At 46.8% G+C, this 111445-nt stretch overlaps 1 protein-coding gene and 2 long non-coding RNA genes across 6 annotated transcripts; 2 read left to right on the forward strand and 1 right to left on the reverse strand.

The window, feature by feature from the left end:
• Nucleotides 1-832: 832 nt before the first annotated feature.
• LOC149334758 (uncharacterized) lies at nt 833-6940 on the forward strand. Its single transcript, XR_016284801.1, has 4 exons — nt 833-1033; nt 2776-3018; nt 5644-5724; nt 6372-6940. It is a non-coding gene; the product is annotated as an uncharacterized LOC149334758 (long non-coding RNA).
• Nucleotides 6941-18245: 11305 nt separating this feature from the next.
• Nucleotides 18246-30044, reverse strand: LOC149334759 (uncharacterized). The gene is made up of 4 exons (XR_016284802.1): nt 29790-30044; nt 28228-28321; nt 27609-27684; nt 18246-18551 (listed from the first exon to the last, which is right to left on the reverse strand). It is a non-coding gene; the product is annotated as an uncharacterized LOC149334759 (long non-coding RNA).
• A 1445-nt stretch (nt 30045-31489) lies between these two features.
• Nucleotides 31490-103774, forward strand: LOC149334760 (glutaminyl-peptide cyclotransferase-like). 4 transcript variants are annotated; one of them, XM_089555379.1, is made up of 7 exons: nt 31490-31794; nt 57668-57698; nt 77167-77576; nt 82495-82605; nt 84215-84400; nt 97446-97545; nt 100159-100302. In XM_089555379.1, the coding sequence occupies exons 1-7, from the start codon at nt 31706-31708 to the stop codon at nt 100168-100170; spliced, it is 939 nt and encodes a 312-aa protein (XP_089411505.1). In that variant the 5' UTR covers nt 31490-31705; the 3' UTR covers nt 100171-100302. The 4 variants fall into 4 exon arrangements, with proteins under 4 accessions (XP_089411505.1, XP_089411503.1, XP_089411502.1 ...); XM_089555377.1 differs by having other exon boundaries at nt 31494-31795; nt 57684-57698; nt 77167-77475; nt 100159-103774; XM_089555376.1 differs by having other exon boundaries at nt 31494-31794; nt 77167-77475; nt 100159-103774.
• Nucleotides 103775-111445: the final 7671 nt, after the last annotated feature.

Consider the following 111445-nt stretch of genomic DNA (forward strand, 5'->3'; position numbering starts at 1 on the left):
GGCAACTCTCTGCTGATTGCTGGTGCATCTCCTTGACGTGGTCTCAAGTTCTACGTGTTAGAATCAAGTCTAGAAAACATCTGACTACAGATGTTTCAAAGTTTCACAGCAAACGTCTGACTGCAGATGTTTAAGAGACGTCGCAGAGGAAACTTCTTCTTGTCGACATCTATGAGACGTTTGAACACAGCGCAAGACGTTTGTAGTCATTTGAAGCTGTTCCGAGACGTTCGTAAGACGTTTTGTGTTTCGTGGGCAGTCAACCACGGATATCCGCAGTACGTACGATTAAGATCCGAATCTCCAGTGCCAGGTGGGGATGTCCGTAGGGCATGCCTACGGACGTCCATATCCGGACATACGCATCGGAGATTCAGAGTATGTCCGAAGGACGTTCGTTATCGGATGGCTGGCGGATATCCGCGGACGGATGTCCGACGGATATCCGTGAATATGCCTGTAGGGATCTGAACTTACGACATCACATACATATTTTGTTTTTCCTCGAAAAAAAAATTAAAAGAATTTCTATTTTGCAAACGACAAATTCAGCCGATCAAATTTTTATACCGGCAATTAGTTGCATATTTGGATTAATCAGTTACATCATTCGAATATGGCGCTGATATGAAAGAGCCTGAATTAAACTAATTGCGTGACTTTCTGCGATCAATGCCCTTTTCTCTTCCAGCATTCCGCCGAGGTAACCGAGGCATGCTGCCTTCCATGAAAACGAAACTCCTACCAGGAGCCGCGGCAGAACCATAGAGTTTCTTACTATTACCTAGAGGGAAAGCTGGCGGCGCTGCAGTTCAGCCGCCATGGGCGCCCAAAGCATCATGGGGCGGTGAGCTACTTGTTGCGGGACAGTTGTATTTTTTGGGGAACACGGAGTGGCATTACTGAGATGCTTCATTCCAAAAACGCTGGTTGTGTGCCCGCGCGTACGTGCTGCTTCGGAGAAGAGTGGATATATGAGCTGCTCTTCAGGATGGTGTTGCAAATATGTTAATTGTGGTGGGAAAGGCGAACGGTAAGCGCAAGTCCATGGTTGATTTCTGAACTGTTATTCGCATGCTTAATTTCAGCGTGGGTAAGAAAAGGTTGTACGCGTCAGTTGCATGGTGCATAGAGAAACGTATATTTTTGATCCTAGGTCTCTGTTCTGTATCTCTTGACCAGGTGGGCTTATTACTGCTAGAATTCTAGAGGCGCTTGAGAGTGCTGTCCCGGAGTAGCCGATGGGTTTTCAGTCTTCGTATGGAGGGGTCGTGTAGCAGGTTTACTTTAGACAATACTTTTTGCTGAAGTTCGTAGGAACAGTAGACTTGTGGTTCGCGGGCATTTTTCAGCCTTTAATCTCTTCTCTCTTCTTTTTTGTGATACGTTGCATGTTTCGCGCACTGTTTCGTTTAATCCTGTGTAGCTGTTTTACGTTCAGTTGATTGCTTCATCCTTGAAATCAGGCAGCTTGTGGGCTGTACGACCTCAGTCAGCATGCTTGATCAAGCACTGATTTCCGCTCTCTTTAGCCTACTGAGGCAAAGGCTGATGCCAGTAAGGCTTTTGCCAACGCCCCAGCGTTTCCCGGGGGGAACCACGAGGAGGCGAGAGCGGCGGGGTACAACTGGACCCCAGGGCTCGACTTCTCCTGCCCTTCCCCCCAAAAATTTTTCGCTGTGACCACAGTGGCCACGTTGTCAGTCTAGGTAAGTGGCAAGGCAAAAGCGTTAAAACACGGTCACGTAGTAGGAACACTTCACGCACTCACTTCACTTTGAAGGAACACCACACGCACTCACTCTTGTAATTTTGCAGTGTCGCCAGTGCACAACCTGTAAACAATGTCACAAGCAGAGACCACTTCACAGCATCCACTCTGAGTCCACACAAACGGCCTGGCATAAATGTCAGTTGTCAGTTTTTACATTCGCTCAATCCACACAGGTGCCTTGGCAAAAGTGCCAGTTGTCATTTTTTTTTTTTTTTACGTCCACTCAGTCCACAGAAGTGCCTTGGCAGAAATGCCAGTTGTCATTTTTTTTAACTCTAAACAAACAAGTAAAATGTGCCCAAGTGAGATGCCTTAACTTAAGGGCCTTTGAGGAAGAATGAACTATGGATGCTGCACACTGTGCAGTAGTTATTTGTCAAGCCTAAATCATTGTAACAAAAAAAAAAAATGCCACTGATTCAGAAAGCACATGTGCTGGCCATATTCACTGGTGTGCAAAAAGCACGCGCTTTGTGAAGAGATGCCTGAGGTAGGTGCCACGGTTTTTCTCGGTGACATGGCGGGCAATCTCTTTGAGCCGTAATGCAATGTACTTTTTTTGAACCACTCTTGTCAGGGTGATCACATGGTGCGGATCCTCAGCATAGTGTGCACATTCTTGCAACATGTGCTTGTGATGCTGCACAAATTCTCTGAAAGCTTTTAGTGTGAGCTCATTCACGCTGTGCTTCTCAACATGTGGTGTTTGCTGCAGCATCCTTTCTGCAGCATGCATTGCAGCATGCACAAAGCGAGATGGCTCAATGAGGCCGCCCTGATTCTTAATTAAAGTTAGCAGACTGCTTATGCTGTCAGATACTAGCAGTCCAGCGCAGTCAGTGCAATGGAGTGTGCTGCTGATTGCCCTGACAACGTAGCCGCCTATGTACTCGACGACTTTGCTTTTGAATTCACTCAAAGCAAAGTAGTCATGCTCAAGCAGTGTCTCTGGCAGTGCAGCTATTGGCAATTGAAATTCATAGCTGCTGTCTTCCGTGCAGGGCCTGATCGGTTGTCCCTGGCTCCTGGACAAGCAAATGCCTTCCAGCTCTGTGGAGACGTTGCAGTTCTGCGAGGCAACTACAGCTGCATGCACAATTGTGCTTCGGTAGGCATGCCGGAACTGAGCAGGTGATGGGTTGTTGCTCCAGCCGCCGCGTTGCCTGATGCAGCTGAAGTACATTTCCAGGGGGTCCTGCGTGAGCCTCCTCGTGCAAATGTACCTGCAAGCAACATAGTGGGCAGTATGTGAAGAATGCAGTATTTTTGTGAATGCCCCATACTCTTTGTTTGGTTTATCCTTTCTGTTCTTTTATTCTTAGCCTTCGTGTGTAGGGTAGCAGAATCTACCTGAGGTTGGTTGATGTCTGTGTCGTTCCTTTACCGGTCTCTCTGTGTTTCTGTACTTGTGGGAGACAAATCGTGATTGACGTTGGAAACACCTGGCTGAGGGCTGCTCCCCCAACCTGGGAGACGATTATATAAAAAAAACTGCAAACACTAACTGCGTTTCACATGTTTGCACATTGTCTTGTGCGGTACACACCTCAAGAAGTTGCTAGGCAATGAAAGCTGCCTCCTGCTATGATAAGTTTTGCAGCTGTGTGCCATTTAAAACAGCTTTCAGACCCCTGTATTCCAAGTTAATGGAAATGATCAACCATGGAGTGATGCTGCCTGGATGGCTCAGAAGTTCATAATTTAAGTCTGCTTGGGCATGCAGTATCAGGTTGTGGTGTGTGGTATCCCCACATTCTGTTAGTAGTTTTAATATTGCAAGTACTTTGACTGCTATGCATGGGGCCGCATATATGGTGTAAGGGAGAACCCAACAAAACAGCGATAAAAAGTGTGGCTTTTAGCCAGGTGTATCCGCTGTGTGCATAGTCATGATGGTAAGTGAACAGTGAAGGCAAGGCAGGGTATCTTTAAGCTGTTTAGTAAGATTGCTAATACTGACTCATTGTTTGCCTTTTGAATGGTAAAAGGATTTTCATTGAGTGCAGGCATTCGAAGGAGCATAAAAAAACATACGCTCATTGGCTGACTTAGTGATGGTGGTTAAGAAAGGGCTATCTTTGTGCTCAGATTTTTTTGTAGCAAAACTAGATTTGTAACGAAATTCAAGATATTTCCATTGTCAAAGGGAATGCAGTATTCTTTGCGTAAATCAACCATTCCCATTTTTTTTTTGCCTAACATCATCCAGTGCAGGGTGGGAGAGTTGATGTGGTGTGTAATATTACTGTCCAGTGAGTGTGTGCTGAGAAAAGGGTAAGTTAAGTTTCTTGCACAAAATGATGTCCAAAAATATTTGTGGACTATGCATGCACCAAATTGCCACCATTGCAAAGGCAAAGTGTTTAATGTGTTGTGCTGATATTCCTATTATTCAGTTTGCTTTGTGTGTACAGCACTAACAGTATCAGGAATCACATTGAGCACTGCTTATCTCTGCTTGATGCATGTGGTAATGGAAGAGGCAAGAGATTGCAGCATACGATTAGTGCCGTGAATTTAGGTAGTGACTAAAGTTACACAAAAGCTTGACAATGTTTTGCACAACCAATGGACAGCATCAAATTTTGTGTTCTTGTACTGGATAGAGGAAGCTTATTTGAAGCGACACTGTTTCCAGCTTGATGTTCAGTTTCGGCATGGAAAATTATTGCTTACCTCCTATAGCACAGCAGCAGTACACATAGCAATAAACTCTTTTCGACCAGCACAGCATTTTTATGTGTTTTAGGCAAACCTTGTTGCATATGTATGCACTGTTAGCTGTCAAAAAAACATTTCTGCATGAGTAAGACTTGTCTTCTTTATTTACGTATAATAATCTCTGTTTCTTCAATACAGCTTAAAGTGCCTTAAAGATAACAGCTTAAAGCTTACAGCTTAAAGATAAGCGAGCAAAAAATGTGTGCTGCTTGTTTACTGCCTCAATCGCACATACAGTGCTGAGTATCTTAGTATGGTCTGTTTCTTGGTCTTTTCTATTAATTGCTGTTAGAGTCACACCACTGTGTAATACATATGTATGTAATAAAGTTGTTGTCAAGTATTAAGTTACAGTGTGCAATAATTTCATTGTGGGTACCATATCATAGGACCAATGTTAAGTCTAATTGCTGACGTTTACATGAGGCTCACAAAAATGAGCTACCAAATGGTAAAAAAAATCAACATGTGTGCATGAATTGTTGCATCATGAACAGACTAAACATTGTCAGTTAGCTTTTGTGTGGATATAGAATGTGTGATTGTTGCATAGGTGTCTACTCACCTGCACAGTTTAGCATCAAAGAGCGTGCTTGCCAGTTGTGACACGCTCTTCAGTGTGAATGCTAGTGCAATCACGGACATGCGCCTGCCGTCTTGAGCTACTGGACTTCCATTTGGCAGCCGAAGGTCCATTAGCTGTTTCCCTGCAGCCTCCATCACCTCTCCTTGGTACTGCAACGTTGATGGCCGCAATGGCGCCTTGAACCCTTTGGCAGTTGGGTTGCAGGAATTTAAGTGATCAAATGCCCTGAAAGGCAATGGTAGTTACTTGGTTAGCTTGCTGCGCATCCTTGTGCATCAATACAGACCGAAAGAATTCTTCATCTGCCTGCAGCATAATAGGACGAATATGAAGTCATTTTCACATGCAATAGCAGGTGTCTCATTTCCCTAGGCATTTGTACATTAAGCACATTTACAGAGAGGTTAATGTGTACTACGAAGTGCAGGCAAAACGCAAGTTTTGCTTAAATATTTGCATTGCATTATTGGCAGTAACCTTAAACAGGCACAATCTCATTGTCCCACTGACACAAGGTTTGTGTAGTTTTGTCCCCTGAGGTGCTTCACTGATCCTTTTGTAGGTGGTGGCACCTGCGGCACCACGTCATGCTTTCAGCCACAGGAGGACCAAAAGAGGCTTTGCTGAAGTGAGCATAACTGAGGTATGACTGGCTTCAGGCACATAACCTGTCATGGTATCAGTGCACAATGTAAATCAAACTCTGTGCATGCATATTATACATTAACATATTATAAATACCCTTAAAGGCCTAATGTTTCTCCTACAAGTGACTGTAAATAAGTCATTGAGATGCAGTAAAGCTAGTCATAGGGGTTTCGAAAAAGTAAGAGCTATATACTGGGGTATTCCTACTGTATGTGTTTCAAAGGAAATAAAAATGAAAAGTGCTGCAAAAAAATCTCTGCAAAAATTAAATGCATATAGATAAATGTGACTCCAATATGAATCGAATAATTGTATGCCCTGACTGAGAATGAAAAGATTCAGTCAAGCAGCTTGTACTTTTGTTAGCTCCATACATGAATATTTCATGCGAAATGCACAATAATGTGACCCATCGAAGTGCACGACATAACACTCCAATCCGATGCTATCACCTACGGGGAAAAGTGGTAATACCTATAGCTACTGGTGCAGTCACTAATGCAATTCTGGCTGAGCACAGTTGCATTTACCTGAACATGCTCTGCCAGTTTCCCAACTGTGTAAACGTTTTGTTTTGAGCGTATTTTGCACATGCAGAGGGCTTGTGTTCATGAGAATATTGAATGCTCATTGATCTCGCAGGTGCTGGAAACTGTTGTCTTGCACTGCTGTCGCTGGTGCGACATCCTGTGATAACTACAGAATTTGTCGTCGAAGCAACAAGTGCTTACTCTAAACAGACCAGGTGGGCAGTGAACATGTTGAAGCACCAGAGCTGTAAGAGCGCACTGGCATGCCATTAGTGCCTTGCCTGCTTTGTGTGACGAAACCCGAATACAAATCAAGGACTCGTGCAAAGAGTAGGCTTCCTCTCTCACTGGAACTGGTATTAGTTGCTGTACACTGCTGTGTAAGGTTGCCAATTAGCATGAAACCATTATGCCAAAAGTTTTTTTTTGCTGTTGCACTTCTGTCACCATTTTGTCGGTGATTGCTGCCTTATTTTACTGTGTCCTGCTTTTCCACAAACTTCTATTTCCAGATCTCGAATGTTTTCATTTTGGATGCTTTCTTGACCCGCACAATCTGTGGATACGAGCAAAGAGACTTAAACATTTTCAGCATTTCAGTGCCTGTCCAAGTCATGACCCTTGTAACATTGAGAATTATGCCTCAAGGCAAATAAAAACAATGTTTTATTGATTTGTGTATTCTTGTTCCACGTGGCTCAAGTCATTTAGGGGTTTTGCGTACCTTACATCCAGAAAATGCGTCATGCATTAGCCTAATGTGTACTCCATTGTTCACAGTACTTTACAAAATACATGCAAAGCAGCCCACTGCAGGTCTTACCGATCAACCATGGCGATAAACTTGGCCGTGCCACTGCAGTCAGAAAATTCTGGGAGCTGCAGCCTCGAGGCGAATTCCAGTGCCTTGCTGACAGAGCTACTGAATGTCTGTGCAGCTAGTTTAACTTTCATCACCTGTTGAAGGAAACAAAAGCGGGTCTGTTGAACTAGTGCTGGAAACGTTAAAGGGGTTGCCTCACCTGTCGATAGTATTCGATGTGGGCTCTTGAAAGCTTGTTGGCTGCACGCAGCCCTTCCTTATCCTGCAGCTCGTGGAGGCGCACAATGTGCTCCCACTGGATAGTCTGTGGAGTAGAGGAACACAGGGTTTTGGGTTCTACTAACTTTCTTTGCATTTACCAGCTTTCTTGAACACTAAAACTCTTTTTTTGTAGGTTCTGTTTTCTTTTTTTTTTGCAGTTGCAGTGTATAAAAAGAGCTGCATGTTATTTTACTGGTGTAGCATCTTAACATAAAGCAGACTTGAAATCTTAAATAACCTTCTGTGACTGTATAAGTTTTCATTTCACTTTAGTTTTCCTTACTTGAGTGTAGCCATGCTGCATTGGCTCAGTAGTAGGGGTGGCCAATTACTGATTCGGGCAACTAGTGGCTGATCTCAACCATGGTGGCTTTGTTTCGATGGAGGTGAGATGCAAGACTCCTTTGTACTGTGCGATATCAATGCACGTTAAATAATCCCAGGTGGTCAAAATTACCTGGCATGCTCTACTACAGCGGCCTTCATCACGTCACTTTGGGGTGTTATACTCCATGAATTAAGAGTTAAGTGGTGGAGTGAAGGTGACCTTTGCACAGGGATAGCTGAGTAGAAAACACCGCTCAAGTGATGCTAAGGGGAGAAGTGGGGATCAGAGGGCGCAAATTGCAGAAAAAGTTTTTTTTAGAAAACTAAGCTTTTCGCCATCTAGACTAGTCATTCTATGTTGTAGTGAAATATGGCAATTAAAACCTAATTCTAAATGCTCCAAATAAATATATGGGCAATGTAATATACATGGGCATTGTATGCTAGATTAGAACTATCGAGTTTGTTTTCTCAAAGCTTTGTTTTGAACTTATCACCTTGCTCGTGGAAAGCATAGCACAGTAATGGGTGCACGATTTTAAATGCTGTTTGTTTTGCTGTAATTCCTTAAATGTACTTTTCATCGAGACAATCTAAGATTTGCCGTCTAGACTCGTGTTTTTTTTTTTTTAATAACCACTAATTATGCCATTATGTACCCTAAACATTAAGAGAAGGTGCATACTATGTCCTTAAAAAAAAAAAAAGACCAGAGAAATTAAAAATTAATTTAAGAAAGTCTTATTTTAGACCACACTTCTTAGTAAATATTGAAAGTATGTGCAGACCCATAGCTCATTTTGTAGTGCAACGCTTTTCACGAGCAAGCAATGTATGTACAACATAAAAACAATGATAAAACAAAAGAACTACTGAAGATATCACTGTGAAACTTTATATCTGATTGTTTGATGCTATTTCAAGCCATTATGCCAAATTTCAACACTCTAAATTGAAAAATAGAAAAGTTCACCCTCAATCTCCTCTTCCCCCCTTAAAGAAGCACTGAGGTACAATCGCAGTTGCCTTATGTCTATTTATATCCACATGGCTATGGTGAACAGGTTTCTTTCATTGAAAGAACAATTTATAAGCTAAGCGAGAACAGATTTTGAAATGCAAGCCACAGGTCATTTTTTTCTGAAGAAGAAGGCATGCTATCAACTACAACTTTTGGATCATTACATACTTTTATTACTGATGGATGCCTGTTGCCAGAACAGTTACACCTCTCTTCCTTTAAAGTATTCGACATTACATTATGTAGAGTGATTAAAATGAGCGCTACCACTTCCATGCGTTGTTTTAGAATATTTTTCGTGATGGCAATCATGATCCAAATTCAAATGAAAGAATATTTTTTCTTGGCGTAAAAGTAAAATGTTCATCTACTACACTTTTATTTTACGAGCAGCCACTGTCTTTAAGCTATATGCTTTAATAGCCTGGTCATGCCATATGAACAAAGCCATGGCACAGTTAAGGGCATTCACATGATGTTCCGTTTTTGTCTTTCAGACATCCAAGCCTGATGTGACTGTTGTTCCTTATGGCTCAATCATTTACAGAATTATATTTCTCCTCACTGTCCTTAATCTCCATCTTTCGTGAGTACAGCTTTGTGAGTAGCTTTAGTTTGTGTACCAAACTATGACCTGCAGGTCATTTAATATTTTGTATGCGCATTATATGGGCTGTTTTAACACGACAGCATTAAGGCTCCTTTTCTGCAAAAAAAATTCTAGCATCACTGTTGCCAGCATTGTGAGCGACAAAATCATGTGCATGCCTCTGATATGATGCTGGGCGAGTTGGTGAAGCATTCTTTTGAAACACAGCGCTGGCGGACAACGGACGAGAATTAAGACACATAATGCGCTGCCACAGCAAGACACACAATGCGCATGTCTCGCTGTGTGTCTTCATTCTCGTCCGTTGTCCGCCAGCGCTGTGTTTCAAAAGAATGCCTCTGTTAGTTGGCAGGTGACATGGGCGGGCACTCATCAGTTTGTGTGATGTCACAAGACATGGCCGAGTTGGCAGGAGATGGGAATCAAGCCCAGGCCCCTTGGATCCCCAGTCAGACACAGGCACATCTTTGTCAAAGTGGCGCATCATATCTATGTCGGGTGGATGCTAAGATAATATGGTAGCTTATGACTCTATGCTAATGAGTATGTGTGAGCTAACAGAGGCAGGAATTAAGGGATTAGTAATTGAGCAAGTAACAAAGTGTATGTACGCATACAGGGACCCGCAAGAGGAGCTGCAGACGAGAGCCATTAACCCTGTCGCGTCATACTCTTAAAGGCGGAGCATAAGTGCCCTCCATTTTTTTTTTCTTCACAACTGAATACACTTTTCAGTTTTCTCATGGCTAAAATGTAGTATTCCTTACCCCATAGTCGCTGCTGACCAGAACACCTTTGTCGCCAAGCAGATTTCTCAGCAGCTTTATGCCGTGGCAGGCATCAAAAAGCAAGAAGATTTTTTGGTGCTGATCTTCTGGGTGGGGAAAAAAGGTCTTCAGGTGATTGTACGACTGCTCGTGAACCTGGCAGCCAAGCAGCTTCGCCATTGACACATTTGCACTCAGACAATCGCACACAACAGCCACTACTGTCAGCCCACAGTCGGTTATGCACCGTATAGCATCGAGGAGCAAGTTCTTGAGCTCTTCACCGGAGAGGCCAGCATTGAGAAAGTAGCCAAATGGCATCTTCCACGGTCCTGCTACACCAACCGCCATGAACACAAGCGCTTCTGTTGCTAACGGCGCATCAGCTACATTTTCACGGTCTTGAAAGTGCCCCAGGTCCACATAGCCGATGAGACGGCCACTGGAAGCATCAAGCTCACAAGCCTTTCTTATACTCATGCCATCGAGTACAATGGAGCACAGGCGTTCCCGCGGTGAGTCTTGCTCATGTTTGGCCTTTAAGTTATTAAGCACCTCAGCAGTGAAGCCTGGCCAACCACTGACAACTTGTAGCCACTGCCTGATAGCCTGTACACTGGGCATAGGAAACAGTGTACCCAGGTAGTCGTATGCCCGTGGAGAATAGTAGTATAGTGTGGAAGAAAATTTCTTCATTTCTTCACTGTATCTTCTCCGACAGGAATGCTCTGTTGCTGCATTTTCACTCCACCCTTTCAAAATCTCTTGTGGCAGATTCTGAAACTCTTCAAGCTTTTTTTCAGCTTCTTGAGAAATCAAATTTTTCTTCTTCATCTCCTCAATGACATTCTGTAATGTTCCACTTTTTTTTTCGTATCTGATTGTTTTTTCATGCAGCACTTTGAATTTCTTTCGGGCAGATGCAAGATTTTTCTCAAGCAGCTTCACCCTGTCATCGGTTAGTTCTTGGCTGTATGTATGGTCATGCTTTCCTGGTGGCTGTTGTGCTGCTGGTGGGGAGATTGCAGCATGTGGCTGGTCTGTTGAGCGTGATGGTGTTTTGTCTCCCTGTGCGACAGCACATCCACTGGGTTGCGGTGCTTCCTGGCAGAGAAAAACATGTGTGTTAAACTTTCTTGTGTGGCATTGTCATACATCTTTAAAATCTCTGTTATAAAACCATTGTCGCTTGTATTTAAAAAGGCCAAGCAGTTGCCTCAAATTCAGTCTCAAGTCATCCCACACAACCCAATCCCTCTGTAAAATACCTGCCGAGTGTGCTCAGTGTTTTTAAATGCTAGTGGTAATATTTATTGTATCAGTCCCCCACACCCATGGCATCTATCTATAGTAAGTTACATCACACTTCCTGATTAGCACTGTGCCTGCACTGCATCATCTTGGCAGTGAAGATGCATTTCATCTTTTACTGTTTGCCGAGCCAAGAACTTGTGTACCTGAAATTACCTATCCTCTATGTTGTGTGCTTGCTAATTGATGAAATCGGTGAAAGGGATCGGTTCTGGGTCCAGTACTATTCAATATCTATATAAACGATCTCCCAGAAGCTCTCGATCCCTCTGTGTCCGTAAAGCTGTTTGCGGATGATTGTATTATATTTAAGTCTATCAAATCTGTGTCTGACCAGCTTACTTTGAATGCAAATCTACAATATTTAGCTAAATGGTGTAATGAATGGGAAATGGTTATTAACTTTGACAAAACAGTTTCTCTTTGCATCTGTAAAAAGACCACGCAACATAATTTTTTATACAACATTAATAACATTGCAATCAGAGCTGTAAAAGAATATAAGTATCTAGGTGTCACAATAACGTCACGGCTCAAATGGACGAAACACATCGAAAATATATGCTCCTCCACCCGCAAAAAGCTAGGATTTCTGAAGCTTCGGATGAGCGGTTGCCCTAGTGCCCTAAGACTGAAAGCATATAAATCTATTCTAAGGCCCAGTCTCGAATATGCCTGCATTGTATGGGACCCCTACACGGTAGATGACATCCAAAAACTAGAAAGAATGCAACGTCTTGCGGCACGATTCATTTACAACCGTTACAGGCGCCTAGACTCTCCTTCCGCCATGTTGAAACTCGCAGACTTAGAACCACTGGCAGATAGAAGGAAGAAAGCCCGTCTCAACTTCCTTCATTCATTATACTTTTCTCGACTTGGTATCCGACCTGAAAATTACATCGTTAATGATTCCACACGAGCCTCGCGCCATAAGCATGCCCTTAGCCTGAAACCTATTTTTGCACGCACAGATGCCTACAAGTTTTCTTTTTTTCCGAGAACAGTTTCTCAATGGAATGCTCTACCGGAGAACTCTCCGTTGTTTTGTAATCATTCTTGATTTTCACTGCGGGTTTAGTAGCTGTGCTGTAACCGCGTTCTCAATTGTACTTTTGCGTTGCTTGTTTTGTTGTATTTATATCGTTCGTTACTATCGCACCTGTTTTGATTTTCCCTCCTGTATGTATTTCCCTCTCCTGCTTGGACATACAGCATGTCCGCAGTATTCAATAAATAAATAAATAAATAAATATGTGTGTGTGTGTGAGTGCATACTTACCTGTGTGCCTCGAGTGCAGTGAGGAAACTGCGATGGCACTGCGCCTTCATGCAGCAAGCGTTGGTGCCCAGGTCTAAAATCGCTTGCCAAGAAGTGAGCCGAGCACAGTTTTTGGTATCTGCTGGGCCTGAAGTCCGGTTGCCCCATTGCTTGCAACCATTTAGAAAGTAAGGCGGGGTTGTCCAGTGGGAACCTGTGCATTGAAAACATTTGCTACAAGTGAGGATGTGGAAAAAAAAAAAAAGTTTCCGTGATTTTAAACTTAACGACTGGCTACTGTCACAACTGCAAATTTCTCGTTTCGACACCTGCTTTTTAGAAGCGCAGAGTACTTCGACAAGCGACAGTTATGTTACCTGCAGTTGAAATTTTCCCGCCGATTTCGAAGCCGGTCGGTGGCCGCCCATTGCATGCAGACACGACGTCATGATTTCACCGAAATACCAACACGCTGCGCAATTGTCAACATACTCGCCCGACACTCACTTGTGGTAGGACAGGTTTCCCCTTTGCACTTCATGATTCTCTTTGCAGAGTCCGTACGCGCAGCGCCAAGACATGGTAAGAGCCGTCAAACGGCCCGCGCGCAGACGACTTTGGCGCGAACGCAGTGTGCAAAAACCATAGTAAGGAAACCGCGACGACACACGACGCCAATAAAAGGTTTCACTTTTCTGAAATGCTATTAAAAAACCTCTTAAAGTATCTAAACAACAACATTTTTTTTGAAAACATATTTTCTTTTAAAAATGCGTTTGTTAATTACGAAATATTAGTTTTTATAGTGTTCTTTACTTGGCCAATAGGAGAGCGAGTCGTCTCTTATTTTTGGCAAACTTTGCACTTAAATTCTTTTCTGCTCGTTTGTTGCAATCGTTAGACAAGATTTTCAATGTTAGGACGTTTTTAGTTATCAAACAGCTTTATTTTTCTATTATTTTTTGGCCAAAAGTTGCAGTTCCGCAACAAGTAGCTCACCGCCCCATGATGCTTTGAGCGCCCATGGTGGCTGAGGTGGTCACGTGGGGTCTCCATGCAAACTCCCATAGACGGCTTGCCAGCTTTCCCTCTAGGTAATAGTAAGAAACTCTATGGGCAGAACGACAGGCCTTAAGGTCGATCCAATCCAATCCGTCAGCCACCAGTTCCGGCTATGGTTTCGGCGCGGGCTGCACGGTGCACAACAGCGCGATCTTTGCGTAGTTTTTCGTGGCATCGTGCTTCTTCCGACCTTTATTTTTGCTACAGTATGCGGTCTGTTTGTTCTGTGGTTGCTTGGCTGTGCTATAAATGTGATCAATCACCTATGCGCTCGACAAGACCTACCTCTGCACCTGAAGCTGTCGTGAAATAGCCCCGACGGGCTGATCCCGGGCTGGCGTTGCATATGTCTCCTCGCCCAACGCCGCCTCTCCTCCTCCTCTTCTCTTCTCCGTTCCTTCTTTCACGCGCGCGGCGGGGGGGGGGGGGGGGGGGGGGGGGAACAGGGCTTCCTTCTCTTACCACCACCCTCTCTCCTCCAGAGCCTCATCGCATCTCCAGCTCTGCGTGCTACCACGGCGCTCTCGCGGGCTTGCTGCCGCCGGCCTGGCGTTGCATAAGTCAATGCTCACGCGCGCTTCAACGAAACGTCTTGATACTGCTACTCGGGGTTCAACAGACCCCTGCGATGACAAAACGCCGGCTGTAAGCCGCCCTAGGCTAATATCGCATCTCCAGCGCTGCGTGCTACCACGGCGCCATCGCGGGCTTGCTGCCGCCGGCCTGGCGTTGCATAAGTCAATGCTCACGCGCGCTTCAACGAAACGTCTTGATACTGCTACTCGGGGTTCAACAGACCCCTGCGATGACAAAACGCCGGCTGTAAGCCGCCCTAGGGTTCAAAAGCGCGCGTGATCATTGACTTATGCAACGCTAGGCCGGCGGCAGCAAGCCCGCGAGAGCGCCGTGGTAGCACGCAGCGCTGGAGATGCGATATTAGCCTAGGGCGGCTTACAGCCGGCGTTTTGTCATCGCAGGGGTCTGTTGAACCCCGAGTAGCAGTATCAAGACGTTTCGTTGAAGCGCGCGTGAGCATTGACTTATGCAACGCCAGGCCGGCGGCCGGCGGCAGCAAGCCCGCGATGGCGCCGTGGTAGCACGCAGCGCTGGAGATGCGATATTAGCCTAGGGCGGCTTACAGCCGGCGTTTTGTCATCACAGGGGTCTGTTGAACCCCGAGTAGCAGTATCAAGACGTTTCGTTGAAGCGCGCGTGAGCATTGACTTATGCAACGCCAGGCCGGCGGCAGCAAGCCCGCGAGAGCGCCGTGGTAGCACGCAGCGCTGTAGATGCGATGAGGCTCTCGAGGAGAGAGGGTGGTGGTAAGGGAAGGATGCCCTGTTCCCCCTCCCCCCCCCCCCCCCCCCCCCGCCGCGCGCGTGAAAGAAGGAACGGAGAAGAGAAGAGGAGGAGGAGAGGCGGCGTTGGGCGAGGAGACATATGCAACGCCAGCCCGGGATCAGCCGGAGCCCTCAACTCGCGCGGCTAATTCCCACTCCTCTTCAAAGTTGCGGGACGGAGTATTTTATCATCTTGTTAATTTTTAGGGCATCGCTAGGTTCACTGTGCCTATATAAAGAGTGACAACGCGCGAAAGGCAGACCATAGGAAGCACGTGTAGTTCGCAGTGGTTCGCAACGGAAGCTTTGCGGCTTTCTGTGCACAGTCGCGTACAATGCTGCGCAGGTTAGTGCCCTAAGGCCCATGAAAATAAATAAAGAACAGATACATTGTCAAACATGGTGTGGAAAAGTGAGAGCTGTTATTGCCTTATACTTATTGAGGTGTTTGTTAAAGTGCATTGTCTTTTATACTTGCAGCATTAAACACTTCTATTAATTGGTTCCAATATGTTTTTACTTGGGCTGCTGCATTGTGCCATTTATTTCACATGACTGATGTTTGCCGCATTCTTTTTATTTCAGAAATCCTGTGGGTGGGAAGATTATGGATGTGTGTCCCAAGCTTGCCACATTTGAAGAGTCACATTTAAGAAATTTTCCGAATATAACCCATTGCTCTGCTGATGTATCATCAACCACAATAAAATATGCGTGCTATGCATCAAATTGTTTTTGGTTTTATTGCATCGCGCGGAGTGAAAAAAGCACGCATGCACCATATATGCGAATATTCGAGGAAGATCCGCCAATGGACGTACTCAACTGGATGTCCGTCGGCGGGCGAACCGTATACCTTTGGCCACCTTTCGGACGGCCGACGGACGTCTACCGGCTGTTTGCGGATATTCAGCGGACGTACAGAACATCCGAAACAGACCTCTGTCGGCCGTCCGAAGGATATCGGTGGTTGCTTGGGAATGAAACAAACTAGATAACAAACTAGATGCAGCATCAGTATTCTCTCTCTAGACTTTTTGAGAGCTGGATTCATTCCTTCTAAATAATTTAAACATCGCAACTTGCCTGAACTGCGCGGAACCGGTGAAAAATTGTAGTCGAGTGCACGCACAATTTTCGTCGAGGCGGTGTCTGTCTTCCTTCCCTTTTTCACTCCCTCCTTTATCACTGCCCTTACGCAGCAAACCACAAACCTCCCATAGATGTCCAGATTAAGTCTGAACGTCTATGTACCAAAGCAAAATCTCTCAGACGCCTTATCTACCAACCTTTTTTCGTGGAAAAGCTGGAGACGTACCCACGACATTATATCTGCCTTAACCTAGACTCCTCGTAGATATTGCAACGGATAATCTCCGTGAAGACGACGCAGAGGAAGTGCCCGGTGTGTGCGCGCTTGCCGCTCGAGGCTAGCTGTGATCTGGACCCTGTGCTCCGGTCGTTCTTGTGGTCGTCCTTGTGGTGTGTCCTTGTGGTGTGGTCGTCCGACATAGACTTCGGGCCACGTAACATCTTTGGTGGAGGTGCGGGGTAAACGATCTCCACGCCACGCAGCTCCGAAGCGGTCGTCAGGCCGGGGCTACTACCATCATGGCTCCACCCGGCGAGACACGAACCACTCCCTCTGCTCCCTTCGTGGTCATGGCTCCTCCCCGTGACCCTGGTACCTTTTCTGGGAACGACGGCACCGATGTCGACGACTGGCTCAGCCTATATGAGCGAGTGAGCGCCTATAACCGGTGGGATCCCACCGTGATGCTAGCGAATGCGATCTTCTATCTTAGTGGCACGGCCCGGGTCTGGTACGAAACCCACGAAGAAGAACTGACGAGCTGGGACACTTTTCAAGAAAAGCTCCGTACTTTGTTTGACAGACCCGATGACCGGAAGCTCTCCGCGAAGAAGCAGCTCGCGTCGCGCGCCCAGTCAGTCGTCAACCGAAAGCTATGTGGCATATATCCAAGATGTCTTGGCGCTTTGCCACAAGGTCGACGCCGCCATGACCGAGTCCGACAAAGTGAGCCATATTCTGAAAGGGATTGCGGATGATGCTTTTAACTTACTGGTTTGCAAAGACTGCACCACCGTGGACGCAATCATAAAAGAATGCCGTCATTTCGAACAGGTTAAAAGCCGCCGAATTCCACAGCAGTTCTCTCGGCTCCCTAATACTGCCGCTACTTCTTCCTGTGAGGAACACCGCGCCTCATCCCGCGCCTCATCCGATGAACCCCGTTACCGGCACTGTGACCCGCATCGTTCGCCGCGAACTGGAAGCCCTTGCGCCTGTTCTGCCCCGTCCGACCGCACCTGATAACTCTCTACCCACCGTGTCGCTGATTCAGGCCGTCGTGCGTCCGGAACTCGCTAACCTGAACCTTCCTCCGGCTGTGTGCACCATCAGAAGCCCGGACACCCCCCAGCCACCTCTATCTGTTTATCGTCGCACCTATTATTCTCCGCAGCGTTATCGCAATCCAAATGAGTGGCGTACGGCAGACGACCGCCCCATCTGCTTCCGGTGTTCTCGCATTGGCCACATCGCCCGACATTGCCGCAGTCCATGGTCTTCACCAGCCCGCAACGTCTGCCCCTCCTTCTACAGTTCTACCTCAACACTCTTAGAACTAAAGGAGTGCAGAGGAGTGCCCAGAACACACTTTGAAGGAGTATTCGCTTGTCCCATATTCCACTCCTTTTTCCAGAATAAAATTACTCCCTCTGGACAAAGAGTGATCCAACACCTACTCAAGGAGTACTGTACTACTCCTGCAATAGAGTACAAGCACTCCTCAGAGGGAGTAAAGCTACCACATTGAAACAGCATCCTACTACTCTTTCAGGTAGAGTTCCAGGACTCCGTTTGTTAGAGTGACTATACTCCTTCAAGGAGTATCAGCCCAGATCTTATATTACTCCTTCCAAAGGAGTTTCACGTGTTTTCAATGTATCGTACTAATTTTCTTATTTCACATATTCTTCAGAGCAAGTTGGTCATATGTTTTGCAGGATCCACCTGCGCTACATCTACAAAAGAGTAATGAGCAAAAGGGATTATAATCTTTGAGTAGAATAATTTTTGCTCATACAACTACTTTATGGCTACACTACAGTTTGCACATTAGTATGGTGCTCTGTCTGCGTTGGGAATAACAATGGTTCAAGAAATAATGACACAAATGTACAACACTGATAACTTTTATTTCTCAAGTCATTGCTGTGATTGCTGTGGCTGCCCAAAACACGCTCGGGAGGCGCTCGCTAGGATCAAGCCCCATTAGTGTCTCAAGCAGCAGACAAGCCCGCTTTGTTTTTGGGGTGTACTTGACATTAAATGCCAAGAACACTGCCAAAAGCAAAGTAAACCCATCTACCAAATCCACCGCAGTGAGCTGTAAGCGCTCAAAAGAAACTAAGATGCTGGATGATGCCGTAGCTTGCTCGGCTGAGTGAAGGAGCTTTGGCTATGCGTGCATTTCTCTGGGTGCCTGCAAACATGAATGAAAATAATGCAAGTAAGAGTCAATTCCAATGCCCTTTTCATACTATCCTGCATATAACCCCATGAAAAAAAAGAAAGAATACAACTAGAATGTACTGATCGTGTGTGTCATGTCGCCACTAGTGTGTACCTATATTGTGACCAAGTGCAGACACCTTTCATTGCAAACCTTCATTCAGAGCTACAATTTTATGAAGCCCAATACAATTATCACTATGCTAGTCCTTTCAAAAGCTGTGTGCATGTAAAACAAGCACATATTTACCAAATGAAAATTTTAACATGAGCAAGCTCTTCTGCAAGTATCATGATCAGCCTGACTACGCCCACTGCAAGGCAAAGGCCTCTCCCATGTTCTCCAATTAACCCTGTCCTTCGCCAGCTATGTCCACCGTGTTCCTGCAAACCTTCGCCCATGGAACATTTTGCTGCTTCCTGCTACGCCTGCCTTCTCTTGGAATCCACTCCGTTACCCTTAAGGACCAGCGATTATCTTGCCTTCGTCTTACATGCCCTGCCCAAGCACCCTTCTTTCTCCTGATTTCGACCAGGATGTCTTCAACCCGCGTTTGTTCCCTCACCCACTCCGCCCGCTTCCGATCTCTTAACGTTACGCCTATCATTTCTATTTCCATAGCTCGTTGCGTTGTCCTTAACTTAAGCTGAACCCTCTTCGTTAGCCTCCACGTTTCTGCCCCATAGGTGAATACCGGTAGGATACAGCTGTTGTATACTTTTCTCTTGAGGGGTATTGAAAAACTGCCATTCATGATCTGAGAGAACCTGCCATATGCACTCCACCCCATTCATATTCCTCTAGTTATTACTCTTCATGATCCGGATCAGCGGTCACTACCTGCTCTAAGTAAATGTATTCCCTTATCACTTCCAGTCATTTCTAAAACCACACCTATTGTGCTTGACGGTTCTTGTCACATAATACATTGTGCAGTTTAAAATATAGGGTAACCTTGAATCGGGAAAACACTTAAACCAATGACAGTTTTCTTGCTGAAGAGAAATGGCTGTTACAATTCCTGTTTCTCAGATACCATTAACTGAATTTCATGCTCTAAAATAGTGAAGGAAAAATTCAAAATTTTTCATCTCAAAGAGGCAGACAACAAATTTCAGTTTGGTTTGGGTTGGTTTATGGGGTTTAACGTCCCAAAGCGACCCAGGGTATGAGAGACGCCGTAGTGAAGGGCTCCGGAAATTTCTACCACCTGGGTTCTTTAATTAAACGTGCACTGACATCGCACAGTACACGGGCCTCTAGAATTTCTCCTCCAAAGAAATTCCAGCCGCCGCGGCCGGGATCGAACCCGCGTCTTTTGGGTCAGCAGCCGAGCAAATTTCAGTTGCACATTTTTTTTTGTTTTTAATGATGCATAAGGCATTACTATGCACGGATAACCACACAGTATTCGCCTATGACTGCTAAATAATTTGTAATTAAATATCTTCTCTCTCCTGCTTCACTTTTAAAAACTGAGCAATGGCAATGGCATCAAAGGTCAGTATAAGCCAGGGGAGGCATGAGGAAAACTGCAATATAATTGCGGCTTCGTCATTCATTGTGATTCCGACTCTTAAGGCAGGCTGGCTTTAGCATTGTAACTAATTAAAACGATGAAGTAGCGATATAGTAGCTTTTTTGTGCCTTCCATAACCTATACTGAACATTGATGTCATAGCAATTGCTATGCTATTGAAACAGGGAAGAAAAGAAATCTGGTTGTAATTCTTGATGGAACAGCGCAAAACATCGGGACAAGAGACAAGCGCTGACTTACAACTGGTTTTTATTTCGAAGAAACATTGCTTCTTATACCTTCTTCACCCTCTCAAAAAGCACATGCGTCGCAACCATATCGTTCAAGCGTCCACAAAAAAGCGTAAGACAAATAATCACAGATATTTATAATCACATTTTTAACATGTCAAATTCTTTCTTAGTCAAAGCAACAGACGGCGTGCTGACACAATCGTCGCGCAGACTCGCTATCGAAGCTGCCTCGATTATTTCCCGGACTAACTGGTCTTTGTGATTAGCCAAAGCTTTGCATTTTTGGAAAACCGGTGCACAACTAGTTGAAGGGCAATCTCTGCAATGGATTCCCAGGTTCCTGCAAGCTTGCTCGAAATTATTTTTGTGTTCTAGCAGCCTTTCATTCATGCAGCTGCCAGTCTGCCCAATGTACTGTTTACCGCAAGTCACTGGCAACGAATAAACAAGGCCTTCGGTGCACTCCACAAAGGGGGTTCGATGCTTTATCGTGCATCCCTGCTTCTTTTTGGTCGGATCGGAGTTGACTCGTCTGCACAGACTTTTGAGTTTATTAGGAGCAGTCATCACTACATTCACGCCAGCTTTTCGACCTATGCCTTTCAGGCGATGGGAAATATTGTGAAGATACGGAATTGCTACTACCGGCCTCCTTTCTTTCTGTTTCTGTGCATCATCTTGCTGCTCGGGCCTAGCCTGCATCAGGTGCGAGGGGTAACCCGAGTTGCCAAGCCGTTCCGCCTGGCGAAGAAAGCTCACATTCATTTTGTGAACACAGGATTTCCTCAAGGCATTCGTGAAGCACAAGTTCACAATAGCCCTCTTGGTCAGCTTAGAGTGAGCTGATTGGAAGGGCATTGACGCTTTCTCCGCTCTGGGCTCATAGGCCCAGCAGGCGTGCCCTCTAGTGAACTCAACTCTCAGGTCTAAAACCTGAGTGACCCTTGAGCAGGAAGCTCGTGCGTGATAATAAGTGGCTGCAAAGCCTGCGCAAAGCGACCCACCTCCTCCATTACTGCTTCTAGCGTATTCGCCCTTTGGCCATCACAAAGAACTAGGTAGTCATCAACGTACCTAAATACCTTTTTAACACTAGTACCTGCAAGGGTTACGTTCAGGAACCTGTCTTTTCGCGCCAAGTACAAATCACTGAGTAGAGGCGCGATACATGAACCAATGCAAACACCGCGTTTCTGGAGATACACTTTTTCCTCCCAACAGACGTAAGTTGACCTGAGGTACACTACTAATAGCTCCAGGAACCCTCTAATAGACATTCCGCAGGCGTTTTGAAATGCAACAGCACCATGCGTATCTATGCATTCTTCTACAGACACCATCAGCTCGTCATGCGGTATGGAATAATACAAATCTTTTACATCAACTGAGCATGCGGCAAAGGCACTGGTAGAATTGTCAGTTAAAAATCTAGCTATATCGTCCGAAGATTTCACCTGAAATGGGTCGTCAATTGTTAGTAGTTTTAATTTTGCTTGCAAGAAGACACCAAGAATCTTTTGCCACGTCCCTCCCTCAGAAATTATTACCCTCAAGGGCCAGTCTGGTTTGTGAGTTTTTACAGTGAAAAACGCGTCCAAGTTAGACTTCTTGCAAGTTTTTATGCCTCGAAGGAGGTAGTCAAGTTTAAGTTCTTTGCATAGCTTCATAGCAGTTACCTTTGCTTTCCTAACAGCTGATGTCTTGTGCTCGTCAAAAACAGAGCTGATGGTTTCTAACGCCTTAGTTTTGTACAAGTCCTTGGAAATCACAGCAAAGCCCCCCTCTTTGTCAGAGGTCAGCAACGCAAGGGAATTGTCTTTCAAGTACCTTACAGTACGTCCCACTGGGAGATTCCTCTCGCAGAGCTGGTAGCGGCCAACGACGTCGGCTCCGTCTGAAATACACCTTGCACTTTCCGACTCAGGGCTTGCCTTGGCAACGCGCCGCACCATGGCAAGAAGCTCCGGTGTTGTCTTCTTCGGTTGGATGGCAAACTTAGGCCCAAGGCTAAGCACCTCGTGGACCGGTTGTGGCAGAACATCCACACCAAGCGTGTGGATCTTGTTTTCTTGGCTTTGTTCGGTCATGCCTCTTCTCCTTTCATTGTAGTCAGCGCGCAGCAAGGTGCAAGGAAAGTGCAAGGTGTATTTCAGACGGAGCCGACGTCGTTGGCCGCTACCAGCTCTGCGAGAGGAATCTCCCAGTGGGACGTACTGTAAGGTACTTGAAAGACAATTCCCTTGCGTTGCTGACCTCTGACAAAGAGGGGGCCTTTGCTGTGATTTCCAAGGACTTGTACAAAACTAAGGCGTTAGAAACCATCAGCTCTGTTTTTGACGAGCACAAAACATCAGCTGTTAGGAAAGCAAAGGTAACTGCTATGAAGCTATGCAAAGAACTTAAACTTGACTACCTCCTTCGAGGCATAAAAACTTGCAAGAAGTCTAACTTGGACGCGTTTTTCACTGTAAAAACTCACAAACCAGACTGGCCCTTGAGGGTAATAATTTCTGAGGGAGGGACGTGGCAAAAGATTCTTGGTGTCTTCTTGCAAGCAAAATTAAAACTACTAACAATTGACGACCAATTTCAGGTGAAATCTTCGGACGATATAGCTAGATTTTTAACTGACAATTCTACCAGTGCCTTTGCCGCATGCTCAGTTGATGTAAAAGATTTGTATTATTCCATACCGCATGACGAGCTGATGGTGTCTGTAGAAGAATGCATAGATACGCATGGTGCTGTTGCATTTCAAAACGCCTGCGGAATGTCTATTAGAGGGTTCCTGGAGCTATTAGCAGTGTACCTCAGGTCAACTTACGTCTGTTGGGAGGAAAAAGTGTATCTCCAGAAACGCGGTGTTTGCATTGGTTCATGTATCGCGCCTCTACTCAGTGATTTGTACTTGGCGCGAAAAGACAGGTTCCTGAACGTAACCCTTGCAGGTACTAGTGTTAAAAAGGTATTTAGGTACGTTGATGACTACCTAGTTCTTTGTGATGGCCAAAGGGCGAATACGCTAGAAGCAGTAATGGAGGAGGTGGGTCGCTTTGCGCAGGCTTTGCAGCCACTTATTATCACGCACGAGCTTCCTGCTCAAGGGTCACTCAGGTTTTTAGACCTGAGACTTGAGTTCACTAGAGGGCACGCCTGCTGGGCCTATGAGCCCAGAGCGGAGAAAGCGCCAATGCCCTTCCAATCAGCTCACTCTAAGCTGACCAAGAGGGCTATTGTGAACTTGTGCTTCACGAATGCCTTGAGGAAATCCTGTGTTCACAAAATGAATGTGAGCTTTCTTCGCCAGGCGGAACGGCTTGGCAACTCGGGTTACCCCTCGCACCTGTTTGTATCTGTTGCCAAGCGGATGAAAAAGCACCTGATGCAGGCTAGGCCCGAGCAGCAAGATGATGCACAGAAACAGAAAGAAAGGAGGCCGGTAGTAGCAATTCCGTATCTTCACAATATTTCCCATCGCCTGAAAGGCATAGGTCGAAAAGCTGGCGTGAATGTAGTGATGACTGCTCCTAATAAACTGAAAAGTCTGTGCAGACGAGTCAACTCCGATCCGACCAAAAAGAAGCAGGGATGCACGATAAAGCATCAAACCCCCTTTGTGGAGTACACCGAAGGCCTTGTTTATTCGTTGCCAGTGACTTGCGGTAAACAGTACATTGGGCAGACTGGCAGGTGCATGAATGAAAGGCTGCTAGAACACAAAAATAATTTCGAGCAAGCTTGCAGGAACCTGGGAATCCATTGCAGAGATTGCCCTTCAACTAGTTGTGCACCGGTTTTCCAAAAATGCAAAGCTTTGGCTAATCACAAAGACCAGTTAGTCCGGGAAATAATCGAGGCAGCTTCGATAGCGAGTCTGCGCGACGATTGTGTCAGCACGCCGTCTGTTGCTTTGACTAAGAAAGAATTTGACATGTTAAAAATGTGATTATAAATATCTGTGATTATTTGTCTTACGCTTTTTTGTGGACGCTTGAACGATATGGTTGCGACGCATGTGCTTTTTGAGAGGGTGAAGAAGGTATAAGAAGCAATGTTTCTTCGAAATAAAAACCAGTTGTAAGTCAGCGCTTGTCGTCCCGATGTTTTGCGCTGTTCCATCAAGAATGAATAACCAACATGCCCAAGCTGCTGTCCTGGTTGTAATTATTTAGCGATTGGAGACGAATACTATGCAACAATTCTATGTATACGAATGCCCAGCACGTCACTACAAAGAACACACATAACCAAAAATTTGGTGTTTATACTCATTTAAGGTAATACTACTTCCCACGCAAGAACACGACAGCCATGTGTAAACTTTTTGCTTTCATAGTAATAAAATCTATCCAACGACAAGTTAGGCGCAGCATGCCTGCTCTTTATAAATATGCAATACTGACAATGTTTGACACTAGCATTCGGCATGAACGAGATAACTGTGATTACTTCGCACATTACGTGCCAGTCCATACTATTATGCACAATTTAGATTTGCAAATGTAATGTGTAATTCTCTCTGACTGCCACGTTAGTGCACTGCAAACCAATGAAGTTGCCTTGCATTTGCAATGTTCTCCCTACTTTTATGCAACACTGATCACTTCAGTATATCTGCATCGTTCTGTTAGACGGCCACGGGATAGCTAGAATTAAGGCTATTTTATGTGATGGAAACCATTGACTAGACAACAAAGAAGAAAAGCCTCAACTACTGTCCTGGTGCTGGGACGTCTAATAAGAGCTCAGAAAGACTCGGTTTCAATACGCCAAACCCTCCGCATAATATTACCCTGTGCGAAAATACCCCACCCCACCCTAGCTTAATTTCTGTCCACATGCACCAAGGCTCACTGCACCTGTTATAAATATTGCCCTAAATATTGCAATCAAGCTGCCCGTGTATGCATAGGCTCTCTGTGCATCGAGAAAGAAAGAAGTTGTTAGGAATGTTTCACACCAAAAACAGAAAAAAAGGCAGCCTGTTTCTCAGAAACAGCTAAGAGCATGAAATGGTGTGTCCAAAAAGATTAGGCTACTTTGTACTTATTTATGACAACGAGAACTGTCAGAGCTGCGCTTTCAAAAATTCAGGAGCTTTGTGCACAAACGTAGCTTCCGTATGCACGTCTTGCAGCACCAACGCTTCCGAATTGAAACGACCGATGAATATGCACAGGAAAAAGCAAATAGAGAGCGCTTGAATTTAAAAGAAAAGCTACCTTGCACAATCAGAAATTTCACGACAGAACCTTCCAAACAGTGACGTGTACTGGTTGCGGTATACCGAATATATACCTAGCAAATAAGTGTGCGCTTTGTTAACGAGCGGGATTCTGTGGCGGCAATGCTACAGCTCCAATTCCGAAAACCTAATGCTGCAGAAATTGAGTTTTCAAAATACGTGCGAATGCACGATACACTTTTGCACGCATTTAGAACTTTCAGTTGTGAAACACAGACAACGAATCTTGTGTATGCGTCTTCCTTGGCTGGTAAAAAAATTCTATAAGTCTCCAGTTTGCCTGTGTACTCCACAAATTCTAGGATCCCTGTCCGCTACATGTCAAATTTCACTGAAGCGAAAGTAATACAACCGACAGCTGATGATCTGCTAGGGCAACAGGATTTCAAAAGTTTGAGAAGGGCAGTGGGAGTCCAATCCAGGTGGAGTAATGAAATTTGACTAGTAACAGACAGGGATCCTCCAATCTGTGGAGGACACCGGCAAATTGGAGACTTACGGAGGAATTTTTTTACCCGCCAAGGAACACGCATACACAAGAGAGAACCACAGAGGACTACGGCTTTTACCAGCCCTTGTCCTGTGCGGTTCTGTCTTGTGTATGCGTCTTTTTTGGCTGGTAAAAAAATTCTTCCATAAGTCTCCAATTTGCCTGTGCCCTCAACAAACCGCAGGATCCCTGTCCACTACTAGTCAAATATTTCAACTCCACCTGGCTTGGACTCCCACCGCCCTTCTCTGTGGAGAAAGGGTGACAGCAGCTGGCAAAGGACAAGGTTAACTGCAGATCAACTGGGGAAGCATTATCCTGCACTGATTTTGACGGCAGGTTCACAAGACAAACAAAATCAACTCGAGGAGCGGGGTGCACATCATGCGACTGAATGTCAATGGCCAGTGAAAATGGCACCAGCACTGTGGAATGCAGATGCAGAAAACGAGACGCATTTTTTTGTCAACTTTGAGTAGCAGTCTACTGCAATTTTAACGAGCAAAGCTCTCAAGTATGGCAACACTGGCACTTTTTGTTTTACTGGGGTGAGGGTCGTCGTGAGGGTTGAAGTCCATATTTCTTTTCCATCCACTGTGTTAATTGCGAGCTATGTTTACCTAATAGGGGCTGGGCATCTAACATCACCGTTATTTCTTTGCAGCAGTTAAAACAATACAGCATACATTTTATAACATGCTTAACGAATTTTTGGGAGCAGCATGCTTTTACCCTTCTACTATTTGTTGCTACTGAATCAGTTTGGCGTTGACAAAAGATCTGTAATAAGGAGTAATTACTCATTGACATCCACTCGAGCACAGCCAAATGGCTACAAAGGAAAGCTATACAGCTTTCACAGAAACTTCGTAGTTAAAGAAAGATTCGTCCTGGTCCGGTGTTCGAACTCAGAACCACCACTTCACAGGAGCAGTCGCTCTATCAATTTGTCCAACCTGGACGGCAAGCTTATGGTAGGGCGAGAGCGAAGTGATCAATAACTCGAGTGGGAACTGTGTTGGTCCAATGTTTTAGGACCCCTAAAACATTGGACAAACTCAGTTCCCGCTTCATGTTACCTCTAAAACATTGGACAAACTGAGTTCCCGCTTCATGTTACAATACTGAGTGACATTTTGGTCTATACACCAGAAATACCGGTAAAGCATCATGATAGAACACAATGTTTTTTTAAAGGGATAAAGGAATATGTTCGTCCTTTCAGAGGGCACATATGCATAAGAGGCAACATGTGTGAAATAGTCTCTGCACCTGAAGCAGTGTAAATTCCATTATGTTAACAGCAGCAGTCAAAAGCTTCATGAGCGACTATTTCATACAGATCATGTAATTACATTCATGTAATTCAGGATCAGATTCATGTGATTATACAGGGAGGTACTGCTGCTAAGTGCACGTAGAGCTCTGCATGCATTTCTAAACCCGGCTGTGAGCCTATGTCTACGAAATTTTTCTAAATAGGCAGGTAAGGTATGCATCACTGGAAAACAATACCTACCACAAACAGCTGAGGAGAGATAGCACAGCCAAAAGCTGGAAGCACGAATGGCCCAGTAGATACTGGCAGCTGGCAACTGCAAATAAATATGTCAGAGCAACTGTTGTCAGTGGCCGTAACAATGTCATGAATGACAAGAGAAGAAATTGTCTACTGCTTCATAAATTAGAATAAGGTAGTAACATAGGAACACAAAAAGCAATGAGAGGGCCCATGACAAAAGAAATGAACAGATTGTATGTGATGCACCGATATACATTTTTTCAGTAGATTTACATGACTGTCACACCCGCATAGAAAGATGAGCAGGCTGGAATACCACTATTTTTATGCATGATGAAAAGAGCGTAACTATTCGAATATAGCATGCACAGGATTTTATTACTACTAGGGTGCTTTGCAGCAGCACCGAAGGTATTTTTAAATTGAACGTAGCGACCAGTAGACCCGTCTGCTTTGCACAAATGATGAGAGGATGGAAAAGGCATGCATTCATTAGCAAGAAGGACGATATCTCACATCACAGCATGAAACGAAAATTGGTATTGCATTTAACAAATCTGCACAGAAATAAAAACTGCCTAGTGGCAATGCAAGTAAGAGCAAGGGAAAAAAATACCGAAGAAAACTGGTGAGTGTGGTGCAGGGAGGTCTGTGGGTAGGGTCTCGTGCCTGGGAATAGTTCCGAGCGCGGAGAATCGCCGGCAGCACAGCTGGTGGCAGTCAACCAAGAATAAATAAGAGAAAGTGAAAATCAATAACAAACCATCACCGATATAGCGAACGACTTGAAAGCGGGCCGCACAAACGAGGGATATAGCAAAAAGCTTGAAATCCTAAATAAGTGCGCAGGGCTGATCCCGGGCTGGCGTTGCATATGTCTCCTCGCCCAACGCCGCCTCTCCTCCTCCTCTTCTCTTCTCCGTTCCTTCTTTCACGCGCGCGGCGGGGGGGGGGGGGGGGGGGGGGGGGGGGGGGGGGGGAACAGGGCTTCCTTCTCTTACCACCACCCTCTCTCCTCCAGAGCCTCATCGCATCTCCAGCTCTGCGTGCTACCACGGCGCTCTCGCGGGCTTGCTGCCGCCGGCCTGGCGTTGCATAAGTCAATGCTCACGCGCGCTTCAACGAAACGTCTTGATACTGCTACTCGGGGTTCAACAGACCCCTGCGATGACAAAACGCCGGCTGTAAGCCGCCCTAGGCTAATATCGCATCTCCAGCGCTGCGTGCTACCACGGCGCCATCGCGGGCTTGCTGCCGCCGGCCTGGCGTTGCATAAGTCAATGCTCACGCGCGCTTCAACGAAACGTCTTGATACTGCTACTCGGGGTTCAACAGACCCCTGCGATGACAAAACGCCGGCTGTAAGCCGCCCTAGGGTTCAAAAGCGCGCGTGATCATTGACTTATGCAACGCTAGGCCGGCGGCAGCAAGCCCGCGAGAGCGCCGTGGTAGCACGCAGCGCTGGAGATGCGATATTAGCCTAGGGCGGCTTACAGCCGGCGTTTTGTCATCGCAGGGGTCTGTTGAACCCCGAGTAGCAGTATCAAGACGTTTCGTTGAAGCGCGCGTGAGCATTGACTTATGCAACGCCAGGCCGGCGGCCGGCGGCAGCAAGCCCGCGATGGCGCCGTGGTAGCACGCAGCGCTGGAGATGCGATATTAGCCTAGGGCGGCTTACAGCCGGCGTTTTGTCATCACAGGGGTCTGTTGAACCCCGAGTAGCAGTATCAAGACGTTTCGTTGAAGCGCGCGTGAGCATTGACTTATGCAACGCCAGGCCGGCGGCAGCAAGCCCGCGAGAGCGCCGTGGTAGCACGCAGCGCTGTAGATGCGATGAGGCTCTCGAGGAGAGAGGGTGGTGGTAAGGGAAGGATGCCCTGTTCCCCCTCCCCCCCCCCCCCCCCCCCCCCCCCCCCCCCCGCCGCGCGCGTGAAAGAAGGAACGGAGAAGAGAAGAGGAGGAGGAGAGGCGGCGTTGGGCGAGGAGACATATGCAACGCCAGCCCGGGATCAGCCGGCTCCCGCAGCTGTGTGATGTAGGCTCCCGAAAGTGTGAGAACAGCACACACTTGTGGAAGCCATCTCCTCGCGCTTACTGCTCCCACTGTCCTGTGAACGAATGTTATATGAGCATGCATTGTCCTAGAAGCAAGTTCCAAGAAGTGTACTGGATACATACCTTCGTAGGCAATCACATGTGCACTAAGCCTTCTTTAAACCAAGGTCGACGCAGTACGGGATTCCGGTGCTGCACAAGAGCTTCAGGCGCTTCCCGTATCTTTCGAATTGCTTAAGTTACATGCTACTTTCGTCCACAGACCGAACAAAGCCACACATTATAAAAACAGCTACAAAACTCTGCGCGACAGCACTACGCAGCAAATCAACAACAGCGCAGCGCTACTACAGTGAACTAGAATACTGTAGCGCTACGGAGCCGTACTGATGGATTGGATTGGACTGACCGCGAACTGACATCTATGATGATGGTGATAGCAGAATGCACTGGAGTTTTGATACGAATGGTTTCAATGGCAAGTTTAGCTAGCAAAACGGTGGACATGTCGCACAACTCCACTAATTTGGAGAAGTTTTATATATATAAAACTAGTCATTAGTTCTTGCAAAATTCTGCAGCACCTGCTTCTCCTCTCAGATAAATTTAGCTCGTTGGCGGCTCTTGCACTGCAGGTAGGAGTGGAATCGCACTAATTTACAAACATCTTCGCGCCAAACCCTCCAACTGATGTAAATAAAACAGTATACATACACGAAAGACGCGAATTTTCTGTGAAATAAAAAACGTCGATACTCATGGCCTGGGAAAATACTCAGCCTTACATCCTTCGGACGTACACCTCGTCTCCCATGCGGATATACAAAAGTGGACACTGTCCGTACGTCCGGCTGATGTACGAATACGGATATCCGAAATCGGATTGCGTTCGTACGTCCGATGGACGTCCGATCTCGCCAAAGGACGTTCGGATCTAGCTCGTACGTCCGACGGATATCTGTGGTTGCTTGGGTTATTCCCGCTGCAGTTGCTGAAAGCATAAATTAATTTCTTGCCTTTTCCCTCGAATGCCAAATACAACTCTTATCCGGCAATCCGTTTGCGCGGTATCAGTGTTCAACGCGGGAAAACCCAAGTCGACGCTGCGAATAATCCAAACAAGGTGCACATATCAGTACAATAGAAACATCCAGTAAACAAACGAAAACGGGAAAATACGACGAACACACATTTAGAGCGGAGGAGGAGGGGCGACGTTGCGAGGAGGTGTATGCAACGCCAACGAGGAAAGAGCCCTATCATAAGCTACCCTCTGTTTGAGCCCACACATGCTAGTGTAGTGCGCAGGAGACTTTTTTTGCAATCTAGACAGATAAATACGGAACACCCTGTACACGTACAAAAACGTGGATGCCACGCGCGAGCGCCACCCGGCCGAATTGAATAGGTATAATCAATAATTAACTGGAGACCACATTAGTGACGATGCAAATTAATAGTCGCGCGCCCTCGACCGCAACCAGCAGGCACGGCATTTTTATGTAGCCAGCCCACTCGTTTCGTGGGAAGAGAACCAGCGTTTATGCATTTTGTTGGAATTCAGTGGCCGTTTTCCCATCGCGCGTTCAGCATCACTGTTTCTGTTCTGCAAGCTAAGAGAAGAAGCAGCCGAAGACGAAACACAGATAAACAGCTCTCGGACTGAATGTGTAGGCGTGCACCGTGGGCGCAACGAAAAAGCACGGTGTGGAGCTGCAAATAAAGCACTGGCTGAGCGTGGGCGTCGCTCAGCGGTTGCTAGGGAGTGACGACAGTCGCGTCTCTTTACGTCACCTCCCAAGGCAACAAGCTACCTTGGTTTAGTGGTTTAGCGAGAATCAATCGGAGCTGCTACTGCTGCGGAGCAGCTTTGCTTGAGTGGGCCGGTTTCCCGCCGATGTCTAGCCAAGCCGAGCCGAGCTGGTCAAAACTATAGTGCAGGTAGTACGTACAGTGCAGGCGGTGGTCGGCACATTTACTTCGGGGGACCGAGTGTGCGGCGGGAAGACCCCACTTCCAGCGTTAGCGCGGCTGCTGTTATGCTCATCGCCACGAGCCTGTTGGTCGAGGTTTTCTTGACGGCGTTTCTAATCGCGTACACCGAAGCTGTCACATGGCACGAACTGAAGGTGAGTACCCGATCCTGCTCATGTCCTTCGAAGGGAATTTAGTTTGATTCAGGTCAGAGCTGCTCCCATCTTGATCCAAGTATGCACTTGCTTGAAGAACGCAGTCACGTAAAGGGGACTGCGGGCGCCCGCTATGTACCACTGCGTGCACGGCAGCACTTTAGGTTTTGTTCTCCCATGTTCTGACTGTGCTCGTACGTTGCGGACATGTGCTGGCTATCGCATCCTATCTTGATGGAACAGCGCAAAACATCGGGACAAGAGACAAGCGCTGACTTACAACTGGTTTTTATTTCGAAGAAACATTGCTTCTTATACCTTCTTCACCCTCTCAAAAAGCACATGCGTCGCAACCATATCGTTCAAGCGTCCACAAAAAAGCATAAGACAAATAATCACAGATATTTATAATCACATTTTTAACATGTCAAATTCTTTCTTAGTCAAAGCAACAGACGGCGTGCTGACACAATCGTCGCGCAGACTCGCTATCGAAGCTGCCTCGATTATTTCCCGGACTGTGTCGAAATTATTTTTGAAATGAAAGGCTGCTAGAACACAAAAATAATTTCGAGCAAGCTTGCAGGAACCTGGGAATCCATTGCAGAGATTGCCCTTCAACTAGTTGTGCACCGGTTTTCCAAAAATGCAAAGCTTTGGCTAATCACAAAGACCAGTTAGTCCGGGAAATAATCGAGGCAGCTTCGATAGCGAGTCTGCGCGACGATTGTGTCAGCACGCCGTCTGTTGCTTTGACTAAGAAAGAATTTGACATGTTAAAAATGTGATTATAAATATCTGTGATTATTTGTCTTATGCTTTTTTGTGGACGCTTGAACGATATGGTTGCGACGCATGTGCTTTTTGAGAGGGTGAAGAAGGTATAAGAAGCAATGTTTCTTCGAAATAAAAACCAGTTGTAAGTCAGCGCTTGTCTCTTGTCCCGATGTTTTGCGCTGTTCCATCAAGAATGAATAACCAACATGCCGAAGCTGCTGTCCTGGCATCCTATCTGTTTGCCGCGCATCGTTTTAGCCGAAATTAAACTGCGTAGTCCATGTTTACGCTGTTCTTCTGAGATGTCACAGAGTGCGCGCTATCGGTGCCCTGTTATGAATGTTCCAAGCAGTGATGAACATTTGTTTTATTTTAACGCAGTGATCCGGCTCCGATTGTCAAACTGTGGTAAAAGCAGAAATAGAGGCCACGTGTCAGAAGTTTTTGGCGATGCAGTAATTTCGGATGCGCACATCCAAATGTGCTGCATTTCTGATCAGCTCCGCAGAACGAAGAGTGAGCTGCCGCTTTGAGGGCACTCGCAGGCGGCTTGCACAACCGCGTCTGTGGAAGCGTGCACGCATGGGCGCGTATCGCATATGCGGCAGTTGCGCGGTTTTGCAGCGCCTCTCGCAGAGAGCTTGCTCGGGCACACCTCTTGGAAGGCGGAGGTTGCCAAGCCACAGCGAAGATGAAGCGAAGCACATGGCAGGGTACACACTGACTGATCATCCTGAGTCAAGGCAACGTTGCCAGCGAATCGCAGATGGTATTCCCATTTCAAGCTCCGGGATACCTCCTGTAAAAAGGCATTTGTAAGCTGCTGCGGTGGCTCAGCAGCTACGGCGCTCGGCTGTTGACCCGAAAGACGTGGGTTCGATCCCGGCCGCAGTGGCTGAATTTCGATGGAGGCTAAATTGTAGAGGCTGTGTGATGTCAGTGCACGAACCCCAGGTGGTCGAAATTTCCGGAGCCCTTCACTGCGGCGTCCCTCATAGCCTGAGTCGCTTTGGGGCATTAAACTCCAATAAACCAAACCAAACCATTGCATATACAGTGTGGATAGTTTTTCTAGCACAATCTCTGCTCCATCCTTCAACAGATCTGCTGTTATCCTCACCAGCTGCTTTTCCCCTCTGCATTGCTCCCAAGGTTTTCTTTGCTTCCCCTTTTGTTAGTGGCGGGATGTTCCCTGCATGACACCTTCCTTTATGGAGGACCATGTTTAGACATCTTTCAGTATTGTTACGCAACAGTCCTCACTGTGTGCTACTGCCTCTTTCACTCAGTAGATGAACTGCAAAATGCGATCAATGAGTTAGACCGGCAGAGGATAATGGTAGGTCTGAAACTTGTTATGCAGAAAGCCAAAGTAATGTTTAACAGTCTTGCAAGGAAACAGTAGTTTACAATTGTTGGCAAGGTGCTGGAAGTAGTAAGGGAATACGTCTACTTAAGGCAGGTAGTGACCGAAGATCCGGATTACAAGAATGAAGTAACTGGAAGAATAAGAGTGGATTGGAGTGCATATGGCAGGTTCTCTCAGATCATGAATGGCAGTTTACCAATATCCCTCAAGAGAAAAGTATACAACAGCTGTATCTTACCGGTGCTCACCTATGGGGCAGAAATGTGGAGGCTAACAAAGAGGGTTCAGCTTAAGTTAAGGACAGCTCAGTGAGCTATGGAAAGGAAAAACGTTAAGAGACAGGAAGAGGGCAGAGACATCAATGACTTACTGAAATGCCTTCAGAAGAGCAAGTTGCTGGGCTAGTTGGTGTTGTTGCATCGTGGTGGAGCAGCGCAAAGGACGGGACACAGCGCCTGTGTCCCGTCCTCCCTTGCTTCTTGTGTCCCGTCCTTTGCGCTGCTCCACCACGATGAAATGCCTTGACTGGTTGCTTTGTTTATGCTGCTTTGTTTATGCTGGACATTGTTTATGCTGATGACAATATTACCATTTTTTCCTACGATAGTGATGTACCTGCACTAACAGCAAACTTAGATGCTGATCTCTTGAATATTGACCCTTTCACTGCCACTCCCGAGATAACTTGGGCTACCACATGTGCACACCCCCTGCCTCTCCCGAGTATACTCGTTTTGGCTTGTGAACTCGCTCCCTGCCGCTCCCGATTATACTCGTGTAGAAAAAAAAAAAAGATGCACACATGTCGTGCCGTCTATGGAGAGGCCCCAGAAATTCATAAAACTTGTAGGGTAAATTTTACTCAACAGATGGCGCGCATAGCTTCGTTTTGGTCTCAGCACAGCAGCCATGTGAGGCAGTGTGCGCTTTGACAGACGAAGAAATTCCAGAACTGCTTATGAATGCGGGGTCCAGTGATAAGGAGAACGAGGAAGCAGCCCACCTGAGTGCCTTGTCTGGTGACCGAAAAATCTGCACAAGGAGAGGAAATCCGATGGGCCAGATTGGTGCTGGAAGGTACAACTGATATATCTAAAATTACCCTGAATAAAAATGTCCAACAGAGCATTTCAGGGCGTTACTAGCAAAAAATTTCCAGGAAAATGACATGCGAAAAAAACCCTGGCAGGGTTTGTGCAGCTGTGAGTGAAAAAACCTGGCAGTCAAAAGGTTAATGTTCGGTACCAAAATAGCCATTTACAAAGCAACCAAATGAAAACAGCTTTATATTTTTCTACTCCCGAATCTAGTCCACCATTTAGTGCAGTGAGAACTGTACATGAAAGGAAGTAAGGAAATACAGGCCTTCATAGTTATTTAACTTGAAATATTTTTATGAAGGCAAGTACCGCTCGAGATTTCTTCCTTTTATGTCTCACGTTCAGAGCACTAAATAGGTGTTGTTGGTTGTTCGTTGGGGTGGGTTTTGTTGGTATATAGTTTTTGTTTTGTTTTTAGTTTCTCTGTTTCTGACTGCTTTTGCTTTGAATGTAGGACATTGAAAAGACAGAGCTGAGAAAGGGGGCGATGCAGGACCCAATACATATGCCATCCTTCTGTACATATTCTGTACCTTCATGCTTTATGACAGTCGATGACAGGTAAAATGAAACAAGATTTGAAAAGCTTTCAATTGACATTCCAATAGAATTGTGAAATGGCAGTGGGGTTGCACTCTCAATGCAGTCGTGCAACGCGACTTGTCTCGTGTGTTCACTAAGCGCTGGCAAATATGATTCCAAATGCTTTCCGACTAGCCTGAGTTTCTGCCTTAATTCTGCGATTGTGCTGTTTATTTTCATGCTGATTTCCGGCCACTGGCTGGATTCAGGGTGCTGTGTTGTCACATGCTTGAGCTGGGTATCATGCCTCCTTTCCGTCTAATAAATAGTTGGTAGCGTGTTGTTGTTTGCGTGTCGTCGTGCCGCCATTCATTTCACGATTCGAAAGCTGACATTACACCGTTATCATTAGCCAGTTAAAGTGCATTTGCGATTTTAGAGCGCAGCTCTTTGGCGCCCGTTTCTGTGTTTCGCGTTGCCGTTGTAACAGGCAGCTGTGAAAGCTGTGAAAGCAATGGAGCGGGAGCTTGGAAAGGAGAGAGCTAAAGTGCAAATTCCTGCCATCCTTAGCAGCTGGGGGGGGGGGGCAGCTGTGCATAGCAACCGTGGCGTCACACACAAGCGGTAGAACGAGCGCGCGCGCATCGGCGGTGGCAGCTGCACCACTGCTCCATCGCCACACGTCTCATTGCAGTCGAGTGAGATGCATGGCTCCGAAGCGGCGAAGTGATTCCACGCCAAGCGGTTCAGAGAAGCGGCAGTGGGTTGACCCCAAGGCTTTTTGCCTTGTACCTTTTCTGCTCATCCCACCCCTTATGTAATACCCCTCGAGGGGTTTTTAAGGTAATAAAATGAAATGAAAATGAAATGAAATGAAGCACACTTTAGAATTTACAAAGTGTCTTCGGTAATTTTTTGAAGAAAGGAAGTGCGCAGTGTCTGTCTCCCACAGCTGCGAAGCCAATAGAGCTGGGGCCTGGAAAGCAGAGGGTAAAATCTGTAAATTTGCTTTTGAGGAAAGGAAATGCGCAGTATCTGTCTCACACATCTCGGTGGACACCTGAACCAGAGGGAAGGCTATGACATGGCGGCTGCATGCTTTGGCATTGACAACGTTGTGGCAGAAACGCTGCCACCTGCCAGGGTGGGGGGGGGCGGGACTTTAATGTAGATATAAAGACGAGCGGGAATTTCTTACCACTTATACGGGAGAACATCCCGTTCCTCTCGCTCGTAATGGCTCCCATAGCTGCGACAACCTCGCGAAATACTTGTGCAGACCTCGTCTTTGAGAACCGGGCATTGGGGCAGCAAGTCGAGTATATGTCCATCTATTTCCCCGTCCACAAAACTTCCTTCCTGACAGTCAAGAACTAGCCCCGCTTTCCATTCTGTTGGAGTCAAGAACTGTCTGTGGAGTGTTTCTGGAAGAAGGAATATGTGTGAAAAATAATAAGTTGTCTGTAATTGATGCTTGCTCGAATTCCTTGCCTCAGTCTGTCGAAACAGCTGCACTCAAATTTCGCATCAGGAAGCAATTTTTTCTGCTCCGGGTCGGGCACCAAATGATTCCCGGTGCACAAGAAGACCGGTGTGTTTTCTGTCAGTCTTTCTTGTGTGCCGGAAATCATTGGATTTTTCTGCCATCGTGCGCATCAACATTAAATACATCACACTGACTGGAGGTGGGAGAAGTAAAGTGCCATAATTTCTCTGGAACTGTGGTAATGAAAATTTGTAGTGATTTACCGCAATATCGTTGTTTATCGGCACATATTTGACTTCTAAGCAAGATGAAGATGTCAATTTTTTTTTTGACCGACTTCACACCTTCGATTTTCAATTTTTTCTTTAGCTGTTTCAGTTGCCTTTGGAGCTGTGAAGCCCTCCGGGGTTTCTTGCCTGCTTTCTTTTTCGTTATCAGCGGGACAATACGGTCAGTGCACTCTGTCATTAATTTTTTCAACTTGCACCAAAGGGAATGCACATCATTTGTGCTTCTTGAAAAGGCATCCATGTTAATTGAAAGAGTGTACACATCATCAGCTGGAGAGTAGTTCTGATAAGATGAATATTTAGGTTTGTTATGCACTGATCAGCGATACGGCCTTGTGGTCCGATATTCCATGCACTGTGTGACATTTTGTTTGGGCAGTAAATGATCTGCTGACAAAAAAGAGGTCAAGCATTGACTGAAAATTACCCTGCATTCCGGTATTTGCTTCCACAATTTCCAATAAGTCGAAGGCAAAAGCAATGTCCAGCATAGCTTCACCTTGATGGTCATGCGTTTTAATGAAAAAGTTGAGCAGTCTACATCAGGCAAATTAAAATCTCCTGTCTATATAACGATTACCGGGTTTATTGTTTGTGCGCAAATATTGCCACACTTATTTCTGACACTCTACCGGCGCCCCCGTGTGGTCTGTCTTCATCCTTTGTCGTGCGCCGGACTTTGTTGTCTTCTGCTCCGTCCTAGGGTCGTTTGGCTGCGCTCTGCTCAGTCCTCTTGCCAAGTGCTGTGAGAACGCTCTACCGGCGTCCGGTGACATTTTGGCGGAGTCGCTGGGTGACGATCCATGTACGAAGAGGTCCCAGGAACCTCCAGCGCTCAGCCACATGTCCCCCTGGACACGACACCTGTCCACAAGTCAAGCCGCCGCTGAAGAGGCTTAGCCTCCGAATACAACCCCCTCACTGCACCACCCCGCACGATGACCTCTGCAGCCAGACCAGCCAGCAATCTGTGAGTTCACCACCACTACTTCTCCATGTGCCTCGTACGCCCGCGTCGTTTCATGGTGACAGGTGGATGTGGAGGACTGCTTGGACGGTTACGACAGGGTCACTGAATTCAATCTGTGGGACGAGGACCGCAAGCTTCGGAACGTCTACTTTGCCCGCCAAGACATGGTCGAAAACCACGAGTCCGCCATCCACACCTGGCAGGACATCCGGCGGCAGTTGCTGGATACGTTCAGCAGCAACGAACGGAGGGAGCGTGCTGAATTGGCTCTGCAATCCAGAGCGCAGCAGCCAAACGAGAGCGTGGCGATGTTCGTGGAGGACATGACCCGGCTTTTCAGCCTCGCTGATCCTTCGATGTCGGAAGCCAAGAAGGGGCGCCATTTGATGCGGGGAGGGAAGGAGCAGTTGTTCGTCGGGCTCGTGCGCGATCCCCCGGCTACAGTCGCCGATTTTGCAAGGGAAGCGGCAGGCATGGAGTGCGCCCTGCAACAGCGGTTTGCGCACTACGGCCGTTCCTCAAACATCACTGCTGTGGAGGGCCACATGCCGAAGCCCGGGGACGAGAACACCACCCTCCGAGAGCTCATCAGGAGTATCGTCCGTGAAGAGCTACAGAAGCTTCGCTCTGTGGAGCAGCCTCCTATAGTGTCACCGCCATTTCGGATGCTGTTCGTGGCGAGATACGCTGTACAGTACAGCCCATTCCACCTCCCCAACTGCCAGCACCCTATTTGATGACATATAGCGAGGCATTGCACAGCCCTGCACCGCCACCACTGGCGTTCTACTCTCCGGCCCCTACAGCGCCGTCCCACTGATTCCCGTATACGACAGCGCTGCCCGACGACCGCCCACCCATCACGAAGGCAAACGTGGCGCACACCGAACCACAGGCCCCTGTGCTTTCACTGAGGCGAAGCAGGCCACATCCGTTGTCACTGCCCGTACCGCCGGATTGGCCTGCGCGGCTTTTCGCCAGACGCACCTCGGCCACGCTATGGGGAATGACCCCGTGACATCGACCAGCACCTGGCGGCCAACGTCCCACCTGCGCCCACTGCCCAACGTCAGTCCAGGTCACCGTCGCCTCGACGGTTGTCTTCACCAGCCCGCCAGTCCTATGTCCGGCAGTCCTCCAGCCCGCGCTGGGAAAACTGAGGACGGCGACCCCCGGGGGTAGGGCCGCCATCACTGGACATAATGACGAACATCCTCCGCTCACCGACGTTAGTATGCGACCCGACCTCCGACCGAACGCCCCGGCGACCTTTAGACGCGCAGAGACGCCGTCAATATTGTTTCAGTTCGTCTAATACCACGCCGGTGGAATTGGGGGGCCTGCACATTGCTCCAATAATATATCTAACATTTCCATAGTATGCTGTACAAAAAATGCTCTCTGCTTTGAGTATATCACGCATTCGAAAAATTCGAAGGAATGGTTTGGACATAATGCCCCCACCTCTTAATTTTTCATACCAGTGGGAAAAAACTCAAGTGTCTGTAAAAACCGCCATTTCTAGGTCATGCAAAAGCAGAAGAGTCTCCAACTCAGTGTTTAGGACACTCCTTCTGTTAACATTTATTATTTTCGGTGTCCGAGCCGTGGCTCACAACCTTTGCGTGCAATGCATTATTAAGCAGGCAAATTTGCTCCTCCCTTTTCAGGGGATCAGGATTCTGGGTGAAGACAGAGCGGGTTCTGGAAGCTTCTGGAAGCTTACTACAGCCAGTTAAAAGTTGCGGAGTGTATTAGTGACACATCAGGCACATGTATTAGTGACACATCATTAGTGACACATTAGTGACACATCAAGGCAGAAAAAAACTTTCTGCATGCATTTTGTTGATTTGTGCCCAGGCTTGAATTGCCCTCTCTCTCGCTTCCAGCTCCCTCTTTTTTAGGCCCATGTGTACACTGCGTACATATGGAGCATTGATCCATATAAAATCAGTTGATAGTTTGTACTCTTTCCGTCTACATTGATCTTTCCAGACCTCCCGTCTAGAAAAAGCAGGTTACCCCATTGATGTCATCAGAAGTGTCACCGTGAATCTTCTACAGAAGATAAAAGAAGGCAACAAGAATAATCCAAACTTTAATGAAAGTCATTCCGTATCTTCATAGAATCTCACATAACTTGAAGAAGATAGGCCAAAGATATGATGTGAAGGTCCTTTTTTCTGCCCTCAGCAAGCTGTCTGGCTAGAAAGCATGAATCATGTAATAAGAAACATGTAAAACAATACGTTGAATGCACTACCAATGTTGTATACAGCATTCCTTTGTCTTGCGGTAGCGTATACATAGGACAAACAGGAAAGTGCTTCAACGAGAGACTGCGTGAACACAAGAGGGCTGTAAAAAACAACGAAAAACGATGCCTTCCCGAGCACGTCACCAGTCACAAATGCAAGCCATTGCTTAGAGGCACCACACTATTGGCACATGCAAAGACCAAACTCCAGAGGGAAATTATTGAGGCATGTCATATCACTAACTCCGGAGATGAATGCATTGGCACTGCATCTCTCTTACTTCTTAACAAAGAGGTGACTTTTCTACACGGACACGTGTAAATTTTACTGTGCCCAGGTTTCCATTTTATTTCTGGTCGTACTGTTGTTGGGTGGCCTAGCCTTCGATTCTTGTTTGAATTATTCATTGCAATGTGTTTTTTTTTTTTACCCTGTTGACCGGCTGTTTTTAGTGTTGTGTTTTGCCTTTTTTTGACACTGCTTTTGCTAAGATGATTTGTTTTTACGCTTTGACATGCCTTTGGTTTTGACACTGCTTTGCTACGATATGTTTAATGTCACCTTTCCTCATTTATCACCTCATGATTCTTCTGTCCTTCTTGATAGCAGTGCCGGGGGTTGTTGGAACTTTTGATGTAATCAGGCAGCCCCTGTGGTGGCAGTAGGCTGAGGTGAAATGCGCATGCGATGGTTTTTATCACTGTGTTTGACATCTAGAGTATAAATGTGTTGCTCTCTATGAGTTGGAAGTTGTGCCTTGTATGTACATGTCGTTTGTGTTTCCTTATTTTCGTCCCGTCTTTCGCGCAAGTACGTTCAAGAGAAAGCATGAAAGGAAGGGGGACGGAATGCCCAAGGTTCCTGAGAAATGGCCTCTCCACCTTTTCCTCTCATTAAAATTCCTTTCTCTCTCTCTCGCAAGGGATGAATTGAACAAAGAGAGAGAGAGAAAAGGACGGGTCCAAGCAGGGAGGTTGGGTGAAAGAAATGATAAAGCTTTGTAATCAAGTACTGGGAAGTGCTGTGGCCATGTGAAAGACCTGTTTAAATGAACTACACCAGTGCTAAAATGTACCTGACAGATTCTAAGTTTCCTCGGATATGTTGATCCCTGCAGGTTGTAAGGTTTTAAATTTGTGGACTAGGAATGCCCCTCTGTATTTCCTGTTCCTTGCAGATTTGAAGCCTGACTGAAGAATAAACAGTTTAAGTTCATTGAAGTTGTGACCGCATTGATTAAAAAGTTCCATCACTGCCTTCTGTACGTGCCCTGCTCTTTCAGTTCGATGCAGTAGAACCCCATTCATAAGTTTTTCACCAGACTTTGAAAAAAAAAACAAAAAACGTAACAGCCGTGAAACCGCAGCAGTGAGGAAAGCTCCGAAAATGAATGAAAACGGTGTAGCTTTTACTTGAAGCAATTTATTTCTGCAAAGTGAGCTTAGGACTTTAAAAAACTGAGGATGGTGGATTGCAGTTTCTTTCGCTCGCTGGAAAGCACCACGCGTTTCTCAATAGCCTGGAAGGCCGCATTGCTGTCAGCATCGCTTTGAGGTGCGACGTACTATGTACATACCTGCGGAGGAGGTCTAGAGCCGCGACAACTTCTCCAAAAATCGAATCTGCCAACTCCCAGGAATCATGCTCCTCATCGTCATCACAGTAAGGGCCGTTGTATGATCGTTTTTTTGGGTGGATCCGCCCGGCAGGCGGATGGCGGACCACCCGACCAGACAATAGGCATCCGCTCTGTCCGGCGGGCGGAAGAAAAGTTGGTCAACTTCAACTTTCGGGCGGATGAGTGGATCCACCAGGCAACCGGATTGCAGCGATTGGCTGCTTTTTACGTGACGTCTCAGGCCCGCTGTGCCTCCGCTTCTGCCGGGGCGAGGTGGCTGTCCGTCGGCTGAACTGGGGAGCGAGGCATAGGCAGCTATGCCGCGAAGCATATTATATTGGCCACATGTTGGTATTACGAGAGTTCAGAGCGACTGCGAACTTCTCCGCGTCCAGCAGTGGTGAGCGACAGTTTCCCGAGTTGAATTCTGTAATCATCGATGCTGATGGAGTTGACAGAGCGCCTCTTCAAACCGACGCAAGGCCTACGCGTTGGCGGTGTCACGAAGTGTTTATATGGACTGTGCTTGAGAACTGCCGTGTGTGCGACGTGACGCGAGCTTGGCTGCACGGCCGTCGGACTGTTTTCTGCGGCGACAACAGCGATGTCGCCATCCATCTGCGCCTTGGTACTCCATTCAACACATTTTGTGATAATGGGAGCTCGGGTTACGACTTGCCGGAGGAACTGTGTAACCTGTGTGAAAACATCGGTACAGTGCAAATGTATCTTCGGGAGCATCATTTATTTCCTGCCGGCTGTGCCCACATTTGCCTGCGTGATGAATGGGTGACTGAACACTTCCTCTAGCCATTGTGGTTTAGGTTGTGACATGGTATTACGTGATTACAAACAAGAATCATTGCCGCATTTAAGTCACGGCTGGCTGACAGTGTACAAATCTCTAATATGTGCCAACTCATAAGTCTGTTTTTCATGAGCATTTCAAGTGATGTAGCGCAGGAAAAAAAAGTGTGTCAGCAGCTTATGCGATCAAAACTGTCCACAGAGCAAGTTGGGCGTAACGAGTCTTGATGAAAAACAACAAAAGAAAATATTGAGAAAACCTTTGCCATTGCTTTTTTCTCTTTTTGCTTAGCAGTGTTAAGTCAATATTGACCAATGCTTGGCGATATTAAGTTGATGTTGGTTTCCGCTGCAGTCAGAAAAATGCAGTGGTCTTGAAACGCCTCATGGGCAATGACAGTGTTTGTTGTTGATTTTGCTGACCGTCCCTTTCGATCGGGAGATCAGCGGTATGAATTGAAGGAGTGTACGATGGGGGGTTAGTTGGTAATCCATGAACTAAGAACGAAAACCACGCAAAGGACGGTACACAGGGAAGAAGTAGACAGGACGAGAGCGGTCGTCCTGTCTACTTCTTCCCTGTGTATCGTCCTTTGCGTGGTTTTCGTTCTTAGTTCAGCAGTATGAAACTGGATGCGTTCACAATGCTATTGTGGCAGGGTTGCTTGCAAAATGGGCTTTATTGGTGTTAAGCGGTTGTTCAGCAGCGCTTCCTGGGTCAGCCACAGCAGTTTGTTTAGCAAGACATTCTTGAAGCCTTGAGATGATGTCTGCTACCTTCGTTTGCCTGTGACTGCTTGCTACAGACATGATTACTTGCAGACTGCAAAATAAGCCCTGTGGAGCTGGTAAAGCTATGCTAGGAACAAAGACGATGGGAACAACACCACTGCACAGGGTAGCAATTGTTGCTCTGTCGTCGCCCCTTAGCACACTTTCGACATGCCAACTTACCACCACTTCACCCCACAGAATGCTATGATCAAGTTCTGTGAAATTTACAGAAAGCAACAACGGGAGAGGAAGCAGGTTGTGGAGGCGTACCTAGTGCATGCTGTGCAGATAGCTTCCTGCGTCCTCATAGCCTGGCCCCTCTGTGTTTCTTACCCTTCATCACCCAGCACCTATGGCCCTATTTGTGGCATTGGCATCTGCTGCAAATCACCAAACACATTTCATACTCTTGCCCCTGATCGATTGTTTTGGCCAATTAAGTTGTTTCATCCAAATCGGCAAGCTTTTAGAAAGCATTTCGGCAAGCTTTTAGAAAGCATTTCGGCAATGGCCAACTTTCTCTTGTTCTTCACGACATGCACCTTGACTGCAACACCCCCCTATGTTGCTTTTTTTGTTTGCTTTCAAAAAAGCATGCGATTCCCTTATTTATGTCAGGCTGGTTTTCTCGTTTTTTAACTTGCATCCAATAGCTCTAAACTGGATCCAAGCTTAAACAGCCAGCCGTCGGCAGATTTCCCTTGCCAATTCTTGAGCATCCTGCCTTTTCCTGCAATCTCGGATGTCACCCAAGGCACTCCTTTGGGCCTCAGCTTTTTATTACTTGTGTAAAGAGGAAGACGCTTAGCAGACGGAGCAACAGAACCGATGCGCGGGGCGAGGCGAAAAGGACAATCGGCAGCTGAGGTGCGGCCCAAACAGTGGTGAGAGAAGTCAAACGATGACCGAAACTTATCGAGCAGGGCCGCAAGCTGGGTCTTCTCCGGTGGCGAAAGATTCGAGTCGATTGAGCGCGCAAAGACGGCTTCGGGAGCGGAATCAGGAGACGGTGGGGAAGAAGTAAGTGAAGACACTTGCATGCGGCAGGAGTCATCCTCATAAGGGTCCCAGGCGACGACGGAGGCGAAAGGCTGGACACGTCCCAGGCATTCACCGCGAAGAAGAGTAGAGGGGCACATGAATGGATTCGTCAGGGGCATGGCGCTGCAGCCGGCTGAGACGGTAAGCATGGCGAATGGCAGGGGTATTGCAGAGTCCGAAGGGCATGACGTTGAATTCATACAGCCCGTCAGGCGTCACAAAGGCTGTCTTAGAGCGGTCAGCGTCGGCCATCGGTACTTGCCAATAACCCGAACGTAGATCTAAAGAAGAAAAGAATTCAGCTCCCTGCAAGCAGTCAAGTGCTTCATCAATGCGAGGCAGCGGATAGACGTCTTTGCGGGTGATTTTGTTCAGGCGCCGGTAGTCAACGCAAAAGCGTATAGAGCCATCTTTCTTGGTGACAAGGACGACGGGGGAAGCCCAAGGACTGTGCGATGGCTGTGTGACGCCACGCTGCAGCATGTCATTTACCTGGGCGTCGATAACCTGGCGTTCGGTGGACGAGACGCGATATGGGCGTTGGCGCAACGGCGAGTGGGCACCAGTGTCGATCCGATGGGTAACAGTCGTTGAGCCCGTGACGCCATCATCCGATCTCCGGCGACGTGGGCGTGAGACCGTCCACATTTCGCGTTTGAAGCCATACTACGACCCCTGCGTCCTGTTGACCCCCTAAATCGCCAGGATGGCTCTTTTTCCCCCGGGGCCAAATGTAAAGAGGAAGACGCTTAGCAGACGGAGCAACAGAACCGATGCGCGGGGCGAGGCGAAAAGACGACGATCGGCAGCTGAGGCAGCAGAACCGACGCGCGGCGCGTGGTGGGAGCATCAACTGTTCTGCGACCGGACCTGTCCTTGCCCGCTCTAACCGGCCTTCATAATCAGTCATCTCTTGCCAATAAAGGCCGTTACACTTGCATTATTACCTCCCCTTCAGTGCTTTGTCACATGCCTTCACTGACGCATCTATGTGCGGTCTGCCATCTTGCAATCAATACCAGCATTTCAGTTCTCCAAAAAAACATTTTGCATGCTCTGGAATGGCCTGTTTGTTAATTAATTTATTTATTTTCAATACTGCAGGCCTCTTTACGGGGCCCTAGCAGGTGGGCATACACAACAGTCACACTGAGGCAAGAACTACATCACACAACACAAGGAAATTTCACAATGTGGCAAGAACACACGCCAAGATAAATCCGGTAGAACAGTGGTTCATTTGCCTGACTGAAGACAAACGATGTACAATCAGCTCTAGACGAGGTTATCATATGAAGTGATCAAACATGGCTAACAGTGAACAACATGCACTTAGAAGAGAAAATAAAAAATGAGAGACAAAACCTTGGCGCTCAAGACAAGATGTGTATATGGTGGAAACAATATCAGTACTGAAGGATAGTGGACAATCGAACCCAGGAAGACAAACTATGACTGCGCAAGGGGTGATGCACTGATTAACACGACAAGAAGGAACGGAATACTCAGAGCCCCATGTGTACCACTGAGAGTGTTACTCTGCGGCAATACCGGCCTCGAGCCTTGTAGCGAATGTTGTTAAGGTCGGCGCATGGGTAATCGAGGCATCCAGTTTGTTCCATTCTCGGATGGCGACAGGAAAAATGAGTGTTTAAATGCATCTGTGCGATAGGAATAATCAGTTAGAGTTAGTGTCGTGTCGGTCGAGTCTGGGACTGGCAAATATATTTTCACACAGTATATAAGTGAATTGCGCAACAACTTAGACAGGACACAGAAAGAAACACATACAACAGTTCACGAGCGCTCGTGAACTGTTGTATGTGTTTCTTTCTGTGTCCTGTCTAAGTTCTTCCGCAATTCACTTATATACTATGCAGAACCAACTAGCCCGACCACATATATTTCTGATATTTTGACACATTGATGTTATAGTCGTTATGGAGCAGTTGGTATAAAAGTTATAAACGCGCGTGCTCTGCTCTTATTGAGAGCGTCGGGAGTCCTGAAATAGCTGCAAGGTTCGATGGGGGGTCAGTACGCTTATATTTGTTATGGATGAATCGTAGTGCCTTTCTTTGTATTTTTTCTAGTTTTGCTATGTTAGTGGTTGTTTGCGGAAACCAAACAGGGTGGGCGTACTCTAAAATAGGTCTTATGAAAGTTTTGTATGCTAGGAGTTTAGTAGATGCTGGTGCAAGTCGGATACATCTTCTCAGAACAAACAGTTCTTGTAATGCTGCCGATGTTACATTAGCGATGTGTACGTCCCATCTAAAGTCAGCGGTTAGTGTAACACCAAGATACTTATGCTGGGAGACTTTCATAAGTGGCGTACCGTGAATGCTGTAAGGGAAAGATGAGGATACTTTTTTCCTGGTTACTGACATGCACACTGATTTTTTTTAGAATTAAAGGTCATCTGCCATCTATCAGACCAGTCCACCACAGCGTCAAGTGACTGGGAAAGCGCAGTGTGGTCTTCCGGACTTTCTACTTGTCTGTAGATGATGCAGTCGTTTGCAAATAGCTTAATGTTACAGTTAATCTGAGCGGTGATATCATTAATATAGAAAAGAAATAGAAGTGGGCCAAGAACGGAGCCTTGCGGAACTCCCGAAGTGACCATGGTTATTCTAGAGGGCATATTTTGAAAGATTACAAATTGAGAACGGTTGGATAGAAACTCTTTAATCCAACCCAGAACTTCCTCCTGCTCGATCATGCATTGCAGCTTTGCGATTAGTTTGTTATGGTACACGCAATCAAACACTTTGGAAAAATCTAGTAGTAATATGTCAATTTGACTGCAGGTATCGATGTTTAGGGCCAAGTCACGAACGACTTCGATTAACTGAGTGATAGTCGACAGCCCTCGGCGGAAACCATGCTGGTCAGGTGATATCAATTTATCATGCTCTAGAAAATCGGTCAGATGTTTTGAGATGATGTGCTTTGCATGCTGTGCTAGTCAGTGGAATGGGCCCCAAGTTTGATGCACTACTCCTCCTTTGTGGATCGGAACGATGTTCGCCAGTCATCCAGTAGTTTTGACACAGCAGGTGATTTGTGGAATATTATGCCGAGGTATTTGCTGCACCATTCCGCATATCTTTTTTAAAAACGCATTGGGTATGTCATCTGGCCCGCTGGCTTTCTTCGGATCGATGTTCAAGAGAAGATTGAAAAATCCATCATCAGTTATGTTTATTTCTCTGATATCTGAAGTTCAGGTTGTTGCCATCTAGGGAATAACACCGTTATCGGTGGTAAATACAGACTGAAAAAAGTCATTAAAGTAATTAGCCTTCGCACTGTTTTCCTCTGGTGTCTGTTCGTGTCCTGCTGTGTTTCTATTGCGGAAGTGGTTCCAGAACCTGTGTGGGCTACAAGTAAGGAAGTCAGGCAGCGTAACACTTAAGTAGTATTCCTTGAAGATTTCAATTGCACCGGCTAATTATTGTGTTCTATCGGGGTCAGTATCTTTGGACGCAGCCTTTTCACTTTGCGTTTTGCATGAATGACCTCTCGCGTGATCCATGGCTTCTTTGTTTTAACTCGCTTGTTTTTTGAGGGGACATATCTGCATACTATACAGTAAAAAATGATTTCCTTGAACTGAAGCCAGAGGGAGTTTACGTCTGAGCCTGCTTCAGATGCTGCTTCGGCAAAGATCTGAAACTCGTGTGCAAGTTAAGTCACTGCAGTTCACTGTTGTTGAGTTCACAACTGAGGTTCCCGGCAAAAGTGAACTGTAGTTTTTGGATTTGGCACTGTGTGGGGAGGGCAAACACGTGTGCTGGTGGTATCGCCCGAGGACAGCCAAACCCTCACTAAACTTCCGGTCTGGTCATTCTAAGCTCATAAAGGAGGGCATTGCCGTTTCTTGCTTGCAATCTTGCTTCCTGGAATCTTGCAATCCTGGAATGAGTTCAGATCTGAGCCGCTTGTTTTATTCTCCCAGTCTATTTTTGAAGCTCCAGCCCGAAAGGTGAATCTTCGAATTTCTGCATGTCGTGCACAAACTGCAGTTATTTTTTAACTGTTTATCGTCACATTACCAACTTAATCTGCTCTGACTCATGGTTCCTTCTGCACTGCAGTCGCACAAGCAGTGTTGTGAACTCAGGCAGCTCATGCCACTGCATTTCAGGATTCATTTTTGTTTTTGCCACAAAGGGCTGGAATGGCCTTCCAACTCACAGGGCTTACTAACCTCTTGTCCTTTGAGCTGGTCAGTGCAGAAATTCATGCAACAAATGATGATGTTCATCCACTGAATTAGGTAAATCCCCCAAGGTGAAGATTTGTGATAAGGGAGTAATTACTCATTAGCATCAACCCAAGTGGAGCCATAAGGCTACAAAGAAAACCTACAAAGCTTTCCTTTATAGCGGTATGGCTGTACTTGGATTGTAATGGTTAATTACTTCTTATCAGTAAATTACAGACTCATCAAGTTCCTACTTGGCATATCATGTTAGCTCACCACTCATTGTCATTTAGTACCGTTTAGGTGTATTAAATGTTAAAATAAGTTGTTCTAATGAAGTGCTTAGCCACTTGCTCAGCTCAGCAAACCAATACAATGCTATCTTATGCGTAAGAATCTATTTCAAGTAATAGTGGGGCAGATTTGCACAAGTAGTTTTGTGAGACGGTATACGGTTGCATTTAGGCTAGCTTGCACGCGTATAGCCAGCTAAACTCGTGCACTGAAAAGCTAAACATGCATTACTGTGCCTCTCTGTGCCAGACTTTCCCTGGTGCTTCTCTCCTATCGTCTCTTCAAGAGCTAAGGAAGACATCTAACATGGCTCAGTGAGAATGCTGCGAATGTGTACTTATGCATGTGACTTTAATACATTCAGGATAATGTTAAAAGGGCTGTTGGTTCATCTTAAACACAAAAGCCGTCAACTTCAAGTTGCAATATAGAGATGCCAGAAACGACAAAAGCCATCACTGCTTTTCTGCTTTTCTTTGGCATTCAGAATCGTCTTTTCTTGGGCTAGTTGGTTTTTCATGCTGTAGGTGTTAGCTGCGCACACGAAACAAGGACGGACAGAAAAGGGAACGAAACACAGTGCTGACTTTCAACTAAGCTTTATTGGAAAAATACGACTTTTATACAGAATTTTTAACATGTGACTTAGAAGATGTCAAAACGTCCTACTACATGTGCCATCCAAAATCACTGATACTCTGATAAACCCTGATAAAGAACGTGAATGAAAAGACTGAGGAATCCTGAGAAGACATGAAAGGTAAATCTGATGAAATGGGTTAGATTTGTGCAACGCCCACCTTTTTCCTTAAGACACGTGCCGCTTAAAACCATCTAAAAGGTGACATGATCAGCAACGGTGAAGAAACAACAAAGGAAAACCCTGTCAAAAAATTTTTTTGATACCAAAATTCAAAAGCAGGGTGAAGCTGTATATGGGCTCCTGTTGTCAAAAAGTAAAAGAAAAAATGTCAAAAGACAGGACTGGAACGGCATAAAACACATTAACTAAAACAGCATAAAACCCATGTTATCCCACCCGTTAAAGAGTGTCCAACTTTATGGGTGCGCGCCTGCGGCCTGCAAGAATCTAAGTTCTTTATCCGGGAGCACTATGGACGCAGCGCTGACGCACATGTCCCCTTTCTGTTCGATGGCTTTTGCCTCGATAATCTCCCTCGTGGTCTGATCGCTGCTTCTACCTAAAATCGTAGTTTCCTGGAAACGTGGTGTGCACTTATTTATTGCACTCGCTGCAGTGCACAGCGCTTGCGCAGATTGTCATAATTATTGTTGTGTTCTCAGAGTCGGTCGTTAAGGCTTTGGCCCGTTTGTCCTATGTAAACTTTCCCGCAGCTTAACGGAATCTGATACACAACACCTTTAGTACAAGGTACAAACGAAGTCCGGTGTTTTTTGGAGCACTGCACATGTGGTGTACCACACGTCTGAGTAAGCTTGCAAAGCTTTGACAGCTTTTCCGGGGCTGAAAACAGCACTCTCAACTTCACTTTTCTGCCTATCCATTTCAAATTATGGGAGATGCTGTGCAAATAGGGTACTACAACCAGGTTTCGCTTCTGTTCACTCTCAGCCGAGGCTTTCACACTTCCCTGTAGGTTCGTTCAGCAACCGAGATGATGATCTGCTCCGGATAACCACTTTCTTTCAACCTCGCAGTCTGTTGATAAGAACTGTGCTCCATGGTATGTGGACAGGATTTGCGCAAAGCATTTGTCAAACACAGGTTAATAATGGAACGTTTTACTAGTTTGGAATGTGCCGAGTTGAACGGGAGGACACTTTTTGCCTCGTGGATTGTATGTCCAGCAGACATGATCTCTCGTACACGTGATACTTAAATCTAGGAACCGGATTGGGTCGTTAGTCGGCAGCTCGTGTATTAACTCGAGTGGTTCGAACAATCTCTGAAAGACTAACAATGCTTGCGTTATATCTGCCTGAAAAGAATCATTGCTATCATCAAAAAAAATAACTGCCAGGTGACACACCAACACCAAAGGGTGTAGGCGCCAGATATGGCATTCAAGTGCTGTTCTCAGCCGCGAAAAAACTTGGCAAAGATATGTGCCCTAGTAGATAGGAAAGCAAAAAACAATCGGTAGTAGAGCCGGCAAGATAAGACACCAAATTAAGTTCACGCCATGTACAGAAAGGGTAGTCTATGACATTGAGTTCTCGTGTGGCAAAAAATACATCGGCTGAACCGGACATTGTGTGAACACCCGTCTCCGTCAGCATAATACCTCGTTAAAAGGTCCCCCATCGTCCAACCTTGCATTACATAACAGAGATTGCCCCCTGGATAATATCCCGGTTTCCCCCGATAAGAAAATGTGCACTCCTCTTTTCTATGGAACAAAAGTTGTTTGCAGGCAAAGAGATAAATGTGAGGCATATCGCATTCACGTGAATGGTGACACGTGTGTAAGCACTGCCTCGGTGCTTCTTCACCACTGTGAGATTATTCCTATGATTAGAAGTGATTGCAGGGTAGCATGTGTCCTGGTTGCGCTGACTAACAACCTTGGTTGTTATTCAGCGCTTGTCCTTCTCCCTTCTGTCATGTCCGTCGTCGCTGCGCTGTTTTTTACTGCTTCAATATGCGCCAACCCACTCAGTTTTCGGTTCTTCTGCAGCTTGTCTTGGAAGCGCCAGTATTTATGTAGCTCGAGAATGACTTCATTCTTGTCAAGCGGCCACTCTGTGCTTGCATACTGGTGGAGTTGCACCAAGCTCAGGTCACTATCCATTTATTGCAGGACTTGATCCAGGCACCTGTCGGAAACTTGAAGACACGTGATAGCATTATTATGGAAATGCGCGCACTGTTTGTGAAGCTGTGCTTTACTGGGCAATCGTGATAATGCGTCAACGATGAAGAGCTGTCTTCCACAGTTATATGGTATTTCTATAGTTTCAGGTGCATATGCTGAAGGTGGAGAGGGCACTGGCATGGCAGCTTTTGAGAATCATTTTGAGAGGTTTGTGATCCGTTTCCAGAATGACTTCTGGCTGTCTAAAAAGGTAGTCTTGGAACCATTCACAGCTGGTTGCAAACATCTCTCTATGTGAGCGTATCTTTGCTGCGTTTCCGTCAGCGAGTCAGATGCGTAAGCTGTCGGGTGCCCATTCTGCATTATCAGAGTTCCACTTTGGCTGCCGTCTGATGAGTGCATCAATTAGGAGGCTTTGGCAAGGGCCTCGCACAGTGCTTCAAAGCTCGCTTGCTGCCTGTCCTCTGAAACGGCATTCTTTTTCAACAGTTCTCGGAGCGAAGCTGTGAGTGTTGAAATGGTCAGAATGAAGCAGGAGACGAAATTCACCACACCCAAGAATATCTGTAGCTCTTTCCGGTCGCAAGGGGCCCGTATATGAGAGATGTCTTCCAGCCTCCCTGGATCCAGGCTCAACCAGTCTCGCGTCAGCACATGCCCTGCAAGAGTTGTTTTGCGGTTTAGTTTCAAGTTGTGTTCTTGGCATCTTCGCAGCACGTTGGCAAGGTTTGTGTCATGCTCCACTTTAGTTCGACCCCAGGTTAGAGTGTCGTTCGTGACTACTGCACACGCTGAAATATTTCCGGAGCTGAAGGAATACCGAGCTGCATATGCAGGAATTTGTAGCGACCGTACAGAGTACTGATCGTGCACATTTTGGAGCTGTCTTCATCCAGTTTTGTCTGTGAAAACCCTGTAGCGACATCCTAAATCGAAAAGAGCCGTGCTCCGCTCAAAGATGGTGCATTGTCTTGTAGCATTGGCATAGGGTAATGCTCCTTTAGCAGCACTTTGTGCAATTCCGATGGAGCAATACATATCCGCACAATGTGGCTAGACCACTCTGTTGGCTCCATCACCTTGGAAACTACTCTGGCTGCTTTCATGCAGTCCAGTTCGAACTTTACTCTGTTCTCGACTGCAAACAGAATCCAGCGTGCTGACATGAGCACTCCTTAGGAACCCGATTTGAGCTTCAGGTGGTAGACGACACCCTTGAGCTTGCCTAATCCAGTGAAAACATCTTCATAAAGCTTGACTGCGTCGTAGAAGTCTTGTTGTTCTAGTGAAGCAATTCAACGAACCGAGCCCAGCTTTTCTGCGACTGAGCTGCTCAGAGTTACGGATATGTCGTATTCCATTACAAAGAATTCTGTTTCAAACACCCCCTCAGGCCCGGCCACATGATGATGAACACATTGCATCTCTTTTCTCTCAAAGCCAAAAATTGTTTTCAGAACAACACCGCAGTTTGTGGGTTGCTTCCGCGTTATCTTCTGCAGATGGCTGCGGTCTATGACTAAGCAGTCCGCACCGGTGCCAAGCTTGCACACCACAGGCGTTGCTTGTGGTCCAGCGATCATCTTTTTTGCTGTTTTGCTATACAGTTTCTACCCAGAAATCGTCTGCCTGTCTTTCTGTATTGGCTTCGAGTGATGCCACTTTGCTCGTTCACGGCAAAATTCATGCTCTTGGTTTTACATGCTGCTGCAGAATGCCATTTGCCGCATTTTACGAAAGTGCGTTCCTTTGTGGGGCATGCTTCCCTGGTCTTGTGAACTCTTGCACATTTACCACAGCAGTGACTTTTCACTCGGTAAACTGCGTTGACTTCTGCCTCACTTTTCATCGGCGACTAAATTTCTTAGCGTTGCTCCTTACCATGTCTCCGAGCACTGCGCATTTGAGCAGTTTTGGCGAAAGAAGCTTTTTCTGAGAGAAGTCTTTCTTGGAAGTTTCATGTCACTCATCCCGAGAATGATTCTGCGTTGCGTTCTTCCACCTCATGAAATTCTCCGCAAGTAAGCGCAGTTCAGTTGACCAGTCATTGAAATGTTAGTATTCTTTCTGGTCACGCTTTCCAAATCGAGACTCGTCATGCACTGGGTTTAGCGCTGGCTTACAGAACTTGCGCTTGAGTAGTGCAATGTCGCTTTTCACCTCTTCAGCTTCATTTGCGAAGGTGCTGTACGTATTGTGGGCATTCTCCCCAATGCCTCTGGCTGCTTGTCCAGGTAGGTTGTACTCCAACTCTCCCCTTGGGGGTGGCTGCTCTGCGTTCGCGGCTGTGGTCGGGGGGAAGCCTCCCTTGCTCACTCTTCGGTTGCATTTCTCGGCCCCACTTCTCGCACCATGTGGATTCGACAGAGCGTACGAATGTTTATTCAAGAAAGTGAGCGGTTGCGTAGAGGGGGCTGGCTAAGCACGTCTGCATGATTGTGCACTCTTCCACTTTTCCACATCAGCAGAGGGAGGGAGATGGTTCCACTGTTCACTCGTGTGGGGGAAGAACGATTTTTGAAATACTGTTGTCCATGCAAAATATGGCCGTATTATTGCAGAATAATTCAGTCTCACGGACCTAAGTACTGGCAAGAAAACATATTTATCACAGTAATAAAGAACCTTCAGTCTGGCAGTCTGTCTCCGTACATGGGGCGGTTCTAGTTTAAGCTTGTTTAACACATTAGTGACTGAGGAAGACATTTTATAATCAGATAATAAATCTGGCAGCAAGACGCTGAACGCACTCTACCTTAGCAGTATCTTTTTATGAAATAAGGATCCCGCACTGTGGATCCATACTCGAGAACTGGGCGAACAAGTGTCCGGTATTCTTCCATCTGTACACATATTTGACGGGGCACTGCTTCTGAGCAGGAAACAAGAGTGTAGCAAGTGTGCTCGTCCCAACTGAGGCGTTTTTTAATTGTTAAGCCTAAGTATTTCACAGATGAGGCTGAATGAATATGCTGATCTCCAATGTGATAGGAGTAGGACAACATTTTCTTTTCGTGTGATTGATATTGACAGTTAGTGACTGCGACATGGCAACTAGCGTGGAAAGCACAAGGACAGCGACAAAAGGAACCGATGGGACAGCACGCAATACACACCAACTAGCCCAACTGTCTTCCATGATATAGACAGCGTACGTTGTTGGGCTAGTCGGTCAATCATGGTAAATACAAGGGGGGTACTGCGCACAAAAAGACACGGACAAGAAGATAACACAACAAGCGCACAACTATTCTTTCTATTTCTATTCTTTTCTTTGGTGATATAGAGACTGTTTTCCGAAAATTAATTTGCACCTCATGCCGTTCGCACCAGTCCCCAAGTTTACACAGGCTCTCATTGGGTAGGTTCTGGCTGTGATTATTTTTAACAACACTGTAGATTAGCCAGTCGTCTGAAAACAGTTTACCCACAACACACTCATCGATATTTTTAGGAATGTCATTCACATAAATCAAACACAACAAGGGTCTGAGCACAGCACCAGATATCATACTTGCAGCTCATCATGATTAACACATGCACACTGAACATGCTGGGAGTGGTTTGCCAGATAGGCTTGAAGCCAAAGGACCAGATTTTCAGGAATTCCTCCTTCTCGTATACTGTTTAGGAGTAAAGTGTGTGGTACACGATGGAATGCTCTAGACAAATCTAAAAAAAACTGCATCAATTTGTTGGCGCTTATCTATGGCTAAAGCAATGTCGTGGATACAAGAAAGCAGTTGCGTAATTGTGGTGACATTTTTGCGGAAGCCATGCTGGTAATTAGCAAAAAAATTGACTGACTCAAGATTATTGGATTATGGTGGTCTATGACATGTTCGAGAAGTTTGCAGTAGGTGCTTATTAAAGAGATGGGTCTGCAATTACAGCATGCAATCGGTCCCCTGATTTAAACACCGGAACCACTTTGGCCGTCGTTAACCAGTCATGTGGTAAGGAGTTTTGCTGGTAGAAAAAAGAACTGAAAGGTAATGCGACAGAACTTTGGTGTACAGCTTGAGGCCGTCAGTGCGTGGTGGTTTCTCTTCCCTTCCTTGGTGTGCAGAAGGAGGCCTTCACGACTGATAGCAGCAAGGTCAGGTGTGAGGCTGTCTGCTGACCAAATTCGCAAGCATGCAGAGTGGAAACTGTTGCATGGTAGCACCACGGTTTTAAACTTGTCCCACAGACATCTTCACCCTTCTCAGATTCGGTGTGGTAATAATGCAAGCTGTCAAGGTTGGATTCATCATCTGCTTTAGTGAAATTGTGAAACACTTGAACAGAACATTTTTGGTCCTTGCTATCAGTTTAACGATTGCACCAGCTTGGGATTGGCAATGCCATCTGTAGTACTGACTCTGTAATCTGTGGAAACATTTTTTGTAAACGCAAGGTCTAGTGTGGTCTGTGTTGCCGCCGTAACGTGTGTTGGTACGCTTGCAATCTCTTTCAGGCCATGGTAAAATGAGGAGTCGAGAAGAAGGTGTTCACGCGGTATTTTATGCTGTGCGCTTGATTTGTAAGGGATGACAGTGGTTTTGTCTTTGCAACATACCCACAAGGTATTTTGTGAAATGTGCCAGCAGGTTTTTGGTTATGTCAAGGAAGGCCCCTTTTTTCTGGGTTGAAGAAGGATGGATGAAGAGGCATGGACATCTGGGCGAGTTGGTAATAATTCATTGTGGGTGGTAGACGACGGACAAAAGCAACAGACAACACAGACGAGCAGCAAAATTTCTTATTGAGAAGATAAAACATGAAAATCTTCTTTCATGTATAAATGTTTCTTTTTGATTGCTACTAACTTAAAAGAAAGAATAGAAAAAGTATGAACTGCAAGCTCTGCTATAAACAAGAAGAGAACTTGCAGCAAGTGTCCCACATCTACCTCCACTTTGTGTCCTCACACGACTGTTTTCTCACATGGCACTGCAGGGATGTTGTCTGACTTGCAAGAAGTTAGGCTGCAAGTTAGGCAATAAGTTAAAAGTTACAAGAATAGTAGCCAAGATTATGTTGTGCATGTTTTAATTTTTTGTATCAATTTCTGACCCATTGCAGCGGCTTATTTTTGTTTTGCTTGTATTCTTTTTTCTTCTATGTTATCAGCATATTCAACCAATAAATTTTCGAAAAGTTTTGTATGCACAACTGTGTCGTTTTTTTTTCTCGTTTGGAAGTATAATAGGCTACAGTTTGATGTATTACAATGCGCAGTGCATTTAGCACTTCTTGAAGAAATAATTTTTTAACATGGTTTGCAGTAAGGACAGAGTGAAGAGGGGGGTTCATCCCCGTCAAAAACAGGAAGAAATGGGCTTGGGTGGAGCATGTGAAGGGTGGCAGGATAAGATTAAAACGGTAGCTGCAGCTGGCACAGTGATGTGGTCAGGCTGACGAGTTGTCGTTTAGACGAAAAAAGAAGCGGCCTTACTGCTGGGTGCAGAGAAAGAGGTGTTGTCTGTGGGTGTTGCTGTGAGTGTTGTCGTCGTCCATGTGTGTGACCCCCCGTCTTGTGTCTTCTCTCCCTCCTCCTTCCCTCCACCGGCTGCCCTGGGCAAGCGGACACACCTGCAGGTAAAGCCTCTCTGGGGGGGGGGGGACTCTCTCTGCTGCATGGCTACATCATTGATGCGCACTGAGAAAATGGGAGCCTGTCTCCTTTTGCAAAGAGTGCAGGTGTGCTCTAGTGGGGTACAGCTCAGGTGGGGAACGGCCGCTGTCATGACATCGTGCCCACACTTGAGGTGACCAGTGGATTTTTTTGGATTTCTTCATTTTTCATGCTTGTTAAGTTCTGTGCACACAAAGACGACACAACATGGACGGGGAAGATGCGACAGGCCGCAACTTTCAACTGTTTTATTCCGAAAAGTCGGATGACCCAAATAGGTGAAACGCGCTGTCGTTTGGTGCGTCTTGAGTCAGCCCTTGGGAAGGCACACGAAAGCTTTGGCAATCAGATCACTGGGCTAAAACTGGCAGGCTTTCTCTTGATATCGGTGAGTTCAGTTGCCAAAGCTTTGCTCAAGAAGATTAAAGGAAAAGGAATGATTCAATAGCCACAGTTCCTCGAAAGAAAGGGAAACCTGTAGTCATCCCCTAATGTGGCACATAACCTCAAGCGTGTGGCTAACAAGTTCAAGGTGCCCGTGGTTTTTCGGCTCTAAGGAAACCCTCTTCACTGTGTCGTCTGATTCCACACGATAGTAGCAACAATTCAGACTGTGAACCAGTTTGTGGAGGGTGAAAAAGGGTGTAGTGTACAAAATTCTGTAGAAACGCGGGAAGGTGTGCAATGGGGCCAGTGTGTGAATGAGCACCCGTGGAACAGGCTCACTCCTGCCCCTACACATCAGTGGATGGGGAACAGAAGGTGCCACAGCCAGTGTGTGATGCCAGGCATCTTGAGCAGGAGCATTGGCATGCTTGCGTGGGAACTGGTGGAGGCCTACCATGTTAGGAAGCACGGTAGTGCATCCATCTGTGACATTGTTTGACAGAGATTTTGCCTTCCATATATATACGAGCTATGCGACCTGTGCCTTTTCCGTTTTTTTTTGCCCAGCACGTGCCGATCTATCTGATCATCCCTTCCCTTTTTGGGTAATAAGTCACCTGCTTTTTGTGAATAAAATAGTTGCAAGTTGCACACCGTCGTGTCTTCCTCATCCTTATTCTGTCGCCTTTGTGTGCTTGGAAAAGATATCTGGGATTAACGCCACTGGGCCTGCTTTGAGTGGCTGTATCCAACTATTTGGCTGCAGGGAGTGGCTTCATGTGTCTTTTGTGGCTGCTGTAGGGTTTCCTCCCAGTGTTTTGCCCTTTTCCGCTTGTCTGTGTGACTTGTGTGCGTTAATGTCTCGTAAAGGTTGTGCCTAAATTATCACTGAGTTTGTGTCCTGGTTGTGTGCCAATAGGGGGGGCATGAGCAGGCACAACGTGACAACATCTATCCCCTGAACCCTACGAGGGGGGACCCCCCAAAAAAAAATATGAACTGAGAGTGTGCTGTCATTCATAGACGTAGTAGAGAGTTCTACCGCTAGGTGGGGGTTAGTAGAGACCTTCAAGAAACAGCTGTGTAGACGGCATCAGTTTGTAGGTTAATATTTGAGCGTAGTGTTGTGTTTCGCTTGCTGTTATTCACTTGCGAAATGAAGGAAGTGTGTAAAAAAGCTTTGCCTGTGAAGAAACATAAAAGTGGCTGTCAGTGGCTGAATGCTGAAATCCTGGCTGCTGTAAAAAAAAAAACGAAGCTATCTGGTCTCGATGCCGCAGGGCACCAAAAATGACAAACTTCGAGCAGAATATCGTCGCATCAGAAACAAGTTAACTGCACTTATTCGCTTATCAAAGAGAAAGTTCTTTGCACAACAGTTTCGCAGCACTCGTCGCGATGTCGGAACACCTGGTCTCTGATTAACCAGTTACGTGGTAACCAACGCTTGTCCATTCAAGAATCAGTGGAGCACAATTTCGGTGTTGTGTCGCATATTTTGGCGAATGAGTTTAATAACGATTTTTTCACTGAGCAATGGGTCGCAGTCCAAACTGTGAGCTCGGCGAAAATGACAAAAAGCGTATCGCCATCGGCTTTCCTTCTCTTATGACAGATTCTGATCGTTTCAGCATTTTGTCTAGCCTGAAACGTAACAAATCCGCCGGACTGGACAACATTTTCATAGGTGATCTGATAAGAAACATTACAGCTCTGAAAAATGTTTTGCTGCTTATCTTAAACGGCATAATTAAAAGTGGTACATGGCCAGAATCACTGAAGAGCACTCGCGTTGTTCCTCTGTACAAAAGCGGGAAGAAGATTGATATTGCAAACTACCGCCCTATATCTATTCTTTCCTGCGTATCCCAGATATTGGAAAAACATGTACTTTCTGTGATGAATGCTGAATTACTAAACATGACCTAATGAGTGGGAACCAGTACGGTTTTGTCAGTGGGTCAGGAACACAGGTGCTATTGGAAAATCTCTCCGTATTGCTGCATCAAAGCTTGGAGAACAATGAGGTGGCATTTTCACTTTTTGTGGATGTAAAAAAAGCTTTCTCCACTGTAAATCATCAAATTTTGTGCTCTAAACTTACTCGTATGGATTTAGGGGTCCTTTTTTGTCATTAATTGGAAACTACACAATCGTTCTCAAGCAGTCATGTTTGGGCCTATCTGCAGTGACGCTGTAAATCTATTGTGTGGTGTCCCGCAAGGGTCCATTTTATCTCCTTTGTTGTTTAACTTATATGTGAATGATATGTGTGACCATTTGAAATCATCTTACGCCAATGACACTTTACTAGTTTCAAGCAACCCTGATTTTTCATATGCCCTGGCTAACCTTCAGGAGGACGCTGTTAAAGTTAGTGATTGGTTTGCCTCAAATTTAATACAAATAAATTGCACCAAATCCAGACTTGTCTGTTTCGTAACCTGCATAAAGATGTACCCAGTGCAGGTTCCATATATTTACACACCTCATACTGCTCTTTGTGTTCTTGTCAACCTATAATTAGCGTCCCGTCGGTTAAGTATCTTGGTAGATACATAGACAGTGATTACTCACAGTGCACTCACAGTGCAGACTCCCATTTGTAAGAAACTCGGAAGTGTTGCATGCTTGTTGTTTGATTTGCGAACTATGATGCCATTTTCTATTAGAAAGTTAAGTCGCCCAGGCTCTGGGGTATAGTGCGTTAAGATATGGTATTTGTTGTTTTTTTAACTGCTCTTTCACATGGAAATGTCATGTTAATAGGATTTTGGAAAACATTGCTACAAGCGTTCTCTACTTGCCACAGGAAAACTGTCTTCACCGCAGCCGGTTTGCCTTCTTTTGACAATCTTTTTAAAGAAATTGTAGTACTGAAATATTTTTGGAATAGGGGACCGCAGCTTCGCAGGGGGGCGCTGCGGACGCCAGTGAAATGCGCCCTCTCCGGCCGACTCGGCATTTTTGACCGGGCAAACCGGTCACCCCTCCCATTGAGTAGCTGCGCGAGCGGCGCGCTTTCTCCTGAAAAAAAGCCAGTTCTGCACGTACTGTGCACGTGTTGGCCAGCCTCTTTGTGCAGTCGCGAGCTTTCTCCCTCATGCATGAACGCTGCCGAGCTTCAGAGGATTAGCAATATGTCCAAACGCGTTAGAAAGAAATGCGAACAGCACGGCGCCCACGCGCTGCGCAGTCGGAGTTTATCTTCAATGCGCTTTTACCTCGGTAGTAACAAAAAGACGCTAGAGTGGTACATTATTTTATCACGGATGTCTCTAGTGTATTTGTGTCTCGAGCCAAGTATAAGCGTGACTAAGATAAATTCCAACAGCGGAGCGCGTAGGCACCGCTCTGTTCGCATTTCTTTCAGTTGTGGCAGTACGCTCTGAGATGTAGGTTCAAAGAAACAGTGGACAGTGAATTTTTTTTTCGCTGCGCAAACTTGAAAAAAGAACTGCTGGTGGATCAGGCCCACTCCGTGAAGCAGTCTGTTGACAAAAAGCCGGTACCGTAATGGCGAAATGTGTATGGCAAGTAAATGAGATCATTTGAGACGTGGAATTCGAGGTAAATACCTTTTTTTTTTTTTTGGCGCGGCCATCTTCGCAAGATACTTAATTTCTTTGGGTGGCTGAACAGTTCGGTGCATGCAGGTTTGTTGGCCAAATAATAAGGATGTTGTTACGTGTTTCGCTGAATAATAATGGAAATAATTTTTATTTTAACTTAAAATAAACTGGCCTTAAGGCGACACACAAGGCTGAAGAGAAAAACGAACACACGCACGAAATGCGCCTACCAGCTAAAAGAAAAAATGCTCTAGTTCGGTCTATCCCTACCACTGAGATAAGCGGTTGGTATATTTATTTTAATGCCGATTACAGCGCACGCACATCCCCAAAACAATTTATTTTCAGAGCCATCGCTCATATGCGAACGCTCATTCATGTGCAAGCAAACATTTTGATTATTTTTATTTTTAGAAATTTTTTACATGTAAAAGCAACTTCGAAAATTGAGCCAGGCGTCACAAGTCGTAACATTGAGGCGATCACTGGCCTTGCCTCCCACGAGTCTGCATAACGCTGCTAGCTGTTGTTGTCAGTCTCCAAAATAAAAAATGGCAAAGGTTTACTAAACACTCCATGCTTAGTGAATTACAGCAAAAACTGGTCAGAAATAATATTACGCGTGCAACTTACCAAACGTGTTTAGCAACAGAAAAAAGCTTACTTCACCCTGCCCACAGCAGTTATCGAGGCCGGCTGTTTCTTGTTCTCATCCATTTCACACCCAACAATTCCGGACAAAAACATTTTTGAACAGGAAAGAGTGTATGAACGAATTTTTTTTTTTCATATACTGGAAGATTTCACTGTAGCAATCTCCCATCGATAGGCTTGGATTTTTTTTTCCGTATTAACGTTTCTCCTATCGTCAACTGCTCGATACGAGTGATGAAAAATTTTTAAGATTTAGCTACATATAGAAAGGGTGGACCATTACCTTCAATATTTCCATTACTGTACGTTACAATTTTCCGATATTAATTTTTTTTCCCCCAAGAATGTAGGACATGTCCAGGAAATCTGTAGAATTCCACGGGCAGTCCTTGGCCGTTGATGTTCAGAGAACTGTTGTGACAGCCCCTGACACAAGTTTCTCCACTCTTAGAACGTCGCGGAATTCCAGCCATGACTCACAGCAAGCGGCAACACCACTTTTGTGCTCCCGCGAGCAGGACTGCACGTGTTCACAATGAAAGAGAAAGTGCGAGCGGCGTGAGCAGCACGCGCGTACCAGTCGACAGGCAACTGCTCAATGCGCTCCGCTGGCGACGTGCCCGGACGGAAACGCCAAAATGACCGGCAGGGGAGAAGTGGCGCTGGTGCAGTGAGAGCAAACTTCAGGTGCGCTTCCCTATAGCACGCGCACACACACGCACTTGTATGAACACACCAACTAACCTTCGGCCCTCAGTCCCCAGGGGCTGCAGAGCAACGGACCAAGGCGGCAGTCAGACCTGTGACGCAGCGGAGGGGGCTGAGAATCCCTGGCTCCGGACAGGACGTCCTTGGAGACTGAACCTGGCAATGTTTAACTCTAGAACCTTATCCACTGAGGCTAGCTTAGCAGGGCTGTTGGAGGAATTAGCCGGTATTAAATGGGATGTCATAGGGCTTAGTGAGATCAGGAAGACAGGTGAGGCGTATACAGTACTAAAGGGTGGGCACGTACTGTGCTATCGTGGATTAGCAGATAGACGAGAACTAGGTGTGGGATTCCTCATCAATCAGGATATGGCTGGCAACATAGAGGAATTCTATAGCATTAACGAGAGGGTGGCAGCTATCGTAATTAGGCTTAATAAGAGGCACAAGATGAAGATGAAGGCCTACGTGCCCACATCGAGCCATGATGACCAGATCGTTGAAAGCTTCTACGTAGATGTGGAATCGGCAATGGCCAAAGTAAAATCAGAGTACACTGTACTGATGGGCGACTTTAATGCGAAGGTAGGCAAGAAGCAGGCTGGAGACCATATGGTACGTGACTATGGCATAGGTTCTAGGAACAGTCGGGGAGAGTTATTAGTAGAGTTCGCAGATAGAAATAACTTACGGATCATGAATACCTTCTTCCGCAAACGAGCAAACAGGAAGTGGACGTGGAAGAGCCCCAATGGTGAGACTAAAAATGAAATAGACTTCATACTGTGTGCACACCCTGGCATCGTAGAGGATGTGGAGGTCCTCGGTAAGGTCTGTTGTAGCGACCACAGAATGGTAAGGTCTCGTGTTAACTTAGATTTGAAGAGGGAACGGAGGAAACTGGTGAAGCGAAAGGCTATTAACGAGTTTGCATTAAGAGGGAAAGTAGAGGAACTCAGGATTTTGCGCTTTAACTGAAGATGACGACCGTAATGTTCCAACAATGAGCAATCGTCTCACAAATATCATAACGGAGTGTGCCATAGAAGTAGGCGGTATGATGTAGTAGAACTTTTTGACGGGTTAGTTGGTACATCGTCTTGAAAGAATGTCGTACGCCAAAAAAAGGACGAAACGGGAAGGAAAAACACAGAACAGGAAAGAGGCGCAACTTCCCACTTTAATAACAGGAAAGGAAACCAGGCGCTCTTTTATAGCCGCTGAGCTGCACGAGGATGGTTTGACGGGATACCGGGAAGCTATCTCAGGAGACTAAGGATCTGATTAAGAAACGGCAAAACATGAGGACGTCTAACTCCATCGATAGAATAGAGCTAGTAGAGCTGTCGAAGTTAATAAATAAGCGCAAGGTAGCTGACATAAGGAAGTTTAACATGGAGAAAATCGAGCATGCTCTAGAAAACTGAGGTAGCCTAAAAGCAGCGAAGAGAAAACTAGGCATAGGTAAAAACCAGATGCATGCGATAAGATACAAAGAGGGCAATGTCATTAGCAATATGGATAAGGTAGTTAAAGTAGCCGAAGAGTTTTACACAAATACAGTAGCGATTGCAATCAGAATATTACTGAGGCAGTGGAACACGGCAATGGGACATCCCGCCAGTAAAGAAGGAGGAAGTAAAGAAAGCCTTAGGAGCAATGCAGAGGGGTGAAAGCAGCTGGTGATGATCAAATAACAGCAGATTTGTTGAAGGACGGAGGAGAGATTGTGCAAGAAAAACTAGCCACCCTGTATACGCAATGCCTTGTGACCTTGAGCGTACCTAGAGCTTGGAAAAACACTAATATTATCTTAATTCATAAGAAAGGAGACGTCAAGGACTTGAAGAATTGCAGACCGATAAGCTTACTGTCTGTTGCCTACAAGGTATTTACTAAGGTAATCGCTAATAGGGTCAGGGCAACCCTAGACTTCAATCACCCAAAGGACCAGGCAGGCTTTCGTAAAGGATACTCGACAATGGACCATATTCACACAATCAATCAGGTGATAGAGAAATGCGCAGAATATAACCAGCCCCTATATATAGCCTTCATTGATTACGAGAAAGCATTTGACTCAGTAGAAACCTCAGCAGTCATGCAGGCATTGCGGAATCAGGGTGTAGAAGAGTTATGTGAAAATATTGGAAGATACTTATAACGATTGCACAGCTACCATAGTTCTCCATATAGTCAGTAATAAAATTCCAATAAAGAAAGGTGTCAGGCAGGGAGACACGATCTCGCCTATGCTCTTCACTGCCTGCTTACAGGAGGTATTCCGGGGCCTGAAATGGGAGCAGATGGGGATAAGAGTTAACGGAGTATACCTGAGTAATTTGCGATTTGCTGATGACATTGCCTTGCTAAGTCACTCAGGACATGAACTGCAAAGCATGATCAATGAATTAGACAGGCAGAGCAGAACGGTGGGGCTAAAAATTAACATGCAGAAAACCAAAGTAATGTTCAATAGCCTTGCAAGGGAACCAGTTTGCAATTGGTAGCCAGGTGCTGGATGTAGTAAGGGAATATGTCTACTTAAGGGGGCAGGTAGCGACAGCTGATCCAGATCATGAGAGGGAAATAACTAGAAGAATAAGAATGGGGTGGAGGTTCCCTCAGGTCATGAATGGCAGTTTACCAATATCCCTCAAGAGAAGAGTATAGAACAGCTGTATCTTACCAGTACTCACCTATGGGGCAGAAACGTGGAGGCTAACAAAGAGGGTTCAGGTTAAGTTAAGAACAACGCAGCGAGCTATGGAAAGGAAAATGATAGGTGTAATGTTAAGAGATCGGAAGAGGGCGGAGTGGGTGAGGGAACAAACGCAGGTTAATGACATCCTAGTTGAAATCAAGAGGAAGAAGTGGGCTTGGGCAGGGCATGTAATGAGAAGGCAAGATAACCGCTGGTCCTTAAGGGTAACGGAGTGGATTGCAAGAGAAGGCAAGCGTAGCAGTGGGCGGCAGAAAATTAGGTGGGCGGATGAGATTAAGAAATTTGCGTGAATATGGTAGCCGCGGCTGGTGAAGGACAGGGTTAATTGGAGTGACATGGGAGAGGCCTTTGCCCTGCAGTGGGCGTAGCCAGGCTGATGTTGATGATTATTATTATTATTATTTTATTGTTCCACCTGCGAAGTCTTTATGGCAAATTTAAAAGAACAAAGAGTGTGTTTGAAATTGTGTTTCCTGCTTGAAAAATCGGCAACGGAAGCTTACCAAATGTTGCAGTAGGCTTTTGAAAAGGATGCTATGAGCCGCACACAAGTTTTCAAGTGGTTTGGGCGCTTCAAATGTGGTGAGGTGAGTTTTGAAGACCATGCTTGTTCTGGGCGTCCTTCAACTTCTCGAAACAATGAAAACGTGACATGAAAAAAACAACAAGATTGTCGTTTCATGATCGTCCAAATTTCAGAAGAGACAGGCGTGAGTTGGCGCTCGTGTCAGCGGATTTTGACTGAGCAGTTGCAAATGAGATGTGTTTCCGCTAAATTTGTTCCTTGCCTTCTCACACAGGATCAAAAGAACATTCGATTGAATTTGAGCTGGGACTTAAAAAAAGAGGCTGAAAGTGATCCAAACTTCTTGACCAAAGTCATTACAGCTAGGTGATGCGAGTTGGTGTTACGGGTATGTCCCAGAAACTAAGCAAGCGTCAAGCCAGTGGAAGTCTCCCCGACCAAAAAAGCAAGACAGTTGAAGTCAAATGTGAAAATGATGATCATAGTCTTTTTTGATGTTTGTGGAATTGTGCATCAAGAATTTGTTCCCCCTGGCCAGACTGTTAATCAGCACTTTTGTTTGGAAGTGGTCTGCAAGGGGATGTGTGGAGGAAACGCCCGGAACTTTGGCGATCAAGTTCCTTCATCACCCCCGCACACGCACGGCCCTACGAGTGACTTCTTGGGGATGTTCGCCACCCTCACCAGACCTTTCCGAGAATGCAGTTAAAAGGGAAGTGGTGGGGAGGCCGTACAAACGGCTTCGCAAAGGGTGCCGGACGGTGTCAAAGTTGAAGATGGTTCAAACAGTGGGAAAAAAGACTTGACAAGTGCATCGCATTTTATGGAGAGTACTTTGAAGGTGACTGAAGGAATTTTGTGCAGAAGTTAACAAAGCTTTTATACAAAAAATTTGTTTTTTGTTTGGGTCCCCCCTCATATTATTCATTCCGAGCATTTGTGGCGAAAGCTGGACTTCTCGCATACAAACCGTCATGTTATGGCACAGATATGACCTTGAAGCGACCTTAATTAATCGAAACAATGCAAGGAAGATGACGGGCATGCGCGCAAGCCATTGCCTGGTGCACACTCCCAGCTGGACCAGCTGACCCTCTTGGCCCTGCTCCCGTTGAGAGGCTTCTCCGCCGAATAAATCCCACCTTACAGCTTGGTGGGAATCGAATCTGGGCCTCCGGCATGCGAGACGGGGAGGCTTCCGCTCTGCTACGGGAGTGAATGCACAGATGTCTAAGAAGCATATCTTCGGGATATGCATGAATAATTTAATTATGAGTGTGCAAATTGCAGATATCCCAATTAAGTGAGTAGCGAAGTATGTTTCTGGGGAATTTCCTTCGGGCATGGCATGCAGTGCTGGTGCCGTCATGTGACACCCACTGAGACCCCAATGTATGGCGAAGATGGCGCGCATCTAGTGAATGCACAGATGTCTTAGAAACATATCTTCATGAAGAATGTAATTGCGAGCGTGTAAATTACAGGTGTTCCAGTTAAGCCGATAGCAAAGTTGTCCAGATTACACTCCACATTGCAGACACCAAGCCGCATCTAGTTGCCCGCTACACCAGGTTCAGCACTAGTTAAACCACAGCTAATGTTTTTCACAAGAAAGGGGAGGTGGTTTCATTCCATGAATGCACATGTTGTGGGGACCCCGCAGTCATTTTACTCGTCCTTCACCCCTGTGTGCGGCAGCTGGTGCCACTTTCTTCAAGTGCCGGAAAACGGATGCACCTCTGTGTCATATTTTTGCAGCAAAGTCATGAATTATTTTTGAATTTCGCTCATAGGCTTCTTTGCATTTTTACAAGTGCATTTAAGAGACCTATCATGGTGGCAAAAAAAAAAAAATTGAAAAATTGTTCAGCTTTCAGCAGTTTTTAGTTCTAATACATAATGCGTCCAGAAGACAGCAGGAAGGATTCGCTTTTTATGAAGTCATTGGAACAACTGTGTACCTTTTTTTAATACAAAACCAAATGTGATGTCATTCGATTCCTAGAGAGTGCAATTTCACCATTTGTATGCATGCCTTATGAAGGACTAACTACATTTCTTGAAACAATATCATTCTCTCATATCTGCCCACAAAGGTCTAGTGGACTTTTTTTCCGCAAATCTCTGCTTCAATTTGCCAACAGTGACACTATCCAGCATCTTGACTTTGCCATGGCTTCCAGTGCCATGAGCTGGCACCATAAAACATTATACTACAAAACATTCTTGGTTGGATTAATAATTTCCTTTCCATAATTTGTCTTGGTCTTTCATGTCATGTGGGGGTGACAGTGCCATGAACAACAGACGAGCAGACAGAGGTAACAGTTGAATGAATCCTTTATTTAGCTCCCGCAAAGAATGGAGCAACTCTGCTGCGATAGCAACCGGCATGCTCGGCAGCTGTTGCAGACCAGAATGGCCGCCACTTTTTGGCCGTGCTCAGTTGAAAGCTAACAGCGAACTTTCGAGATAAGTTGCCAGAAGCAGCTACAGCCATCTCAGGTAATGTAGAAGCAGTTGCGCACGGGTGTGAGCGATCGTTCGAGGTAAGCCTATCATCGGAACTCGCGTCATAGACAAAGTGATCAAGCTGAGTGTCAGTGGCCTCGAGCATGAACAAGCTCTGTGGCCCTTGTTTACATTTATTATACTTATTTATTCAAATATCCGTAAAAGTCCTCCAGAAGAGGGTACTACATTGGGGGGGGGGGCGTCACTTGAAACACACTGTAATAACAGTTTGTGAGAATGCAACAAAAAGTAGTAGAAACAACAAAATACACACACATCAGTATCTGAAGTAAGAGTTTTAACATGAGGTCCGGCCGCAGTGATAGCAGGGTGCTCTCGTGCGGTGGAGCTTATCTGTTCGCACCACCGGGGGTGCAAATCCCCGTCGCGGCAATATTTATTTATGGTTTGGCCAGGGTCACCCTCAAGGTCAAGCTTCACACAAGCTCGGTGTTACACCTCGGGTGCTTTCGCAATAAAAAAAAGTATGTCTTGATGTAAGTACGAAGCATTTGTGGAAATCGGGGGGGGGGGGGGTCAACTTCAGTAACAATGCCAGATGGTAGGTTATGTCTGTCAACTGCGGTTCTGGGTGATTGCGTGTGATGAGCAGGGGTGTTTGGCATTGTAAAGGTGGTCTCGGCAATGGCAGAGGCTTACTCTCATGCAAACAATTGGGATGATAAAGTTTGTCAAAAAGAGATAGGCGAGGGTGTTTCTCTCATAGTGGTAGGGGATCCAATTGGGCTCGATTTTTTAAAAATTTAACACTAGAGATAGCAGCTAGAGTGGCATTTTCGCTTTTAAGTTTCTCAACCAGGTCATTCAAAAATGATGCACTCTCTACTACTTGGTAAAGCTCAGTTTTGATGCTAGCAATGTCAACGCCCAAAGTAGAACATTATTGGAAATTTGATCGGCTTGATTACTAAGCCTCAACTCGATGTCGTCGATCCATTTGCCTAGTTCAGCACAGGAAGGCATGATCAGTGAGAAGCAACCAGAGCAGCAGAAGCAACAGCAAATATGTCAAGGAAAACAGCACCGCAGTGTTGGGACTAACCTGTACGAAAATAAGTGGCCACTTAGATGCTGCACACTCCACTGTCCCTGCCCGTACATCGGGCAAACTGGGCGCTGCGTCAACGACCGGCTCGGGGAGCACGCATAAGGAATGGGGAAGGTGCTAACCTTGTCGAGCACTGCCCTACTTGCACAAGGATTGTACACCGGTGTTTTTGGGAGTGAGGATTCTGAGCACAAGCAAATCAAAAACAACCCGTGAAACTATAGAGGCACATTGTATTCAGAGAGCAGGGTCAGAATGTGTCAGCGATATTTCAGTTCTTCTGTACGCTGCAGAAAAGATGTTCCTATCAAAGTTTTTGCGATAAAGATGTGAAATGAGTTTTTTCCTGTTTACCTTGCACGGTGTGCGCCTGCGCTGGTCTGAGTGCATTTAAGCTGTGTGTGCGTCCCTAAATAAGCAGTTGACAGTCAGCGCTGTGTCCGTCTTTCTTCTCTTCCTGCTTCTTTTCTTTGGCCGTGTGCCGTTGCGCTGAAAAACTGAGTTTAAATCAAGTATACCAATTAGCCCAAGAACTAACTCTACTGAAGTTTAAGCTTGACATAGTGGCTAGTGCACAAGGAAGATGCACACAGAAGAAATCCAGACAGGACAAACGCTAGTCTGGATTTCTTCTTGTGTGCGTCTTCCTTGTGCACTAGCCACTATGTCGAATTATAGCAACCAACTGGCCCAAATAAGAGCCTGGGCAGATCAAGATTGGATGGAGCATTTTTAAGTTTACGTCAGGGAAAAGCAGGTGAACAAATATTTGAAGCATGACGCATTACTGGTGACACCAAGATAGAAATTGGATACTTTGTGCAAGTAGTGCTGAGAAGATCTGACCTGCTTTTATGCATTACTCTTTTCTGTGTGTTCAGTTCCATGCCGCAATCTTTGCACCACTGTTCTGTGGAAAAAAATGGATTTGAGTAGAAGCTCATGATCATCAACTGAAGATATATTTTTATAAACTATACAGACATCTGAAAACAGTCAAATGGAAACAGAGTCAGGAATTACTTCAGTTAAATCATTAATATATATATATCAAAAGGAGGAGAGGGCCTAATATACTTCCCTGTGGCTCCCTGGAGTTTACAGCTAGGACATCGGAAATATTGCCATTAATTTCTACAAATTGATCTCTGTTCAGGAGATATGAACTCATCCACTTCAAGGGATACCGAGGCGGTTTTCGATTCAGCCAATTTTTTAGGGTTTTGAAGTAGTGTCATTGCTGATCACGTCTGTGAAATTTTTTCAATTTTGGCTAAAACTGTGCCGCAGTCACCAATTAAAAACGCGATGTTCAAATCTCCCGCACCCCGCGCAAGCGTAGGAGAGGAGAACAGTGGAGAGGGAAACCTCGCCCATGTCGGCCAACGTGACGTCACGTTGTGGAGCCAGGGATACTTTGGCGCACCCGAGCGAGCTTTCACACGCGCGTTGTTTCTCGTGCTGCGTGCGTTGTGACGTACAAAGCGTGTCAACCGACCTTGAGAATCAGAATCAACACGAGGTAGTACTCTGCGTTCGTGTCCATGAACAAATACGGCCGAGACTGTGTCGTCTTCCACTGTTTTTAGCAAGATCAAAAGCTCGCAGCGCAAGCGCTCGCTGCTGTGACGAAGAATTCAAGCCGTCCAAAGCAAGCCTACTCTGCTCGAAGCACTTCCATAAGAGCGGCTACATGCAGATCTTGTCCCTAATGTGACCTCTGGAGATTTCTGTCGAAAAGGTGCGGCTGAACCATGACACAGTTCTTTCGATTTCCTCCCGCATGACAGGCGTGTCACCATTCCGAAGAAGCGCCTCTTTTAAAAGTAGAAACATGCTCACTTAGCCCATTAAGAAACCTTATAGAGGCTCAAGCATGTGTCGCTCTCCTTAGCTTAGGTTCGGCCAGACCACCTGAGACGTGCTCAGCAAGGCTCGGTTAGTGATTTTGTACTCCGTTCGACGTGTCCAAGCAAGCAAGCAAGCAGAGCAAAGCACAATAAAGCAAAGCAAGCAAGCATCGAAGCTCTTCATATGCGGCATCTCGTTTAATCGTAGCTAAGCAAATAAAATGAGAGCATTCGACGATGATTTCGGATGCAAATTTATGAGAGAAATGAATGCCAACCGAGTTTTTGCAAGAAAACACCGCAACCTTACTCGGTTTCTTCATCAAGTTGTGGCAGCGGGCGAGTTGCAGCTAGCTTGGCTTTTAAACACACATATAGTTGGCAACTACTTCACTGAACCTAAACTGCAAATCTAGGAAGGGCGAACGTTTCCGAGGCAGCGATTAATATTTTCTGGCATCTGCTGAATGCACCATGAGTGAAGCAGCAGCCTTGTGCGCGTATTTGGCTTGGTTTCCAGCGCACCATGATTGCGTCACTATCTTGTGGTCACATGCCTCGCAGTGCTTGGCCACTGCGCTTCGCTAATTTTGACACCAACTTTGTGCTCCTTCATCGTTTCCTTGAAATACTTTCTTGCCCCAACCTGCAACGCCGGGTACTGAGAACAGGATTTTTTGTACACAGTGCTTTGGGCCTTTTCTTTAGGATGACGCTCTTCCGGGCGAGCCAGGAGGCGTCCGGTGGTGGTAATTGACTTGAGTATTGTTCGCACCCCTTCCTTTCCGAGAATACGAGCCGAGGTTGTGCTGGCACCTTTTACGCATGGTCTGCATCGCGTCTTTGACGCTTGCGTATGCTTGTGCTAGGCGTAGAATTTTTTGCTTGTGTCTTTTTTGGTTTCAGGCGATACGTGGAATGAGCAAACTGTAGTATCCTTTTCTTCGGAGGTCAGTAAAAAAAAATAGTCGCCGTATTCGCTTTTACAATGACACGGAAAGCTGCGATCTGCACTCAACGCAGAGCCGGATCCGCATCGGCAGCTTCTCCAGTCCTCAAAGTGACGTCACGACCTCTCTTGACCAATCACGGGCGGCGGCGCGCCGCGCGGCGTGCCCCGCGGCACAGGCCGCATATTTCGGCTAAAAAAGGCAATTCGCGCTTGTTTTTGCCTTATTTGGATGCGATATTCCAGTATACAGCATGCCGCTGCCAGCCCGATTTTCAAAAAAAGTGCTTCAGTCTCCCTTTAACGATATAATTAAGAAGTCCAGTGCATTCTAACTTAGAGTAATTTGCCATGCTTAGCTTTATCGAATGCGTTGCAGAAGTCTAACAGCTGCACGTCAACTTGATCAGAGTCATCAAGTGTCCCTGCTAATTCATGTATAGTTGTTACTAATTGCGTAACAGTGGACATCCCTTTCCTGAATCTGTGTTGGTGGGGTGATGAGAGTAAAAAAGGGCACTTTGGCTCTCTAAAGTGCTGCAAGGTGAAAGCGTTTCCTGGTGCACTGTTTCTTTTTTTCACATTTCGTTTTTTCATTTTATTTTTTAATTCCTTTATTTTATTTATGAAACCCATGCATTCACTAGATGCGCCTTTATTCTTGCTCAAACCCTGAGCCTTCGTGGTGGAGTAGTAGCGTCTCCACTTCAAATGCCAAAGGTCCTGGTTCGATTCCCAGCCTCGACGCAGTTCTTTTTTAAGTAGTGATGCCTAACTAAATGTGGACAAATCTGGCGGCACGGCTGCTAACGACAGTATGAGGCCTTAATATAACCTGCCAGTATATGCTCTAATAGCTTGCAGCATGTAATTGATACTGGTCTGTAGTTAGATACTGTGAATTTATCTCCTTTTTTGTGTGGTACGACACGAGCTGTGTTCCAACCAGCTCTGCTGGTCTGTAGAGAAGAAGCCTAAAAAATCTTTGCCAGGAAAGGTGCAACATGAGCTGCGTAGCATTTTAAGAACGTATCGTGAAGGCCATCTGGACCTGGACTTTTCTTTTCATTGCGTTTACATAACAAAGCCAGGACTCCATCAGCTGCTACGGCAGGTACAGTCGGGGACAAAAGTCTCCGGACCACGTGTTCCTCTAACGAAGCCGATAGCACTGCTATTGGTCGTCGGCTGGAGGCCACACTTGTGGAGGTAAAAGTTAAATTTTTGTTCTTTCATCTCCACAAGTGCAGTCTCCAGCCGCTGACTGATAGTAGAGCTATAAGCTTCGTTTGAGGAAGACGTGGTCCGGAGACTTTTGTCCCCGACTGTACATCTGTTTTGTGAGAGGTTATGTTGCCCGCTAGATGAAAAGAACAGTTTGAACATGCTCATTGAAGGCGCTTGTGATTTGCTTTTTTTCTGCGACTGACCTACCAGTGGCTGTCCTTAGCATAGACGGATGTAAACAAGGCGCCCAGAGAGGGACACTAAAATCTGGCAATGAGGGGGAGTCTCTCCTTCGAAGAACAACTTGAAGCCTCGAAGAACCAAGAGGTGGTTCCCCCCCCCGTGCCTGAGCTGGGGTTGAGTAGGGGTGCCTCTCTCTTCATTTAACCCAAGTTCCTTGCCTTGGGTGAGATAACCCCAAAGTTTAGATGGATCACTTTTTAAAAAACTCGGGAAGCATTGCATTGAAATAGTGCTTTTTTGCATTCTTAATTTTCTCAGCTAAATTGCGCTTTAAATTGTGGAAGGTTTGTATTTGCCTGCCTTTTTTCGCATTTGTTTTAGTTTGCGGCTGGTGTGTATCATTTCTCTCTTAATCCGTGGATTTTGACATTTTTTTCACCTTTCTTGTTGGTACGAAATGTTCAGTACAATACCGAATAGTGTTGTTTATTAACTTTGATAGCTTTGTCAGTTCTATTCTGCCTGTAGGGTTAAACGCTTTCATGCTTTGGCATTTCTTATACCCCTGTCAGACTAGCAAATTTAATGTCATTCTCATTGAATGACATTGGCTTCTAATGTCATTGATGGGCTCCTACACGGGAACATTTAATGTCATTAGGTTCGAATGTCATTCGCCATCAAATGAGTTTGGGGAATTCATTCGTATTCGATCTCGAACTGAATGCCTACTCTGGACACCAGGTAAGCAGCAGAAACAAGCGACGTGAAAAAATAATGAGCGCGCTGCCAAAGTCAGAAATTGTATTTATTTAGTTCTGCTAAAAATTGGTGTGAACCGGTTCACACTCTCGGGGTTAGCAGCAGCGGCGAGTGCACAGCAGGGCCCTTCCCGCGACCGTCGGTCAGTTTGGGTTGCGTGTTTCTGGCCGGTTGGCGTTCCATGTTCGTTTAGCTCGGAAGTGCTGCTTAAAGATGTAGCTGGGCCTTTTGGAAGCCATTTCCACACTCCTGCGCATGCCGCCGTGTCAGACATTTTGTTTGTTTACATTTGTCGAACATGTGGTTGACTTGGTGCTTGGCTTGGCTTCTATGCCAAAAATGAATATTCCAAAGTTACAGAGCTCCTGATGCTGCACATGTGTTTGGGTGCTGCTGATGGTTGTTGGTGTGTGTATTCCTTCCTGCCCATCCACTGACTGCCAGGTTGCTCACACCACCCCACAAAACCGGCTTCAGACAGGCCCACACAGCGTCCAAATTGAAACTGAGTCGAGCCGAATGTTGGGCCAGCTGGTGTAGCGACACCTTCTGGGAAATAACACAGGAGGAGGGGAGGGAGCGCTCGTCTCTCTCCCTCCCGTGTTATCCTGATCGTGCCCAAATTGAGCATATTCTGCAGTACAGTGCCAGTGGCAGGTAGCTGCGCCCACCACTATAGTGCATGCAATCATTCCCAACATGGCTGGCACCTTCAGAGGGGCCCTGAAAGCAGTGGACAACAGTGGAAGTCAGACCAGGCTGAGAGAGGAGCAGTCATCTCTGTCCTGACTAGAATAAGATGAGTGGACATCATTTCACATGAAGGTGTGAAATCGTGAAGGGAACTTAGAAGCCCATCTTGCTTAGAAGGGAGCATGTTGAACAGCTGTTGTGCTTTGTGAGCAGCACAGCCCTGGGTGGCGCATATGCATGGCTGAGCTATTGAAGGCCGCGAGTGCGTTCTTGATGGTGCAAAAAAATTAATGTAACGCAGGAACATTTTGGGTAGAGTGTTGAAAGAATCTAGAGCCTGGATTTCTGTGGCTTACATGGTCATCCATTGACCCAAACCTTTGCTCGGAGTTAACATTTCACGGTGCAAAATGAACCCATTCCCCGACTAGACAAGATTTCATCACACCTTGGCTTTCATTAGATTAACATTTATTATTGAATCACATGAACTTCTTGACGCCCGGCAATGTGGACTTATGAAAGCGTGTTCTCCAAATGACAGTCTCATCCACCTTGAAAACAAAGTCCACCAAGTGTTAGTGCACACAGAACACTGTGTGGCAGTATTTTTTTGACATGGCAAAAGCTTACGATACCTCGTGGAGGTTTAGAATTCTTTGCAACCTAGCAGACCTAGGTGTCCATGGCAGGATTCTTAATTGCTTGAAAGATTTTCTGTCTGACCATTCATTTCTTGTATGCCTAGGTTCTAACATATACAGAAAATTCATTAAGGAGAATGGATTACTGCAGCGGTGTGTTCTAAGTACTATGCTCTTTATTGTAAAATGTATTCCATGTCTAAATTCATTCCAAAGTCCATTATTTATTCCATCTATGTCGATGATGTTTAAATTCCATGCATATTCCACAGCTTATCAACATGTGAGAGGCAGATGCAACTCACATTAAACAAACTAATGATCTTGGCAGACAGAAATGTATTCAAGTTTTCCCCACAAAAAATGGTTGCTGTGCTTTTCTTGCTCAAAAAGGGCCTGCAGATTGATCTCACCTTGCACCTAATGAAACCGTACTGCCATAAAACAAGAACATAACTTTTAGGCGTAACTTTTGACAGAAAGGTCACATTGCTTACATAAACACCCTCGAAAAGAAAGCTTCTTGAACCGTGAATATACTCAAAGTACTGTCACGTAAAACCTTGGGGTCCGACAGGATGTGCCTTTTGCAGATCTGTCGCTTAGTAGCGTGGTCTTTCTTAGTCTATGGGTGTGCACGGGTCTGCGAGATTATCATACCTTAAAAAACTAGGTCTAGTACAAAACCTAGGTTTGCATCTCTGGGCTGATTCACAACAGCACATCCCCCATAAAGAGTCTTTATGTGGAGTTGCTGCGGTGGCCCAGTGGTTATGGCGCTTGGCTACTGGCCCGAAAGACGCAGGTTCGATCCTGGCCAGTGTGCTCGAACCCATATAATGTGCGATGTCAGTGCACGTTAAGAACCACAGGTGGTCGAAACTGCGGCCTGAGTCACTTTGGGACGTTAAACCCCCTCCTTGCGCTTGTGTCAGAGTGGTGTCCAGCAGAATGATGGTGCATTGCAGTGGGTGCGTGACCTGCGGCCCCTGGTGCACGAGCAGCTGCTGTACACGGCCGAGCTGAGCGTGCAGGATCGGGAGACGTTCCACGATGTGCTGCGCCGCATCCTGGTGCCCCGCACGGTGGGCAGCGAGGGGCATGCACGGGTGCGCCACTTTGTGCGCTCCTCCCTGGAGGGCCTGGGCTGGCACGTGGAGGAGGACGCCTTCCAGGCCACCACGCCCTTGGGCAGCCGGGCCTTCAGCAACGTCGTGGCCACCCTGGACCCGGCCGCCTGCCACCGACTCGTGCTGGCCTGCCACTACGACTCCATGGTGCCTGTCCCCTCAATCCTCCTCTCCCTGTGCACTGCCTCATGTTGCAGTGTATGCCTAGTGGCTTGCAGTGCAGAAACAAAAGGAGGACGGACGCAAAGGCAGGCCCCATTTCACATGATGCAATTCTTGCCACAGCGCATTGCGATTTCAGCCACACTGCGACAGAAGGGCACGCCGCTCCCGTCGCAGAGCGGGGGTTGCGGCAGGCTTCCAACGAGCCAATAGAATTCAGAGGTGTGACAGCACAGGAAAAGACGTAGTGGAAGCCGTTCTAAACTGAACCAGAGGTTTTCACTTGGTTTGGGAGTGCTGCTGCGTCTGTTGATCTCTCAGTGAGCGTTATTCTGCGAGCTGTTGATCGAGAAGCAGCCGCTTCTGTGGGACGTGTCGCTGAATGATTATCGGAAGCAGTCAGCTGTGGCAAGATGCGCAAGCCGTCAAGGTTGATTCATCTGGTATGTACTCCGAAATGGCATTGCACGTGTAGCTTGATAGGGGGTTTTCACTTTGAAATCCACAAAGCATGTAGCAGGATTCTGTTTGTTCACGAGTTTCCTGGTTTATAAACGTGAATGATGTTATTTTTTTTGTAGCTCAGATACGAGCTGTGACAGCGAGGTAGCGCGTACGGCACTGGTGTAATGTTGACAATAAGAGCCATGCACTAGCTTTTCATGGGTAATTTTTGCATGTGCGATTCACTGTAGGCATGTGCAATTTAAGTTCACTGACACATGTCAAACTTTATCTAGCTGCGAAGGGGCTGGGCGCACACGGGCTGCACGCGAGTCCTTCAGCAGCCGTCACTATACATGGTAGCGCTGGGCGAAACGCCCAAACCTGCCAGTGATAATGAATGAAAAATAAAACTGCGCGAGGAATATGAAACGAAGAGAAGAACACAACGGCGTAAACTTCCGACTGAATGTTGTAATAACGGCTATTTTTTTTTAATGGCACCACTGAGGGATCAAAGAAGACAGGGGAAGGACTCCTGCACGTAAAAACTGTCCAGGCATTTAACATGACCGCCTAAAAATTTCAATCCTTGCATTTACAGTGATAAACAGGTGAGTTAGACACTGTCGTCACCCTTAACTCGCGGAGAGGAGGTGGCGTTCAGGAGAATCCGGGTAGGTGCTGCGCTGACGTCTGCGGTCAGGTCCTCACAGACCCCGTTTCTGAACTGCCCCCCCCCCCCCCCCCCCGCATCTGTTGCAGCGTTAGATCACTTTCTGCTAACTTGCCCCTGGGAGGGACACTTGGGGTTTCCACCCCAGCCGACCACCAGACACTCGAATCTGGGCCTTGTTGGCATTTCTAGCCACCACCGGTCTGCACACGTGTATGCCGCAGGGCGTACTTGTGCAGTAAAAAAAAAATCGCACCTCCACATGTTCCAGAGATTCACAAGGAAGGAAATGTGTCATGCAAATGCTATCAAATGCCGGAGAGAAATGCGTGTAGGCAATGTGTAGGTGCGTGTAGGTAATACGTGTAGGTGTTTGTACTCTGCCACAGTTTATATTTGTGTGGAGCTTGTTCTAGTCATGCTGGGTAGAATAAAATTACAACCATGCCGTAGCATCTCTGATATCTCATTTGTCTTGCCTTTATTTATGGTGCCATGTTTTGGTTTCAATTCTAAGTTGACGCCCCCCCCCCCCCCCCCCTACTGCGGATCTTCAAGTAAAAAAAAAAAACAGGTCGGCGTAAAATCGTGTAAATACAGCATTGTTTGTATCTGAAAATGTTTGACTTGATTCGCAATAAGTTTTGCTGTTTTTTTTTAAGATATTGATTCGCTGCAACAGCTCTTCCTCCTGTTTTCTTGTTGACTGAAATAAACACTACCAATTACTCTTCGAATTGCATTTGCAGGCAAAATATTTGCCTGTACCTGGAAATATTGATATGTGCACTTCCACATCTTCTGCTGGTTGACGAAACACCTGCTTGTTTATTTATTTATTTATTTATTTACATGATACTGCAGACCTTTTTGGTCCAAGCAGGAAGGGCGAAAGCAACAAGAAATGGTTATACAGCATCTTACATACTTACATATGTTTAAAATTCATGCATGCAGATATAAAAGCACTCCGAAATACATCTTTGTCAATCTAAAATAGTCACAAAATTCAGAATAGTCACTCGGATGATGCCACCCACCTGCATAACGTCATATGCTGTGCATTTCAATTTCAATCTCTTGTCTTGTTAAAGGTGCACTAAAGAGGAATCTGAACTCATCTTTTTACCACGGGAACTCAATCTACTTGTTCTGAGCATCCTTAGAAACTTGAAATTATTGTCCTGTGAGGCCGATTTCCCTAATTTAAATCGGATCAAACGTTCTGGCTCCCGCCTTTTTTTGAACTCACTGCTGACGGTAGGAGGAGTCAGCTAAGGCATTTGGTGCCTTTCAGGCGGCTGCGTGGTGGCCTTGCTTTCGCTTTTGTTTCGTTTTTAGGCTTCCGGGAATAAATAGATTCATTCAGAGACAATGCAGCTGCAAATTAGGCCCATGGAAATAAATATACGGAACCATCCTGGAGAAACGTGGGTGCTAGTGGCTTCCTGATGACCCCAATCTTAACAGGACATAGGTTGCCACATGCAATCTTTGGTCACTTAATCAATTTTGTTTTTGTTGTTCCGTTATTATTTGTGGCTGCTCCTGTGCGCCCTGTTCTGATCTTTGCTTTCGCTGATCGCTGAGTATCTCTCCGCCGATGGCAGTGGAGCGCCACCTCACGTGCCAGACTTCGAGTGAACGTCCATGGCTGCCTCGCAGAGCTGACGCGGCGGTCACCTGGCCATCGCTTTCTACTACTGGAACACCCGCTCCCACCATGGCCAACGCCGACGACAACGCCTCCACCATGCCCGGTGACGCACCCTCCAGCGCGGTCTCTGCGCTGTCCCTTCGCCGCTGGTGACTGCAGTGACAACTGGCGACCGCGGACTTCCGGACATTCGAAGCAAGCAACCACGCCGACTTCCCCTACACAGCCATTCCTTCGCTACCTGCGGCGCCATGGCCGTGTCGCACTCGGCCCCATCCAGCCAAGGCTAATGCCTTGCAGTCAGACTGACTTCCCTGAGCTGCACGGCTTAGCGCCTGTTACATCAATGACCCACCCGCTTGACTCCCATTTTTACATTCATGGCGCCTCAAGCCGAGCCATCCGCTTCTACCTCGCCAAGGAGCGTCTTCTGTATGGCCTGTTCCAGCATCTCACCTTGCCACCTCTTGGGCCCATGCTATACGATGACTTGAAGGCGGCCGTCATCAGGCACTATGGTTTCGCGCTCGCACGACCACCGCATTTTCTGCGTACCGAGACGGTGCAAGCGCAGCCACTGCAGTCTCGTGAGCAGTCCTTCTGCGTCCCGACGCAATCCCTTCGGACTACCACCGCAGACCCGTTGGCATGTGCGTCTCAGGAGCTGGTGCCGCCGGATTCTCACCAAGCTCATGGCCCCTCACCACACCTTTGTGCCTCAATCGCTGAGTTTCTTCCACACAACGGTGAGACATCTACGGACTCCTGTATCCCAGCGTCTCCTGCGTTCAACCGTAGCTGCGAAGTGGAATCCTTGCCACCAAAAGGGGCTCACACTGCCTGGCAGCTCGAGAGGCCCGTTCCACAGCAACGTCAAATGCCTGCCTCCAGTGTTCTGTCATCTGCATCCTTCAGCAGGTGACGTCACGGTCCACGCCCACCGACGCATTGTTTGGAAGAGCAAGGTTCCAGGCTAGTTGGTAATGCATTTAAAGGAAGAAACACGGACACACGAAGAAATGACACACACACACGTGCGCATTGTTCGATTGAGGTGGTGGATCACAGCCTCCACTTTTCACGACCACAACATCCAAAGGGCACCTATCATTCGCAGCCCCACGCATGTCGTGCACATCTCTCTACCTCAAGGACCTCCACTGTGGCGACGCTCCCAGCCTCTCTGCCCCGGCGTCGGCCACCACCAGCGCAGAGTGCAAGCCGCTGCAAAACCAGACCTGCACCGTCTCGCCAGCTTTTGTCCGCCAGGCTTTGCCAGAGACGCAAAGGTTTGTGCGTGCTGAGTTTTCTGACAAAATACAGTCCACATCCGCTGCTGCCAACCCCGCTCTGCCTTCCATCATCCGACATATGTGCTGCCGACTCTGCGCCTGCCCCCATAACGACTTCTGCCTTACTTCTCAGGACAGCGGTACCCACTGGCCGACCTCTACATTTCACTCAAGCGCCACCTCCTGAACTTCAATTTCGATTTTTCCGGATTAGCCATCAGACTACGACCTGAACGCGGACTTACTGTACATACGTGTAAATAGTTAGTACTTAGTGTCCCCATCACTCTAATTCACCCCCCTCCCAAGTTGTTTAATCTCTAGAGCTTTATTTTTTATCGACCAAAGGTCTAGGAGGGGGTCCCTGTAGCGGCACCTCACGTGCCAGCGTGTAGGAGACGATGAAGTGATAGGTTTCCAGTGAACGTCCGTGGCTGCCTCGCAGAGCCGACGCGTCATTCATCTCAACGCTGCTTTCTTCACCAGGTGTCATGGGGCTTCCTGAATAAATGTGGACTATTCTTCCACAACAAGCCGCCACGGGACTGGCTGAAAGGTTGGTTGACTCCTCCTCCCACCGTCAGCGGTGAGTTCAAAAAAAAGGCGGGAGCCAGGATTCTTGATTCGATTTAAATTAAGTATATTGTCCGCGCAGGACAATTTCCAGTTTTTTGGACAGTTTCTAAGAATACTTGGAACGTGTAGATCGAGTTTTCGTAGTAAAAATACAAGTTCAGATTCCTCTTTAGTGCACCTCACTGTGAACAGAGTCATTTTTACTTTGACTTGGTCAGTGTGTTCACTTCCAATAGAAGTGATGTCCCTTCGAGGTTATGCCTATTTTGTTTTAAATTTGGGGCCGTCTGTGGGGAGCTTCTTGGACTGCCATTTGTTTCCAATGAACGTGTGGTTTCTGTTTCCCTCTGTGGTTGCAGATCCCCAAATATGGTGAGTTCCTGGGTGCGACCGATTCGGCCGTGCCCTGTGCCCAGCTCCTCTACCTGGCTGCGGTGCTGGACGACAAGCTCAAGGAGCAGAAGCGACGGGTGCGTGGAGGACTCCTTACACAGATGTGCCACAGGAGCTGCCACTGGGGCCGGTTGGAGATGCATTCTTGAAGGTATTGGTGAGCGCTGTAAAAATACGGAAAAGGGACAAACACACAGGACGAAGCGCTTTCATGACTATATACACGTATTGGCGTCATATCAAACACAGAAGAGGGAGGGGTGCACGCACTGACAAGAATGAAGGAAAAGGAAAAAAGAAGGAAAAGGGGGGGGGGAAATGGGAAAAAAGAAACAGGAAAAACGAACAACATGTGCGCTTATAACAGCTGAAGATCACTATTCTTGAGGTAGGTTAATTCAGTTCCCCCTAACGTCACCGAAGGCAAGCTGACCCATTGCTTACCTGGAGCAATGTGCATTGCGAAAGCTTCGATAATTTCTCGTTCCCGTCTGTTTCTAGCCCAACCTATTACCTTGGTGTTTTTTTAGCTGTGGTGTGCATTTACAGTGTGCGCAATGAGATGCCAGCAAGGTAATAGATGTAATTATCGGTAATTACAAATAATTAATAAGGTAATTATCGAAGCTTTCGCAATGCGCGTTGCTCCAGATAAGCAATGGGTCAGCTTGCCTTCAGTGATGTTAGGGGGAACTGAATTAACCTACCTCAAGAATAGTGATCTTCGGCTGTTGTAAAAGCACTTGTTGTTTGTTTTTCCTGTTTCTTCTTTCCCGTTTCCCCCCCCCCCCCTTTTCCTTCTTTTTTCCTTTTCCTTCATTCTTGTCAGCGCGTGCGCCCCTCCCTCTTCTGTGTTTGATATGACGTCAATATGTGTATATAGTCATGTTTCTTTAGAGATTAAACAGTTGTTGGAAAGCGCTTCATCCTGTGTGTTCGTCCTTTTTCCGTATTTTGATAACGCTCACCAATACCTTCAAGAATTTATGCAGATGCGCTGCCCTTTGAGATGAGACTTAGTCCCAGAACTAAGCATTTTAAAAAGTAACCCGACATTTCTTTTGCCTTCACAGGAAAAATATTTAGGGGAGTTTGCTGGGCATTTTGCATGCTGGTAGGAAGGGAAGAAAGCTGTGTGTAGCAGCTCCTCACTACTGGTTTGGTTCCCCCATAAACTGGAAAACAACTCATGTTGAGGGAGCTGGTTTTTGACTTGCATAACTACAGTGCGTCACAGAGTGTGTCCTCTTCTCTGTTCCGTCAAATGCACTGTAGTTATGAGAAGGTGCTTGGCTGCTTAGAAAGGAAGGCTTAAACTGGCCTCATAGTGTGTCGAATTTTATTTAAAAGATATGAATGAGACTTATCTAAAACCTGTGCTCGGCGTTGTCAACCCTGCATCATGTGTTTCTCCTGCTGCTTGCATAGAGTGCTCATCTTCAATCAAAGCACCAGTTTTGAAAAAATGGCCATCACACACCGTTTGTTTGTTATACCCTGGTGTTCGCAGTAAGTGGAATGTTCATAACGGCAAGGCAAACTTTCGGGATGCATTGTCTAAATGGTGTCTGTGAGTCGCCATTGGTGTGGCCATTCTAAGAGCCCCTTTAGTTGGGGGACGTACGTCTTGCGCCTGCAGATGTTATCGCTTGGGCGTAGAAGGACAGCATCTTTGCCTGTGCCCAGGGTGGCGGCCTCACCCTGCAGCTCGTCTTCTTCGACGGGGAGGAGGCCTTTGTGCGGTGGAGCTCGAGCGACTCCCTGTACGGGTCCCGCCACCTGGCCTCCCGGTGGCACCGCAACAGCACCCGCGGTGTGCCCCTGGACGGATGCCTGCCCCGCGCGGACATTGCCACCGAGATCGACCGCATGGTCAGTGCTCCTCGGCCGTGGGGAAACTGGCCCACCCAACACGGCCGTAATAACCCTAGCTTGTGCGGGGCAATTGCATGCTGTGTGGAGAAGCCAACCTAACTTGATTTTTTTTTGCACTTCTCTTTTCTCTAGTGAGGGTTGCCTGAGTTGGCATCGCTGCTCTTGCATGTGTTTTTGGCGAAATTCTGCATTCTGAAATTTGGCTATATCGAGTATTAATCTATAAGCATTACTCGGCTTGTGCGTGGCACTAACAGAAAGTGCAGACACCCGAGTTACACGGTAGTGTCTCTGGTAAGCTTGCGTGAACTCAGAGGAGCAAGCTTGAGCCAATGGGAGGAAGCTTGGGTAAGCTGAGATGCTGATTCGGGTCAGTTTGTAGGAGAGTCACGCCAGCTGTGCGAGAAGAGAATCGCACCATCCCTGCGTGTGCAGTGCTTAGCCACTCTGCTGGCATGAATGAGGACTCACTGCTGCCATCTGTTAACGTTAAGTAGAGAGTGACCAATTCTGCACATGTGGGAACTCTGTGGTGGCCAACACCAACTGAGCTACACAAATGCACCCACAGAAACAGCTCAAGTGCACACCGATTTTTTTTACCTGTTCACTGTAACGGTATGTTTTAAAAAGCATGATCAAGGCCCTGAAGGCGATTAAGACAGAGTGGAAAAATTGGAGTGGACACTCCACCTGAAACGAAATGCAAAGGATGATCTATCCCACTGCTTCAACATGATGTAGTTTAAGTGATAATCTCAATATAGCAAACTTTTTATTAGTGCCTTCTCTAGTTCCGTGTTTTCTAGTCATGTTGGTGTGAGCTAAAAACGCGTAAAAAGGCACGAGCTAAAACCAGAAAACAATGTAAAAAAGTTAAAAATGCTCAACTGCCGGCACATGCCTGGGGTAGGACAGCAGCTTGGGCATGTTGGTTATGCATTTGTGAAGGAACAGCTCAAAACACCGGGAGAAGAGACAAGCGCTTGTCTCTTGTCCCGGTGTTTTGCGCTGTTCTGTCACAAATGTCTGGGGTACAATGCATGGAATTAAAAATTATAAAATTGGCCAAAACACTTGAACTCTTTCTTTATCGGTGAGCGCGATAGACGGGGTGCTAACGCCAGCCTTCTTATGATCGGCTATGCCCACATACTTGGCTGCTCATTCTTTTTTGCAAGGAATACCGTGTTCTGGAAGAGGGGCCTTGCAATGCGGAGGCAGGCTGTTTCCTGGAACGTTCCTAACCGGCCTTGCATGTTCCATGGCACGTTCATTGAAACACTCCCCGGTCTGTCCGATGTAGATGAACCATGCCCACTTCGCACGACGTGTGTGGCCTGTGATGTCGCACCTGGGCTCCACTTGTTCGTTGTTCACCTGAGCACACGTGGAAAACAGCACAGACACCATCAAGCAGCAGTCTGTCTGAGACCAAGGGATGACAACAGTCAGACACTCCCTCCCATGTTGGGAATGCCTTGGCACAAACTTTTCACAAGCCTCGCAGGATAGCCAGCTTGTGGCAGTCTGAGTGTCTGAGTCACGAAGGCCCACCTGATGATGAACTCCCGACGATCTTGGAGGGGAGGCGACCCCTCAGGGAGTTTGTGGACGGGAAGACCGCTAATGCCCCAGGCCATCAAGCGCAACTTGTGCAGCACAAAGGACCTTCCTCCCAAAGGCAGGACACGAGAACCTCTGCCGCTTTTCTCCCACCCTCGAAGCACACCGGCAGGTGAGCAATTCCAGAAAGGCAGAATTCTGGAACGCTACCACCCCTTCCACCCGAACTTCTGGAAGAAGCCTTCTGTGGAGACCACAGTAAAACATGTCTGGGACGTGAATTGAAAACCCTGGCACCGCATCCGCACCTTGGAAGTTAGTGACAGGGGCTGAGTTGCCGATCTTGAACGGAACCTGCGAAAGATGTTTCGTCCTTGCCAAGTGTCAGTGGCACAAAATGTTACTGTGAAAAACACAGGCCTTCTTGGTGCCCTTCACCTGGGTGGCGAGCGTGTTGTCTGCTCTAAGGAGCTCAGTGTCAAGTAGTGATGGCATGGATCAAAGCGCACCTTTATTTAAGAAAACAAAGAGTAGTGGTGAAATGTCAGATGAAGTTGCTGTAAACTCAGGTGTCCCACATGGGTCAGTTTTGGGACCACTTTTGTTTGTGATATTCATACCTAACTGTTCCCAATGCTGCTGACCATGATGCTCTGCAATGTGACCTTGACAGAATTTCTGAATGGTGTGATATTTTTATTTTATTATTTTTATTTACAAATACTGCTGTCTCTGAGGAGAGACATAGCAGGAGTGGGTAAATACATTAGTGAAAACAAATAACATGGGTAGCATAGAGATGGGTAATACAGAAGTATTAAAAACAGATCAACAGGTCAAATTGTCTGGCAACTGAACAACAAACTCTTCAATTGGCAATAAACGAATTGAGCCGTCCAATCCATTCCAAATTTCAACAGTTAGAGGAAAAAAAGAAAATTTAAAACAATCTATATGTGGTTTGAAGGGAACAATGTTTAATGGGTGGTTCCGTCGGGTTGCACGTGCGCTTGAGGACACAAAGGGTGCCTGAATGCCAGATGACGTGTGAACGATCTTGTGCAGCATAATGATGCGTTCACGTGTGCACCTATGTTCTAAAGGAGGTGAAAACTTGTGATCGTAGCGGCCAAACATGAATCGTATTGCTTTCTTTTGAACTGATTCTAAGCGGTCAATGTCACGCGCGTAATGAGGGGACCAGACAATTGAGGCGTACTCCAGGATGGGTCGAACTAGTGATTTGTAAGCAGTTAATTTACATTCCTTCGTGGCATTTTTTAAGGTTCGTTTGAGATAGCCAAGTTTGCGAAGTGCTTTGCCAGATATGTTATTTATGTGAGCATTCCATTTTAAGTTATGCGAAAATATAACGCCCAGGTATCTGAACTCGCTGACATGGGTCAAGCAGTTACCGTTATTACTGTAAGGGAAATGCAGCGGATTCTTTTTGTTACCAAAGGTCATTGCAACTGTTTTAGTGAAATTAATTTTCATTTGCCATGCATTACTCCATTCACAGAACAATGAAAACACTATGTTTAGTTCCTGTTGATCATCGGCGCTAGCAACGTTGCGGTAAAGCACACAGTCATGGGCATATAGGCGTAACTTCACTGCGGTGTCATTAGTAACATTAGCTACATCATTAATAAAAATTATACAGAGTAGAGGCCCAAGCACCGATCCTTGGGGCACACCTGAAGTTACAGAGATTGACGATGACTGTGCATGGTTAAAAGTGACAAACTGGGATCTTAAGTATCAAAAACGAGCTATGCGATGTATCGAAAACCTTGAGCGGCTGGAACATACAGCCCCGGTGTTCCTAAAACATAACGCCCTAAAAATAAATCAGTTATATGAGCTGAAACTTGCTACCCATATCAGGAACGAAATCATGACAAATCCTTCAGTGTTTACTAACTTGCGCCAGCCCAGTACAACTCGGTATAACATTCGAAAGAATTTCTTTAGATTACCCGCCTTAAGAACGAGCTATGGTACACAAATAATGTCGTATTTAATCCCTAATTTTATGAATACACACCCACCTTTTCTTGACATATCACAGCAATGTAGAGCACTCAAAACCTTCAAAAATGCCTTCCGAACCTACATACTGTCCAACTCACAGCTTTAAGCATACATGTTTTGATAACCAACTAAACTTTTTATTGGATGTTATTTATTTTAATGTTGTTACATTAGCACTTGTATAATGTTGTAATCCTTTGTACTTTTCTATGCACTGTAAGGGTGACAGGGCCCTCGTCAGGCAGAGAACATCTGCCTTTTGCTCTGTCATCCTAGACCGCCTGTGTCTGAAAGAATGTTACAAATAAATAAATAAATAAGTAGTCAGTTATCCAGTCCAGTAACTTATTGCCGCTAAACATGGTGCGTAGTTTACGAAGAAGCTTATTATGGCAGACCATGCTTTGGAGTAATCTATAAATATTACGTCGATTTGATCATGGTTATTTAAAGTGGAAGCGATGTCGTGAGTAAATTCAATGAGCTGAGTGACAGTGGGAAAACCAGATCGAAAACCGTGCTGACAGTGTGACAGTAGATTATGACAAGTTAAGAACTGAACAAGGTGCTTGTGAATAATGTGCTCAAGAAGCTTACAGCAAGTGGAAATTAGGGAGATCGGTCGGTAATTACTAATTTGTTGTTTATCGCCAGATTTAAACACCGGGTTGACATTGCCAATTTTCCAAGCCTGAATGAACGGGAAATGACTATTAATCTCCAGAAAGTGTCCACATACTGTATTTACTCACATAATAAGAGCACTAGGCATAATAGGTGCACCCCCTGTTTGGTCACGAAAATCTGAGGTGAAAAAAAAAAAAAAACGCGCATGCACGCACACTCCACAACCCAAGCTTATCTTACCAAAGTTTTTGCAGAAATGACTACTAGTCCTCACTACTGTTGCTGACGTCCACAGTGTAAGAATATTTTAGGTGTTTAGCGATGATGTAGAGGAGCATCCGCCTCACGTCCAAGAGGACCGGGGTTCGAATCCCGGTGCCACACAGTTCTCCACCGGGCTTAAGAAAAAAAATCCGCATGTCGATGGAATTGCATATCCAGGCCTGGAGTGCGGCCTGATCTCAGTGACCTGAACCGACAGCGCACTCCCTCACCAGAGCAGGATTTGGCCACCCTGGTGCAGTACCTGGCCACAACCTTCTGTGAACACACCAGTTGACCCTCGGCCCTCAGTGCCCAGGGGCTGCAGAGCAACGGATCGGGGTGGCGCTCAGACCTGTGACGCAGCAGAGGGGGCTGAGAATCTCTGGCTCCGGACAGGCCGCCCTTGGAGACTGAACCTGGCAATGTTTAACGCAAGAACCTTATCCACTGAGGCTAGCTTAGCAGGGCTGTTGGAGGAATTGGCGGGTGTGAGATGGGACGTTACAGGGCTTAGTGAGGACAGATGAGGCGTATACAGTACTAAAGGGTGTACACGTACTGTGCTATCGTGGATTAGCAGACAGATGAGAACTAGGCATGGGATTCCTCATCAATCAGGATATGGCTGGCAACATAGAGGAGTTTTATAGTACTCACAAGAGGGTGGCAGCTATCGTAATTAGGCTTAATAAGAGGTATAATCTGAAGGTGGTGCAGGCCTACATTAAGCCATGATGACCCGATCCTTGAAACCTTCTATGAAGACGTGGAATCGGCGATTAGCAAAGTAAAATCGCCCCGCTGCGGTGGCTCAGTGGCTACGGCGCTCGGCTGCTGGCCCGAGAGATCCCGGCTGCAGCGGCTGAATTTCGATGGAGGTGAAATTCTAGAGGCCCGTGTACTGTGCGATGTCAGTGCATGTTAAGGATACCCATGTGGTCGAAATTTCCGGAGCCCTTCACTACGGCGTCTCTCATAGCCTGAGTCGCTTTGGGACATTGAACCCCAATAAACCAAACCAAAGTAAAATCACAGTACACTGTACTGATGGGCGACTTTAATGCAAAGGTACGTAAAAAGCAGGCTGGAGACCAGGCTGCAGGTGACAATGGCATAGGTTCTAGGAATAGCAGGGGAGAGTTATTAGTAGAGTTCGGAGATAGAAGTAATTTACGGATCATGAATACCTTCTTCTGCGAACGAGGGAACAGGAAGTGGATGTGGAAGAGCCTCAATGGTGAGACTAAAAATGAAATAGACCTCATACTGTGCGCTCACCCCGGCATCGTAGGGGATGTGGAGGTCCTCAGAAAGGTGCAGTGTAGCGACCACAGAATGGTATTAGCTTAGATTTGAAGAGGGGACGGAGGAAACTGGTGAAGCGAAAGGCTATTAACGAGTTTGCATTAAGAGGGAAGGTAGAGGAACTCAGAATGCCACTGCAGAACAGATTTAACTGAAGAAGACGACTGTAGTGCTGAAACAATGAATGATAATCTCACAGCTCTCGTTACATAGTGCGCCGTAGAAGTGGGCAGTACGATGGTTCGGTAGGATACCGGGAAGCTATCTCAGGAGACTAAAGATCTGATTAAAAAATGCCAAAGCATGAGGACGTCTAACTCCACAGACAGGATAGAACTAGCAGAGCTATCAAAGTTAATAAGCGTAAGGTAGCCGACATAAGAAAGTTTAACATGGAGAAAATCGAGCATGCTTAAAGAACGGTGGTAGCCTGAAAGCAGTGAAGAGGAAACTAGGTATAGGTATGTGCTAAGAGACAAAGAGGGCAATGTCATTAGCAATATGGATAAGATAGTTACAGTAGCCGAAGAGTTCAACACAAATCTATGCAGTAGTGAATGTAATCATCAAGTTACTGAGGGAGGCAGTCGAGCATAGCAATGGGACATCCCGCCAGTAACGAGGGAGGAAGTAAAGAAAGCCTCGGGAGCAATGCAGAAGGGGGAAAGCAGCTGGTGATGATCAGATAGCAGCAGATTTGTTGAAGGACGGAGGAGAGATTGTGCTACAAAAACTAGCCACCCTGTATACGCAGTGCCTTGTGACCTTGAGCGTACCAGGAGCTTGGAAGAATGCTGACATTATCTTAACCCTTTGACTGTCGAATATTCTCTAAAAAAATTCACCCCTAGTGTAAAATTTTTTTATTGCCGTTTTCAAACAAACAAAACTCGAAAGGTTCGAATAAATAGGCGAAAAATATATAGAGAGATGATTTGAATCACAGCATCAATTAAAACACAAAAATTTTTTATATGCTACATAGGGGTATGATAGCCCTTGAAAAACGAACAAAAATGGCAAAGTCGGGGTAAATGGGCGAGAAATATACAGTGAGAGTATTTATCACCAGTATAGATGACAAAAATGTTCAGTACTTTATAAGTGTATGATAGTCCTTGAAGCAAGGATTGATGCACATTGCCTTGTCGCAAACTTTGCCCATAAAACGTGTGTCTGCTCTCCGCTTGGGTCGCCGAGTCTTGTTGGCACAAACATGGCTCCGTCGCTGGGTGCGGCTACCTTGGGCGGAGACACTTTCTCGGGAGAGTGTCAGTTGCGCAGGGCTATCCAGGCTTTGGTCTCTGGATGCGAGGCTCCTCAAGGCCACAACTCTCTTTCTGAGTTCCACATGCTTCAACGTGGCGTCAGTACTCTCACAGAACAGAATTTCTTATTCCATTTGATTGTTTTCCTAATGCCTTTGCTGAAGTTGAGTTGCATATCAACTCTGTCTGCCAGTCCCGCATGCAGGTTTCTTCTTTATTCTCTCCTGTCGCCACGTTGTTGGAATCTAGCATTTGGGGTCCATGCATTGAGGTAAGCATGGTTACTTGGCGCTTGCCACACCATTTCAGGGCAAGTAAGCTGCTGGTGTGAAACCATTTCTTTCTTGAAAGAGGGTTCCTGTTCCACGGGCATTCGTTGCACTGGAGCCAGTTGTCGACGCACAGCCCTTTCCCCAGAAAACCTTCCATCAGGCCAGCCACCACAGAGCACCTTTGGGCGGACGAGACGGAGCTCCAGGGTCGAGTGTAAAGCGGAGCACATAGCCTGTCTAACGCCGAAGCGATGTGTTTTGCCTTTCCAAGGCATCAGTGCACAATTCTTGGAACGGGAGGGAAAGGTTTCTTGAGTTGCTTCCATGATGGGTCTGATGGCTCTTAGGTGGTCGGATCAGCCTGCAATTGAACTCTCAAAAGTAGAAGGAACCGGTTCACAGAAACAACACTGCGAAAAAATGGAATCTGCACCATCCAGGTTGTCCAGTTCAGGCTGCTTTTCCGCACCCCTCCCATCAGCAGCACTAGCACTGAAAAGCAGTTCCCCCAGACTCTGAGCCGCGATGCACGGGAGAGACTGACTTGTTCGTTTCTGTGACGATCAGTGACAGAGCATGAAGTAGTCGACCACTACAGAGGCCGAGACTTGCCCAGATTGGGAGTCATTGAAGGAAAAAAAGGAACGCCTCTGTCCCATTGAGGGCTGAGTCACTCAGTGTAATTGTGTTTCTCTTGCGCTTGCTTGTTTTCTGTTATTTCGCTTAGATGTATGTCTGCATTTTTTACTGTATCTTTTTTTTCTTGCTTTTGTTTTTGCTTGCCTTCATTGTATTGTGTATCTTGCTCTTCACATTTTTCCACATTCAAGATTTGTACATCATGTTAATTCGCCTCCCCCTTATGTAATGCCCTCGGGCCCTTAAGGAGAAAATAAATGAAAATGAAAGGGACGTGAACTGCAAAGCATGATTGGTGAGGTAGACAGGCAGTGCAGAATGGTGGGGCTAAAAATTAACGTGCAGGAAACCAAAGTAATGTTCAATAGTCTATCAAGGGAACAGCAGTTCGCAATTGGTAACGAGGTGCTGGAAGTAGTAAGGGGGAAGTAGTCTCTTTGGGACAGGTAGTGACAGCTCATCTGGATCGTGAGAGGGAAATAACTAGAAGAATAAGAATGGGGTGGAGTGCATATTGTCACGTTGCAGTGACGGCAGTCTAGTGGTCAGGAAGACACCAACAAGACTTACAAACGAAGCTCTTTATTTGGGCTGACTTGCGCCCGCAAAAGAACAATCACTCGGCGGCGGCGTAAGCAACAAACGTGCTCGTCAGTCGTCGAACCACGAATGCCCGCCGCTCACGGCATCACTCAATTTAAAGTCGGCAAGGAAACTTCGAGATAACAGGTCAAGGTCATATACAGTAATCTGGAAACAAGTAGATGCAGCTCTTCATGGCTGTGATCAATCGAGATTAGTCCGGTCACTTCTCACGTCACGAACAAAAATGATAACACCCCTTTCCTGCGGCCTTGCGCGAACGAACGGACACTACAATTATACATCGCATTACCCCCCTCCCAAAGAAGCATCGTCTTGATGCTTTAAAATGAAAATAAACATGGAGAAATGCAAACTTCAAGTCCTTTAGCATTCATAATAGAGTTTAAGGCGTACGACATGTACGACTTCCACGCATGCGCATCGTCGCTGAGATGCTGTAGTGCCGTCGGGGATGACTTCATAGTCTAGGTCACCGATGCGGCGGAGAACCCTATACGGGCCAAAGTAGCGTCGCAGCAGCTTTTCACTCAATCCACGGCGGCGAACTGGCGTCCATATCCAAACACGATCACATGGCTTGTAATGCGCGTCTCGTCGGTGTGCTGCTGGTCTTTAATGCGAACCCGCGCAAGTCTTCGGGCTTCCTCGGCGCGATGAAGGTAGGCGGTGACGTCGAGGTTGTCTTCGTCGGAAACGTGCGGGAGCATTGCGTTGAGTGTTGTCGTGGGATTCCTGCCGTATACCAGCTGGAACGGGGTAAACCTGGTTGTCTCCTGGACGGCAGTGTTATAGGCGAAGATCACGTAGGGCAGAGTGGTGTCCCACGCCTTGTGTCCGGTGTCGATGTACATGGAGAGCATGTCTGCGATGGTTTCGTTCAGACGCTCTGTGAGTCCATTGGTTTGCGGATGATAGGCAGTTGTCCTCCGATGGCTTGTCTAATTTAAGATGGCTTGCGTCAGGTCCGCTGTAAACGCCGTTCCTCTGTCTGTGATGAGCACTTCGGGGGCGCCGTGTCGCAGGAGAATTTGTTTGACGAAAAATTTTGCGACTTCTGTTGCGGTACCACTAGGCAACGCTTTTGCTTCGGCGTAGCGGGTCATGTAGTCGGTGGCCACAATGATCCACTTGTTACCTGATGAAGAAGTCGTAAAGGGGCCGAGGAGGTCCATCCCTATTTTGCTGAAAGGGCTTAGTTGGAGGTGGATTGCTGTGTGACCAATAGATTAGCTAATACTTTTTGTCATTGTAGACTGTCTTGGGGTGAAAATTACTGCCTTTTCTTTTGCCGTTTAGTTGTAATTAATTTAATATGCTCCATAAATTTAAATCGCTGAGAGTTCTGTTTATGTCACTTTGTAGGCAATTATAACTATGACTATGAAACAACAAGGTGGCGTCATCAGCATAACTTTGCAACCGGACATTTGTGATATCGTTAATATAAAAATTAAATAGTAAAGGTCTGCTTCCTTGAGGGTTAATGACATCCTAGTTGAAATCAAGGGGAAGAAGTGGGCTTGGGCAGGGCATGTAATGCAAAGGCAAGATAACCGCTGGTCCTCAACGGAGTGCATTCCAAGAGAAGGCAAACAGATAGCAGGGGGCGGCAGAAAGTTGGGTGGGCGGATGAGATTAAGAAGTTTGCGGGATGGCAAAGGACAGGGTTAATTGGAGAGGCTCTGCAGTGGGCGTAGTCAGGCTGATGATGATGATGGTGACTACTGGTGAAACTCTCTTATAGGCCTAGCCAATTGGTTTTCAAAACTCAACTCGGTCGCGTTCACGAGATGCGACCGAGTTTTGAAAACCAATTGGCCAGGCTGGCTTCAGCCGGATTCCCTGGTTCGCTCGTCACAGGGGTCGCCGAAAGCCTCTTGCAGAAGTTGAAGATGAGGGCAGTGAGAGCTGGGGCAGAGGTCCCTCGTGAAGAGGTGAGACCAGTGGCGGTGCCGTATGTGCACAAGTTGGCCCACAACCTGGAGAAGGTTGCGAGCAGGCATGGTGTCCCGCTCGTCTTTTCAGCCCCCCTGAAGCTCGGAAGTATTTGTCCTCGAATCGACAGAAGAAAAGAAAAAAAAACAAGAAAGAGGCTGTGGTATTAAGCATGGGCGACCTTTCATGAAATGTTCCGAAGGGGTAGTTTACGAAATTCCCCTCTCGTGCGGTCGTTCCTATATAGGACAGACAGGGCGCTGCGTGAATGAGCGAATCAGGGAACATGAACGAAACGTAGAACAAAATAAAGAGGGCCCAAATTTGCCGAAACATATAAGATCTTGCCCTTCATGCTCTTGTGAGCCATGCTTTTCATCCGTGCGGATTCTTGCCAGAAGCAGCAACATTAAAGCCCGAGAACTGATTGAAGCGTTTTATATCTGTAAAAAAGGCAGTGCGTGTATTAGCGAAACTTCCATATCTCTCTATCAGGCGGAAAGAAAGTTTTTTGAGCAGTCGTTATCGCATTGATGCGTAATTTTGTTCTTTGCGCAGGCGCAGGTGTTGTGTATATATGTATCTGTGGTGTGAAAAATAAACTAGTTGTGAGTGGCGCTCTGTCCCGTTCTCTTGTCTTGTGTGTGTGTGTGGTTTTTTGGCGCCTTTACTTTTACTAACAACTTGAAACTAGACTACAAATAAAAGTTGTTAAATGGTTCGGCTAAATCCTTATCATGCAATATTTCGTTGTTCGGTGCTACTGAGGTCTGTGTTGGCGGGAAAATGATTTAATAATACATTTATATTGTTCCGCATTACTTCAGGTTTCTTGCAGCTACTGCGTTCAAATACATTATATAAGTAATGACGCTTATGATTTTTTAGGAAAGCATTTGTTCTTTTTCTGTGTTTCTTAAACTTGAAGCTTCAAGTCATTTGGATCACGTGGGGTTAGGAAATGTGTAAATAGTCTGCCTTTCTTTTTTATCATGTTAATGCATTCTTTCGTGATCCAAGGCCTGCGAGATTTCTTAGCTTTTTTAGTCAGAACCAAAGGGAGAGATTGAGAATACGCAAACGCAAAGAGTTTGAGAAACTCGTTATAGGTGTCATTTGCAGAGTTTAGCCTATCCCCGCTTGTCTCCGTTATATTCTTCCTGAAATTGCTTAACGTTCGTTCATTGGTTCATTGGCTTTACGCAACGGCCTTCAGCTTCCATATCAGAGTGTGGCAATTTCGTGAACATGAAGATCGCCCGTGGTGGCAGCGCCTGTGGTGTAATGAAGAGGTCTCTTAATGTATTGTGATGCTCTTTGTATTAGATTGCTGAAACCATTTGAGGAGAGTCTGCCTCCTGAATGGAGCATCAGACTGTTTTCGGTTGTAAACCACAGCAGCCTTTCCAAGTTGTCAAAATACTGCCATCGGGAGGGACAGCAAAAAGGTGTGTGCCACTGCACATGTCCACTGACAAAAGAAGAGCGAATCACATTTAGCAGTATGCCTCGCTTGTTACAGCTTTTGTCCGTCATGACATCGCAGTAATACCTGTCAACATGAGGACATCGAAACTAAAGGCAAATTTTTTTTAGAAGAATGTGCAACTGATCTTCCTTGTTTACTGCAGATTTAAATTTAAATGGAAGGATCTTTTCACAAACAAAAATGTTGTTGATATCCATTCTGGAGAAAAAGAAAAATGAAACTGGGCACCACAGTGCGGATTTAGACAATCAGCTGAATGTCACGCTCACTATGCACGGTGATAACGTTAGCCGTTTCATCTTTTCGAGCGTTGCCATCCCTGAACTTCCATTGGCATTCCTTCTTCCTTGCCACGGTCATTCGCAACAGTTGCTTCATTGCAGGGCATAAATGCTCATTAATGTCAGGGTCTTTGATGGAAACACGCGCTTTTTTTGCTTCAAGAAGCAAGGCATCTCTCTTGAATTGAAGGTTAAGTTTCTCAGACGACTCATTGCGAGTTTTCACCCTGAGACACCCCTCAATGTCGTCCTGTGCCACGGATTCATTCAGGACATTTGCAATTTCACTGACAATCTCTATCAGGTCTTCACTCTGTGCCTTTTCAACATTCTTGCATATTGCTCACTGGCAGTGATTCTAGTTTCATGCTCTTCAACTTGCTTTTTTGTCTTTCTACGCTTCTCTGCAGGTGTTTCATTTGCTTTCTTTAGTTGTTCATTTTCTTTCTTGAACTGTGGCTTTTTGCAGTCTCATACTCTTAAAGTCTGGGCTATCTTTGGTTTCCCTCAGTTCACGTTCAATCCTGAACTCTTTCATGTCCCTTTTCATTTCCTCTGTGAGCTCATCTCTTGGTTGACCATTTCAATAGAAACAAGGGGAAATGCACTGTTGGCAGCAGCAAGGCAGGAAAAGAGAAGAACATGACCTGCAGCCACAAGTGAAGTGCGTCACCCACTGCCCCCAAGCAGGGGTCCCAGGCAGGCCCTGTGTCGAGCTTTTGTATAGCGTTGGAATCCTCCTCCGGTGTGCAGGAGGTGCTGGTGCTCCTGGATCTGCTCGGGGCAGCCAACCCGCGCTTCTACAGCTACTTTGTGGACACGAGGCTGGTGTACGACCGATTTGTGGACATTGGTGAGTGCGCATCATCTGCACAGCAACACACAGCAGGGCACTCAAATGTACCGTATTCACTCGCGTATAACCCGCCCCTGCATATGACCCGCACCCCTAACTTTAAACTCCACGAAAAAAAAACAAAACATCCTCACGTACTAAAAAAAAAAAAGAAAGGAGCACTAGAAAGATACAACTGCACACGCAGTGACCATTTCGTTTTCGCAACGTTTATTCAAACGACCACCACAACGTCATCCGTTTCTCAGTCGTCGCTGCTCTCGCTGCTGCCTTCTGAGGCCTCATCTCCACTCTCAAAGACATCTTCGCAACCATCCAAGCTGTTGCTAGTGGCACATTTTTTAAAGCTTTTATGCACTAAGTCTGCCGGTATCGCTTTCCATGCGTCCACTGGCATAGCAGTGGAATGTCAGGCCTTGGCACGCGTCCCGTCGGTGTGAGGGCGCAAAGGCATACAGCCGCTTCACGTGTGCCTGGAACGGCTTGTGCAGGCACACGTCGAGTGGCTGCAGCATGGGCGTCATGGTATTACGACTAGGTCGGTGCCGGTCTCGGCGTGGCGATCATCAGTCCAGTGTCCTCGGAATGAATCCAGTACGAGCATCGACCGGTCTTCGTTCCCAGACAACTTGTATCCAGTCACTGACTAGGTCACTCTTCATCCAGGGATTTTCTTCCGCACGCACAATGATTCCTGGAGGTGTGCCAGGCAGAGTCTTGCGTTTGAAAATCACACACGGGCGCAGTGTCGTGCCGTCTGCCAAAGCACATAGTGTCACAGTGCAGCCAAGCTTGGCATTTCTGCCGGTCAGCACGCTGACCGATTTGGCACCCCCCCTTTTTTCTGCATGGTCACGTCCATCAGCACATCAAAGTGGACCGGGGTTTGGTCAGCATTTCCCACCTGAGACAGCAAATAGCTGTGCTCCTTCCGCAGTCTGATGTCATACCATTGAAAGCATTACAACTGTTCCTCATAGGCAGCCGCTGGCACATGGTCGTTTGCCACCACATCGAAAATCCATGCCTTCCCATGAAGCGCTGAAGCCATCCACGGCTTGCATGAAACTCGCATGGAACGTTGATTTCCCGGGCCAACTTCAGGGCTTCCATTTGTGCCATCTCGGCCACTTGGCCAGCTGCGTCTCAAGGTCTTCCGTTCTCCAGTCGTGAATGCATCGACATCCCTCGCAGCAGCCGATTTTTTCGGCAGTAGCAACAATCCTGACCTGAATGAAGCTGACCTTCTCATACCCCCCTCCCCTCAAAAGAAAAAATTTGCAGATAACCCGCACCCCCCTTTTTAAACGCGTTTTTCAAATTTTGGTTCGGGTTATACGCGAGTAAATACAGTAGTTTTTTCTTGTGAGTAAACAACAGAGTTTGCTGCCTCATGCATTTTTCTACTTTCACAGCTCTTCCAAGGTGACTGATGTGCATATGGTAAAAGCTCGTTATTTCAAATTTCATGGGGATGCAGTTCGAATTAATTCAAGTTTGAACTAATGAAAGTGAACAAAATATGTGATATACTGCCATTGGGGAGCAGTTGGGTAGTGAGATTACCCTATTTTATATTGTTCTGTAAGATATTCATTCATCAAGTTTTGCTTTTTTTCCCGGAAGGCAACGGCTGCCACCTTCTGTTTTAAAGCCCAAACTTATCGGACGGCCTCTTCACCTTCAAAACTGAAGAATAAGTGTTCAGTGCATCCGAACTTGTGCACTCCATGGAGGACCACACCGGAGTCGTGCAGGATGTTCACAGGCCTTTGAGCAGCGTGTTCGGCTGCTGCTTTTTGGCCAAGATGATTGCGTCCACAGCTCGCAAATTCACACTTGCCAGTTGAGGGCATTGTGCAACAATTTAGGGTGAAGAACGAGTGTTGCCAGATGGCCTCACGTCCGTTGCTCGATTAACCAGCCTTTTAACCCCGAGTCGCAGACTGGCATGCTTTTTGATGACATCCTTGTTTGATAACGCACTGGCGTCACACATGGTTTCAGTCTTCGCTGGAAGTATCTTGGCATGACGGTTGCCGCATTCTAAATCACTATGCCGGGGTACACTGTGTAGATTGTGAATTCTGTGGCTACAGTTAATCGCTTGAAATTCCAGAGAGAACTGGAAAATCAAGACAAAGACACGCAGCAAACATGGGTGAAAGCTCAAATTCTTACGCTGTGCGCATTTGTGCGTGACTGCAGGGTTTCAGATTCGGAGTGCAACAGACGCTGTGACATGTCTGATTTGCCATAGTGACGTCATCAACAGCAAAAGCGAACACAGCAAGTGACTTTGAAACACGCACCTATGAGCAGCAGCCAGGTATGAATCTGCACGGAATCCCCTCTCCAGAGAGGAGCCTCGCTGGTGCTTTGCTTGGTTTGAATTATCAGTGGACAGTTTGAATCGTCCAGAAATTCCAGAGGTTTGCTTTAGCTGTATGCGCGTAGCTCTCATTTCTTATCAAGTGCATAATAGGCGCTTATTTTGCCTCCATGAAACTTTTGAATTGTATGTACTGCTTCTCGGCCAGTATGCCTCGAAATTGTGGAGGAGGCCCTTTCAAGGACTGACAGATGAACCAACCTGTTGTTGCCCCCCAGAGAGCCGGCTGAATGATGTGGGTGCCATGGAGACCAGGTGCAACCGATGCCGCACCAACTATTTTGTCAACTCATCTCAGCTGGCCCTCATTGAGGACGACCACATTCCATTCCTGAGGAAAAGTGAGTATTCTCGGAATGATGGCTCCTCTTGTGCGCCTCCCCCTGCTGACTCGGTTGGCCCCTGGCCCTTCTGCCGTAAATGGGTAAATCACCTCTTATCATAAACGGAAACAATGTGGATGGGAAGGCAATTCAAATCACATCAAGGTAAAAAAAGAATAAAAAATTGCCAACGATTACATTATTTCCTAAGGCTAAATTTGAGCACAGCTCATCAGCTGTTTCAGCTTTTCGATAGATTGAGGCAAACAATGCGAGCAAGACATGTATGTACAATTACACACAGCTTTTTTATTTTTCACACATATTCCTTCTTCAAGAAACACTCCACTAACAGTAAAGTTGCACTTGAGAGAGATTACAGTACAAAAGAATTACAGTGGAACCTCGATTATACGACGTTCAGGGGACCGCGCGAAACCGTCGTATAATCCGGGTGTTGTATAATCGAAAATCAAGCTTGATATTTTTTAACGTCTGAACTTCATCGTCATCTCTTTTTTTTTTTTTCGGAACACAAATGCAGCACATTTTTGCCGGCAGAGGGCTAGTCTTCAACAAACAAGATAAAATGGCCGTTGAGGCTGCTGTGAGCAGCTGGGCAGCGGCTCGCGGGGTTTTCTTGATAGGTGGAAAGATTAAGGCACACCGGTTATCGACTGGCTAAAGTTTCCCTACCGTATTTACTCGATTCTAAGCACCCCCTTTTTCTCACGATCGCGATGCCCAAAGTGAGAGGGGGTGCTTAGATTCGAAAAATCTAAACTGACCCCCCCCCGGCCCCTCTTTTCGCGGCGAAATCTCGATGAAACGGGCGCGAGAAAAAACATTTTATTTAGGAAACATTCAAAAGAAAAATAGCTGCAGACAGTTCTGTGCTGCCATCTGTCTTGTAGTGTCGGAACGCAGCAACACAAAAAGTGCCGTGGACGCCGCTGTCCTCGCTTCGGCGAGCGCGGCCTCGCCCGCTTATCTGTTTTTTTAGCAGCGTCCACTCCAGCGGACGCATTTGTTGCTGGGACCGGCGTCTTATCTTTTCTCTTTATCTTTCCTCTGATCTGTTAACTCTCCTCTATCTGCTTTTGGCAGCGGTGGTGGCTTGGCTCGAGCCAGTAGGCAGGCCTGTGCAATTTCCTTTTCATCCTTCTCTCAGTCACAACAACAACAACACGCAGGCCGCGCCTCCTCGGGACTCCGACTGCACAGGCTCGACAAAAAAGAGAGCAAGTGCACTTGGCGGCCTCGGCAACGCTTTCTTCCGCGCAAAAAAGGGGGTGCTTAGATTCGCATGCAAAGTTTTTTTTTCAGAAATTTTTTTCCGAAAATAGGGGGGGGTGCTTAGATTCGGGGGGTGCTTAGAATCGCGAAAATACAGTACATCCCGGCCTGCGTTTGCTGACGACCTTTTTTGACGGACGGTATGAGCCAGATGTCGTACGAAGCGGGGTCCTTCTAAAATTTGCGTCATATAACCGAGGTTTTTAATGCATTGTCTCTATAGGGGTTTTGCCGGGAGCGCACAAATGCGTCGTAAAATGCGGGTCGTCGCATGACCGGTGGACGTATAATCGAGGTTCCACTGTATTGCACTTAAAGTGCGTACCACAAGACAGAGAGGCAACAAACAAACAAAACTCAATTTGTTCACTGAAACTTAAAACGACGGCTTGGATGGTCAGTGCCCTTCTTGTATAGGCTCACTCCACGTCTGTCTGTTCTTCGCGCCAAGGCAGGCGTGCACATACACACAGTGTCGGCTGTGCAGTCTCCTCTTCCTCGCGCTGTGCGCACGTCCTCATGGGTCACAGGCCGGGGGTGGCTTCGAGGAAAACTTTCTGTCGTGGCACTGTCCACACATCCGTGATGGTCCTTGATGCCAGCAGCATTGCTGAGGGCCTGAAGTAGGGGAGTCGATTGGAACTTGCGGTCTGCTGAGAACAACTTTAAAGGGGTCGGTCGGCAGTGGCGGAAGCTGTATCTTCTTCATGAGTGGCGGCCTGGCTTCTGTCTGACATTTTCCTGCCTCAGCGTTGTTGTTGGGGCCTGCATTTCTGCTGGCACCTTTCCGCGGCTTGGCCGAGATGTCGCGTCTGTTGGGGACGCCACCGCCATTCCAGCTTGTGGCGTTAGGCTTACGGTAGAGCTCCTGGTACCTGAACGGAGTAATCCAGGAACCGTCATTCAGCTCTTCAGCGGTAATGGGTTGCCCCTCCACTCTTACCGTATTTACTTGCATAATTTGCACACTTTTTTTCCATAAATTAAGGCTTCAAAAAGGGGGTGCGCAAATTACGCGAAAATTTCGCAAACATGCCTTAAAAACTCACCCGCAAAAGGATGCCTTAAAAACTCACCCGCAAAACGCGCAATATACATCTAAAAAAGTGAGGCATCATATACAAGCAAAACACTTTCCTTTATTCACATACTTTGTCTAGTCGGAGTCGTTGCTAGATAAACTGGATTCCGAGGCATGGCTGACATTGTCGCGGCCGTCGTCATCATCGTCACTGGCGTTCCAAATCGCGTCATCCTCGGTTCCGTCAGGCGCATTCGACAGGCGAGTTTTTTTGAAGCTGTGCTTCACAATGTTGGGAGAGACACTGTCCCATGCTGCCAGAATCCATATTTTTGGAATGCGGCGTGTCGGCAGTGGTGCGTCGGACATCGGAGCGCCGTGCGTGCCAGCCCCGCGTTGCGCGTGTGCGCGTGCGAGTGGTGTGCGCGAGGCAGGCACGAGGAGCGTAGGGCTACGTGTCAGGAAACTGAGGTGTAAAGGAGGTCCACACCCCAAGTCTGGCCGTTCAAGCGTGGAAGTGGCAGCGGTCGGACGTTGGGTTCGAGCTGCCAATGACTTCCTTTGGATCACCGACGCAAGACCATTAAGCCTCATTCAAGCATGGAGGTGGCAGCCGTCAGACTTCAGGTCTGTGCTGCCGTGGACCTCCCTTGAATCAACGACGCAGGCCTACTGCAATCGCCACTTTGCTGCCACGGCTTCCTTGGATAGGCTGCACAAGCCTACGGTGTTTGTGGAATGCCGTCGACGGGACCTGGCTACAGTTTTCCTGCTGCAGCCGCCCAGTTCTTGGGGGCGACTGACAAGAGTTCGTCAGCGTCTCCCGTGTCATCTCCGTTCCTCATCTCCTGGCTCTCTACCACCGCCTCCCAGGACGCAACGCCAGCGATGCATCGCAACTCGCCAACCCGCATCTGTTCTACCTGCAAGGCATTCCTGCACCACCTGGGACGCTTTGTAGCCGGTGAACTCTCTCCTTTTTATCTGTTGTGTTTTACGCGTGCCTAGTGTGTGTTTTCTTTAGTGTTTTCGTTCCTTTCATTGGCTCCTTTCCTTTAAAATATAAACACGGCTTCATTTTGTTTTGTTTAATTCGTTTCTTTTCTTTCTTCGAACCTGCATGCGGAAGCGTTCCCCTTCAGCAGTTTGACTGCACATGAAAGCATTCCCCTTCAGCAGTTGGGGACGCGTCCACCCGATTCGCGACAATTTGGCGTCCACGACAGGACCAAATTGTCGCGAATCGGGTGGATGCGTCCCCAACTGCTGAAGAGGAACGCTTTCGCGGTGGCGTCTCATAAAACGGGTCACCCACCCCCTGCTTGCTTTGAACGTCGCAGCTGGGATCCCTTCCTCACGTGCGATTTTCCTCGCCTGGAACTGCAGCATCTTGCACGACACTGCGATCCCGGAAGCTCAATGCTCGCGAACGTAACACACGAGCTCTTCTTCAACGGTGGGGAATTTACCTTTCTTAGGTCCCCGAAATGCTCTCCTTTCCGGGCTTGCATTTATTAGCTCGGCCTTCTGCTTCCGCCAGTACCACACGTGGCTTTCATTAAGCTTGTACTGCCTGGCAGCGGCACGATTTCCATTTTCTTTGGCAAATTCAATCACCTGGATAGTTGTGGTAGCCCATTGCAACCGAACAACCGTAAGTCAAACCACTACGCACAAAGCCAAGCCACCAACCACAAAGAGATAGACGCACAACGAGCACTACTGCGTCGCGGCTTCGCTTTGGCTTGGCTTGCTTTGGCTTGACCTTGGCAGTGCGCCGCATCGATGTGGTCTGCTTGTGCGTTCCCGCGTGCATGCTGGCGTTTTCACGCAATGAGGTGCGCAAAATATGCGGTTAAAAGTTTTTTTTATAAATCCGGGTAATAAGTTATGGGTGCGCAAATTACGCGAGGGAGCAAATTATGCGAGTAAATACGGTACTTCTATAGTGACGAGTTTCGTGGCAGGCCGGGAAAGTCGACAAGGATGGCTGATCGCGCCGCGTTCCTCACCTTCGAGCGTTAGACGTAGCGTAGCACGCACGTGGGCGACACAAAAAGTGGTGTCAAATGGTCTAAAAAGTCTTCACACTCATAAATTCTGGCTCTACCAGGTCGGGACGCATTCACGGATCTTGCGACAGCAAAATGAAGAGTGTGGGGTAAGGTGTTCCGGGTGCAGAGCCCATGCGAAGCAAGTGAGCTCTCGTCGACACTCGAACGCCCCCGACCCAGTCTGCTTGCTTGCCAGCTCTGCTTCTAAGGCGTTGCTGATATTGATCGTATATATTTCTTTTAATATGAAACAATTAGGTTGTCAGCAAGGCATAAGTAGACCATTCATTATAGTGTTGGTCAATTAAAAAATGCCGTCCACTGTGGCTTCGATACGAAACAAGTTAGGCCTAGCGACAACTAGGGAGTAGCACACCAGAGCGCCGTTGTCCGCCGTGCTCGCGGGCGGCACCATTGAGCACTCGGAATCCGGTGCTTCGAGCATTGTGAACGTGTCATCTACATTAAAGATGCAGCAGGGACCGGACATTTTTTGGTGTGCGGCGGGAAAATGCATAGTTTGAACGCTGTGGGACTGTTACAGTTTCGGTTTCATGTTTGTTTTGTGGCGCCACCCGGTGCCGACGGGATAGAACTTGCGAGGCAGCAAGGCAATAAAAAGGACACAGCTCCAGGAGCAATTGTTTGTTGCGCAGTGGAGCACGGTGCATCATCGTCCGTTTCTTCGAGCTAGCCGTTGACGGCGACCGCCGAGCCGGTCCGCCTCTCGGCATTGCTCGGTCCACTAACTCGTTACAAGTGGCGACGAGGAGAAAAATTCAAGTTCAAGGTCGTCTTCCCTCCGCCCCTTCTGCGCACGTGAGTTCTTCGTTGTTCTGACGAGTTCAACGCGCAAGAATTCCGTCATGCCAATGTTCGGCAACCTCGAAGCGTTCAACAGAGGAGGGGGAGATGCGTGGCCTTGCTACGTTGATCGCCTTAAAGCTTTTTTCATCGCGAATGACATCGCAGAAGAAAAAGAGAAGTCAGTCTTCTCTAGTTGCTGTGGACAGAAAACGTATGCTCTCTTGCGGGATCTCGTGAAGCCCGCCCAACCGCAAGACAAAACCTAGCAAAAAATTCTTTCCATTCTTGGTGACCATTACTGCCCCAAGCCATCTGCTGTCGCACAGCATTTTAGGTTCAACACGCGTGTTCGCGCGGAGGGCGAGTCAGTCAGTAACTTTGTGGCGTCGCTCAAAAGCCTCTCTGAACATTGCAACTTCGGAACTGAGGTTAGCAACATGTTTAGGGACCGCATCCTGTGCGGCATCAACGACACAGCCGTGCAGACGAGGCTGCTCGAGAAAGCAGACCTTACGTATGAAGACGCTGTACAAACTGCACTTGCCATGGAAGCTGCGAAGAAAGATGCCGGCAAGATAGTGAGCTCAAGCCGAAGTGCGCTTCCCACTTATCAAGTCGCGGCATCAAAGGGGCGTGTCACATGCTACCGCTGTGGTGACGAAGACCTCGCGTCTGTGTGCAAGCACATCAGTAGTTCGTGCAATTACTGCAGGAAGCAGGGACACATTGCTCGAGTGTGCAACTCGAAGAAAAAGCACGCTTCGTCACGCAAGGGAAAATTCACAAAGCCACATGCGTCCGCGCCTCCGGCTCGCAAAACTTTGTGTGGAACTCATCCAGTCAACACTGTTGACAACGACGTTTCTGCCGACGTGCTTGACATGTGGCAGCCCTCGGAAAAGGTTCTCCATCTCCCTTTGGAACAAGGCTGGTGCCGATGACACATATACGATGACGTGTATACTGGAATAATCCCATGTGTGTGGAGATTGTGACATACTTTCTAGATTCTTCGTCGAGAACTATTTGCTGGTGTCACAGCAGATGTCACAGTGCAGTTTCGTGACAGAAAAGCAGTGCTACCTTTATTCCTGACTGGGGACGTTCACCTACACTTCTGGGCCGGAACTGGATTCGAAAACTGCGCATTGAGATTGCTCACGTGGAAGCCGACGTTCATGCTGTTTCTGATGTTGAGGACCTTCTTCAAGCGTTTCCTGAGGTGTTTGAACTGAGCCTGGGAACTTTCAAGGGTCCAGAAGCCACAGTCCATGTTCCACAAGATGCTGTACCAAAGTTTTTCAAGCCACGGCCACTGCCCTTTGCCCTGAAGGATGGGGTGTCACAAGAGCTTCAGCGCCTATAGAGGGAAGGCATCCTGGAGCCAGTCACTTCTTCAGCTTGGGCTGCACCAATTGTTCCAGTGGCCATGAAGGATGGACGCGTCAGGATTTGCGGAGATTTCAAGATTACCGTTAATCCAGTGGCTGTGGTGGAAAAGTATCCAATTCCAAGAATTGAGGACCTGTGGGCCATGCTGTCAGGAGGTGAGAAGTTCATGAAGCTGGATTTGAGGGACGCCTACCAGCAAATAGTTCTTGACGAAGAATCTAGAAAGTATGTCACAATCTCCACACACATGGGATTATTCCAGTATACACGTCTTCCTTTTGGCGTGTCATCGGCACCAGCCTTGTTCCTAAGGGAGATGGAGAACCTTTTCCGAGCGCTGCCACATGTTGCAGTATATTTCGATGACATCCTTGTCACTGGCTCGAATGACTCAGAGCATCTTCGCAACCTCAGTTCTGTCCTATCTAGACTCCGTGATGTTGGACTTAAGTTGAAGAAGTGTCATTTTTTCGTCCGACAAGTTGAATACCTCGGACACATCATAAGCAAACAAGGCCTGTCTCCAAGTTTGAGCAAGGTATCTGCCATCCTTCATGCACCTGCACCCCGGGGCGTCAAGGAGCTTCAAAGTTTTTTGGGACTTGTGAACTTCTACAGGCGTTTCCTACCAAACCTTTCCGGACGCCTCCGCCCTTTGCATTTACTTCTCATGAACGAGAAGAAATGGGTGTGGGGAAAAGAGCAAGAAAATGCATTCAATGTAGTGAAGCAGCTAATAACATCCGCCCCAGTCCTAGTACATTTCGACCCAGGGAAGCCACTGTATCTCAGCTCCGATGCCTCTCCGTATGGGATCGGCGCAGTTTTGGCACACCGAGAATCTGATGGTCGAGAACTGCCCATTGCTTTTGCCTCCAGATGTTTGTCTCGTGCAGAGCAAAACTACAGCCAACTCGACAAAGAGGCATTAGCCTTTGTATTTGGTGTGGAAAAGTTCCACCAGTACTTGTGGGGCAATCCTTTCACTGCTTATACGGATCACAAGCCTCTACTAGGATTACTGAATGATGACAAACCCATTCCAGTGCAAGCATCACCACGACTAGTCAGATGGGCATTGAAACTTTCTGCATACAATCACAAGCTTGTGTACAAGCCTGGTCTGGACTTAGGTCATGTGGATGCTCTCATTAGGTTGCCGTTGCCTGCAAACAACGTGGATCTACCTGCACCTGCTGAAATGTTCATGCTTGAACAAGCATACCCAGGACTGTTGTCACCTGCCATTGTGGCACAAGCTACAAAAAAGGATCCATTCCTGAGCCACGTAGCTCTTGCTGCCCTGCGAGGGGAAAAACTTCCAGCAGGACCAGAAGGAAATCCATTCACAGCAAGGAGCAGTGAACTCAGCCTCCACGAAGGTTGCTTGCTGTGAGGTTCCCGAGTTGTTACCCCAAAATCTTTGCAAGCCAAAATCCTAATGATACTTCATGCAGGGCATCCTGGCATTGAGAAAAGCAAGACAATTGCCAGAAGCCACATCTGGTGGCCGGGAATCGATGGAGACATCACTAAGAGTGTAAAGAGCTCTGAAACCTGCCAAGCTTACCTGCGTGCACCGCAACGCATTCAGCACACGCCATGGCCGTTTCCACAGAGGCCCTGGTCAAGACTTCACGTTGACTTTGGGGGCCCATTCATGGGTCATACATTCCTGGTCATTGCTGACGCCTATTCAAAGTGGGTCGAAGTTTTTCCAGTGACGTCAACATCAGCGGATGCTGTTATCAATGCTTTGCGAACAACATTTGCGCAGCATGGACTGCCGAATCTCATAGTTTCCGACAATGGGCCTGCCTTTGCTAGTGAACAGTACTTGGAATTCTTGGCACGTAATGGAATACGTCGCATGCTTGTGCCTCCCTACCATCCAGCTTCGAATGGTGCGGCAGAGCGCATCATACAGACTGTCAAGAACAAGATCAAGAAGAGTGGATCTGGATCTTTCCAAACCCAGATTTCGCGGTTCTTATTTCATTACAGAACCACGCCACATGAAGTCGCAGGCAGAGCACCGTGTGAAATGATCATGGGAAGGATGTTCAAGACACCTTTGGATGTTCTTCGCCCAAATCTACACACTTCAGTGCTGCTGAGACAGTTGAAGCAGAAACTACAGGCCGATCAAGGGTGCCGTTCTTCTCCATTGCCGAATGTGGGAGACAATGTACTCGCAAAGAACTTTCGTCGAGGACCATTGTGGGTACCCGCACGTGTCACGAGCATCACAGCTACAGTCTGTCTCAGTGACGGTACTCTCTGGCATAGGCACGGCGACCACCTACGTCCTCAAGTCGAAGAAATCGTTGAGCCTACCACTGAACTATGGAGGCCTGGACATACTGGAACACAGGGCGTTTCCAGCCACCCATCAACTGAGTGTCACACTGAGTGTGACACTCTGCTGTGACACAGCTGTGAGTGTGACACAGCCAAGCTGGTGTCACACTGAGTGTGACACCAGCTTGGCTGTTTCTGTGAACTCTGACCTCACCGTGAGTGCTACTAGTGGCACAGAAGAGACAACTGTGAACGTGACTGGTGGTACAGAAGAGACTGCTATGAACTCTCCCAAGTCAGCGTGCAGCACGCCTCAGTTGCGAAGAAGCATGAGAAGCCGCAAGCCAGTGCAGCGTTACTCTCCATAATGCTCTTCTCTTCTTGAACAAACTAATGGGGGAGGACTGTTACAGTTTCGGTTTCATGTTTGTTTTGTGGCGCCACCTGGTGCCGACGGGATAGAACTTGCGAGGCAGCAAGGCAATAAAAAGGATACGGCTCTAGGAGCAGTTGTTCGTTGCGTAGTGGAGCGCGGTGCATCATCGTCCGTTTCTTGGAGCCTAGCCGTTGACGGCGACCGCCGAGCCGGTCCGCCTCTCGGCATTGCTCGGTCCACTAACTCGTTACAGGGACGTTGCTGTTGTACGCTGTTGTTTGTGTGCCTTCGGACAAGATTGAAGGCTGCATAAAAGCGCCGTCGCGCAGCACTATACTCACTGCCTAGTTTGATGCATTGCTCGTAAAACGTGATTTAGTGAGAAGAAAGTATGCACTTGAAGCGAGCCAGCTCGTACACTTTTTGCACTCTACCTTCTCGGTTAGCGACTTAAGCCAAGGTTGCCGAGCTGAGTTCGCGATAACTGTGTTTAGCGGCGTAACTGTGGGTAGTACGCCCATGTGCAAAGGGGTTGTCTGACCTGCAACTTGCTTGCACTTTCGGTGCTCAAAAATCTTTTGTAAAAAATTTAACTCAGGTAGTAATCGCACCCCTAAATTTATGTCAATTAAAATAAAAAGTGCAATGATAATGCAAGTAAATACGGTAAGTGGTTATCTTTTTCTTTACTCTTCATTCAATTTTTACCCTGCTTAGCTCAAAGGCGCTATGGCAAGGGAGTTAGAATGATGAAAAAAACACATCTTCATTCATATAGCATACTTGCTGACCGGGAAGGCGATTCCATTCACTGATAGAATGCACAAAAAATGAATTTGTTCTGGTACGGTATTCCAAAATCTCAAAGGGACTATGCAAAGAATTAAAAGTCGCTTGTAAATGTTTTCAGTGCTTAGAAATGATCCTAAGAAGCATTCACACCAAGTATGAGTCTTCAGAACTGAGCCGGCAATTTAGTATGAATTTTTAAAAACCGTGTTTTTAAAATTTGTGTCTTCGTAGATTGGTGTCTTCGTAGTGACCGACATTGAAACTAAAATCGGGAAAACTGACGTCACTAGTGCCGTGACATCGGCAGGCCACCACACGCTGTCATTTGCTGGGGCCACGGCAGCCACGGGCACGCTTCCGGTAAATCGTCAGCTCGTGCCCTTGGGCAAGCGTGAGCCAGCTAGGCATTGCCTTCGCGCATATGGTTTCAATTTACCCCTGCCGCCTCTTTCTGTCGGGAGTTCGGGAGCCACTCGCAGTGCCTTTGTCACAGTGACAAGACAGTGAAGAAATCCCGCTGCAATCCAGGAAGGCGGAGAGAGAGACGCTGCCGACGCTGCTGCTGGGGTGCTGGGTGCGACAACCTGAAGCCGCAATCCGAACGTCAGCGAATGACGTATTCGTGGGCGGGGCCCAGCCCAGAGCTGTTTTCTTGATTTTTTTTTCTGGTGTCCCACGTTTACGAGATTGGGGGGGGGGGGGGGGGGGGGGGGGGGGGGGGGGGGGGGGGGGGGGGGGGGGGGGGGGGGGGGGGGGGGGGGGAGAGAAGCGTAATTTTTAATCGTCTACTTCACTTCACTCTATTACCTTAAAGGCCCCCAGGGTGGGGGGTATTACATAAGGGGTGGGTCACATTGAAAAATCAGATTGAATAAACAAAGAAAAAACGTAAGGTACAAATATTATTCGCTGTTAAAGGTAGTTGCTATACAGTTTGCAAATGTTGATGGGCAGGTGATTGCGATGATGTCGTGTGGAAGGCTGTTCCAGTCCTTGGCTGAGCGTGGAAACAATAACGATGCAAATGTAGTTGTACGCGTACATGGCCGGGCTACTTGAAGGGGATGAATGCGGAGGGAAATGCGTGCCGGCGGATTGATGTAGGGCAGTCTACGTAGTGAGCTGAAATAAAATTTGTGAAAC

Source organism: Amblyomma mixtum, chromosome 8 (assembly GCF_055824585.1).
Source record: "Amblyomma mixtum isolate Tamu chromosome 8, ASM5582458v1, whole genome shotgun sequence".
In the NCBI taxonomy this organism is placed as follows: domain Eukaryota; kingdom Metazoa; phylum Arthropoda; class Arachnida; order Ixodida; family Ixodidae; genus Amblyomma; species Amblyomma mixtum.

Excerpts from the sequence above, each read along its gene's own strand:
- LOC149334760 (XM_089555376.1), top strand. The coding sequence starts at position 31,706 with ATGCTCATCGCCACGAGCCTGTTGGTCGAGGTTTTCTTGACGGCGTTT. Across the intron at positions 31,795-57,667 it reads GTCACATGGCACGAACTGAA|GGCTGCCCTGGGCAAGCGGA; the intron begins GGTGAGTACCCG and ends CTTCCCTCCACC. Across the intron at positions 82,606-84,214 it reads TCAAGGAGCAGAAGCGACGG|GGTGGCGGCCTCACCCTGCA; the intron begins GTGCGTGGAGGA and ends GCCTGTGCCCAG.